A 144,179-nucleotide genomic window follows, 5' to 3' on the forward strand; every position below is an offset into this window, starting at 1 on the left:
GAGTCCAAAGAATAGTATCCAATACGGAGATTCGGAAGAAACGAATGGATGAAATGCGCGCCAAGTTTACTGAAATGGGCTATCCCTTAAATATATTAAATCCTCCAGATCCATCCTCTCCGCCAAAACCAAAATTTACAAACCGCATTCCTTTTGTCCACAATTACCACCCTTTGGCATACCGTATACACACAACGATACGCAGACACTGGCGTATCCTGAAAACAGCTCATCCTAATGTTGCTGAATTCCAAGAACCATTCCTCCCTTGTGTCAGGAGACCACGAAACATCAGGGACCTACTAGTCAGAGCAGATGTAGGTTCTTCCCATCCACCAAAACCACAACGCTTCCTCACAAATCGTAAATACGGGACTTTCCCCTGCGTACAATGCGTGCAATGTAATAATGTCCAGAAGGGTAGTTTTTTTTACCATCCCCACACAGGAAATAAGTATAGTATCAAGCAATATTATACATGCAATACATCCTTTGTCGTATATCTTATCAAATGTCCCTGTGGGCAGGCCCGGATTGGTAATCTGCCCAACCGGGCATTTTCTCGGTTGGCCCCTATTTATTAGCCCGTTGTGGGCCGCAGGCTAATGCGGCGGCCACCGGCCTCTTTTACCCGCCGCCGGCCCCTTAAATTTGCGGGCACAGCGGCGGTTTCAAAGGTGCGCGGCTCGCGCTGCAGATTTTGGGTTGGCACTGGCACCCTAGGGGTTAAGAACGCGCGGCGACGTGAAACTGCACGTCGCGGCGCTTTCTTTGAGGGCGGAGCCGGAGAGAGCGCGCTGTGCCGTCTATGGTTGCCTGCAGGGCAGGCAGCGCGTACTCACGTCTCACTGTGTCGCATCCTATCATCGGCGACGGCGTCCAGGGCGGCAGCAGGAATCCAGGAGCGGCTGCTGCTGCGAGTCTCCTACTCCCACAACTGGTTCAGGGCAGGCTTCAGGACAGGTCCAGACTCCAGTAAGTTGGCCGGGGCGGGGGTGAGTTTAGTTATAAAGAGGGCCTGGGGGTGGGGAGGTCGGGCGGCGGGCGCCATCTGCCTGAGGCCCTGAGGCTGAGCTGAGGCTGGCTGAGGGGGGGCGCAATCTGCCTGAGGCCCTGAGCTGAGGCTGGCTGGGGGGCCGCAATCTGCCTGAGGCCCTGAGCTGAGGCTGGCTGGGCGTCCGCAATCTGCCTGAGGCCCTGAGCTGAGGCTGGCTGGGGGGCCGCAATCTGCCTGAGGTCCTGAGCTGAGGCTGGCTGGGGGGCCGCAATCTGCCTGAGGCCCTGAGCTGAGGCTGGCTGGGGGGGCTGCAATCTGCCTGAGGCCCTGAGCTGAGGCTGGCTGGGGGGCCGCAATCTGCCTGAGGCCCTGAGCTGAGGCTGGCTGGGGGGCCGCAATGTGCCTGATATGTGTGGGGTCAGGAGGGGTTTACAGGATAGATGTAGTAGAGCTGTGTGTATGAGGAGTACGGAGCGGAGCCGCGTGTGTACGAGGTCTACAGAGCGGAGCCGCGTGTGTACGAGATGTACGGAGCGGAGCCGTGTGTGTATGAGGTGTACAGAATGGAGCCGCGTGTACGAGGTGTACGGAACGGAGCCGCGTGTACGAGGTGTATGGAGCGGAGCCGTGTGTGCACGAGGTGTACGGAGAGGAGCCGCGTGTGTACGGAGTGGAGCCATATGTGTACGGGATGTACGGAGCGGAGCCAAGTGTGTACGAAGCATACAAAGCGGGCTTTTCCCACGGACACAGGAGTACACGGCGGAGCCCCGAGGAGCATTTTAAAACTCACACATGACGTTCCACCGGAAGTGATATGCTGGAAGCTGACCGGAAATGAGATAATTTCATGAGGAGATTGTGACGGAACTAGGAATGCTTCAGTTCCATCACCATGTCCTCCTCCAACAGCGAAGACAGCAGGATCACCTTGGAATCGGGGATGCCGGCCATGTGAGCGGATCATGATATGTCCTGCAGCGGGAGGATCAGGTGGGCACTACAATGGGAGCCGGGCTGCTATAGTATCTTTATAGAATCTTTCTTTATTTCTTTCTCTCTTTTTCTTTCTCTGTTATTTCTTTCTCATTCTCTGTTCTGTCTTTCCCTCATTTTCTTGCTCTCTCTCTGTTCTTTCGCTCTCTCTCTAATCTTTCCTTTTTCTTTCTTTCTCTCGCTCTCTCTGTTCTTTCTTTCCCCTCTTTCTTTTTCTTTCCTCTCTTTCTTTCTCTCTGTTCTTTCTTTTCTTTCTTTACTTCTTTCTTTCTCTCTCTGTTCTTTCTCTGTTTTCTTTCTTTCCCCTCTTTCTTTCTCTCTCTGTTGTTTCTTTCTCTCTCGCTCTCCTTTCTTTCTCTCTGTTTTCTTTTTTCTCTCTCTCTCTCTGTTTTCTCTCTTCCTTAGTGCCAGTCAGTATGCCCATAATGCCAGCCACTGTGCCCTCAGTACCAGTCAGTGTGATCAGCAGTGCTAAATGGGTGCGGTTGGGTGCGGACATGGGTGTGACTAGTTGCGAAATGGGTGTGGCCGGGGCGTGGCCTAAAATTTGCAGCCTTTGTCCCGCTTTCCCTTCTTCAAAAGTTGGGAGGTATGATAGGGGCAGCTGTGACCAGGGGGTCTGATTGCCCAATGGATAGCAGTTCTGCCAGGAATTCTGTCACCGTGCGTACAAAAGGGGACAGAGCTTTGGGAGGAGTACAGTACCTAAAAGCTAAAAATAGGACTGAGCTGAAATACTGGGCACAGCTCTGACTACATGTTATATAGTCGTGTTAATCTCCTCTCACTTCTTGTAACCTACAAGTGTACAAAGATATTATATAGTCACCATGTGACTAGTGGGCCTGTGTAACTTCAAATGCCAGGGCTGAATTTTAGTCCCAGTCCGGCCCTGCCTGTGGGCTACTTTATGTGGGAGAAACTACATAACCCATACGTGGTCAGATTTCAAAACATAAATCTACTATTAGGTGCAAAAATCTTTTTCTTCCGATCCCTTCTCATTTCATCAATGCGGGACATACCATTGCCCAATTGAGGGTCCAAGTAATAGAACAGGTTCAGCTACCACGCAGGGGTGACAATCGTATCAACCTTCTCAAAAAGCGAGAGGCGTATTGGATACATGAATTGAATACTTTGGCACCTAAGGGGTTGAATAGGGAGTATGATGTTCAGTCAATCTTTATGTCCTAACCTGTATTTTGCTTCCCCAGGTTTATGACTATTTATCCTGCAATCGTGTTTCTTTAATATAAAGATACTAATTATATGCATTTCCATTACAGAATCATCAGAGTTGAACTCAGTGATCACTCCACCACCTGAGCACAAGATGTCACTACTTTAACACCGACTGACATCTCTATATATCTTTTAATGGAGCACCCGGGATCCAACAGATGGTATCCACTTCCCCTTAGTGACACGCGCCGTCAGACAGATAATATATGCACGCCCCTCCAGTGTCCTCTCACTGTAATGGCAAGCACAGGCCGCGCCTCCTCCCACAATTCCTCCGGCTGGTGGAACGCAAGATGGCGGCGTTGAAACGCACGCCGGGTATCTCCAGCTTCACACTTCCGCCTGTCCGCCATTATCTTCTAAGATAAATAGGCCGCCGGTCTCACGCAGCCCAGCACCAAGGGACTAGCGGCGGATGCCGTGTCATTGCTGGCACTCACCCTGCGCACATCATACCAGTAAGATTTTGGAGGCACACTTGCTATTCTTATCTTGACGGCTCTTATAAGCACTGGTTTACTGATTTGTGGTACTATTGCCTGTTTCAGATTAACGGCCATAATCAGCCTGCTCAGCTCTGTATGATATGTAAGCACCTTCCTCCATTACCACAGTGCGGTACACACTCTGTTATCATGCACAACTTATGACACCCATCTCCTTACCTCCTAGGCTTTTCTTGCCTATGTAGTGAAAGTTTACAATACATCATAGGGGTATGTGCCTCTCCATTCTCCTTGTTACCTGACCTTGTGTATTGTTGGTACTCCATGACATACATATTATGCCATTGAGCTATGATGCTTTAGATGTTTCCTTGCGTGTGTATTGTGAAAAAATGTAATTTATACCCAGCCATATATATTTGTGTACATATTTTGCATACGTTTTGTATATACTTTATTTATTCTTTTTGTAATATCTATTTTATTTCAGTACATTGATGAAGGTCATAAAGACCGAAACGTCACTGTATGTACTGTATCCTATTAAATCACTATCTTTGCATCAAAATTCACGTGTGTGCCAAGTTTCTATACACAAGTTCACGGATTGGGACCCTACTTGTACACCACTACTACCGAGTTGTGCCAACGGTTATATTTACGCAACCATTTTCGTGACAGGTGCATCAGGTCGTAATACTGGTACCGAGCCGGCTTGGAGGGGGTAAACTCCCACTGGTGTACCCGCTGGCCCCGAACTAACACATTTACCCCAAGACGTGCCAGTATCTCAACATTAGCGACCGTGTAGTCCACCCTTTGCTCCATGGGTGGGTCCTGATATGCTTTCAACGGTCCTGGGGCCAGAAACGGAGTGATAATTTCTGCCCACTGGTCATGGGGAAGTTTCTCCCTCTCAGCGACTCCTTCAAACATCTCCAGGTAGGTCTCAACATCATCAGACTTCTCTATTTTGGGAACCGCTGTACGAACCGCTTTCCGGACATCATGGATTCCCCGGTTAGTTCCTTTTGTCTGTGCTGTCGTGATATGCTGAATGTCACGTGGACCGGTCCTGTGTGACACGACCCGCAGGTCGGTAACTAAAACAACAAGACACGGCACGTGTAACTGTCCTGTGTGACACGACCCGCAGGCCGGTAACTAAAACAACAAGATACGGAGGAAGGGGAAACAGTTACAATGGTGGGCCCTGCGATAGGGAATGAGGACATGGAGACCTCCTGCACTCCCCTGAGTCAGTGTCACACTCCTAACGTTCCCTATTCAGGCTCCTCACCTGTTGCCAAGCCGGAGCCTGTCACCCTAGCACACCCTACACCTATCCCTTGCTAGGGAGCTGGGTGGTGCAGGCACTGGCCCAACCGCTGTACTAATACACACCAGGGAAAAATACAAACAGGGATAACGGCACTTAGCTCTGCTCTGTTGCTCTTGCTCCCAGCAACAGAGTCCACCACCACAATGCAGCTTTCCTCCTGAATAGCTGCTAAGTCACCATGCGTTGTCAGAGCTGCAAGGAACTCCTCACTGGGGGTCCTTCCACACCAGGACTCTGACTGTGCTGCAAGGAACTCTCTCTAGCTCCTTCCTCCACCAAGGATGGTTGAAATGACCAATATCACCAACAGTGATTGCAACCACCTGACACTCTTTTATAGGTAAGAGCCAGAGCAATCACACCTGCTTCATAATCACGTGCACTAAACTAAAGTAACCAGAGGGAAATGACCCTAATGGCCACCAGGGGCAAAATTAGAACTGAAACCACACAGTGCAATGACCCTAATGGCCACCGGGGGCAAAAACTAACTTTAAGCACACAGCTTAAGGAAAAAAAAGGTTACTAGTGCTTTTATCTGTCATGATCCAGCATGGATCATGACACTGAATCAACAGCTGATTGGTTTCCTGCTGCTGCTGCATAGCCTGCTGCTGCGTAGCCTGCTGTCGCATGGCCTCCTGCTGCATGGCCTCTATGAGCGTTTTTACCGTGGCCTCCATTTCTGGAAAGTTCTACACCTGGGTCTGCGGCACTCTTTTCACCCAGGACATCAGCTGGAGCACAGAGCAAAAAATGAGCAAAAAACAGCCCGGCCTCACTGCATATACCCGCATTCTCCACCAATTGTAGGGATTTGCTCTGGTAGGCAATGGCAGGGATGCAGTAATGAGGCAACACACAGGCTTATAGTCCAACTTCAGTGGTTTTAATGTCCCTTTAAACAGCAGGTTAACAGAAAGTCACAGAAAAACACAAATAGACTCCAGCTTGGAGAACCACTGATCCCAGACTCACCCTTGCAAGGGACGGGCTTAACTAAGCGGCTGCCAGGTCAGCAGCATCCGCCAGGTGCCATTCCCAGGGCTGCTTGGAGTCTTGCTGCTATAGCTCTGCAGCATGGGTAATCCTGCTAACAAATTCAGGCGAACTCCAGCCAAGTTCCTGTATCTTCCACACACACTCACCATGTGGCAAATACCAACCTCCATTACATAGCCCATAACCCCTCCCACAGGTGAGGTAAACATCACATGGGCCGATCACGTGACCCTGACATCATCGCAGGTCCTGTCATTAGGGAAAATCCCTGCCAAACTGTAACCTTTTAGGAGAAATGTATCTCCCATCCAACAAAACACCCTTTGCTGTACCACAGTGGAGAAATTTTTATTTTTTCTCATCAGACAAAAACGGATGGAACTTTGACCAAACTCTGACACTGATCAAAATCATTGATGAAACTTGTAGGTGAAAATTACTCACATGTGCATGAGCCCTATATGAGCTATTGAAAATCCTACTATCTTTTCCGGCTTTCACAATAGTATTGGCCCCCATCCATTTATTCACGCTGGATGTGTTGATCTTTATGCATGCTCACACAAGTTGTAGAGTTGAAGTACCATATAACACCAGCAACAGAAAAGTTTGATTTAAAGATTGTCAAACAAACATATTCCCTTTCCTAGCAACTCCATTTTTACAGTTCTGCTTGAAGTCAACGTGGCTTTAACTAGTCCATAAAAAATAGGTGGTAACATATTTACATGCCTAGTTTTGTCTGAATGCTGTGCATGGTAGCATTTGTTCTAAACCGTGTGCTTTACTGTATAGGCACTAAAAGGCCACGTTCGCACGTTCAGTATTTGGTCAGTATTTTACAACAGTATTTGTAAAACCAACAAGAAACAAAAGGAGCATAAACCCTGCTGTAACTAAATAAGTAAAAAGTAAAAGTGCATTTAAATAACATAGTGTTCTTAGTAACACTGTTTTTTTATCAAAAATGTCATAAAAGCCATCCCACCATTGGCAAGGTGACCCTATTCAGGATGGTCTTACACTTTCTAATATTAAAACCTTACCATATGTCAAAATTCATCTGTATGAATAAGGGCAGACAAAGGGCTGGGTCCCGAACTCTGGACACCTCAGCCTTGGGAAGCTTTTTGCAGTTTTGCTTTTTATTTATTTAGTTGCAGCACGGTTTATGCTCATTTTGTTTAGTTATTTTTAGGTTTTGTCTGTTTTATGGTCAATGTGAACATGCATGTCAAGACTCTGTTGTCGGGTGTCCCAGGACCAGGGGCTCCTTCCCTGTTCCTAGAGCTAGGGGTGCACTAGCTCACCCTGTTCCCCGGTTTACTTCTGATGTTTAAGATGCCGGGGACACGTACCTTGCCTTTAAGGTACTGTCACACTTAGCGATGCACCAGCGATCCCGACCAGCGATATGACGCGGTCAGGATCGCTGGTGCATCGCTAAGTGGTCGCTAGTGAGCTGCCACACAGGCAGATCTCACCAGCGACATCGCTGGGAACGGGGATCGCTACTTACCTGTCAGACGAGGCGATCCTGATGTCCTCCCGCCCGCATCCACGCGTCGCTCGTCGGCGCCACAGGAAGCCCAGCAGGAAGCTGACGGACGAGAAACGGTCCAGGACGTTCTCGCGCGATCAGCGATAATCAGCGGGGGAGCTGGTCGGAGGTATTACACATAGCGATATCGCTAGCAATATCGCTGCTACGTCACAAAAACCAGTAACGTTATAGCGATATTGCTAGCGATATCGCTTAGTGTGACAGGCCCTTTAGCTCCTAAATACGCTCTCAGCCTGTACCCTTCCCCCACCCAGGAAAGAGGATAGTAGTACTGTACCGTAATACACCAACCAGACTAACAAGGTAATACGAACAGGATTAAAGGAAAATATTCAAATATACACACATAAACAACAGATGTAAACATCGGGGAGTGGAGGATGGGGTTAAACCAAAGTAGGAGAAGAAGGGGATTATCACACACTCAAAACCTAGCAACAGTCACAGATCAATCCACGAAATGCCTTCTCCAATAACAACCACCACCAACCTCGAGCCATGCAAAAGCTACTCTGACAATGAGTGCTAGCCAGGACCCAGTTTATGTGGCAGATGGGAGTGGCTAACAGTGCACAGCTGAGAGCCTTAACACTGGAAAGTTTAACTCCTGCACTGGTAAAAGAAAGTTACGCTGGTTAATATGAAGGTGAAGTGCTTCTAATCAGTGTCCTCCCTCTATCTGAAACTGAACCTGTCAAAAACTGAACTCGTGTTTCCTCCCTCTACTGACCTACCTTTGCCCGACATTGCCATCTCCGTGTGTGGTTCCACCATTACTCTCCCCAGCAACATGCCTGTTGTCTTGGGGTCATATTTGATTCTGAGCTTTCATTCACCCCACACATCCGATCACTGGCTCGCTCGTTATCTGCACCTCAAAAACATTTCTAGAATTCGACCTTTTCTGGCTCACCAGGTCGTCCACATTTTGGGAGTCCCCCTGGGAATACCAGGTGCACCGTCCTGGGAAGGGCGTGGATAAATCTGACAATTACGACCCACACTACCATCTGGGCTGGGGTCAATTCTTTCTGCGGATCTTTCTGCGGATTAGAAACCACAGCAAATCCGCGTGGAAAAATCTGCACCGTCTGCACAGCGGTTTCCATTTCTCATAGGATATTATGGTACTGTACAACACAGCAGAAACTGCTGCGGATCCGCAGGGCCAAAACCACTGCGGATCCGCAGCAGAATCCGCAGCGTGTGCACACACCCTAAGACAGTAAGCATATTAGTGCACTATAATGCTGCTGTGTTCACATGCAATGACGGCGACAACCCTGGCACACCCTGCAAACACGTTTCCTGCAGCGGTGCTCCAGGTGCGCCGAACGTCTGTGGAGAAAATCCAATCTACCCGAAGATTTCATCCATTATAAGTTTATGCTTCGAGCATACAACACTGACCTTCACCTCTCAAAACAAACCTATTTCAACACCCTCATCACCTCACTGTCCAATAACCCTAAACATCTCTTTGACACTTTTCATTCTCTACTCAACCCAAGAGTACAGGCCCCAACCACGGAGCTTCGAGCTGACGATCTGGCCAATTACTTCAAAGAAAAAATTGACCAGATCCGACAGGAAATTATCTCCCAATCACCTCATACCATGCACTGTCCTCCCTCGCCCACTGCACCTAGCTCACTCTCTGATTTTGAACCAGTCACAGAAGAAGAAGTAAGCAGGCTCCTTGCATCTTCTCGCCCAACCACTTGCACCAGTGACCCATTTCCGTCATATCTACTCCAGCCCCTTTCCTCTGCTGTCACCCCTCACCTAACTAAAATATTTAACCTCGTATCTTTCCCTCCTCATTTAAGCATGCCGTCATACATCCACTACTTTAAAAACCATCCCTCGTCCAAAACTGTGCCAATAACTATAGACCTGTCTCTAATCTTCCCTTTATCTCTAAACTCCTGGAACGCCTGGTCCACTCCCATCTTATCCGCTATCTCTTTGATAACTCTTCTCGACCCTCTCCAATCCGTTTTCCGCTCTTTACTCTCTACTGAAACTACCCTCACTAAAATCTCTAATGATCTACTAACAGCTAAATCAAATGGTCATTACTCCATGCTAATTCTCTTGGATCTCTCTGCAGCATTCGACACTGTGGATCATCAGCTCCTCCTCACTATGCTCCGTTCCATTGGCCTCAAGGACACCTTTCTCTCCTGGTTCTCCTCCTATCTCTCTGACGGCTCCTTTACTGTATCTTTTGCTGGCTCCTCCTCCTCTCATCTTCCCCTTACTGTTGGGGTTCCTCAAGGATCAGTCCTAGGCCCCCTCCTCTTCTCTTTGTACACTGCCCCTATTGGTCAATCAGTAGATTTGGTTTCCAGTACCATCTCTATGCTGATGACACCCAGTTATATGCTTCTTCTCCTGACATCACGCTTGCCTTTCTAGAAAACACCAGCGATTGTCTAAACGCTGTGTCTAACATCATGTCCTCACTATATCTGAAATTGAACCTGTCAAAGACTGAACTCCTTGTGTTTCCTCCCTCTACTAATGTACCTATACCCGACATTGCCATTTCCGTGTGTGGTTCCACTATTACTCCCCAACACCATGCCCGCTGTCTTGGGGTTATACTTGACTCTGAGCTCTCTTTTGTCCCCCACATCTGATCACTGGCTCGCTCTTGTTATCTGCACCTCAAAAACATTTTTAGAATTCGACCTTTTCTTACTTTTGACTCCGCAAAAACTCTTACTGTTTCTCTTATTCATTCTCGTCTGGACTATTGTAACTCTCTTCTAATCGGTCTCCCTCTTACCAAACTCTCCCCCCTCCAATCTGTCTTGAATGCTGCTGCCAGGATCATATTCCTCGCCAATCGTTACACCGATGCCTCTACCTTGTGCCAGTCATTACACTGGCTATCCAGAATCCAGTACAAACTTATTACCCTCACCCACAAAGTTCTTTATGGCTCAGCACCACCCTACATCTCCTCCCTTGTTTCAGTATACCACCCTACCAGCGCCCTCCGTTCTGCTGATGACCTGAGGTTAGCATCCACAATAATCAGAACCTCCCACTCCCGACTCCAAGACTATACACGTGCTGCGCCAATTCTTTGGAATGCACTTCCCAGGTCAATACGATTAGGCCCCAATCCCCACAATTTTAAGTGTGCCCTGAAAACTCATTTATTCAGACCGGCCTGCCGCCTCAACGCATTAACCTAATCTATCCCTGTGTGGCACAGCCAAAAGTTTTACCATAACCAGGTTCCCCGCATCATGTTCCCACATGCTTTATGCATCCATTAGCCCTCTGTGTCTGTACTGATACACACTTAACATTATGGCTGGTCCATACAATCAGGGCAACTGTTACCACCCACCTTTCGTGTCTACCTCTTTCCTCATAGACTGTAAGCTTGCGAGCAGGGCCCTCATTCCTCTTGGTATTTGTTATAATCTACTGTATGTGATTATTGTTATGCTGTAATGTCTATTGTCTGTACAAATCCCCTCTGAAATGTAAAGTGCTGCGGAATATGTCGGCGCTATAGAAATAAAATGTATTATTATTATTATTAATGATAGGGCTGCCACTGAAAACCTTTTGACCTTCAAAACCGCACAGCTACCAAAAATGGCCCCACAGTTTTTCAGGTGAGGCAGTTGTGTCCTCTGACTTCTAAAGGTGCCACTGAGGCAACAATTGATATGAACCAAGTGAGAGGAAGCACCGTGCCCCTGTATCCAGGGCCGGTATATAATGATGGCCATTTGTGCACTGTTTGGCAGCATTCAAGTGACTAAGCCTTTTGTGAATGAATGTGTGGTGGTAACAGACATCATTGAGGGCCCTGTGATGGAACCTCCTGGTCTCTGAAATTGTTATCAATCTTACACTTTGGCCTTATTGCCCCCCTCCCCCACTAACAACTCCCCAGTGTTATTATGGATGACCTATTTGGGATATTATTCCCTTCATTAACAAGCTTTTCTTCATTTTCTCGCATATCACTGTTATCTGCGTTATTAATGAGGTATGTTTCATATACTGTATATACATGTCTGATAACCATGTAGTTTGTGCGATCCTTAGCGCTGGCTGTGTTTGGTATACACAGAGCCACATTTCTTCCCTTGGCAGTGCTTTTTACATTGGCAGCTGTGCCTTATTTCTCTAAGGCTATGTGCACACATAGTTTTTTGGGTGTGCGGATTTTGTAGAGAAAACCACAGGTAAATCCGCAGGACATATCTGCGGTTTTACCCCTGATGGATGAGGTGTAAAACTGCAACGTTTCTGCACCAAACAATTGACATGCTGCGGATTGTAAACCGCAGCAAAACCGTGCGGAAAAAAACGCAGCATGTGCACAGCGTTTTTTTATTTCCATAGGAAATAAAGGCACTGTACAACGCAGCAGAATCTGCTGCGGACCCGCAGGTGCAGAAACGCTGCGGAGCCGCAGCAGAATCCGCACCGTGTTCACATACCCTTAGGCCAGGTGCAGACGGAGATATTTTCGGTCCGAGCGCGATCTGGGAAAACATCGAATCGCACTCGGATCAATGTTAGTCTGTGGGGTCGCACACACGTCAGAATGATTCCTCAGACAGAGTCGACCTGAGGAAAATATCACAGCGTCTCCGAGCTTGATCAGATGTTCAGGTCAAACTCAGCCGTATAAGTCAATGAATCCATGGAAACCTTCAGTGTGCACTGGGATGACATCTGAGTGCAGCCCGATTTCCAAGGACTGACACAATGGAGAAGATGGAAAACTCACCAAACACAGGCTACGTAGGTTCCCACAATGAGTATTTGGTGACATTTTTACCTTTTATATAAATTGGGTTACGTGCGTCCTTTTCATTGTGGCTTTTTTTTACATGCATTTTTATTTTGTTTTTGAAGTTGCAGTTTTTGCCTCTTTTTGGTATTTTGCGTGTTTCCTCATGTGCATTTTTTAGCTGTGGATTTTTTTTAAGTCTATGGGATAAATCCGCAAAGAAAACTCAGCGTACCTGCAAGAAAAATTGACACGCCGCGGATCTGAAACACGTCAGTTTACGAGGCATAAAAAAAAAGCACAGAGGACAGGAGATTTCTAGAAATCCCATCCACTTTGCTGGACCAGTAAGACGCTGCGGTTTTTGCACAGCGAAAATACAAAAACTCACCAAAAACTCATTGTGGGAACTTAAGTGGACTAAAAGAAATATGTAAGAAATTGTTAACAAATTAAAAATAATAAAAATAAAAAATGTATCTAAAGATAATGAAATAAAAAGAAATATCAAAATTGGTTTATGTACTACAAAATGGTACCGATAGAAACTACAGATGAACACAGAAAAAACAAGCTCTAACTCAACTCCATCGACGGAAACATAAACCATAAAAAACAAACCCCAAAAAACAATGGTGGAATTAGTTTTTTTTGCTATTTTACCCCTCCATTTTGTTTTTTTTTTTTTTTATTTTAGTATTTTCCAGTACATAATATAATAAAATGAATGGGGACTAAAAAAAAAACCAAAAGCCCCTGTCTGTCCGCGTCGCCCGTTTATTGATCTTGGATGAAAAGGCGTTAAAAACCCCGAAAGCACTAAAATGAAAAAAAAAAAATAATAAAAATTGCCCAATCCTGAAGGGGTTAAGGGTCCATTTTAAGAGGGACTTATCTGTGGGAAATATTATGCACCAAATCATGAGGCTTTTTTTTTTTGCAAACTTTTTGCTTTATGGAGAAAAAAACAAAACTCATGAAAAATGGTGGGATCATAACAATGTACTATTCCTCCGTGTAGCCTGGTGACAATTTCTAGAAATATTAATGAATTTCCTCTCATAAACAAGAAATATCTCCCTGGGAAAATGATCTCGTAATTCGTAATAAATTATAAAATAACAAATAAAGTTTTGCTTTAAAAAAAAAAAAAAAGCGCTGCGAGTCAGCAGGTTTGAAGACACAGGGAGGGGGGCGTGTATAATAGGTTGAGGAGTAGTCCAATCAGAATCTGAAACGCAATTGATGGACAGCGGCGCCAGCCAATAAGATGACTGAGCGCCTCCGTAGCCTGAGCGCTTCCTTCCTTGCTGTGGGGGTGCCGGGCGGATGGGTGCGGGCAGCAGATAGCGGGCGCTGGGGAGAGGAGAGATGCTGCGGGTCAGCCTCTTGGTGCCCAGTCTGGGAGTAAAGTGAAGTGCTGCGCCCAGCTGTTTACGTGAAAGTGGACTGGGCCGGCTTCCTCTCTTTACGGCAAGTTGTGCTCTCTTCATTAGGCCGTGTGTATCCTGCGGTGCGGGGCTATCCATGCTGGACTGGTTGCTGAGCACCTTCCTCCCATCCTGAGGCTGTTCCATCCTGCAGCTGTTGCCATTTGCATGGGACTGCAGGTCACTGTGGCCACCGCTGGTGTGTAGCTGCTGCAGGAAATGAAAACTGCTGCCACGAAGTGCTGAATTGTAAGAAACTTCTGCCTGTATTGCAGCCCTGGTGGATTGTGGTTGGCAGCTGGTTGGCACCAGTAGTACATGTGCCAGGCTCGCCCACAGTCTATGACGTGCAGTGCATGGGCACCAGGCTCCCTACACCCGGCTTCACCTATGGATCGCTTCAATGGAGCCCCTCAGATCTCTGCTCTCCCTGCCTGGCACCAGTAAAGCCGCCTTCCCAGCGACCCGAGGACCCCCCAATGCATCAGTGTTACCAGCGCCATTGGTTACTGATGACGAAGAAGACCAGGATGACCGAGAGAGTACTCCCACTAGACAGGAGTTTCTGGAGGAGTACGATGGGGGTGGTGGTAGTGCCGGAGAGCAGCCGTCCAACCCCCTTTCTAACCCCTTGTTTTGGACTGCAGTGTTTGACTACGAGGCCTCCGCAGAGGATGAGTTGACCCTTCGTCTGGGGGACTTGGTCCAAGTGCTCTCCAAGGATTCGCGCGTCTCTGGTGATGAGGGGTGGTGGACCGGAAAGATCCAGGATCGGGTGGGCATCTTCCCTAGCAATTATGTGACCAGGACGCAGAGCTTCTCCAGTAAACTACAAGGCAAGCGAGTGGAGGAGCTGCCCTGCTGCCCGGCGTCTGCCCTACAGTGTAAGGATGTTGGGTTTTCTTGCCATGTCGAGTCCGATCTTTAGGAATGTCATCGTCGCTGATGTGATATATGTACCAGATATGATCATCTGAGCAGGGGCCAATTGGGTCATGAAGCGCAAAGAGTACGTGTCCCTTTTTTCTTTGTTGCGCACATGTCCATTTTGCGGTCTGCATGTGCCATTGGCATGCACCCAAGTATGAAGTGCTGTTCCCCTTCTTCTTGGCTTCCCATGATAAAGTGATGGCATATCAGTATGGTGTGCTCTCAGTTTATTTTTCTCGACGTCTGATGTTTGGTACCTCCGCTGATACCCCTACCCTCTCCCAAAAAAATGTATTGGAAGCTGTGTTGCTTACACTGTCTTACCTTGCACAGTGGTGCCTACCACCCACCACGCAAGGCACTGACTTGGAGACCCGCTGTGCAAGGTAACCATACTTAGGAATGTTAATTGCTGATTCACATATTAGTCACTCATGGTCAGTACTTGGACTGCAGTGTCTGGCTATGGGTCTCCTGACACAAAGTGACAGCCTCCTGCCTGTGGGACTGTTCCTTTGTGTCAGCAGCCCCATGGCCAAGGTCAGTTTTTGTGCACAGGGTACAGGACATGGAAAAACTGACAAAGTGCATTTAGTTACACGTTCGTGGGTCCCGCCGGGGCTTGCGTTTGAAGCTCCCCCCCCCCCCCCCCCAGCAAAATGGGATTTGGATGTATGAGGCCATAGACTATATAAGTGCTGGCAGAGTGAACGTGCGCTCTGCTATACATTGTTTTTGGGGCGTCTACTACGTCGGCTGGCACCATAACAGACAATATGGCCCCGTCGGCATATGCTTCTGAATCCTGTTTTACAAGGGTGGCTTGAATCAAGCCCCGACAGGGCTCACAAACGTGTAACTGAACACAATGTGAAAAGCACTATAAGGCTATTTTCACACGCAGCGGTTTTCCTTTTTTTGTTTTTCTGCAGCCAAAATCTGTCTTGGCAGTAAAAAAAAACCACAAAACTAAAATCTCCTTTGTGTTCAAAATGCCTGGTTTTCAGTGTTTATGCTGCAGTTTTTTTTTTTTTTTTCAGAATATTCAGATGTGGATTACATGTGTACTTTGACAGTACAGGTTTAATGTTAGTTTTATTCACCAAAAAAAGCATTGTACAGCTCTGGCAAAAATTATGACACCACAGCACAGTTTTATAAAAATCAGCTTTTCTACATGTCTGACAGCCATTCCATTCCAGTGTCAGCTGAATTCCAACCAGAGTGCACCTCATTCTACTTAATGTGCTTATGATTAGGTGATCAACTGAACCAAATCTTATTTAACGAAGGAAAGTATAAAAAACCCTGCTGTGGCGTTCACAATCCTTTTGCAATAGGACAAGCTGGATGGCAAAACAAGTGCTAGTAATATCCCAAAGTAATAGGAATGAAAAAAATAACACTTAACCGTGCCAAAGGAGTTGAAAAGAAAAGTCTTGAGTGAAGATAAGAAAGGTTCAATTCTGGCTTTACTAGCAGAGGGATACAGTGAGCGTCATGTTGTCTCCATCCTTTCTAAGGCTAGTTTCACACTAGCGTTTTTGAGCGCAGCGACGGCCTGCGCACGGCCGCCGCTAAGCCCTGCCGCGCCTCCGCCGGTAGCTCCGCCTACCGGCGCATGACGCTGCATGCGCCCCCTATCTTTATCACTGGGGGCGCAGGCCGTGCGCAGTATGCGTTTGGCGGCGCATGCGTCCTTTTGACGGTGCGCCAAACGTAACCTGCTGCAGTTTGGTTGCGCCGGCACACCGTCAAAAAGGCGCATGCGCCGCCAAAGGCATACTGCGCACGGCCTGCGCCCCCAGTGATAAAGAGGGGGCGCATGCAGCGTCATGCGCCGGTAGGCGGAGCTACCGGCGGAGGTGCGGCTAGCGGCGGCCGTGCGCAGGCCGTCGCTGCGCACAAAAACGCTAGTGTGAAACTAGCCTAAGACAGCAGTCCATTACAAGAAGGTCAAGCAGCAGACATTGGGGACAACAAAGATACAGACCGGCAGAGGGCAAAAACGACTACACTAACCGGGATGATTGTTATCTTATTCGAATGTCACTCAGCAACCGCAGGATGACATCAAGTGACCTACAAAAGGAATGGCAAATGGCAGCTTTGGTGAAGTGCACGGCAAGAACTGTTCATAACGCTCCTAGAGGCAGGGCTCAAGTCATCAATGAGAAGCAAAGGAGAGTCAGGCTGAAGTTTGCCAAAGACCATAAGGATTGGACTGAAGTAAGGTAATCTTCTCTGAGTGTATTTTTCAGCTTTGCCCAACACCTGGTCGTCTAATGGTTAGACAGATACCTGGAGAGGCGTACAAGCCACAGTGTCTTGCTCCCAGTGTAAAATTTGGTGGAGGATTGGTGATGATCTGGGGATGCTTCAACAAGGCTGGAATTGGGCAGGTTAATCTTTGCGAAGGACGTATACAGTTGTGGCCATAAGTATTGACACCCCTGCAATTCTGTCAGATAATACTCAGTTTCTTCCTGAAAATGATTGCAAACACAAATTCTTTGGTATTATCTTCATTTAATTTGTCTTAAATGGAAAAACACAAAGAATTGTCCTAAAGCCAAATTGGATATAATTCCACACCAAACATAAAGAGGGTGGACAAAAGTATTGGCACTGTTCGAAAAATCATGTGATGCTTCTCTAATTTGTGTAATTAACAGCACCTGTAACTTACCTGTGGCACCTGACAGGTGTTGGCAATAACTAAATCACACTTGCAGCCAGTTGACATGGATTAAAGTTGACTCAACCTGTGTCCTTGTGTGTACCACATTGAGCATGGAGAAAAGAAAGAAGACCAAAGAACTGTCTGAGGAATTGAGAAACCAAATTGTGAAGAAGCATGAGCAATCTCAAGGCTACAAGTCCATCTCCAAAGACCTGAATGTTCCTGTGTCTACCGTGCGCAGTGTCATCAAGAAGTTTAAAGCCCATGGCACTGTGGCTAACCTCCCTAGATGTGGACGGAAAAGAAAAATTGACAAGAGATTTCAACGCAAGATTGTGCGGATGTTGGATAAAGAACCTCGACTAACATCCAAACAAGTTCAAGCTGCCCTGAAGTCCGAGGGTACAACAGTGTCAATCCGTACTATCCGTCGGCGTCTGAATGAAAAGGGACTGTATGGTAGGAGACCCAGGAAGACCCCACTTACCCCGAGACGTAAAAAAGGCCAGGCTGGAGTTTGCCAAAAACTTACCTGAAAAAGCCTAAAACGTTTTGGAAGAATGTTCTCTGGTCAGATGAGACAAAAGTAGAGCTTTTTTGGCAAAGGCATCAACATAGAGTTTACAGGAGAAAAAAAGAGGCATTCAAAGAAAAGAATACGGTCCTTACAGTCAAACATGGCGGAGGTTCCCTGATGTTTTGGGGTTGCTTTGCTGCCTCTGGCACTGGACTGCTTGACCGTGTGCATGGCATTATGAAGTCTGAAAACTACCAACAAATTTTGCAGCATAATGTAGGGCCCAGTGTGAGAAAGCTGGGTCTCCCTCAGAGGTCATGGGTCTTCCAGCAGGACAATGACCCAAAACACACTTCAAAAAGCACTAGAAAATGGTTTGAGAGAAAGCACTGGAGACTTCTAAGGTGGCCAGCAATGAGTCCAGACCTGAATCCCATAGAACACCTGTGGAGAGATCTAAAAATGGCAGTTTGGAGAAGGCACCCTTCAAATATCAGGGACCTGGAGCAGTTTGGCAAAGAAGAATGGTCTAAAATTCCAGCAGAGCATTGTAAGAAACTCATTGATGGTTACCGGAAGCGGTTGGTCGCAGTTATTTTGGCTAAAGGTTGTGCAACCAAGAATTAGGCTGAGGGTGCCAATACTTTTGTCTGGCCCATTTTTGGAGTTTTGTGTGAAATGATCAATGTTTTGCTTTTTGCTTCATTCTCTTTTGCGTTTTTTCATTTAAGACAAATTAAATGAAGATAATACCAAAATTTGTGTTTGCAATCATTTTCAGGAAGAAACTGAGTATTATCTGACAGAATTGCAGGGGTGTCAATACTTTTGGCCACAACTGTAAATCAAGCCGCATACAAGGTTATCCTGGGAAAAGCAGTTGATTCCTTCTGCTCAGGCAATGTTCCCCAACTCTGAGGACTGGTTTTTCCAGGAGGACAATGTGCCGTGCCATGCCACACAGCTAGGTCCATCAATGTGGTGGTCCTTCATCCACACATCAAAGCCAGCCCAATCTCCAGACCTGAACCCCATTGAAAACCTCTGGAATGTAATCGAGAGTAAGATGGATAGTCACAAGCCATCAAACAGAGAACTACTGCTTACATTTTTGTACCAGGAGTGGCATAAGTTGACCCAAAAGCAGTGTGAAAGACTGGTGGAAAGCATGCCAAGACTCATGAAAGCTGTGACCGCAAATCATGGTTATTCTTTCTCGAGTTAAAACATTAGTATTGTCTCTAAATTATGAACTTGTTTTCTTATTATTTGAGGTCTGCAAGCTCTGCATTTTTTTTTTTTTTTTTTGAACATTACCCATTTTCTGAGAACAAATACAAAATGTATTTCTTGGAAATTCGAAGACATGTCAGTAGTATATAGAATAAAAGAGCAATTTACATTTTACTCACATATACCTATAAAGAGAGAAATCAGACAAAATGAAAATTTTGCAGTGATCTCTTACATTCTTAAATTTTGCTAGAGCTGTAAGGCTGGGTTCATACTGTTATAGCAGTCCTGTAATGCTGCCATTGCCCTCCATTGTCGGGCGCATCGCGATGCATGCCGTAAAGTGGCACGTGTTCGCGATGTGCCGTCATTCAGTGACGGAGCCTCGGATGCGGGCTGCAGCGTTTGAGGCTCTGTCACCGCTAGCACAGATGAATCATCAGTGCTAGCGGGTATAGCATAATGCGATCGTGTTATTCTATAACATTTAACCAGACTGTCAACGCTATGCGTTGGAACGCGCTGGTTAAACGCAATGTGAACCTGGCCTAATTCTGCAGCTTTTTTTTTTTTTTTTTTTTTTTTAATCCCCCCCCACACTCATTGGAGGGAAAAAGTGTAAAACACAGTTTTTAATTTGGTGTCATTCAGATGTTATGTTTCTTTTCACATGAGAAAAACAGACCGGCATTGTACTCAGTTTTTTTTTTTTTTGCTGAGAAGGAAGAAAAAGAAAATTTAGTCCACCTATTTGTCAGTGAGAATCAGACAGCACACGGATGGCATCTGAGTGCTGTTGATTTCTTTTTTTTTTCTTCCCCCCCCCCTTCATGGACCACCAAAAAATCACCGCCATGTCATAAGTGTGTGAAAAAACTGATCTCTAAATGCAGTAAGTCAGTGCTGCGTCCCTATAAGTTTTAGCATTTGGTGGTGGTCTGGACCCCCACAGGTCATAAAATGATGGCATATCATAGTGATAAGAAACTCCATCATGGCTAGTAGAGTTTGACTAAGGGCTAATTTATACAACTGTAATGTGGGAAGCATAGTAGTATCCGTATTTTGGCTCCAATTCCTGGTTCACCTTCGGTTGTAATGACCTGGTCTCGTAGCCTCATAGACCTATGTGATCCTGGAAGTTAAAGTTTAAGAAATCTTTGTTAGAGATGGGAATTGTTTCTGTAAAGCCCCCGTTACACACTGCGATATCGCTAGCAATATCGCTGTAAAGTCACCGATTTTGTGACGTTGCAGCGATATTACTAGCGATATCGCTGCATGTGATACTTACCTCCGACCGGCTCCCCCGCTGGTTATCGCTGATCGCGCGAGAAGCTCCCGGACCATTCCTCTTCGGCCACTTCCTGCTGGGCTTCCTGTGGAGAGACTAGCGTGGAGCCGGGCGGGAGGACGCAGGATCGCCACGTCTGACAGGTAAGTAGCGACCCCTGTCCCCAGCGATGTCGCTAGTGAGATCTGCCTGTGTGGCAGCTCACTAGCGACCACTTAGCGATGTACCAGCGATCCTGACCGCATCATATCGCTGGTCGGGATCGCTGGTGCATCGCTAGGTGTAACGGTACCCTAAGGGAAGAGTCAGACAAGAATCACAATGCGTGGACTGGCTGGCAGCTCTCCTGACCTGAGCGTGACAGCTTGTAATTATGCAGCCATCACGCCCGGGTCGGGAGAGCTGCCAGCCAGTCCACGCATTGCGTCGCTATCCTCGTCAGTTATACAGCTGTCTGACACTAACCTGATACGGCCACTAATATGGCTCCACATTTACTCAAATTAGATGTAAGGGCATGTTTACATGAGATGCTAGTAACTGCTCTGGTTATTGGCACCCACTTCATTACAGGTTTAAAATAAACGTTTGACTTGAAAAATAAAGCCAAAATAACCACGGCAACCAAATTACAATTTCTGTGAATCCGTACATATTTTTTTAAAATCTTTTTTTAATTTGCGTGTTGTGAACATGCAGTCATAATGTGAGGTCATCTGGAGGGAGAACCTGCGCTGTATTGCTGAGCAATGTTCTCTAAGGCCGGATTCACACATCCGACTGTCACATTCTTTGTTCAGACTGCGACATTCCAATCCTGACCCAGACTCTACTACCTTGTAGGCCGATGCTCAAATGTATTCTAGGGCCTTGTGCTGTCGCTTGCACAACAGACCTTACATGGACAGCCAAAAACAAACCACAGCATGCGCTAGTCTGGCCTGATGTACTGACCAGAGTAGTGGATGAGAATAGCAGCTTGCTCCTGTACTCGTCGGTAATGCAGATGGGCAAACACAGTTACGTCCGCAGTTTGGTCTTCTGAACTTTACCTTTAAAATGGTGGTTAGCTTTGAAATGTAATTCGTACCTCGTTGCATTTTCTTTGTTAAAAAAAAAAATATATTATATATATATATATATATATATATATATATATATAATAATCAAGTCATGTTATACTCTCCTTTCGCAGGTCCTCGGGTGATGCTTCTGGTATGTGGCTGGAGCAATGACGTCACATAGATAAAATGGCAGCCAATCTGTGAGCTCAGTGGCTCTGACCCGGGCCGATATGTCTACTCTGTAATAACTGCTCAGAGCCACTTAGCTCACCGGCTGTCAGCGCCACTGCCAATGTCACGTACTGGGAGCACCGGCTGACACTCGATAGTGGACACAGGGAAGGTGAATACAATGTGTGTTGTGTGTTTTTTCTGTTTCATAAGCAAAATGCAACACTATACAAACTATATTTGAATGGTAGAAACCAGGGCTGTAAAGTGGGTAAGCCTGACCTCTGACCCAGACTCCTCAATTTCCATGACACTGACTCCATCAAAATGGGCTCTGTCTCCACGGCTCCGACTCCACAGCCCTGGTAGAAACTAGAGAGCATGCTCGTGTGCTGCGTGTCTTCGGCGTGCTTGAAAAATATATGTTCGATTTCCCGTAGCTGCATGTCTCACGGGTGTTAAACAGCAACGCGTGCAGGGATAGCCTGTTGAGTTTTTTTTTTTTTTTTTTTTGTTCCACTTCTGATCATGACTTACAATTAATAATACAACTTGCTGTAAATTATTTAACTTTTTAGAAGAATATGACTTGAGTTTTAGAAGCTTTCACCACTTGAGTGAATGGTTGCCATAAAGCATTATGTATCGCCTGCAGGAAGTCGTTCCTACAGCTTTCTGTGCAATACAGCTGATCACTAGTTAAGAGAGAGCGTGCTCGCCACTTGAGTGAGCAATGGGGTGTGCATTGAGCGTCACTGGTGCTTGAGTCCGCCTGCTCCGCATATTTTGCAGCTTTTAGACACAGGGCTTTGGAGTCGATAACCAAACCTTCGACTCCTCAATTTCCCGAACTCCGACTCCACAGCACTGGTCACTACTGAGCATGTACATAAAGTGCAGCACAGATTAATCTCATCTACGACTCCACAGCACTGGTCACTACTGAGCATGTACATAAAGGGCAGCACAGATTCATCTAAGGCTACTTTCACACTAGCGTCGTGTGACGTACATCGCAATGCGCCGTTATGGAGAAAAAACGAATCCTGCAAAGTTGCCCGCAGGATGCGTTTTTCTCCATAGACTTGCATTATCGACGCATTGCGACGTATGGCCTCACGTCGCATCCATCGTGCGACGGATGCGTCATGTTTTGGCGGCCGCGACGCACCAAAAAAGTTACATGTGTCGTGTCCGCCATTTTCGACTGCGCATGCGCTGCCGAAACTCTGTCCCCTCCTCCCTGGACTTTACAATGGGGCAGCGGATGCGTTGAAAAACTGCATCCGCTGCCCCCGTTGTGCAAATCTTTCACAACGTGCGTCGGCCCAACGCATTGCGACGGGCCCGTACCGACGCTAGTGTGAAAGTAGCCTAATCTACAACTCCACAGCTCTGGTCACTACTGAGCATGTACATATAGTGCAGCACAGATTCATCTCATCTACGACTCCACAGCACTGGTCACTACAGAGCATGTACATATAGTGCAGCACAGATTCATCTCATCTACGACTCCACAGCACTGGTCACTACTGAGCATGTACATAAAGTGCAGCACAGAGTCATCTCATCTACAACCCCACAGCACTGGTCACTACTGAGCATGTACATAAAGTGCAGCACAGATTCATCTCATCTACAACCCCACAGCACTGGTCACTACTGAGCATGTACATAAAGTGCAGCACAGATTCATCTCATCTACGGCTCCACAGCACTGGTCACTACTGAGCATGTACATAAAGGGCAGCACAGATTCATCTCATCTACGACTCCACAGCACTGGTCACTACTGAGCATGTACATAAAGTGCAGCACAGCTTCATCTCATATAAAAGCCCAGATCCTTAGATCAGGTACAGAACAGACATAGGACCTTTCATAACTTTCCCAAATTACTATGAAAACATTTACAGCACATTCTACATTGTCTAAAGCCCCTTCACACACAGCGAGATCGCTGCTGAGTCACCAGTTTTGTGACGTAACAGCGATCTCCCCAGCGATCTCACTGTGTGACACCTATCAGCGACCGGCCCCCCCTGCCGGGTATTGCTGATCGTGCTCGAAAGCCCTGGACATTTTTTTGATCGCTGGTCTTCTGCTGGCCAGCACGCATCGCTGCGTGTGGCAGGCGGGAGACAAGCGAGCTGGAGCCTGGTAGCCAAGGTAAACCGCAAGTTACTAAGCGAGGGCGTCGCTGTGTACCTTAGATACCAGTGCGCTTGTTACCCGCGTCGTCGCTGGTCCTCATCGCTGGTGAGATCTGCCTGTTTGGCAGCTCACCAGCAATCATGTAGCGACACACCAGCGATCCTGACAAGGTCATATCGTCGGGATTGCTGGTGCGTCGCTATGTGTGACGCCTTACTGTACTTAATTTATTGTTTTTGGAGTTCGTTCATGTTATGCTGACTCGACCAAAATGGACACCAACTCCACAGCCCTGCTTATCCAAATAACATGCAGGGATTGTCTGCTATATACGGGCAATCCCCACCTATTTATTGTCTTAAGAGCTGCAAAACATGCGGGGTGGTACTCGTGCACCCAAGCACCCCAATGCTCACTCGAGTGGTGAGCGAGTGCTGATCACCTTGGTTTTAAAGAGTCTGTGTCCCGTCGTCCCCCCCCCCCAAAGCCTCTTTTACATGTATGTTGGTGACTTGGCCACTATACATATCATACCTGTAGCATAGGGATGGCGCTGAAGTCAGTCAGTGGCTCTGCACCTGCGCACAGACACTGCAACTGTGCTCACATAGAGGCTGGCTCCTGTCTGCAGTACAATACAGAGCTGCGGCTGTAGACAGGAGCTGGCAATGGTACACTGAGCGCTACCGTAGTTTCCTTCCACAGACGCAGAGCTCAGTGTACACATTCAGGTGATGAAAGGGTGCACTGAGCCCTTGGCCACACTATGGATGCACCAAAAACCCTCGTTCAGATGCTTTTTTTTTTTTTTTTTTATCCTGCCAACTAAATTACTAAAAGCTAGTGGCTTAGTTTGCGTTTTGGTTTGACACTACCTTTTAAGGAATTGGCACTAGAGTTGAGTGAAACGGGTCGAAAAAATTCAAAAGTCGCCGACTTTTGGCAAAGTCGGGTTTCATGAAACGAAACCCGACCCTAGGATGAGGTCGGCCACGAGGTCGGCGACTTACGCGCCAAAGTCGCGTTTCAAAAGTTTGTTTTGCGCTCTTTTTCAGCCAATCAGGATCCACGGACACTGTGGGCAACGTGATGACATAGGCACGGGTCACCACCATCTTTCAGAAGGGCATGCAAGTGATTGGCTTGCTTTGGTGGGCGTCACAGGGGGTATAAAAGGGCGTGCACGCCGACCGCCATGTTACTCATGCTGATCTCAGAATAGGGAGAGCTGCTGCTGCTGCTGATTTTGTAGGGAGAGCGTTAGGCAGGGAAGAAGACACCAAAAACTGCTTCTGCTGCTAGCGATTTTGCCTGTACAACACACCAGTCACTGTGCAGTGCAAGGGGAGGCTATATAGTGGTGTATCAGTGGTGTTGGTTGTTGGGCTGCCTTCTAAGGCTTCCTGACATTCCTGCATTGCTGTTTACCCACTGCTCCGCAAACTGCTTTTTTAAAAGCAATCACAATTTTTTTTTTTGTCCTGCTGAGAAGAAGAAAAAAAAACTGCTTCTGCTGCTAGAGATTTTGCCTGTACAACACACCAGTCACTGTGCAGTGCAAGGGGAGGCTATATAGTGGTGTATCAGTGGTGTTGGTTGTTGGGCTGCCTTCTAAGGCTTCCTGACATTCCTGCATTGCTGTTTACCCACTGCTCCGCAAACTGCTTTTTTAAAAGCAATCACAATTTTTTTTTGTCCTGCTGAGGTACTGAGCGTGCATTTTTTCACACCATACAGCGGTGTACGCTCCTCACACAGTACCGTGTAACGGCTGTTATCACAGCCACAGTGAAGCTATCAGTGAGTCACTCTGTGAGAATAAGTCGAGGACATGTTCCGTTCTTACAGACCTGCACTCTAGGGAGATTCCAATTCTGCCCAATTCTACATACACCTTGTAGTTTGTGATACACTAGCCAATTTCTTCCTGTGACATAGCGCTCAGATATTCAGTGGGCCTCACACAATCCATAAGTGTCCAGTGTCCACAAGTGTGTGCAGAAATTAAAAATCTCCCTTATCCTCTAGTCACTTTGGTCACAGCTCTGCCATCGAGCCTGTGACAGAGCGCTCAGATACTAGTCAGTGGGCCTCACACAATCCATAAGTGTCCAGTGTCCACAAGTGTGTGCAGAAATTAAAAATCTCCCTTATCCTCTAGTCACTTTGGTCACAGCTCTGCCATCGAGCCTGTGACAGAGCGCTCAGATACTCAGTGGGCCTCACACAATCCATAAGTGTCCAGTGTCCACAAGTGTGTGCAGAAATTCAAAATCTCCCTTATCCTCTAGTCACTTTGGTCACAGCTCTGCCATCGAGCCTGTGACAGAGCGCTCAGATACTAGTCAGTGGGCCTCACACAATCCATAAGTGTCCAGTGTCCACAAGTGTGTGCAGAAATTCAAAATCTCCCCTGTCCTATAGACACCTTGTACCTTGTTTTACATTACTATATAGTTTGTTGGATTTTGTCTACATTTCTACCAAAAATGAGGAAGGCTGGTGGAAGAGGCCGTGGAATTGGGCGGGGGTTGGCAGCTGGTAATGATGGTGTTGGTGGTGGATCTGATGGTAGTGGCAAGAGCAAAATAGGACCAAATGCAGGATGTGTTGAGCCTGCGTCATCGTCTGGCTACATAAGGCCTCGAACGCTTAGTTTTCTAGGAGTTGGCAAACCGCTTTTAAAGCCAGAGCATCAGGAAAAAGTTTTGTCTTACATTGCTGACTCAGCCTCCAGCTCTATCGCCTCCTCTTCTTCAGTTGTAAAAAGTAAAAGCACTGAGTCGTCATTGGAGGCTCATGTTCATGAACCACACCTTTCCTTGTGTCCTTCACCCCAACCAAGATTGAAGGATGACGCAGGCCATACTACTGATTACTCCATGGAGCTGTTTTCACATACCATGCCTGGATTATCAAGTGAAATGGTGAATTACCCAGGCCAAGATGAATCTGACATGGAGTGCACTGATGCACAGCCGCTGATGGATGATTCTGCTGGTACATTCACTCAGAGCACTACATTGTCCTCGCAGTGTACAGAGCCAGATTCTGACCCTGATGAGACTCAGGTGCCCCTTCCTGCACACTATACCACCATACATGGTGACACAGAGGAAGGTGCACATGACATAGAAGAGGAGGTGATGGATGACCCAGTTGTTGACCCAGATTGGCATCCATTGGGGGAAGAGGGTGCTGCTTCCAATAGCTCAGATGAGGAGCATCCACAGCAGACATCGACATCGCAACAGCTGTTATCTGGCAGGCCCGGAGCACTCCCAACACAGGTTCCAAACATCAAAAGAGTTGCTGGACAGCTTGTCCAGAGGGTCAAAAGATCACAGCGTGCTAGGCCGCAAAATGTCTGCCAAAGTAGGAAGAGTGCAGTGTGGCACTTTCTTGAACAAAATCCTCATGATCAGGCCAAGGTTATCTGTAAGAAGTGCGCAAAGACCTTTAGCCGAGGGAAAAATCTGAAAAATTTGAATACCAGTTGCATGCTTGGACATTTAACCAGCATGCACTTGCAAGCGTGGACACAACACCAAACCTCAAGTGCCACATGTGCAACTGATCACAACGAAGGTAGTCAGCAACGCTACATTGTTTCCCCCACTGTAAGCCCACCGGTTAGCACTGCAGCAAATGTTGAGGTGTCGGTGCAATGCCACAGCAGTCAGGGAATCCCACTGTTATATCAACGAAAGACTGATTCTAGGCCATCAGAAAGAACAACAACTCCATCACCATTATCAACCCTCTCTCAGTCCGCCCTGTCCACCGCTACTTCCACCATATGCAGCTCTCAAGTCCAGCTCACCCTTCCAGACACTATGAGTAGGTCAAGAAAGTACTCAGTCTCTCATCCGCGTACACTGGGTTTGAACGCCCACATTGCCAAACTAATCTCGTTTGAGATGATGCCCTTTCGGTTGGTGGAAAGCGCAGCTTTCCGCGAACTCATGGCCTATGCAGTACCACGCTATGACCTACCCAGTCGCCACTTCTCTCGCAAAGCCATCCCAGCCCTCCACCATCATGTGAAAGACCGCATTGTCCATGCACTCAAGCAGTCAGTGAGCGGAAAGTTGCACCTCACAACTGATGCATGGTCCAGTCGGCATGGCCAGGGCCGTTACGTGTCCATCACTGCGCACTGGGTTAATGTGGTGGATGCAGGGTCCACAGGGGACAGCGGTGGTGGGACAGTGCTGCCTAGCCCACGGTATAGGAAACAGTTGGCTGTAGGAGTTCGACCCTCCTCCTCCTCCTCCTCCTCCAGAAGCGAAAGCTCGTCCACAGAGCGCAGTCGTACGAGCACTCCATCTGCAGCTGCCACTGTTGCACACGATGTGTCCCCCTATCAAGCAGCTAGTGGAAAGCGTCAGCAGGCTGTGTTGCAGTGCTTCCTCAAAAATTATCCAGAGTTAACAGCCCTGCTCCAGAAGGTGCGAAGACATTGCGCGCACATCCGCCGGTCGCCTGTACACTCCGTTCGTATGCAGAAGCTGCAGCGATTGCTCCACCTTCCCAACCACCGCCTCATTATCGACATTGCAACAAGGTGGAACTCCACCCTGCACATGGTGGAGCGGCTGTGCGAGCAGAGGCAGGCCATAATGCATTTGTGGGAGGATACACGGCCAGGCACTTTGAGAGCAGACATGGAGTTGACAGGTGTGCAGTGGTCGAAGCTGAAAGACCTCTGTAAAGTCCTTCAGTGTTTTGAGGAATGCACACGGCTGGTAAGCGCAGACGACGCCATCCTAAGCATGAGCATCCCACTTATGCGTCTGCTCATGCAAACTTTGACGCACCTTAAGGAGCAGGCGTCTGCAGCCAATGTTGATGAGGAGGAGGGAATCCTTGATGACATTCAGCCATTGTCTGCTCAGGGACCTCTCCTGGACGAGGTGGAGGAAGAAGAGGAGGAGGATGATGATGGGGATGATTACTTAGGGGAGGAGGATGCATCTCGTGGGGCAAGTGAAAATGTTGGCGTGGCAAGGTCTGGTACAGGGTTTGTGCGTGACTGGAGGGATGTGGATTTGCCAGAAAGTGCTCCTCCAACCAGCACTCGCAGTGCATCATTGACACCGGGAACATTGGCCCACATGTCAGATTATGCCTTGCAGATCCTAAAAAGGGACCCCCCGCATTGCCAAAATGATGAACGATGACGACTACTGGTTGGCCAGCATCCTGGATCCACGCTATAAAGGCAAATTACAAAACATCATGCCACAGGAGAACCTTGACCTAATATTGGCTAATAAACAAGCAACTCTGGTAAATCGGTTGCTTGAGGCATTCCCAGCACACAGCAGTGGTGATGGTTCTCACACGAGCCGTACGGGCCGGGGGCAGCTTGGCAGAGGTGTTCGTGGTGCACACAGCAGAAATGGCGTTGGAGACAGGGGTTTCATGACAATGTTGTGGACTGATTTTTCAAATACCGCTCACACAACTGGTAATACTGCATCGATGGAAAGTGACAGGAGACAGCAGTTGTCAACTATGGTTACAAACTACTTTTCCTCCCATATCGATGTTCTCCCACACAGGTCTTTCCCCTCTGACTATTGGGCCGCTAAACTGGACACCTGGCCTGAATTGGCCCAATATGCCTTACAGGAGCTCTCTTGCCCAGCTGCAAGTGTGCTATCGGAAAGAGTCTTCAGTGCAGCTGGATCAATCCTGACAGAAAAAAGGACCCGTCTGTCAACCCAAAATGTGGATGATCTAACCTTCATTAAAATGAACCATGCATGGGTTTCCAAGGATTTTGTCCCACCTTCCCCTGATGACACATAGGGTGACAGAAAAATGGCTTGCTTTGGTCCACCTCTTCCTGGGACTTCACCTATTTCGCCTTTTGCATCAGCTGAATGTCCAACATCAACATATGCCACTTTCTAAAACTCCCTAACTGTGCTGCCTTCCCCCCCATGGCCGGGGTCACCACCTAGCGCACGACACCGTGCGAGTGCCGTTGCCCTGGACAGGTGGGTAGGCCGACTCTTGGGCGCGGGCACTGGCACAGGGTCCCTCATAGTGCAATCAAGTGTCTCTGACGGTGGTGGTGCACACCCGCTGTCAGACACACCGCTGTACTATGAGGGGCCCAGTGCCAGTACCGACGCCCACGAGTGGGCCCCCCTTGCTTGGGCAGGGCCCCAGCATTTGCAATCTTTACCTCTCCCTGCTCCTCCGCTGTGTAATCTGGGCCGTCAAATCCATACTGTGCCTGACACCGTCTGAGCCTGCCTCCTGATGTATAGACATATATTTTGAATGTGTACGCTATCCATACATGTTATCCGGGGATACGGTACCCTTTCTAACCTTTGTGCAATCACGTGCAATCCATACTGGGCCTAACACCGTCTGAGCCTGCCTCCTGATGTATAGACATATATTTTGAATGTGTACGCTATCCATACATGTTATCCGGGGATACGGTACCCTTTCTAACCTTTGTGCAATCACGTGCAATCCATACTGGGCCTAACACCGTCTGAGCCTGCCTCCTGATGTATAGACATATATTTTGAATGTGTACGCTATCCATACATGTTATCCGGGGATACGGTACCCTTTCTAACCTTTGTGCAATCACGTGCAATCCATACTGGGCCTAACACCGTCTGAGCCTGCCTCCTGATGTATAGACATATATTTTGATGTGATGTGGCAGCATCAATTTGGAAGTGGCTCCTATAGAAGTGGATGGAGAGAACCGCTTATGTGCGGCCACCTTTTCATTGATTCTCTGCCTGCTTGTGTTGACTTCTCACCATTCTGGTCAGGGGGGCCCTCCATTGTCCACATGGGTATGTCTCACAGGTGAGACCTGCAGTTATCAGACATATCTAGAGGATGCCACAATGTCTACATTGAGAATACCCTTTTATGATGCTTGTTGGGGGCCCTTCAAGACGGTCTAGTAACATACCAGGTCACTTAAAATCAGAAAACCCCCTATTTAAAAAAAAAAATTAGCATTTATAAAAGGCAACTGGAAAGTGCTTGCATTTTATGATAGTCCATCACAATTATTCTCCTTTGTGTGATGTATAATGTGACGTCTGTTGCCGAATATAGAATTAATCACGGATATTAAACTTTCAATGCTCAGAGAGTGAATAATATCTGATCTGTGCTGTCCTGCTCCATTCACTATTAGGCCGGGATCACACTTTTGCGAAACTCGGACGAGTCTCGCATCTTAATACTTGGCACTGCCGCCAGCACTCATGCAGCACAGCAATACATGCAGCCGCACGTCCCGCTCCCGAGTGCCGGCGGCAGTTGCCAGGAATTAAGATGTGAGACTCGTCCGAGTTTCTCGCATGTGTGATCCTGGCCTAACTGTTCAATACAATTCTCAACATTGCCCCTGCTAGCGATTAGCACTGTGCAAGCAGGGGACTGTGATGCACTGTCTTCCGTGCCGGGGAACCGCACGAACATTACTGCTGGTTCCCAGGTGTAGGTACAAGTGATATTGATGCTGCACACTGTTGCCACATGTATTAAACACACGGATATCTCTGGTACTGGTTTTTCCAGTACCAGAAATATCAGAATGTGTGAAGGAGCACTAAGCTTGTAAACAAGTGCTCATCGGTATCGCAAAGCCTTTTAAATCCATGATGAATATGCAACAAATCGACAACATGCTTTATAGTATTGATTGGGGAAAAAGGCTGCAATGTGTGAACTTGGTAAAATCTCATCTCTTTACCTGCATGTATTTCCTTTTTGCTAAAGTTTCTGTCCCATTCAGTCCACTAGGGTTTGCAGAAGTCCATGTGTGCATGATACAGATTGCCAAACCTGGACGTTTTATCTCCCCTGGTTTAGCACCTGCATGTTCCATAGCACTGTACAAAGATCAGTCCAATTTTATCAGCTAATAACATTGCAATATCCCCTGCTGTTTCCAGTTTTTATATTGCCTGAATCCAGTGAATATGGTTGCCTGCATAAGGGGTGTGCTGAAACCAACCCCCCACCCCCCCTCGATTTATTCTGCTGGTCCTACGTATTCCTATTGGCTCCAGCACTTCTGACACCATTAGGTTTAGCCATCCAAGTAAGAAGCGCAGCAAAATGATCCTTCCTGCATGTAGAGAACCCCATTTATAAGGCAAGAAATCCCACTTATTAAACCTGACAGGGCACACCTGTGAAGTGAAAACCATTTCCGGTGACTACATCTTGAAGCTCATCAAGAGAATGCCAAGAGTGTGCAAAGCAGTAATGAAGCAAAAGGTGGCTACTTTGAAGAACCTAGAATATAAGACATATTTTCAGTTGTTTCACACTTTTTTTGATAATTATATAATTCCACATGTGTTAATTCATAGTTTTGATGCCTTCAGAGTGAATCTACAATTTTCATAGCCATGAAAATAAAGAAAACTCTTTGAATGAGAAGGTGTGTGTGTGTATATATAATATACACACCCGGCAAAATTTGAGACTACTGCACAGTTATATAAAAATCAGCTTCCCTATATGTCTGACAGCCATTCCATTCCAGTGTCAGTTGAATTCCAACCAGAGTACACCTCATTCTACTTAATGTGCTTCTGATTAGGTGATCACCTGAACCAAATCTTATTTAACGAAGGAAAGTATAAAAAACCCTGCTGTGGTGTTCACAATCCTCTTGCAATAGGTCAAGCTGGATGGCAAAACAAGTGCTAGTAATATCCCAAAAGTAATAGGAATGACAAAATTACTTTAACCCATGCCAAAGGAGTTAAAAAGTCTTGAGTGAGGAAAAAGGGCTCAGTTCTGGCTTTACTACCAGAGGGATATAGTGAGTGTCATGTTGCCTCCATCCTTAAAATTTCTAAGACGGCAGTCCATTACAACAAGGTCAAGCAGCAGATAATGGGGACAAAAAAGCTACAGACCAGCAAAAACGACTCTCCACTGACCGGGATGACCGTTGTCTTATTCAAATGTTACTCAGCAACCGCAGGATGACATCAAGTGACCTACAAAAGGAATGGCAGCTGGGGTGAAGTGCATGGAAAGAACAGTTTGTAAGAGGCTCCTAGAGGCAGGGCTCAAGTCAGGTAAAGGTAGAAGAAAGCCTTTCATCAATGAGAAGCAAAGGAGAGTCAGGCTGATGTTTGCCAAAGACCATAAGGATTGGACCATAGAGCACTGGAGTAAGATAATCTTCTCTGATGAGTCTAATTTTCAGCTTTGCCCAACAACTGGTCGTCTAATGGTTAGATGGAGACCTGGAGAGGCGTGCAAGCCACAGTGTTTTGCACCCACTGTGAAATTTGGTGGAGGATCGGTGGTGGTCTGGGGATGCTTCAGCAAAGCTGGAATTGGGCAGGTTAATCTTTGCGAATGACGTATAAATCAAGCCGCATACAAGGTTATCCTGGAAAAACAGTTGATTCCTTCTGCTCAGACAGTGTTCCCCAACTCTGAGGACTGTGTTTTCCAGTAGAACAATGCGCCATGCCACACAGCTATGTCAATCAATGTGTGGATGAAGGAGCACCACATCAAATCCCTGTCATGGCCAACCCAATCTCCAAACCTGACCCCCATTGAGGAAGATGAATCTCAAGAGGAAGATGGACAGTCGCAAGCCATCTAACAAAGAAGAGCTGCTTAAATGTTTGTACCATCTGAGGCATAAGGTCACCCAAAAGCAGTGTGAAACACTGGTGGAAAGCATGCCAAGACGCATGAAAGCTGGTTTTAAAAATCATGGTTGTTCCACAAAGTATTGATTTCTGAACTCTTCCTGAGTTAAAACATTAGTATTGTTGTTTCTAAAAGATTATGAACTTGTTTTCTTAGCATTATTTGAGGTCTGCAAGCACTGCATTTTTTTGTTCTTTTGACCATTTCTCATTTTCTGAAAATAAATACAAAATTTAGTGCTTGGAAATTTGAAGACATGTCAGTAGTTTATAGAATAAAGGAGCAATTTTACATTTTACTCAAATATACCTATAAAGAGAAAAATCAGACAAACTGAAAATTTTGCAGTGATCTCTTAATCTATTTATAGATTTTTTTTCAGTGCACTGGATCCACTATTCCTCCAGATTTGGTTAGTTTTTGCCATCAGTATTATATCATTTATTTATTTTTTTTCGTATGATAAAATTTTTCTTTTACGTAAGTTCACATGACCATATTTTTGATCTAACTGCTGTCCATGAAAAAAAACGAACAGCAATGTTATTAAACGGAGCAGTGCAGGTCATTAAAAAAAAAAAAAAGAAAACATTAAAAAAAATAAATTAAGCCCACAGAAATGTGAATAGCCCCAGAAACTTGTATCTGTGAAAAATGCATGTATAACACATACTTAAAAAATGGATACTTGAATGAGCCCTAAACCTGAGTCGGTGCAGTGATTAGAGATGAAACTGGGAATGATACCAATGATTGGATGTAGATCATCGTGATCCAGTGTCCGACGAAGGGAGAAACTTTTCCTCCGATAATAAGGCAGAATTGGTTTTAGACTCGCAGCACAACCCCCCCCCCCCCCCCCCCGGTCTTCCTCTTGCACATGTGCATTTTTTTTTTTTTCCATTGGATGTGTCAATTCTGATAAAATACCGCCATATACGTTAGACATATCTATAGGATGCCATTGAATTGATTGTACGCATTATGGTTTTGAATGGAGGTGGCTGGTTTTGAAAAAATAAAATTTTTTATATTATATACTGAGATCAGGAAACACAACTGACTTTTTAATAGAAGTTTTAACATGGACCGCACGACAATCCCTATTGTAAGGTAGCGCTCACTGAGTGTATTGGGGGACACTCACTTGGCAGCAGATAAACCGGGTTCGGCACAGGCTTTTCCACAAAAACGTCCATACGGTTTATTATACATGGCATAAACCAATGTAGCATGAAGACACGATCACAGTCTTATAGCAGACCAAACGAATATTCACAATGGAGCTCCTCTCCCTTAGCCCTGTGTTCAACCAGGCAATCAGGCTGTACAGTCTCTCGGTCAATTCCCCTTGTCCGGGGTTACCTCTTAGTTGCTTCTCACTGCGGACATCCATTCCCTGCTGGGGACTGTCCGATACACACAGGCCATTAAACACCAGCCTCACCCGGTCAGCGGCCTCCGCATGTGCGCTTCAGGAAGGCAGCGCACCTTCTAGCACGTCGGCCTTCCGGGACCTTCCACACGGACCAATCAGATCTAGGCTCTCTCCATGTGACCTACCCTGGTCACCTTATATGGTCCATATCCACACCCACTGGATCACATGGCTATGACCTCATTGCAGGTCCTATCTCAGACACCCAGCCATACACACATATATACAAGCTCACTATGGGCGTTTAGACACACGCCCCTAGGTGGGTTTGTAGGTGACTGGTTCCACCCGTCTCACCAGCCACCTGGAAGCTCTCCCTGATAGGGCAGTTTCACACGTCAGTGTCTCCGGTACATGTAGTGACAGTTTTCTCACTTACCGTAGACACATTTGAATGAATGTGTCTATGCAGATGTCTGCGTGTTTTCACGGACCGTGCGTCCATGTGCAAAACACGCTGACATGTCCGTTTTTGTGCAACAGCACGGATCACACGGACCCATACAAGTCAATGGGTCCGTGTAAACACGTACCGCACATGGATGCTGTCCGTGTGCGATCCGTATGCGTTTTTAAAAGTCAAAGGGTTAACATTGAAAATTTTCAAAAACACGGACAGCATATGGACAGCACATGGATGGTACATACGGATGTCACACAGATGGCATATGCACACGGACACGGATAGCTCCGGTACTGGTTTTTCCGGTACCGGAAATATCTGGACTTGTGAAACTACCCATACAATGTAACAAAACCTCAGCTGTACCTCTGCTGATTAGCACATGTTCAAGCTTCCATCCCAGGGCCACCCACCCTGGGATACATAACGGTTCATTTACCATCCTGGCGGTCATCCTACCTCCATTACCACAATGGATATGCCTGTGTGCATGACCCATACAGCGCCCCCAACTGTCACAGCACCACACTATGTTAACTGGTAATGGTCTGGGCTCACAATTTTTGGATGGTTGCCTGTACGCATTTGAATATATATAATGTGTGTGTGTATATTATAATTTTTTATTTTTTTTTTCTTACGCAAATGTTTATTCTTGCGATAGAACATTTGCCCCTTCTGTTGCAACTGAGACTTCTATCATCAGCATGGCATTTAGGACCCTCCATGAGCCGGATATTCCGACCATGTTCATATAAAGTCCCACAACAGCCTTTAATAATAAATGCACAATAAGCCCCAGCAATGCTCTTTCGGTGGAATGTCTTTGTGTCAGGACCATGATTTCAGAGGTAATTAATTTCTGACCTGGCGAGACACAATGAACACACGCCCTGCCATCATTTTTTTTTTTTTTGTTTTGTACTTGATTTGGCCTATTGTAAATTGCTTCCACACCTTGTGGCTCGAACAGGAGGAAACCTTCTCCCTTTTCATGGTATGGGAACCTGGCTTTGTTCAACGTGTACATTGTTTCCTGTTCATACTGAGCCTGTGACCTTACTGAGCGCATAGATCGCAGAGGAATCCCTCATTACTGATCATGTTCACTATGTGGACAAATGTATAGTTCGCAGTGGAAGAACATGACTTGTGGCTGCACAGATCCCTGACTTCAGCCCCATCAAACAGCTTTGGGATGAACTAAAATGTATGTTTTCGAGCCAGGTCCTCTTGTCCAATGTTCAGTGCCTTTTGATAATTTTTACCTATTCATCCAGAAAGCAAGTCAGACACTTCCAAAATCTTGCAGAAAACCTTTCCAGAAGAGCAAAAGCTGTTATATCTGCAAAGAAGGGGGAGAGACGTACTGCGGGATGGGGCTCTGTATACAGAGGCTGAGATTAGTTGACCTATTTTTGTGCCATCTGCTGAGAGGCCGGTGATGTGAAACTGCAAATACTGCACTGTTGATTCATATGGCAGAAGATTATCTTTTTTTATATGCATCAATAGAACAGAGCATGCTGCTTAACACAACATCTGTCTGCAGCAGGTGAGAAACAATGCTCTACTCTGGCGTCCTGGAGGATTGCAAGACAGTAGAGCTCTGCTAGAGCTAGGTAAGGTAAAATCACATTGCAGCCATACTGATGTAGATGGCCGAAGATGAAATCGGCAAGCCTGGGTACTCTAAAGGAGTTGGCTCCTGACACTCCCAGAACAAGCTGCAGGAAACCACACCCTATTAGAAGGATGTCAGAGGGAATACAGGTGTTAACATCTTGAGATAAGCCTTGTATGTAGAACATAGCAGGGTGCTGGTGAGCGTTTTGTATAACCTGTTAAGTGATGCCTTATTCACAAGGGTGTGGACACTGCATGATATGTCCTATCATGTACAGCTGCGGAGGAGTCTTATCTGTGCCATCCATATTTTTACGTTTGTTAGTCATTCTGATAGAAAAATTATTTATGACCAAAATCTAGATTTTAATTTTTTTTTATTTTAATTTTTTTAGATTTTCATATAGCTATTGTTAGCGATAATCACTGAAAATCGCATAGTACTCCTGAGTGTCGGCGACATACCATTAAAATCTGCACCAATTTTCTGGACTGGAAAACTAAAAATGCGTTAAATGAATGTCAGCCAGTGAATATCATCAATCATCTACTCTGTCAAAATAAATACGGACAGTGCTGCGCCAGCACATTGCATTCACTACAGATGGGCAACAAAAGAGAAAGTGTGCCAGATGTTTTCATGCTGAAACGCGTTTTGCTTATGTGATCGTGTATTGCTTTCTTTAGTTTTACTATTTTGTAATCACAATTATTGCATCTTTTGTGGTGCTGTGTTCACCCAGGGGTTGCCGATTTCTAGTGATAAGGTGATATTCGACCATGCTCCTGTGCCAAGTGTCCTTTGGTTAGCTTGAAAAATATGTTTGAGTTCCTGCGGCTGTTCATCAGCTGCAACACGTGCAGGGATGTGTCGAACAGCCGCTTGACTTGCAGCCACAGGGGCTCAAACATATTATTGGAGCACGCTGGTCACTCTGTTGGCACCCGAGCATGCTTAGATATCACACTTATCCCAGCATGTTCGCTCATCACTAGTAGTCAAATAAATAGCCTGTTAAAACCAAGTGGCGCGACATTTTTCATGATCTCTTCAAGCCCTAGATACATGCATTTAAGTAAAAATAGAGCGTTGTCCCCTTTTTATACTTTCACCACCTGCATTGCATAAATGGTGATGCACTGTGACTGCATCTTCATCCCCCTCCCACAGCCATGTCTCCTTTTCCCTGATCTTCATTCACTTTTGGACAGATGAATGTTAGATACATATCTATGTAAAATAAGCTTTAAAAAAAAAGTTGTTTTTTTTTTCGATCTGATGTTTTTATTTTCTATTTTATACAGTACAAGAGATTGACTTTAATGAGCTGTTACTCGAAGAAATTATTGGGATTGGCGGCTTTGGGAAAGTTTACCGTGCCATCTGGGGAGAAGAGGAAGTGGCGGTTAAAGCTGCACGCCACGACCCTGATGAAGATATCAGCCAAACTATTGAGAATGTCCGGCAGGAAGCCAAACTGTTCGCGATGCTCGATCACCCAAACATCATTGCCTTGAGGGGTGTTTGCTTGAAGGAACCCAACCTGTGTTTGATCATGGAGTTTGCCCGAGGTGGATCCTTGAATAGGGTGCTTTCTGGGAAGAAGATTCCTCCAGATATACTTGTAAACTGGGCGGTGCAGATCGCCAGAGGGATGAACTACTTGCATGACGAAGCTATTGTCCCCGTAATCCATCGTGACCTGAAGTCCAGCAACGGTAAGTAGGATACAGGCTGCACGCACGGTCATTGGATGGATTGTTGCAGGGAACCTGCTAGGCCATTCATGCTGCTCAAATTGCAACCAGGTATACTAATTTCTGAAACGCGTCTGCGTCTCCGACAAGATAAATTTTGAGCAACCGGCTGGCAACTAAGGGCAAAGACTACACTAATCCAGCGCCGCTCCCATGCTCATGTGTATTAGGTTACATTGCTACAATGAACTTTTGGTGTTTAGTTGTGTATTTTTTGCTGCTACAAAAATGTAGCGTCTTGCAGTTCCAGCAAAGTTATTGGGATTTTTAGAAATCTCACATACCCTGTGCTTCTTTTTAAAGCGGCATAAACTGACCTTTCCTGATGTAAAACAAAAAAAACACACACTCTAAAACACACTGAAAAACTGCGAGTAATCTCATTTAAATAATGGGTGCAGAAATCCTGCAGCATCAGAAGCTTCTTGTGCGAGCATAACCTTAGGGCCCCATTACACGCAACGATATTGTGAACGATATCGTTGCAATGTAACCAGGTTGGTGACGTTGCAGCGATGTCGAAACGACATCGTTGCGTGTGACACATAGCAGCGATCAACGATCAGTTGGCTGATCGTTAATCGTTGCCTAATGGTCTGGGCCATAAATCTATCGTTGGTCTCCAGCTGGGCAGCACACATCGCTGCGTGTGACAGCGACAGACCAAAGATCAGCGAGCTCCTAGCGCCATACAGCAGACGCTGGGAGCTGGTATCCAGGGTAAACAGCAGGTGACTAAGCGCCGCGCGGCGCTTATTTACCCGCTGTTTACCCTGGATACCAGTGTGCTCGCTGGTCCTGATCGCTGGTGAGTCTGCCTAACTATGTCCCAGCGATCCCATCCACGTCGGATCGTTGGTGGGAATGCTGGGACGTTGAAGCGTGTAACTGGGCCTTTAGTGAGAGACCATTTGGTGCCTGAAGCAGCGTTTGGAAGAGCCGGCCTGGCACTATAGCTGAAGACTAGACTAGTCCGGTGCTGCCTCCGCCCTTGTGTGTTTTGGGAGACCTTTCAGTGCCTGCAGCAGTATTGGGAAGAGCGGATCTGGGGCTTTAGACAGACACTAGACTAGTCCAGCACCTCCCCTGCATCTTTAAAGGGGTTGACTACTACTAGGACAACCCCTTCTCACTATGAATATTTGCCCCCGTTAAAATAAACATGCCAATACTCTCCTCCCATCCCAGCGTTGCTGTCACTCGCGTTCCCAGGGCTCGTATGAGGTTATTTCACATGAGCCATGCACCCAATCAGAGCTGGCATCACTGTCCTCACCTTCGGACGTATAAGTAATCAGGGCAAACGTTCAGCTTAAGAGGGGGTTGTCCCAGTAGTGGACAACTTTTTAAAAAAAAAAAAAAAATAAAATAAAATAATTTTTCTCTGAAATGCAACCAGGCTTCAGTTTGTGGTGCACTTGGTCAGCTGACATGTACTCTTTTAATTTGTAAAAAATCTGTGTTGAAATACTGGTGAGTTTCAGATCCAAAATACGGGAGAAGAATGGTTTGCTGTCTTATGTATGATAGAAATCATGGTCGTCTGAATGCGGCCCAAATGGCTGCTTGGCTTTGCTGGTATTAGCTTGCATGCTGGTGCCGTTTTTATCCATGTTACGCACCATTTCCGTCCTGTGTCGCTGTACCTGTACACACAAATGAAAGGTGAAATCTGGTTGTTATGGGTAATAGTAATGTACGTGTGGGCTTGCATAAGGTGTTATCGGAGCACACTCGTATGCTAATGGTATGCAAGCACGCCAAAGATACTGTTTGAGTCCTTGAGGCTGCATGTCTCGTGGCTGTTTGACAGCTGCAACACATGCAGGGATAGCTTGTTTGTTAGGCAGTCCCTGCATGTGTTGCATTGGTCGAACAGCCACTAGACATGCAGCCGGGGGGACTCGGAATGTATTATCTGAGCATGCCAAAGACATTAGCTTAGCACCCAAGCATGCTCAGATAACTCATTATATGAGGACACGCGTTCATTGCTAGTAATTAATCATTTGAAATAGTTTTCCATTTCCACAGGTTTGATACATCTCCCTCTAAAAATATCTGAACTTGTGTATGTTTCATCTACCATCCAAGAAACTCAGATTTACAAAAGTCTATACAGCCGTAATGCAAATCAAAAATCACACATTCAGTGTTGCATGTATGGCTGCGTACTCAGTGCTGTTGGCTTGTACGCACGTGCACTAGTGGATCACGATTGGCTTTGAAGTTGCCGGAGATATCACTGAGAGTTGTACTTTACAAGAAGTGTTGGATGGTTGAGGTTAAGGCCAAATTCAGTCTTCATTGAAACACTGTCGGTGTATGTCCTGATCGATCGTGGATCTCCTGACCCAAACTAGACATTCTCATACATGCCAGTGACTGTGAATTTCGGGCTGGTCTGGACATCATAGGCTCTGTAGTTGGACAGTGTTTCCTGGACATCTGAATTCAGCCTAACTTGTGGAACACTTTAAAAGGAATCTGACAGCAGTTTTTTGCTATTTAATCTGAAAGTAGCATGATGTAAGGGCAGAGAACCTGATTCCAGGGTTGCATTGCTTATTAGGCATTGTTCTCTTGACTACAATCAATGTTTTATAAGCAGTAGAACTAGTTGGTGTGTGCAAGCTAGTCCAGGTAATCTCTATCCCTACCCCCACCAGTGATTGACAGCTTGCTGACAGTGTACACAGAAGTTGCAGATCAGTGGTGTGGGCTGGTTTATACAGAGCTCAGCATTCTGAGCACAACTAGATCTACAGCAGAGAAAACAGGGATTCTGTCACAACTGCACCAAGCAACCCAATAAGTGACACATAGCTGGAATCAGGCTCTCTGTCCCTATATTGTGCTGCTCTCAGATGACATAACTGGAATCGGGCTCTCTGCCCCTAAAATGCAAACTAAAACACTTAAACAGATATGGAAGGGACTTGCCCTTTCTAAACATCATATCTTTTAGTGGTTTAGCTGTCATAAAGTAAACTATTTTATTTTCAAAAATAAATGAAGGGTCTTCAGTGCACCTTTGGCGACGATAAGGGCTCAGTACACTGCTGTGCCCACTGGTTATACATACTGAGCACTGTCATGTCTCGTTTGACAGCTGCCTGAGCTCGATCAGCGGTTCTGTACGGGCACTACAGGCATGCTCACATGGTAACCTTTTCGGCTTTCAATGTTGGCTCCTGTCTGCAGTACAGTATCAAGCGGCGATTGCAGACAGGAACAGGCAATGATACTGAGCATATACAGAGAAGGTCAATCTGAACTAGAAAGATGAACAATTTCCTCCCCAACATTTTGTAAGGAAAATGATTCATGTTCCTCGGCCCTGGAAATCTTTCCCCACCATCATTCATATTCGTTCGATTTACAGTAACTGATTGTTTTTACTCTTTTTTTTTTTTTTTTTTTTATGCGAAATTAGATATAATTGAGCTTGTAGTAGACCAGTAAGGTGTACATATAGCATTATAAAAACACTACTGCTCTGCAGAAAACCATCTAAGAAATCTTCTCTGCACTTCTTTCTTTCATGTTGGAGGTTGTCCACTACTGTGAGTCAGTTACTAGTTTCACTATAAATGCTTAAAAGGAATCTAAGCAATTTGTTTGCTACCTCACCTGACTGCAGCATGATGTAGGAATAGAGACCCTGAATCCAAAGATGTCACTTAGTTTACTGGGTGTAGCAAGTTGTTGCAGAGTTCTTAGGTTTAGCATGAAGCAGAGCTGAGAAAGCTGCCCCTACCCACAACACAGCTCTCTATATACATAGTCTGCTGTGAGTGAGTTGTTTATCACAGGAGAGGGTGTAGTCGGACCAGCAAGTCACAGCAATGATAATGTAATTGTGCCAAAACCTTTGTTATAAGTAAACACACAGCTTGATAAGTGACACATCATTGAAATTTGTGTTTTTAACCCCTACTTCATGCTGTCCTCAGATTGCATAGCAAAAGCGAGAACACCGCTGGCACAGAAGGCGAGTATAGGTTTATTATGCAGGGCCAAACACTTCCAAGAAAAGGCTGGTAGTGGACAGCCCCTTTAATTCCGACTAGGGCTCCAACTCCTAAAATATACAGTAAATTGGGTACAGTAGTACAATGCAGGATGTTCTGTAAATAAGAATTTGGGCAAGTTATGAAATGTCCTAATGTCTGTACTGTTCCTGATCTAAGGATCTGGGCTTTTAGTTGAGATGAATCTGTGCTGCACTTTATGTACATGCTCAGTAGTGACCAGGGCTGTGGAGATGTAGATGAGATGAATCTGTGCTGCACTTTATGTACATGCTCAGTAGTGACCAGAGTTGTGTTGTGAGCTCATTTTCGGGTTTGCTTCTGGTGAGGTTTATGGAGCTGGCTGTGCTGACAGAGGAGTAGTGAGTTCTCTATCTGGACTCCCTCTGTTCGTGAAGGGAGGTAATGAAGCTGATATAAATGGCAGAGACTGGTCACCTGAGGAAGAGGACTGCGATTGGACATCAGGAGTTTCTGATTGGATTTAAGGCAGCCGACTCCCTAGTTTCTTGCTGGTGATTTTTCCTGACTGTGGCTCCTGGTTTCCAGTTTGGTTCCTGCCTTCCTAAAGCTAAGTTTTCTCTGCTATTGTTCATATGAGTTTTTTGTCTGGTTTACTTAGTTTTTGTGTTCAGCCAGCCCTGGCTGGGACTGGGCTGAATCCCCATTTTTGTCTCTGATCAGTTGATCTCTTTTGCTCTGTCTTCAGAATATACCTGAGTGCTGATATAGTGATTTGAAGTCTAGCGACTTGAGGGCCTTTTTCTATCAGACGTGTTGGACATTCTTTTTGGCAGGGTTTTTTGCGTGATTGCAGACAGCAGCTTTTCCTTCCTGTCCTTTCTAGTTAGCGAGGGCCGCATCGTTTGCTCAGCCTATCTTTCTGCCTGTGTCTGTGTTTTCATCTTGTTTCACCGACAATACATGTTGGGGGCTGTCTATTGCTTTGGGGTCTGCTCCGGGGCAGTTTAGATTTTCCCTTTCTTTCTTTAGGCTTATTTAGTTCTCTGGCCGTGACGAGGCGTCTAGGACCACCGTAGGCAAGCTCCACGGCTACTGCTAGTTGTTGTGGATAGGATCAGGGGTCTGCAATCCGCTAGTTACCAACCTCTCCGGTTTTCTGGGCTTAGCTTGCTTTTTGTTTTTGCCTCCTCGGTGACTCATTCATAACAGAATCACCAGCCATACCGCAGATTCTAGGGTACTCAAAAGCAGGAGAGAATTGTAAAAAAAAAAGTGTAAATTTTTTTTTTTTTAATATGTATATTTTCTCCAGTTTTTCTCTGGGGCCGTAGGAGGATTTTTTTTTTTTTCTTCTCCTTGATGGAGATTAAGCAATTGTCTGATCGTGTGGAGCAGCTCGCTGCTGAAGTGCGGGGAATTTCCGCCTATCTCACTCATTCACATGCTGTTGAACCAAGGATCCCTGCTCCTGATGTGTTTTCTGGGGATCGGTCTAAATTTTTGAGTTTTAAGAATAATTGTAAATTATTTCTTGCCTTGAAGCCTAACTCATCGGGGAGCTCTGCGCAGCAGGTTAAAATTGTCATCTCCTTGCTGCGCGGCGATCCCCAGGATTGGGCGCTTTCTTTGACACCTGAAGATCCTGTTTTGACTAATGTGGATGCATTTTTTCAAGCCTTGGGGTTGTTATATGATGAACCTAATGCTATTGATCAAGCTGAGAGAGCCCTATTGGCATTGAACCAGGGTCAGGATCCTGCAGAGTTATACTGTCAGAAATTCCGAAAGTAGGCGGTCCTTACTACATGGAATGATAGTGCATTGGCAGCTCTCTTTCGGAAGGGTTTGTGTTGTGAGTTCATTTTCCCCTTCACCATTGAGGTCTGATGAACTCCCTCTTCTGGTGAAGGAAGGTAGTGAGGCTGATTACCAAGCACCTGAGCAGGATGATGGTGACTGGAATTGCTGACTGGATATAAGGCAGCCGACGCCCTTCTGCCTTGCTGGTGATTTCTCAGAGGGATTCTAGGAGACCAGTCTGATTCCTGCTCCTCAAAAGCTAAGTTTTCTGCTCTGCTTTTTGCATTTGTGTTTTGGTTTTGTTTTGCCTTGTTTTTCTGGATTTCTGCCATCCCCTGCTGGGGTGAGCTGAATTCCTTTTTGCTCTGTCTTCAGAAAATACCTGAGTACTGATATAGTCTTTTTGAAGCCTAGCGTCTTCAGGGCTTTTTTCCCTGTCAGTCTGTTGGCTCTTGTTTTGATAGGGTTTTGGTGGATTGCAGACAGCAGCTTTTCTGTCCTGTCCTATTTAGTTAGCTTGGGCCCCATCATTTGCTCAGCCTATCTTTCTATCTGTGTGAGTGTTTTTTCATCTTGCTTCACCGTCATTATATGTTGGGGGCTGCCTATTGCTTTGGGGTCTGCTCTGGGGCAGTTTAGATTTCCCTTTCTGTCTTTAGGCTATTTAGTTCTCTGGCTGTGATCGAGGGGGTCTAGGGCACCGTAGGAACTCCCCACGGCTACTGCTAGTTGTTGTTGTTAGGTTCAGGGGTCTGCAATCCGAGAGCTGCCAACTTCTCTGGTTTTCTGGACTTAGCTAGTATTTCTGTTTTTGCCTCCTACGGTGACTCATTCATAACAGGTTTGTCTGAGACTTTAAAAGATACTATGGTGGGATTTCCTGTTCCCTGTGGTCTTGACGATTCTGTCATTAGCCATTCAAGTTGATTGGCGTTTATGTGAACGCAAGACTACACGAGAGGCGCTGCCACATTTTGAACAAATGTCTGAACCTATGCAATGTGATAGTTTTGTCTAGGGCGCAACGTCAGGAGTTTAGAAGGCGTAATAAGCTGTGTTTTTTCTGTGGAGATGCCTCTCATATTATTTCTGTTTGCCCTAAACGAGAGAAACGTTTTGCACACACATTTGCTGTAGGTGGTGTACAACTTAAGTTTCTTTTGGCAATTACTCTGATCTGCTCCTTATCCACATTTTCCGCGAAGGCTTTTGTGGATTCAGGAGCGGCCTTGAATCTAATGGACTTGGATTTTGCTAAACGTTGTGGTTTTCCTATGACACCTCTGCGGACGCCTATTCCTTTGAGGGGTATTGATGCTACTGCTTTGGCGAAGACTAAACCTCAGTTTTGGACCCATGTGATAATGCGGTTCGCCCTAGACCATCAAGAAAATTGCAGATTTTTGGTGTTGCATAATTTGCATGATACCATTGTTCTGGGTTTTCCCTGGTTGCAAATCCATAATCCGGTTTTGGATTGGAAATCTGTGTCTGTGGTGAGTTGGGGTTGTCGGTGTGCTCTTGGTGACACTCCTGTTTTCTCCATGTCTCCCCAGTCGCATGATGTTCCTGACTATTTGGCTGATTTTTCTGATGTATTTAGTGAGAGCAAGTCTGCGTCTTTGCCTCCTCATAGGAGTTATGACTGTGCAATTGAGTTGAGACCTGGGTGTAAATTTCCCAAGGGTCGACTTTTCAATTTATCTGTACCCGAACACGAGGCTATGCGATCTTATTTTAAGGAATCGTTGGAGAAGGGTCTTATTAGACCATCCTCTTCGCCCTTAGGTGCTGGGTTTTTTTTCGTGGCCAAGAAGGATAGTTCATTAAGGCCTTGTATTGACTATCGTTCCCTCAGCAAAATTACGGTTAAATTTCAGTATCCGTTATCCCTGATTTCTGATTTATTCTCCAGAGTTAAAGGTGCTTGCTGGTTTACTAAGCTTGACCTCAGGGGGGCGTATAATCTTATTCGCATCAAGCATGGGGATGAATGGAAGACAGCGTTTAATACTCCAGAGGGACATTTTGAGTACCTGGTGATGCCTTTTGGGCTCACTAATGCCCCTTCTGTCTTCCAATCCTTCATGAATGATATTTTCCGGGACTTTGTGGATAAGTTTTTGATCATCTATCTGGATGATATTTTGATCTTTTCCAGGGATTGGGATTCTCATGTGGAACATGTTCGGACTGTGTTCCGGATTTTGAGGGAGAATTCCTTGTATGTTAAGGGATCGAAGTGCCTTTTTGGTGTACAGAGGATTTCATTTTTGGGATTTATTTTGTCTCCGTCAACTATTGAAATGGACCCGGCCAAGGTACAGGCCATTTATGATTGGGTTCAACCCACTTGTTTGAAGGCTCTCCAGAAGTTTTTGGGTTTGCTAATTTTTATCGTAAATTTATAGCTAATTTTTCTGGTATTGCTAAACCACTGACTGATTTAACTAAGAAGGGTGCTGATGTGCTGAATTGGTCTTCAGAGGCTGTTTCGGCCTTTCAGTAGCTGAAGCGGAGGTTCACTTCTGCTCCGGTTTTGCGGCAATCTGATGTCTCACTTCCTTTTCAGGTGGAGATAGACGCTTCAGAGATTGGTGCAGGAGCTGTTATGTCCCAAAAGGATCCTGTGACTTCTAAAATGAATCCCTGTGCCTTCTTTTCCCTAAAGTTCTCCCCATCTGAGCGCAACTATGATGTGGGGAATCGGGAATTGTTAGCCATGAAATGGGCATTTGAGGAGTGGAGACATTGGTTGGAGGGAGCTAGACATCAAGTTGTGGTCCTCACTGACCACAAGAATTTGATTTACCTTGAGTCGGCCAAACGCTTGAATCCTAGACAGGCTAGGTGGGCCTTGTTTTTTACGCATTTTGATTTTGTGGTCTCCTTTCTTCCAGGCACTAAGAATGTTAAGGCAGACGCCCTTTCTAGGAGTTTCTTTGCTGATTCTCCTATTGTAACCAAGCCTACTACCATCCTAGGTGAGGGGGTAGCTCTTTCTGCCATCTCGCCCGATTTGAGACGTGCTCTGGAAGAATTCCAGGGGGACAAACCTGAGCGTTGTCCTATGGGAAAATTGTATGTTCCTGACCAGTGGAGGAAGAGAGTTATGTCTGAAGTTCATTGCTCCGCATTGGCTGGTCATCCAGGTATTTTTGGTACCAGAGATTTGGTGAGTCGGTCTTTTTGGTGGCCCGCCTTATCTCGAGATGTCAGGAATTTTGTGCAGTCCTCTGGGACTTGTTCCCGGTCTAAACCCTGTTCTCGCTCTAGTGGGTTGATGATGCCCTTGCCGGTGCCTAAGAGGCCATGGACCCATATTTCAATGGATTTTATTTCTGATCTTCCTGTCTCTCAGAGAATGACTGTTATCTGGGTGATTTGTGATAGATTTTCTAAGATGGTCCATCTTGTACAACTCCCAAAGTTGCCATCTTCCTCAGAGTTGGTACCCTTGTTTTTACAACAGTTGGTTCGGTTGCATGGGATTCCTGAGAACATTGTGTTGGACAGAGGAGTTCAGTTTGTTTCCAGATTCTGGAAAGCCTTTTGTTCCAAGCTGGGAATTCAGTTGTCCTTCTCCTCTGCGTTTCACCCTCAGACCAATGGGCAGACGGACAGAACAAACCAGACTTTGGAGTCCTATTTGAGATGTTTTATATCTGCTGATCAGGATGATTGGGTTTCATTTTTGCCCTTGGCCGAATTCGCTTTAAATAATAGAGCTAGTTCTGCCACCTTGATGTCGCCCTTTTTCTGTAACTTTGGGTTTCATCCTTGATTTTCTTCAGGGCAAGTGGAATCTTCAGCCTGCCCAGGTGTTGACACTGTGGTAGAGAGAATGCAGCAGATTTGGGACTAAGTAGTGGATAAGTTGTCTCTCTCCCAGGAAAAGGCCCAGCGGTTTTCTATCCGGCATAGGACCATTGGTCCCCGGTTCAAAGTGGGTGATATGGTTTGGTTGTCATCAAAGAATATCTCCTATGAAGGTGGCTTCTCCAAAGTTCAAGCCAAGATTTATTGGACCTTACAAGATTTTGGAGATTCTTAATCTGGTTTCTTTTCAATTGGCTCTTCCTCTTACGTTTAAGATCCATAACGTGTTTCATAAGTCGCTGTTGAAGAGATATGTTGAGCCAGTAGTTCCTATGGCTGCACCTCCTGACCCTGTATTGGTTGAAGGTAATGTGGAATATGAGGTAGAGAAAATACTGGATTCTCGTCTGGCTAGACGGAGACTCTAGTATTTGGTCAAGTGGAAGGGTTATGGCCAGGAGGACAATTCCTGCTGATATTCTTGCCGATAGATTGGTTCGTACTTTTCATCGGGCCCATCCTGATCTGCCCGGTGGCGTGGATGAGGGTTCGGTGACTCCTCCTCAAGGGGGGGGGATACTGTTGTGTCCTCATTTTCGGGTTTACCTCTGGCTTCTGGTGAGGGTTATGGAGCTGGCTGTGCTGACAGAGGAGTAGTGAGTTCTCTATCTGGACTCCCTCTGTTGGTGAAGGGAGGTAATGAAGCTGATCTAAATGGCAGAGTCCGGCCACCTGAGGAAGAGGACTGCAATTGGACATCATGAGTTTCTGATTGGATTTAAGGCAGCCGACTCCCTAGTTTCTTGCTGGTGATATTTCCTGACTGTGGCTCCTGGTTTCCAGTTTGGTTCCTGCCTTCCTAAAGCTAAGTTTTCTCTGCTAGTGTTCATATGAGCTTTTGTCTGGTTTATTTAGTTTTTGTGTTCAGCCAGCCCTGGCTGGGACTGGGCTGAATCCCCATTTTTGTCTCTGATCAGTTGATCTCTTTTGCTCTGTCTTCAGAATATACCTGAGTGCTGATATAGTGATTTGAAGTCTAGCGACTTCAGGGCCTTTTTCTATCAGATGTGTTGGACATTCTTTTTGGCAGGGTTTTTTGCGTGATTGCAGACAGCAGCTTTTCTTTCCTGTCCTTTCTAGTTAGCGAGGGCCCCATCTTTTGCTCAGCCTATCTTTCTGCCTGTTTCTGTGTTTTCATCTTGTTTCACCGACAATACATGTTGGGGGCTGTCTATTGCTTTGGGGTCTGCTCTGGGGCAGTTTAGATTTTCCCTTTCTTTCTTTAGGCTTATTTAGTTCTCCGGCCGTGACGAGGCATCTAGGACCACCTTAGGCACGCTCCACAGCTACTGCTAGTTGTTGTGGATAGGATCAGGGGTCTGCAATCCGCTAGTTACCAACCCCTGGTTTTCTGGGCTTAGCTTGCTTTTTGTTTTCTCCTCCTCGGTGACTCATTCATAACAGAGATGTAGATGAGATTAATCTGTGCTGCACTTTATGTACATGCTTAGTAGTGACCAGTGCTGTGGGGTCGTAGATAAGATGAATCTGTGCTGCACTTTATGTACATGTTCAGTAGTGGCCAGTGCTGTGGAGTTGTAGATGAGATGAATCTGTGCTGCCCTTTATGTACATGTTCAGTAGTGACCAGTGCTGTGGAGTTGTAGATGAGATGAATCTGTGCTGCACTTTATGTACATGCTCAGTAGTGACCAGTGCTGTGGAGACGTAGATGAGATGAATCTGTGCTGCACTTTATGTACATGTTCAGTAGTGACCAGTGCTGTTGGGTTGTAGATGAGATGAATCTGTGCTGCACTTTATGTACATGCTCATAGACACAGGAAAAAACAAAGGGGCGATCAAGAAAGTCCAGAAGACTAGATAAATTCAAAAGGTAAAAAATTGAATCTTTATTATAATACGACCAAGGTATATGGAAAAGGAAATCAAGTCAAACATGACCATGGTAGCACGATGGCGACCAAGTGGGGCATACACAGGGCTTATGGACAGTACAGGGGAAAACAGGTTGCTTATACATAATTATGCTGATAACATTGAAAATATAGCACCCATCCCCAGACCATACATGTTACATAAAGAACCCAACAGGATATACTGATATGAAGATAGCACTATACCATAATAACACATGAAAACATCTTTACCTGTTGGAATAAGTGGAGGTCCACCCAGGTATGACCCCCCCCCCAACGCACGTTTCGGCAAATGGCCTTTTTCAAGGGGTGATGGGAAGAAGGAAGTGAGGGATATTTAAGATAGAGTCCACCAATGAGATAGTGGATCACACACATGTGACAAGTCAAGCCAATCATACATATATCAAGGATCACTCCCAAATATGGCGCTTGTAACCATGGTTACAACACACAAACCAAGCAGCTCCACGTATCAACATCTCATATATCAGTACCCAGCAAGGAAAGACGGACAAGTACCACGTCCGAAATTTTATTATAGTAAAGGCGCCATCACTAACCTATGAAAAATACCGCAAGGAATATCTAATATTAGGGCATAAAGTGCTGCGCCTCGTCCTGCTTTGATGACATCTATTGGCGCGATAACATGAGCAAGAGTAACATCGGATCGACTCCTCCCCCTAGTGGGTCACAAACAACGGCGCTTCCAATCATAATGACGCGGTTACAGGAGCGAGATCCACGTCACAGACTCCTTCCCCTAGTGAATCATATGTGACAACGCGTCCAACCATGATGATGCGCTACGTCACCCTGGCAACCATAACGGCGGGCGGCGTCGGCATCGAACAGTCGTGACGCCACATCACGTGACTGATCACAGGACCCGATGCCAAGAGCCGATCGACGTGTGGGAGACAGCGGCGCGTGCGGAGGGAGCGTGTTGTGAGTTCATTTTCCCGTTCGTCACTGAGGTCTGGTGAACTCCCTATTCTGGTAAAGGAAGGTAATGAGCCTGATTATCAGGCACCTGATCCTGATGATGATGACTGGCTGAGTGGAGTCACGGACTGGATATAAGGCTGCCGACGCCCTTCTGCCCTGCGGGTGATTTCTCTGTGGACTTCTAGGATACCAGTCTGATTCCTGCTCCTCTAAAGCTAAGTTTTCTGCTTTGCCTGTTAGCATTTGTGTTTTGTTTTTGTTTGCCTTGCTTTTCTGGATTCTGCCATTCCCTGCTGGGGTGAGCTGAATCTCCTTTTGCCTGTTGCTCTGTCTTCAGAATATTCCTGAGTACTGACATAGCTTTTTGAAGCCTAGCGTCTCCAGGGCCTTTTTCACTGTCAGTTTGTTGGCTCTTATTTTCATAGGGATTTACACGGATTGCAGACAGCAGCCTTCCTGTCATTTCCTACCTAGTTAGCTTGGGCCCTGTCTTTGCTCAGTCTATCTTTCTGTCTGTGTTAGTGTCCTTTCTTCTTGCTTCACCGTCATTATATGTTGGGGGCTGCCTTTTGCTTTGGGGTCTGCTCTGGGGCAGTTTAGATTTCCCTTTCTGTCTTTAGGCTATATAGTTCTCCGGCTGTGATCGAGGGGTCTAGGGCATCGTAGGAACCCCCCACGGCTACTGCTAGTTGTGTTGATAGGTTCAGGGGTCTGCAATCCGATAGCTGCCAACTTCTCTGGTTTTCTGGACTTAGCTAGCATTTCTGTTTTTGCCTCCTACGGTGACTCATTCATAACAGGAGCGCCAGTAACATAAAGAGGGAATTAGACTCGTGCTGGTACAGAACCTATAAGGATATGAGTGCCGATATTGTAATCACAGAAAAAGAATCAGAAACAAATATGGCAATGAGAGCTGCATAGATATATATAAAATTAGTGTCTGATGCCTAAAGCATATATAGCTACTGGACCATATGTTCAACCATGTGAAATTATATATATATATATATATATATATATATAATATATATACTACGCCAACAAAATTTGCTAACAATATTAACTAGTACAATAGCCTAAGTGTATATATAGATAAAAGCCTTTATAACACTACATTAATACTGTGGCATACAATAGCAGAAGAGGAGAGACATTATATAGATATATCGTCAAAACATCAAATATAAGAAAACCACAAAATAGCATGGGCAAAACTATACAGTATATATAGCATTCAAAATATTGGACAACATCGCAGGTACACCCGAAACCACAAGTATGCGATGTAAATTGCCACGAAGATGCCCATAATGTTCCTCATCTTCAAGATATGATATACCAGGATGTATTCAAATAGGGGAGGACCAAGTAGATTTCCAAGAGGCGCAAGAGTCACTCCTCCTTGCTACAACTGAGTGTTAACACACTCCACCGTCTCGCCACCACCCCACATAGAGCGACCGCTCTGACCCTGGCTAACCTAAAGGCATAAGTGACCATTACCTAATTCAGGACAGCCCTTAGTTCAGAACTACTACAGGCATACTCGCTGTCCCTACTTTGATCATAAGGACCACATCCTTCATGAACCACTACATTGTTCAAGGCGACTTATGTGATCAAGGTCTTGAATGACCGAAACGTCATTCTGTCGCAATCACTATAAGAGCACTTGTTTTCAATAATTTTCACTAATAAGCAAATACTCCTTAAGTGTATGTGTGCAGTGATTCTAATAGACATATACAGTATATATAGCATTCAAAATATTGGACAACATCGCAGGTACACCCGAAACCACAAGTATGCGATGTAAATTGCCACGAAGATGCCCATAATGTTCCTCATCTTCAAGATATGATATACCAGGATGTATTCAAATAGGGGAGGACCAAGTAGATTTCCAAAAGGCGCGAGAATTGATACACAATTGTGTAATATTGGAGAACTCTAAAGATAAAAACACAAAATTACAAACTAAAGAAAAATAAAAGAAAAATAAAAACACAGGCCCAAGGCCACACTACGGCCACCTATAAAGATGGAAGCCGTTTAGAGGAATGTAGCAAAGCTGATGGCCTCGTTTAGTCCCTTCGGATGAACCGTGTCTAATAGCCAAATCCAGCGTGTCTCACATTGTAAGAGTCTCTGGGTTTGATTACCTCCACGAACCCCTGGGTTGATAGCATCAATGCCGCGAACGTGGAGCAACGATGCATCACAACCGTGTTTCAATTTGAAATGACGAGGTAACGTCCTAAGTGTGGCCGGATCATCATGGCCGCCTGTATCCCCAATACATGCTCACGGACACGTGTCTTCAATGGCCGGGTAGTCATGCCTATATATATCAGGTTACATGGACATAATGCAAAGTATATAACATAGCGGGTGGTACACACAATGCGATGCCGAATAGTAAATGTCCTATTCCCTGATGAATTGAAGAACGTGTCCGCTTGGTCAATATTGGGGCAGGCGACACAACGGCCACAGGGAGCACAGCCACACCTAGGACGACTCAAATTCAAAAAACTATATTTTGGTTCAGGCTGATAGTGACTATGAACCAAATAATCTTTGAGATTCATAGAGCGTCGTATGGTGACACTTGGTTTATGCGGAATTAGCTGGTTCAAGATGGGGTCCGTTTGAAGTATGGGCCAAGCCCTTTGTAGACAACTTTTCATTTTTGAGAATTGAGCGTGATAATTGGTAATAAATCTAATTTTATTACTAGATCTATTTTCTCTCTGCTTATACAATAGAGATTGGCATGTAGACCATCTAGCACGATTGTAGGCTCTCTTAATGGCTCACCTGCTGTATCCCCTCTCCAAGAACCTGTCAGAAAGATCTTGGGCTTGGAATACGAAATCTTGATCATTAGAACAGATCCTGCGTAGATGCAGGAACTGGCCTATTGGAATTGAATTTATCAGTGGTTTGGGATCAGCTGAGGAGGCATGGAGCAACATATTAGAGGTAGTTTCCTTCCTAAATATGCTAGTCTGAAGTGTGTTATCATTATCTCTCCACACATTGACATCTAGAAAGCTTACTTTGGTCATGTCATATAGTGATATGTTAGATGAATATTCCTGTCATTTGAGTTTATGCCCTCCATGAAATTAGATAGCTGTACCTAATTTCCCTGCCAGACCAGAAAAATATCGTCGATGTACCGCACCCAAAAGGGGATGCGGTCCATCGACTGATACCGGTCAGACAGGGGGAGGTCCCTCTCCCACAGCCCCAGGAAATGTTGGCGTAAGATGGTGCAAAGGATGCCCCCCATCGCTGTCCCCATGAAAGTAAAAAAAATTGTGTGTCAGGGAAAACTCAATTAGTTCAAGAACCAAAGAAACGATCTCAGGAGGCAAATTGGACATATTAAGAAAGTATCTTGTGGCTGATAGTCCATCATTATGCCGAATGCTGGTGTACAAGGATTCAACGTCACCTGTCACCAGCATAGTATCAGTGCCAATATGGAGCCCATCTATTCTCTTTAAGAATTCTCCCGTATCCAACAAAAAAGAGGGCAGGCTCTCCACTACAGGCTGCAATTTAGAGTCGATCCAACGATTTACTCTTTCTAGATATTTCTGGTTCTGGCAACTGATCGGGCGTCCTGGGGGGCCTCCAGACTGTTGTGTACCTTAGGCAACAGATAACATGTTGCAATGGTTGGTTCTTGTACCTGAAGAGCGCCAGCCAGTTCCTTAGTAATAACCCCATTAAAAACAGCAGAGTTAAGGATTTTGTTTAGTTGTGTTACAAATGACAAAAAGGGGGTTAAACATTAGGCGCTTATAGCAGATTTTATTATTCAGTTGTCGAAAAGCCTCCTTCTCATAGAGAGATTTGGGCCAAATAACCACGTTTCCCCCTTTGTCAGCTGGCTTTAACACAACATCTGGAAGCCCCCTCAGGACGTCCAACCTCCTACGTTAATCACAACTAAGATTGTCCCTGCCTACTTCTCTCGGAATATTCATAAATTCTCTAGTGACGACCTGAACGAAGAGATCAACGGCTGAACATGATGTGAGAGGAGGAAATTTTTTGGATTTAGTTTTAAGAGATTGAGGAATCTTACCTCCCTCGCCAGATTCATGCTCGGTGGAAAGATCCTCAAGGTCTTGCACGGTTAGTTGTTCCTTTTCTGTGGGAAAAAGATTTTGCAAATCAGGGTCAAAAAAATGTTTTTTAAATATCAGGGATCTAGCAAACAAATGTAGATCCTTTTATTGCCACAAAGGTGTTGAAATGAGACTTTGGGGAGAAAGTGAGTCCTCTACTCATTAGCGACAAGTCAGTCAGTCAAAATATGAGAACTGAGATTAATTACCTTATTGCTTTTCTTGCGTTCAGGAGACTTGAATTGCATCCGCTTGTAAGGATGGAAATTGACATCTCTCACTCTCTTTGGCCTAGGCCCAGACCGTGTTGTTATGGAAGATGTAGACCACTGAAGAGTCACTCATAGAAGATAGAGAACTCACTGAGGATACTCCATGTAAATTTGGAGCTTTAATGTTGGATTTCCTCCAATAGTAGACACTCTTATTTGCAAAATCTTTAGTATCACGTTGAAATTTAGAATCCTGAATTTCATTTATTTTTTTAACACATAAATCCAAATTCTTCTCATTTCTAGATTCAAAGTCAGCAATCTTATCAGATGGACATACTGCCTTGAAATTGCGTTCTGCATCATCTGTTGATTTATCAAGATCTATAATGATCTTGGAATTACGTTCAATTAACTTCAAAAAAATTGAGGAGCAGGCTCCACATGCTTCCTCCCAGCGTTTAATAAAATCATCATCCTCAATTGGAAAAGAGGGGGTGACCCTCAGTAGTGACCAGTGCTGTGGGGTTGTAGATGAGATGAATCTGTGCTGCCCTTTATGTACATGCTCAGTAGTGACCAGTGCTGTGGAGATGTAGATGAGATGAATCTGTGCTGCACTTTATGTACATGCTCAGTAGTGACCAGTGCTGTGGAGATGTAGATGAGATGAATCTGTGCTGCACTTTATGTACATGCTCAGTAGTGACCAGTGCTGTGGAGATGTAGATGAGATGAATCTGTGCTGCACTTTATGTACATGCTCAGTAGAGACCAGTGCTGTGGAGTCGTAGATGAGATGAATCTGTGCTGCACTTTATGTACATGCTCAGTAGTGACCTGTGCTGTGGAGATGTAGATGAGATGAATCTGTGCTGCACTTTATGTACATGCTCAGTAGTGACCAGTGCTGTGGAGATGTAGATGAGATGAATCTGTGCTGCACTTTATGTACATGCTCAGTAGTGACCAGTGCTGTGGAGATGTAGATGAGATGAATCTGTGCTGCACTTTATGTACATGCTCAGTAGTGACCAGTGCTGTGGAGTTGTAGATGAGATGAATCTGTGCTGCACTTTATGTACATGCTCAGTAGAGACCAGTGCTGTGGAGTCGTAGATGAGATGAATCTGTGCTGCACTTTATGTACATGCTCAGTAGTGACCTGTGCTGTGGAGATGTAGATGAGATGAATCTGTGCGGCACTTTATGTACATGCTCAGTAGTGACCAGTGCTGTGGAGTTGTAGATGAGATGAATCTGTGCTGAAGACTTGATAAATTCCACAGAAAAACTTTATTCACATATTTTCATAATAGAAACAAAGGGGAAGAAGACCCCCACGCCTCTGAAGAAGAACCTGTTGTGACGTTCGAAACGCTTAAGGCATGGGGGTCTTCTTCCCCTTTCTGTTTTTATTATGAAAATATGTGAATAAAGTTTTTCCGTGGATTTTATCAAGTCTTCAGTGCCGGATCTTCCTTCTCTTCTTATGTTTGCTACACATGGTGGTCAGCCATTTGATCCATAGGCACGACCGGCTTACAGGACTATTTTTGTTGAGCACAAATCCCTTTCCCTTTTCCTATTTTTCAACTTTATGTACATGCTCAGTAGTGACCAGGGCTGTGGAGTCATCGATGAGATGAATCTATGCTGCACTTTATGTACATGCTCAGTAGTGACCAGTGCTGTGGAGTTGTAGATGAGATGAATCTGTGCTGCACTTTATGTACATGCTCAGTAGTGACCAGGGCTGTGGAGTCATAGATGAGATGAATCTATGCTGCACTTTATGTACATGCTCAGTAGTGGCCAGTGCTGTGGAGTCGTAGATTAGATGAATCTGTGCTTCACTTTATGTACATGCTCAGTAGTGACCAGTGCTTTGGAGCCGTAGATGAGATAAATCTGTGCTGCACTTTATGTACATGCTCAGTGGTGACCAGTGCTATGGAGTCGTAGATGAGATGAATCTGTGGTGCACTTTATGTACATGCTCAGTAGTGACCAGTGCTGTTGAGTTGGGAGTTGAGGAGTTGGAGGTTTGACTTGCCGAATGCACAGCTCTGATTAAAATGTATGCTCAGTAGATTCCTGCGCTCTCCTGCCAGCTCTGATCAGAAGTAGTGAGCTGGCAACAGAGCGCAGTGCATGTTTTATGAAGATTACCCAGCGTCCAGGGAAAGCAGAGACATACCCGCAAGTGACCAGCAGATTTCAATTGGATTCAGGTTTGGGCCATTCCAAAACGTTTAATCTTCTTCTGACACAGACATACTTTGGTTGATTTGGAGGTGTTCTCAGTGTTGTTGTGTTGAATGGTAAATTCTTCTTTATCATTTTAGCAGAAGCGCAAAGGTTTTGTTGCAAAATAGACTGATGCTTGGAATTGTTCATAATTCTCTCCACCTTGACTAAACCTCAGTTCCAGCTGCTTCCACCATATTTCACAGTGGGCATGGTGCTCTTTTGGTGATGAGCAGTGTTACCTTTGTGCCAAACATACGTTTTTAGAATTATAACCAAAAATTTCAACCTTAGTCTCATCAGACCAGAACCTGTTTCCCACAAGCTTTTGGAAGACTCTATGTTGGTTTCGACAACACCTAGCCGGACTTGGATGTTTTTCTTTGTCCGTCTTACAACACTACACCACACCACAAGACGGACATAAGAAGAATAAAGGAAATTGTTTCCACATGCAGTACATAACCAGTTCCTTCTAGAAATTCCTGCAGCTCCTTTAATGTTGCTGTAAGTCTCTTGGCATTTTTTTTCTCATCTTTTAATCAATCTGGGGGATGCCCAGCTCTAGGTAATGTAACAGACATGTTAGATTGAAGCTACTTCTTGATGATGTCTTCATTGTACTCCATAGTATATCTATTGCCTTGGAAGAAATGTTGTACCCTTTTCCTAATTGAAAAGGAAATGAGATCGCTTTGCTGTGTTGTAAGCGGTTTACAGACCATGGCTTTTGCTGTAAAATGCAGGGTGTTCACACTTATGCAACCACATTTGTTTTGTTGCTTTTATTTTCCCCATGAAATGATGTAGAAAAAATTCTGAAAATAATCTTGATGTCGTTTTTTTTTTTCTGTCATTTTAACAGGCTTGTATTGACTACTTATATTCACTATTTAGGTATCTTTTTATACAAGGTTTAAACAGTTTGCTAGGTGGATCCTGGATTTTGTTGGTAATGTAGTTCGGTATCTTCTGGACAGACCAGTGTGATAGTCTGGCATCAAGGATTCTGCTTGCTCTTGTCTGGGTGTAGTTTGCTTTCCATAAAGCACAAGTGACAGCTTATTGATGGCTTAACACTAGGACTACTGGACTCGTGACCCCGCCTAGAACTACTGAAAGGAGTCATTTTGACTCCTTGCTTGTTTTCGTTTATTTTTAGAGTTTCATTTGTGGTTATTTATTAATAATTATATTTTTTGTAATGTATTATTATTGTTAGATCCAACAGTAATGCTTTTGATTGTTTTTTTTCTGCTTTTCTTATTTTTCTACAGAAAATAACAATTATAATAGACGTTTTTCAAACATTTTTTTTTATTCAAGTGCACACATATAAACAACAACTGAAGAACAAAAAGCAGAGAAAATGTAGGTGGAGGAGCATAAAAATGAAAATATGGCGCAGAATTCACCTTCTAAACATTTGGTGTTTCGCATTTTAGGCATTGCCTTTGATTTATGGCAGTACATTGCCCACACAAAGACTTACCACAAGTCTTACAATTGCCGACAGATCTATTTTTCTTGCACTTTTCTTTGATCTGGCAAAATTTTGTTTGAACCATCACTTCTGAGCATGTAGAAACTTGGGACGTGGAACCCTTTTCCCTATCTGTGACATAAGGACCACTCAACTCTCTCACAAGCGTTTGCAAAAATGCCTTGCGTGACATTTTTTGGTGGGTAATCTCCTTGAATATTATCCATGCATTTATACCCGCAAAGTCTAAGGCATTTTCAAATGCATGAACAGGCCATCTCCTTGTGCATGTTCGTGTGGTATATTTTCGTGCCATCTGATCCACTACATCTACTCCATATTTTGTTTCATTGTAAAACTTTACCGTTTCTGGAGTTTTTTTAGCGGAATCAGACGCAACAACAACATCTGGATGGACGGAACTCAAAATGACAACATTTTTGTTGGGCTTTCCTTGATATACTGTAAGTGTAAAATTGTCTTCATTTCTAAACACTTTAGTGTTGTACAATTCCTCTTTCATGGATTTTAGTTCTTTGGGCACTTCTCGCCTTATCTTGTTCAGTGTTCCCACGATGGTTGTTCCTTTGCTTTTTAGCTGTTTAGCTAATTTTACTGAAGTAAAATAATTATCGGTTGTAACATTGCGACCTTTTTTCAAAAACGGGTCCAATAACTTCATTACCACATGGTCAGCTAAACGGTCCTCAGCACGGCGTGTGTCATCTTTTGCCTAGATAAGGGAAGCCATTTGCCAGATATTTGCTCTCCTTATCAACAGCTAGCCAATATTTGTGGCCATATTTATCTGGTTTGGAAGGCATGTACTGCGTGAATGGACACCTAGTTTTGCTTGGGAAAAGTTGCTCATCCACCGTTATGTATGGGCCAGGTTTGTAACACGCAATACAATTTTCAATAAACCTGTCCCACACAGTAGAAAATAGAGCAAACTTGTCCGTTTGCAGTCTCTCCGATCGAGTAGATTTCTCATCAAATCTGATAAGATAAGAGCCTAGAGTAAACAAGCTATTTTGTTCAGTATTACACAGAAATACAAGCAGGTAAAACACAAGGAAAATGTGAAAAGTTGACATGTAAATTGAACTACATCTATATGAACATCAGGGTAAATAAGACAGAGTGAAAAAATTATGCACAAAACTTTATAGCAACATTTAGTGACAAAAGGACCTCAAAATATAGTAGGGAGTCAAAATGACTCCCTTCAGTAGTTCTTGGTAAATTTTGAAAAAAACGCGCAAATTTTTCACCAAAATTATTTATTCTCACAAAATCTTTTTTCACATCATATTTGAGGAAAAGTCACCGAGTTTCAAGCCGGAATTCTGAAAAATGTAGTCACAGAAGAGAAATAAAAAACGAAAGGAGTCAAAATGACTCCATCAGTAGTTCTAGTTAAGTTCAGTTTAACGTACACCAAAGTAGTAGTAGCCAGCAATTGCTCATTAAAGAAAGCCCTTCAAAAAATCTAAATCTTTTCGGTTTTGGACTGTCCACATTATTGCGGAAAGGTTAGGAGACCCAGGAGGAGAAAGCACTGATGCACCAAATGCTCCCACTAAATTGATGTCTGAATCTAGCAAAAACTGCAGAAACTAAAGCATTTTAATAGCTCCAAAAATGTATATATCAGCAATGAACTACTCTAATACATCAGAGAACATGGCAAAGTAAAATGGAAAACTAAAATATTTAAAAAGGGCTGAATTAGAACCTAGTTAGTCTAGTAGCCTAATTCATGGGTCATATGTGGATATGTGGGATCTGGTTGCAGACTGGTCAATGCTTTGTAAAAGGTGTTGGGGACCTGCTTGGGCTTCTCTGCAATCTTAGCATTTATATAGCCAGGCCCCTTTCTGAAATGAATTGATTTTCATGCTTTAGCACTGAAGGGAAAGTGAAAATGTGAATATTATCTGGCCTGGAAACTAAACACTATTTGTAAGTTGTGGGAATATAATTTTGTGCACTTATAATTTTTAATGTGTGATCATACCTCCTGCGCTGATCTCTCACTCTGAATTCACTGGTGAAGTCCTTCTTCAGTAAAGATATTGTATCTCACTGAGGGATTTGGTTACAGCTGCTGTCCAATGAAGTCTATTGAAAAGGGACAGTGTAGGAGGAGGATGGGACAGCTGCAGAGACACAGACAGACAATGCTGCAGCCTCTGTAACCTTTGAGTGCTACAATTCTCAATGTAATCTTCATGTGCACGGTCTAATGGGAGGCAACAAAGCAGCTAAAATTCTAAATGATCCATGTGGTAGGGCAGGGAGAGAAAGCGATTTATACTCACCGCAAATTTATTTTCTTCGCTTGTTCTATTGTCAGAAATCTGTCAGCGCGAAAAAAACAAATTACTTGCAGTCAGAGTGCTCATCTGCAGTTAAATACAGTTTTAAATATACAGTCAAGGTGCAGAGGGAACTATTATAGCGCACTGACTGTTAAAGCTCCAGTGTCGCCACAATGACTGGAAGCAAGCGGCTGCAGGGAAAATAGAACTTCATGTTTTCCCTGCTGCTGCACTTACACATTATACTGCCACAGATGTTTAAATGTAATTTACCACTATGGTTGTTGGTAAATATAGTTAATTTTTTTGGATGGGGGAGCAATAGAGATCCACATTAATAACTGTTAAATTTGTTTACTTTTTTTTTTCTCTCCCTCTTCTGACCAGATGAGTTAGACTGCCTAGTTGTCCACGCCGCAGCATTTACTTAGGCTATGTGCACGCGGTGCGGATTCTGCTGCGGATCCGAGGCGTTTCAGGCTCTGCGGGTCCGCAGCAGATGTAGCTGCGTTGTACAGTACCATTGTTTTCAGTGGTAAACTGAAAAACGCTGTGCACATGCTGTGGATTTTTCTGCGTGGATTTGCTGCGGGTTCAAATCCGCAGCATGTCAATTCTTTGTGCGGAATCCCCAGCGGTTTCACACCTTCTCCATTGTAGGAGGTGCTAAACCGCAGGCTAATCCGCAGGTAAACCGCAGGTCTTTTGACCGAAAATTTACCTGCGGATTTTTCCAAATCCGCGCGGAAAAATCCGCAGGACCGAAATCTACGTGTGAACATAGCCTCAATTATCTTCTTTATCCTGCAGTATTTGCTGTGCTGGTTGTAATGCAGGACAGATGTGCTTCATGTGTAATGGACGCTCGTGTTCTCCATGTAGGATCTGATGACTCCTGCACATTTAGCGGGGCTTGTTACAAATTGCAGCTGTGAATTATTTAATGCAGGGCTCAGCATCAGCCTATACCTTTCCAGCAGTCAGTACAGTGGGTCCAAATTAATGCTGCTCTTCGGGAAGATGAGCGGCCGCATTACGGCATAAACTGGAAGACAGAACTTTTGGGTGATTTTTGATGTGAGCATTTAATTAAGTTTTGAAATTAAACAAAAATAGCTTACTTGATGTGTTTTTTGTTTTTTTTTGTTTTTTTTTGAGGGGGGGGGGTTTCTGTTTGTTTAGAAAATTTAGTGGTGATATTACGTTGGGTTGACAGGCTTCCCTGAATATTTTTTTTTTTTTACCACTGGAGTGGTGCTTCAAAGCCAACGAAATAACCACTTAAAACCAAAGTTTTTGATTTTAAAACAAGGTAGCGGTTTTAGTTATCTGATTTGCAGATTTTTTTTTTTCTCCAATTGTAATTTCTAGAATATGTACATAAACTTAAGAGGAGGCTCTCTTAAACATCTGTTACTGCATTTATAGGTGACTACGTGGATGGTGATAGACTGGATCGGACTCATTCTCTGCTACATGAGTGTGTAAGCATGCTCTTGCCTTTCTAGAGGCAATTGTGTGAGGAGGGGTCGGAGGTGAGCTGTGCCATGACCTTTTAGGAATCTTGCCTGTGATAAGATGGCTTCTCAGAGCAGGAATCTAATCTTTGGCTGGGATCCCATTCATTACTTGTTTGGGCAGTTGCTTAATGCTTCAGCTGAACACACATGATGCCAGAGTCGCTCACCGGCATTCGTAGCCCGATCATAAGATTCTGCCTGCAGCGTTTCCTGATCGGTCTTTGGAATAAATCTGGTGCTACCAGTTTGCCAGATGTTCAGGAGAGATTCGTGGAAATTTCCGGGATCCGGTTCCATATACTTATGTCAATTTATGAACACTGCTGCGTAAATGAAACTGGGGGTTTTACCACTGGATGCCAGTAATTTTAGCATCAAGCCTTTCCGCAGGAAGCCAATTATCTGCATAGGGCAGGCATCCTGTGCCGGCCATGAAGCTGAAAGATCTGCTGTGTCAGCTATTAACCTCTTAATTTCCTACATATTTAAGGATTTCCTAACCTTAGTTTTTCATTTATTTATTTTTTTTGCTCAAGCCATTGTAATGGGAAGCTCAAGTGTTTGTGCGCACACCGTCTTTTTCATTCGGGTTTCAGAAGACATTCAAAAGATTGACCATATGCACAGCAAGTAGCTTTTACTTTAAAATGCCTATGTTCAGGGTAGTGAAGAGTCCAAAAGGTTAAAAAAAAAAAAAAAAAGTGACCTGACCATTTTCTGCCTCCCCCTTTCCCATTAAGAAGACTCTCTGTACCTGACAATAAAAGTGGAGGGAGGGAGGGAGGCCAAGAAACGCCAACAAATGACCCCCCCCCCCAAGGAAAAACCGCTGCCACTCGGGAAACTACCAAAAAACACGATTCAGTACAAAATGCAGTCCTGGAGCCTCTTCCTTTTGGGAAACTTGACAGGTTCGCTGATTTTCATAGACGTTATGTGCACGTACCCTAAGGGTTTGAGAAAATGTCTTGATACCACAGGATACATTGCAAGGTCAGAAATGCAGTTGTAAGATACTACACAAGTGCTATGAGCGGATCTTTTGCGGCTTGTCTGTATTACATCTTCTGTAAATTATCCTTTATCCCCCATTGTTGCCTTTGTGAAAGGAGCCATCCGAGTTCTTGCATATTGGCAATCTTTAGCCGCATGCAAACATTAAACGAACCTTCAGAAATTGTACAAAATACCTACGGTATATAATAATAATCTTTATGAAAAAAACAGAATTGGATGCCCAGGGACGTAATACCTAGAGAAATGGAGACTGCACTGCTGTGATTAGATCATGAAGGCTAGGTATGCATTGCATTTGTGCCAGTGTCAAGGGCGAATGCTCAGGGGGTATGTCCTGGATGGTGGGCACAGGATGAATGCTGAGGCACCCATCTACCATAGAGATCCACTGTGTTTTGCCAGAGATATCGATCTCCTGTTACTGCTTTGTGAGATTTAGCTAAGCTTGCATGCTTTGCATTGCACTCAGTCCTGGAACAAACTAGAGCACCCCCTCCTAGTCTCAAGGTTCAGATTTCACATGCTTCAGCACTAGTAGGGTAAGGCTCTGTTCACACATAGTCCGTTTAGAACAGACAACTGGAATTCACACCCTGTGCCCTCCTGTATCACACAGAATCATGGGGACTCCATTGATTTATATGGGTTCATTTGAACTCCATTTGGTGCGGTTTTTTTTTGTTTAATAACTGCAGGACTTTCTTACATTCTAAAAAACAAAAAAACAAAAACAAACCTGAGAATAAATAAAGGCGCTGTCAGTGAGCTCCAGTGAGAGCTAAGTAACTCCCATCTATCAGTTTTTGAGCTCCTCTCAGCTGATTTATGACCACGGTCCACATCAAAGTTGAATCTGCAGGTACACAAAATAAATTTTGCAAAGCCCTTTTAAGACTATAAATGCATTAATTTAAAGGTTAAAGAAATAAAAATGGACAAACCCTTTTAAAACTAAATGAATGCATCTTGGCACCCATATGGATCACTTGTGTGTGAAACCTTTTCAGGAAAAGTTGTCAGATGTATAAATTGGGGGTAACGCTATTCCCGGTCATTATCCGACATATATGGTATTCTACATCAGTTGTCCCTTCTGACTGCCCTATCTCTAATTTGCAGTAAACTCTGAGCTGGTGGGTGCAGACTGACTTCAATGATGTCCTGCTTACACCAAACTCAGAGGTGTTTGAATGTAGAAATGCAGAGGATAAACAGCAGAGGCATAGAGGAGATTGCACATCAGTCCTGAGCTGTGTAGATGTGAGTACAGCTCTGGCATAATATACTTGTTAGAAAGTTGTAGCAAATTATTTTCACATGGTTGTATCTGGCACAGCTTCTCTCTCGCCACTCCTTTCTACACAGCAAATTTGTCCTTCACCCTAGCTCCCTAGAACCACCGCCATGTCATTATTAAACCTCCTATTTACTTTCTAGTGGCATGTGCACATGTTAAGTATTTGGTGCAGGCATTTCTGCACCATTTCTGCATCTCTTGGCTGGAAAAACACAGTGTAAAATAGGCAGATTTTAAGTGCAGATTTTTCCCCACTCATTATTATGGGTGAAATCTGCAGCAACACTGAAAAAACTGACGTGGCAGATATAAATCTTCAAGGAAAAAACAAGGAACATGTGCACATCCTCTTTATAGGTCTCACTGACTGATGAATCGTCACCAGCCACGGAAATCTTACAATCCCCATATACCACCAGTGAGTTGTGTATTTTGTTGTTTTACGGAAACTATGCGGTGCTCCTCCATATCTGGCTGAATCACTGCTACCTCCGTGCGCTACCAGGGAGGAAGAATATCACACACGGCCACAAAAAGTGGCTTGTAAGGGTATGTGCAGATGATCCGGAAGTGCAGAGCATGTTCGCTACATCCAAAGCGCTGCAGTCTATTGAACGCAGGTGAATTCTCACGTGATCACTGAACATTTGATTCACCGCGTCCAATACATTATATGGATGAAATTTCTCTTGCGGAGACTCATTTCTCCGCAAGAGAAGTTGACATTCTGCGGTCTCGAGAGAGACGCCACATATCCATTTCCGCGGGTGAGCCGTGGGTGTCTGTGGAGGCACAGTGGGCATGGGGTTTATCTGGTGATTTAGATATTACATAGTTCCTTATATTCCTTATAGTTTTATGCAGTTTTTGAAAATGAGAATAAGGATGATCTCTCTACACTGTGACAGCCCTTCATATATTTGTAGACAGCCTCTTAGCCTTCTTTTTTGCAAGCCGATCTGGCATGAGAAAACAATCATGGCATGCTGCGTATGGCTGTGAAACTGACTGCAAGCACCCATACAAGTCTATGGGTGCAAGTGAAACTTCGCACTGCACTCAGGTGATTATCGGGTGATATGTGGACACCGACAATGGAGGATCTGGAGAAATGACTTGGTCCGTCTCCTCCACACCTGTGCTGTGATTCCCTGACGGGAGCGCAGAGCACTGACACTCGGCTCGCACTCGCAGCAGAGCTGGAGCCGAGGGTCATTGGCATATAATAATAATATAATATATTTTATTTTTATAGCGCCGACATATTCCGCAGCACTTTACATTTCAGAGGGGATTTGTACAGACAATAGACATTACAGCATAACAATAATCACATACAGTAGATTATAACAAATACCAAGAGGAAAGAGGGCCCTGCTCGCAAGCTTACAGTCTATGAGGAAAGAGGTAGACACGAAAGGTGGGTGGTAACAGTTGCCCTGATTGTATGGACCAGCCATAATGTTAGGTGTGTGACAGTACGGACACAGAGGGCTAATGGATGCATAAAGCATGTGGGAGAATGATGCGGGGAACCTGGTTATGGTAAAACTTTTGGCTCTGCCACACAGGGATAGATTAGGTTAATGTGTTGGGGTGGTAGGCCAGTCTGAATAAATGCGTTTTCAGGACACGCTTAAAATTGTGGGGATTGGGGACTAATCGTATTGACCTGGGAAGTGCATTCCAAAGAATTGGCGCGGCACGTGTAAAGTCTTGGAGACGAGAGTGGGAGGTTCTGACTATTGAGGATGCTAACCTCAGGTCATCAGCAGAACGGAGGGCGCGGGTAGGGTGGTATACTGAAACAAGGGAGGAGATGTAGGGTGGTGCTGAGCCATGGAGGGCTTTGTGAGTGAGGGTAATAAGTTTATACTGAATTCTGGAGTGGATGGGTAGCCAGTGTAATGACTGGCACAAGGTAGAGGCATCGGTGTAACGATTGGTGAGGAATATGATCCTGGCTGCAGCATTCAAGACAGATTGGAGAGGGGAGAGTTTGGTAAGAGGGAGACCGATTAGAAGAGAGTTACAATAGTCGAGACGAGAATGAATAAGAGAAACAGTAAGAGTTTTTGCAGAGTCAAAGGTAAGAAAAGGTCGAATTCTAGAAATGTTTTTGAGGTGCAGATGACAAGAGCGAGCCAGTGATCGAATGTGGGGGGCAAAGGAAAGCTCGGAATCAAGTATGACCCCAAGACAGCGGGCCTGTTGCTGGGGAGTAATAGTGGAACCACACACAGAAATGGCAATGTCGGGTATAGGTACATTAGTAGAGGGAGGAAACACCAGGAGTTCAGTCTTTGACAGGTTCAGTTTCAGATATAGTGAGGACATGATATTAGACACAGCGTTTAGACAATCGCCGGTGTTTTCTAGAAAGGCTGGCGTGATGTCAGGAGAAGCGTATAATTGGGTGTCATCAGCATAGAGATGGTACTGGAAATCAAATCTACTGATTGTTTGACCAATAGGGGCAGTGTACAAGGAGAAGAGGAGGGGGCCTAGAACCGATCCTTGGGGGACCCCAACAGTAAGGGGAAGATGAGAGGAGGAGGAACTGGCAAAAGATACAGTAAAGGAGCGGTCGGAGAGATAGGAGGAGAACCAGGAGAGAACGGTATCCTTGAGGCCAATGGAACGGAGCATAGTGAGGAGGAGCTGATGATCCACAGTGTCGAATGCTGCAGAGAGATCCAAGAGAGTTAGCATGGAGTAGTGACCATTTGATTTAGCTGTTAGCAGATCATTAGAGACTTTAGTGAGGGCAGTTTCAGTGGAGTGTAAAGAGCGGAAACCGGATTGGAGAGGGTCGAGAAGAGAGTTTTCTGAGAGATAGTGGATAAGACGGGAGTGGACCAGGCGTTCCAGGAGTTTAGAGATGAAGGGAAGATTAGAGACAGGTCTATAGTTAGCGGCACAGTTTTGGTCGAGGGATGGTTTTTTAAGTAGTGGATGTATGATGGCATGCTTAAATGAGGAGGGAAAAATACCAGAAGAGAGAGAGAGGTTAAATATTTTAGTTAGGTGAGGGGTGACAGCAGGGGAAAGGGACTGGAGGAGCTGTGACGGAAATGGGTCACTGGTGCAAGTAGTTGGGCGAGAAGATGCAAGGAGCCTGCTTACTTCTTCTTCTGTGACTGGTTCAAAATCAGAGAGTGAGCTAGATGCAGTGGGGGAGGGAGGACAGTGCATGGTATGAGGTGATTGGGAGATAATTTCCTGTCGGATCTGGTCAATTTTTTCTTTGAAGTAATTGGCCAGATCGTCAGCTCGGAGCTCCGTGGTTGGGGCCTGTACTCTTGGATTGAGTAGAGAATGAAAAGTGTCAAAGAGACGTTTCGGGTTATTGGACAGTGAGGTGATGAGGGTGTTGAAATAGGTTTGTTTGGAGAGGTGAAGGGCAGTGTTGTATGTTCTAAGCATAAACTTAAAATGGATGAAATCTTCGGGTAGATTGGATTTTCTCCACAGACGTTCGGCGCACCTGGAGCACCGCTGCAGGAAACGTGTTTGCACCGTGTGCCAGGGTTGTCGCCGTCTGCGTTGTGGTGTTCTATTTATAGGGGGTGCAAATTCATCCAGGGCAGTTTGAAGTGTTTCATTGTAATGCTTCAATGCAGAATCAGGACATGAGAGGGAGGATAGGGGCCAATGAAGACTGCAAGTTCTTCATAAGTTTCTGGGTGTTAATGGCCTGTATGTTTCTATAAGTCTGGACAGTGGGGGTGACCTGAGCAGCCTGGCAGTTCTTGATAGAGAATGAAAGAAGATTGTGGTCAGAGAGCGGGAAAGGGGAGTTTGCAAAATCATCCACTGCACAAAGCCGAGAGAAGACCAAGTCAAGGGAGTTTCCGTCTTCATGCGTTGAAGAATTAGTAAGCTGCGAAAGGCCAAATGAGGAGGTTAGAGATAAAAGGTGAGTAGCAGATGGTGAGAGGGGAAGAGCAATGGGGATGTTGAAATCACCCATGATGAGGGTGGGGATGTCACAGGAGAGAAAATGTGGAAGCCAAGTGGCAAAATGATCCAGTAACTGATGGGAGGGGCCGGGAGGACGATACACCACCGCCACTCGCATGGAGAAGGGGGTGTAGAGTCTGACGGCATGGACCTCAAAAGAAGGGAAGACAAGTGAGGGTACTTGAGGGATAACCTGAAAGGTACATTTTGGTGATAGAAGCAGACCAACGCCTCCACCAGCTCTATTGTCTGATCTTGGGGTATGAGAGAAGTGAAGCCCCCCGTATGAAAGAGCAGCAGCAGCGGTAGTGTCTGACTGCTGGATCCAGGTTTCAGTAAGAGCTAGGAGGTTAAGAGAATTAGAAAGGAAAAAGTCATGAATGAAGGAGAGTTTGTTACACACTGAGCGAGAATTCCAAAGTGCACAATTAAGAGAGACAGATGGCATGCAGGGAATATTAATAAGATTAGAGGGGTTTCTGAGTGTAGCAGTTGGGAGGTTTGACTTTCTATAACATGGGGGACCAGGGTTGGGAGCAATGTCTCCTGCGACTAGGAGAAGGAGGATAGAAAGAGTGAGCAGATGGTTAAGTGATTTGTGAGAGCGTCTCTGATGTTGAATGGTGGGACTGACTGGATCTGTGCAGTTTAACAACGTGAAAAGAGCATGAGTGCTATACATAGGAGAGGAAAGAAGCGAGGGGCCAATGTGGATGGAGTGTAGAGAGTTAATGCCAGGGCGGTGGATGTGTGTGAATGCAGCGGCCAGGATTAAAATTACACAAATGCATATGGTATATATGGCATATCACATTCAATGCTCTTGAATCGGATGCTATACACCACTGTGACTCCGACCTCATTGTCTACCTTTTTGGTGCCCATATGTAGCTTTTTCAATTGGTTCCTCTTCATGAGCATTCAGTCAGCATTATAGGTTCTGGTACTTCCTTTCCAGACATGCATTGCTCCTACTTTTGTCAAAGGGTATGTTTCCACGGTCAGTAAATGCTGCGGTTTGGACGCTGCGTACAGCCGCAGGGTCCATTCTGCAGCGGCCAGATGTTACAGCATAGTGGAGGGGATTTTATGGCGTGTCTTTATAGACCACAGCATGTCTATTTATCTTGCAGAGAAGCTCAGTCTCTGCAAGATAAGTATCGTCGTCGAATGTATAGGATGCGGTGATTCCGCACGGTTCAATGAACACCTGTGGAATCGCCGCGCGTACAAAGCCAGCAGCGCTTTTGACGTATCGGGCATGTGTTGCGTCCAAAGCACTGCCGGTTTGTGCCTGTGGAAACATACCCTAACAGATTGCCAGACCTGGAACTTAAAACTGAACCCACTACAGAGAAGGTTAAGGATATTTTCACATGCGGCAGATTTCAAAAAGTGACACTTTGTTCTGGGCGTTGGGGCCCAAATTGACATTGATCTTGAAAAGCTTAATGCGTGGCTCTTGGTGTTTCTGCACTTGGAGGTTGTGCTGGTCTTGAAGTCTGTCTTGTGCTGCTTGTTTCTGGCTGCTCCTCTGTCTAAAGCATGGCTAGAGGAATATACAGTCATCTGCTCCAGGACCTCACACCATTCCTGGGAGTAATCTCATCCCTTGTCTTCTGTAATGCAGCAGCAGAACAAAACCCCAGATCACATGTCCTCCTGGCCTGCTGGGCTCCTGGGAAAGATAAGACCAGAACAACACTGAGCTTTTGTCTTCCTGAGCCTAATGCTCTCCAGCCATCAGAAATCCTGGTACACATGGAGGCAGAACCAGCAATGCTTTATATAGGAACGACTGTATTCTCTGGGGTTCGAAAAGTATTTCCACCCAAAACATATACGGTATCAATAAATGCTCTTATGCAGCAACAATTTGATAAATGCAATCAGCATGTAAAAGGGACTGTGACGTTTTGAAGGGTGGGGGACACTTTAAAAAGTGGGAAAATAACCCAGAAAATTGGGCAGTCGATGGCTATTATTGCTAAGGTGAGTACAGTCTTATTGTTAGAACATTTGCTATATATATAATATTAAAGTAAGTCTCCACAATCAGTGATGGTTTGGGGAACCATGTCATCTGCTGGTGTAGGTCCACTGTGTTTTACCAAGACCAAAGTCAGCAAAGCTGTCTACCAGGAAATTTTAGAGCCCTTCATGCTTCCCTCTGCCGATAAGCTTTTTGGAGATGGGAATTTCATTCTCCAGCAGGACTTTGCATCTGTCCACACTGCCAAAAGTATCAATACCTGGTTTACAAACAACAGTATCACTGTGCTTGATTAGCAGCAAACTCACCTGACCATAACCCCATAGAGAATCTGTGGGGTATTGTCAAGAGGAAGATGAGAGACACCAGACCCAACAATGCAGAGGAGCTGAAGGCTGCTATCAAAGTAAGGCTATGTGCACACGTGTGGGATTCCCGCGGGAAATATGCGAAAAAAAACGCATTTTAAATTACCGACTATTTCCTGTGGAAAAACTAGCGATTTGCAAGCGTAATTAGCTTGCAGAATGCTAGCGTTTTCCAAGCGATCTGTAGCATCGCTTGGAAAGTGATTGACAGGTTGGTCACACTTGTCAAACAGTGTTTGACGAGTGTGACCAACTTTTTACTATTGAGGCTGCCTATGCGATTCCGCACAAAGAATGAACATGCTGCGTATTTTTCCGCAATGCAATTCCGCCACGGATAAATCCACAGCATTAGCTCAGCATGTGCGGAATGCCATAGGATTGCATGGGATGCTTTCTTTTTTTTTCGTTTTTTGCGGCAAAGTCGCGTGTTTAAAATCGCCGTGAAAACGCAATAAAAAACGCTACATGTGAACACAGCCTAAACTGGGCTTCCATAACACCTCAGCAGTGCCACAGGCTGATCGCCTCCATGCCACGCCATATTGATGCAGTAATTGATGCAAAAGGAGCCCCGACCAAGTATTGAGTGCATTTACTGAACATACATTTCAGTAGGCCAACATTTCAGATTTTAAAATCATTTTTCAAGCTGGTGTTATAAAGTATTCTAATTTATTAAGATAATGACTTTTGGGTTTTCATTGGCTGTAAGCCACAATCATTAACATTAACAGAAATAAACTCTTGAAATGGATCACTCTTTAATGACTATGAAGAAGAGTTTCACTTTTTGTATTGAAGAACTGAAATTAAATTAACTTTTTGATATGTTAATTTTGTGAGATGCACGTGTGTGTGTGTGTGTATGTATATAATATACAGCTATGGCAAAAATTAAGAGACCACTGCACAGTTTTATAAAAATCAGCTTCTATACATGTCTGACACCATTCCATTCCAGTGTCAGTTGAATTCCAACCAGAGTACACCTCATTCTACTTAATGTGCTTCTGATTAGGTGATCACCTGAACCAAATCTTATTTAACGACGGAAAGTATAAAAAACCCCTGCTGTGGCGTTCACAATCCTCTTGCAATAGGACAAGCTGGATGGCAAAACAAGTGCTAGTAATATCCCAAAAGTAATAGGAATGAAAAAATAACTTTTAACCACGCCAAAGGAGTTGAAAAGTCATGAGTGAGGAAAGAAGGGCTCAATTCTGGCTTTACTAGTAGACGGATACAGTGAGTGTCATGTTGCCTCCATCCTTAAAATTTCTAAGACGGCAGTCCATTACAACAAGGTCAAGCAGCAGATTTTGAGGACAACAAAGGTACAGACCGGCAGAGGGCGAAAACGACTCTCCACTGACCGGGATTACCGTCATCTTATTTGAATGTCACTCAGCAACCGCAGGATGACATCAAGTGACCTACAAAAGCCGCTTAGCAGCTAAGCAGGTTTTGCTTAGTTTTGTAGTTTTGGTTCCTTTTTTTGTTTAGGTTTTGGTGCATTTTTATTAGGGTACATTGGTCTGTGCATGCTGAAAGTTTAGTGCTTTTTTAATAAAAATAAAAAACTCATTCAACTTGGTAAGGTTTTGGCAGCAAAAACACAGCAAAGCCTGATACCTGTGTTTTTTCCAGCATTTTTTGCACTGTGTATTGCTTTCAAAGGGTGAAAAACGCTGAATGAAGGGACATGCTGCATTTTGCAAAAACAAAGCTCTTTGACAAGTCAGGGGAAAATAAGGTTTGTGCATGAGATTTCTGAAATCTCAGACTTTTCAGGTTCTGTGAAGCGCATTTGAACATTTTGCAAATAAAAAAACGCAGCAAAAACGCAACGTCTGAACCTTGCCTAACACTGTCTATCGCAAATTTGCGAAAACGTAACTTGAATGAAAAAAATGCAGTGACTGGTCGGGTAATTACGGTATATGTGAGATCTATATTCGTTTAAAAGTTTTTCATTTGCCAAATGTATGTCTATGCTACAGTAACAATTGTTTTGTTTTTTTTCCAAGTTTTAATTCTGGAAATAGTAGAGAATGCTGACCTCAGCAACAAGATCCTAAAGATTACAGACTTTGGCCTTGCAAGAGAATGGCATCGGACCACCAAGATGAGTGCGGCAGGGACATATGCCTGGATGGCTCCAGAAGTTATTCGCTCCTCTATGTTCTCAAAGGGTAGCGATGTATGGAGGTATGGGGTCTCTGAAAGATGTGCCGGAAATCTGTATAATCACAATAAATGGAAGCAACGGAGATGTTGAAGTCCAAAGCGTATACTTTAATAAGAGTAGTTTGTTTTGTTTGTTTTAAAGATTTTTTTTCTTGACTTAGTTTCTAGGCCCTTTTGTTAAAAAAAAAAAAAAAAGTCCTGTATAAACCCTTAAACCCTCTAATCTGACTGCAGGGAATAGAGGAGCGCTGTCCTTCCTATCTCCAGCAGCCCCATCAAATGAGTGCAGCGCAGCCCGAGCGTGCACATCTCCTCTTAGATCACTATTCCATATCCTATAGGTCGATTTTTGGAAAACCTCTTAAAGTTTGATCTAAACCAAATCCTAATAACCACAACCCTATAGGAAACTATGGTGGTTTAATGGGTTGTTTCAAGCTTTTCCCAGTAAGGATTTGTTCACATGCAGCATGTTTGTTGCAGAAATGTTTGCAACAGTGCCTCATTGTGTATCTGGGAATTGTTATAACCTGTGCGTCCTGCAGAAATATCCTAATTCTGGTGAAAGAAACAAATTTCGATGCAGAAAATTCTGCATCAGATCCGCTTGGTGTGAGCAAACCCAATTTGTGTGTGTGTGTGTGTGTGTGTGTACGTATATACAGTACAGACCAAAAGTTTGGACACACCTCATTCAAAGAGTTTTTTTCTTTTTTTTCATGACTATGAAAATTGCAGATTCACTCTGAAGGCATCAAAACTATGAATTAACACATGTGGAATTATATAATTAACAAAAAAGTGTGAAACAACTGAAAATATGTCTTATATTCTAGGTTCTTCAAAGTAGCCACCTTTTGCTTTGATTACTGCTTTGCACACTCTTGGCATTCTCTTGATGAGCTTCAAGAGGTAGTTACCAGAAATGGTCTTCCAACAGTCTTGAAGGAGTTCCCAGAGATGCTTAGCACTTGTTGGCCCTTTTGCCTTCACTCTGCGGTCCAGCTCACCCCAAACCATCTCGATTGGGTTCATGTCTGGTGACTGTGGAGGCCAGGTCTTCTGGCGTAGCACCCCATCACTCTCCTTCTTGGTCCAATAGCCCTTACACAGCCTGGAGGTGTGTTTGGGGTCATTGTCCTGTTGAAAAATAAATGATGGTCCAACTAAACACAAACCGGATGGAATAGCATGCCGCTGCAAGATGCTGTGGTAGCCTTGCTGGTTCAGTATGCCTTCAATTTCGAATAAATCCCCAACAGTGTCACCAGCAAAGCACCCCCACACCATCACACCTCCTCCTCCATGCTTCACAGTGGGAACCAGGCATGTAGAGTCCATCCGTTCACCTTTTCTGCGTCGCACAAAGACACGATGGTTGGAACCAAAGATCTCAAATTTGGACTCATCAGACTATCAAAGCACAGATTTCCACTGGTCTAATGTCGATTCCTTGTGTTCTTTAGCCCAAACAAGTCTCTTCTGCTTGTTGCCTGTCCTTAGCAGTGGTTTCCTAGCAGCTATTTTACCATTAAGGCCTGCTGCACAAAGGCTCCTCTTAACAGCTGTTGTAGAGATGTGTCTGCTGCTAGAACTCTGTGTGGCATTGACCTGGTCTCTAATCTGAGCTGCTGTTAACCTGCGATTTCTGAGGCTGGTGACTCGGATGAACTTATCCTCCGCAGCAGAGGTGACTCTTGGTCTTCCTTTCCTGGGGCGGTTCTCATGTGAGCCAGTTTCTTTGTAGCGTTTGATGGTTTTTGCCACTGCACTTGGGGACACTTTCAAAGTTTTCCCAATTTTTTTTGACTGACTGACCTTCATTTCTTAAAGTAATGATGGCCACTCGTTTTTCTTTACTCAGCTGCTTTTTTCTTGCCATAATACAAATTCTAACAGTCTATTTTCAGTAGGACTATCAGCTGTGTATCCATCAGACTTCTGCACAACACAACTGATGGTCCCAACCCCATTTATAAGGCAAGAAATCCCACTTATTAAACCTGACAGGGCACACATGTGAAGTGAAAACCATTTTCGGTGACTACCTCTTGAAGCTCATCAAGAGAATGCCAAGAGCGTGCAAAGCAGTAATCAAAGCAAAAGGTGGCTACTTTGAAGAACCTAGAATATAAGACATATTTTCAGTTTCACACTTTTTTGTTAATTATATAATTCCACATGTGTTAATTCATAGTTTTGATGCCTTCAGAGTGAATCTACAATTTTCATAGTCATGAAAATAAAGAAAACTCTTTGAATGAGAAGGTGTGTCCAAACTTTTGGTCTGTACTGTATATATATCTTATTAATATTTTTGGGTTGGAACCAATGTTAAAATTTAATGGATGATGACCTTGTTTCTTATAGAACCCAAATTGGCATGATGGAAATAAAAAAACCGCATTCATGAAGACTGATGCACTAAAATTAAATCATTATTTTTATTCAAATTTTGGTTAACAAAAGACATCGCAAACTAGCAAACGCGCGTATATTGTTGTTGTCCTGGTCCGTTTTGCTATGATAAGCAATGTATTAGCTGTATACACAATAGATTCTCAAACCCTCGCATGATAGATGCCACAATGGTGATAAGTGGAGCCAACAGCTGACATGGAGTGACTTTCTTTTCTTTCCTACAGCTACGGAGTCCTGCTGTGGGAGTTGTTGACTGGAGAAGTGCCGTTTCGGGGGATTGATGGATTAGCTGTTGCTTATGGAGTTGCCATGAATAAACTGTCGCTTCCGATTCCCTCCACCTGCCCAGAACCCTTTGCCAGACTTATGGAAGGTGAGGTACCATGGTCACTGTTGGTCACATGCAAGACAAATGCCATATACCATTTTGCATGCAATGTTGCACCAATACTTGTGTAAATTCAAGAGCTGAAATTAAAAACTCTCATATTCCAGTACCATCTATATGCTGATGACACTAAGATCTATCTCTCTGGCCCAGATGTCACCTCTATGCTCTCCAGAATCCCAGAGTGTCTATCATCCATATCCTCCTTCTTCTCCTCTCGCTTCCTCAAACTCAATGTGGACAAATCTGAACTCATCATCTTTCCTCCATCTCGCATACCTTCCCTACCTGATCTATCTATCTATCACAATAAATGAGCCCACACTTTCCACTGCCTCGGAGTAACCCTTGACTCTGAAATTACACCAAATATATATATACACTGGTGCCCCTACCCTAAATAATAGTAATGGGTAGCTGCAGGTGATAAAAGTCCTGTGCCAATTCTACTATAAAAACTAACAAAAGGAGAATAACATTATCACTGCGTTTACCTTTGAAAAGCAGTAAATGGTGAGCAATACAATGTTTTTACCATTCCTAGGGAGGACCGTAAGTGAGCAAACTCGCATTGGCAGTCAACACACTGATAAATATCTAGAATAAATCTATAAGCATTATACCAACAAAACAATAATAACAATCAAGTGAAAAAATAGTGAATAAGTTATGAGCAGCGCGGTAATTATATATAATTGATCATGATCCAATAATAAAATCATAAATTCTTAATATGAAAAACTCAAAATTTTATATATATATATATATATATATATATAATATACACACACAGTTGTGGCCAAATGTATTGACACCCCTGCAATTCTGTCAGATAGTACTCAGTTTCTTCCTGAAAATGATTGCAAACACAAATTCTTTGGTATTATAATCTTCATTTAATGTGTCTTAAATGAAAAAACACAAAAGAGAATGAAGCAAAAAGCAAAACATTGATCATTTCACACAAAACTCCAAAAATGGGCCAGACAAAAGTATTGGCACCCTCAGCCTAATGGTTGCACAACCTTTAGCCAAAATAACTGCGACCAACCGCTTCCGGTAACCATCAATGAGTTTCTTACAATGCTCTGCTGGAATTTTAGACCATTCTTCTTTGGCAAACTCCTCTAGGTCCCTGATATTTGAAGGGTGCCTTCTCCAAACTGCCATTTTTAGATCTCTCCACAGGTGTTCTATGGGATTCAGGTCTGGACTCATTGCTGGCCACCTTAGAAGTCTCCAGTGCTTTCTCTCAAACCATTTTCTAGTGCTTTTTGAAGTGTGTTTTGGGTCATTGTCCTGCTGGAAGACCCATGACCTTTGAGGGAGACCCAGCTTTCTCACACTGGGCCCTACATTATGCTGCAAAATTTGTTGGTAGTCTTCAGACTTCATAATGCCATGCACACGGTCAAGCAGTCCAGTGCCAGAGGCAGCAAAGCAACCCCAAAACATCAGGGAACCTCCGCCATGTTTGACTGTAGGGACCGTGTTCTTTTCTTTGAATGCCTTTTTTTTTTTTTTTTTTTTTTTTCTCCTGTAAACTCTATGTTGATGCCTTTGCCCAAAAAGCTCTACTTTTGTCTCATCTGACCAGAGAACATTCTTCCAAAATGTTTTGGGCTTTTTCTTGTAAGTTTTGGCAAACTCCAGCCTGGCTTTTTTATGTCTCGGGGTAAGAAGTGGGGTCTTCTACCACACAGTCCCTTTTCATTCAGACGCCGACGGATAGTACGGGTTGACACTGTTGCACCCTCGGACTGCAGGGCAGCTTGAACTTGTTTGGATGTTAGTCGAGGTTCTTTATCCAACATCCGCCCAATCTTGCGTTGAAATCTCTTGTCAATTTTTCTTTTCCGTCCACATCTAGGGAGGTTAGCCACAGTGCCATGGGCTTTAAACTTCTTGATGACACTGCGCACGGTAGACACAGGAACATTCAGGTCTTTGGACATGGACTTGTAGCCTTGAGATTGCTCATGCTTCCTCACAATTTGGTTTCTCAAGTCCTCAGACAGTTCTTTGGTCTTCTTTCTTTTTTCCATGCTCAATGTGGTACACACAAGGACACAGGACAGAGGTTGAGTCAACTTTAATCCATGTCAACTGGCTGCAAGTGTGATTTAGTTATTGCCAACACCTGTTAGGTGCCACAGGTAAGTTACAGGTGCTGTTAATTACACAAATTAGAGAAGCATCACATGATTTTTCAAACAGTGCCAATACTTTTGTCCACCCTCTTCTTATGTTTGGTGTGGAATTATATCCAATTTGGCTTTAGGACAATTCTTTTTGTGTTTTTTCATTTAAGGCAAATTAAATGAAGATAATAATACCAAAGAATTTTTGTTTGCAATCGTTTTCAGGAAGAAACTGAGTATTATCTGACAGAATTGCAGGGGTGTCAATACTTTTGGCCACAACTGTGTGTGTGTGTGTGTGTGTGTGTGTGTATATATATATATATATATACACACACACATACACACACGCGTCCATGTATATTTAGACAGACAACATTTTTCTAATTTTGGTTCTAGACATTAGCACAGTGGATTTTAAACAAAACAATTTAGATGCAGTTGAAGTTCAGACTTTCAGCTTTCATTTGAGGGTTTTTTAGCAAAGTCCAGTCTAGCCTTTTGATTCTTGATGCTTATGAGTGGCTTGCACCATGCAGTGAACCCTCTGTGTATTTATTTTCATGCAGTCTTCTCTTTATGGTAGATTTGGATATTGATACGCCTACCTCCTGGAGAGTGTTGTTCACTTGGTTGGCTGTTGTGAATGGGTTGCTCTTCACCATGGAGATTATTCTGCGATCATCCACCACTGTTGTCTTCGGTGGGCGCCCAGGTCTTTTTGCATTGATGAGTTCACCAGTGCTTTCTTTCTTTGTCAGGATGTACCAAACTGTAGATTTTGCCACTCCTAATGTTGTAGCAATTTCTCGGATGGGTTTTTTCTGTTTTTGCAGCTTAAGGATGGCTTGTTTCACCTGCATGGAGAGCTCCTTTGACCGCATGTTTCCTTCACAGCAAAAACTTCCAAATGCAAGCAGCACACCTCAGATCAACTCCAGGCCTTTTATCTGCTTAATTGAGAATGACACACCTGTCCATGAAATAGCCTTGGAGTCAATTGTACAATTACTTTTGGTCCCTTTAAAAACAGGGTGGCACATGTTAAGGAGCTGAAACTTTTAAATCCTTCATCCAATTTTAATGTTGATACCCTCAAATGAAAGCTGAAAGTCTGAACTTCAACTGCATCTGAATTGTTTTGTTTAAAATTCAGTGTGGTAATGTCTAGATCCAAAATTAGAAAAATGTTGTCACTGTCCAAATATATATGGACCTAAATATATATATATATATAAAGCTCAATGTGTGTGTGTGTCTATGTATGTGTGTATGTCCAGGATTGGCATCTGCACCATCGCAGCGGCAGCCGTCACACGTCTGGACCCCGAGAGCGTCATAGGCTATGTTGTGAGGCGAAATTTTAACCCCGCGCGTTCCAATTCACCAAACAATTTTGCCTATTATTCTTCTCATTTCTATGGTGTTATCGTCCTTCTGTAAAGCTGGAAATAGCACAATTTATTACCTTGCCAACACAGACCACTCTCTGACACAGACTGCAGGGGGAGCCCAGTATCACACAGGAAAGGATTAGATACACGGCTCAGCAGTCAGTATCACACTGGATAGGAATAGATACACAGCTCAGCAGACAGTATCACACAGGATAGGATTAGATACACAGCTCAGCACACAGTATCACACAGAATAGTATTAGATAGATGGCTCAGCAGACAGTATCACACAGGATAGGATTAGATACACGGCTCAGCAGTCAGTATCACACAGGGTAGGATTAGATACATAGCTGAGCAGTCAGTAACATTATAGGATTAGATACACAGCTCAGCAGAAAATATCACACAGGAGAGGATTAGGTACACAGCTCAGCAAACATTATCACACAGGATAGGGTTAGATACACAGCTCAGAAACAGGATGTGCCAAAGGAGAGGACATTTTCATTCCAAGAATTCCACTCATTCCTTCTGATTTGTTTTTTGATTTTAAATGCCTCCAGTTTCCAGTTCAACTGCTATTTGCAATGTCCATTAACAATGCTCAGGGACAGTTCTTGAAAGCAGTAGGGATCGATTTGCAATCTCCATGCTTTTCTCATGGTCAACTTTACGTGGTCTGGTCAAGAGTTGGAACTGCCAAAAATCTGTTCATCTTTGCACCGAAAGGAAAAACAAAAAATGTTTATCAAAAGCCTCTTGAATGAGTTGAAAATAAAATACTATCAGTACTTGGGTAATCGTTTAGTTAATTTGTGTTGCAAATCTGTAGTGTTGATCATATGATGTGAAATGTTTTTATGTGCAATATAATCATTATAATTTGTTAGAACTAGCCACAGTTGGTTACTATGCCCAGGCAACGCCGGGCTCTTCAGCTAGTTAATATTATAAAGGTGAAAAATATAAGTGTGCCAAAAACATGTGTGTGTGTGTATATATATCTGTCTGTCATTGCTAGTTTTATTTACTGTAAGTGATATTTTGATGTAACCCCGGCTAATGTACAGCACCATGGAATTAACGGTGCTATATAAATAAAAAAATAATGATGATAATATTCCTTGGTTAAAGGGTTATTTTCATAAGATGGGGGAATAACGCTTAATCTATGCTCCACTCATAGTCTATGGGACTGCTGAAAACAGCACAGAGCTGCGTTTGGCTTTTTATGGCAGGTTCCTGGACAATGAATGGACTGGCATTCGCCCTTGTACACTTCTGCTCTATTCAATCAGATCTACCTCTCTAGCCCAGCTGTCACCTCTGATGTCCAGAATCCAAGGGTGTCTATCAGCCATTACCTCCTCCTTCTTCTCTCGCTTCCTAAAGCTCAATGTGGACCAAACCAATTTCATCACCTTTACTCAATCTCACCTAAGGCGTCTTTCACACTTCAGTTTTTTAGCATCAGTTCAAATCCGCCAAAAAGTCAGAGAAGCGGATCCGTTGTGAAGTTATGCGAACGGATGGCACAGGATCCGTTTACAGACGGATCTTGAAAATGAGGAAATATAAAGGAACTGCTGGGAGAGAGAGAGAGATAGATAGAGATCTTTGAGGATGGTGACGGACAGCAACTTTTGGCGGATCCTCACAAAAAACGGATGCAACGGACAGCAATCCGTCACAATCCGCCATTAATGCAAGTCAATGGGGAAAAAAACGGATCCTCAAAACAAAATTGAGGATCCGTTTTTTTCAAAACCTGGCGGATTGTGACTGATTGTAAAAAACGGAAGTGTGAAAGAGGCCTAACCGAACCTGATCTGTCACAATATGATTTCACGCTGTCCCCTTTCTGAGTAACCCTCAACTCTGCCCTCTCCTTCATCCAAGTTCTTGCCACCTCCAATTTAAAATTTTTTTCCAGAATCCATCTTTTCCTCAACTCTGAATATACAGTACTAAAATGTTCATTTCCTCGAATACTGCAATATCCTCCCCTGTGGCCTCCCTGCTAGCTTTCGCACCTCTCTAGTCCATCCTTATCTGTGCTGCCTGACTAATCTACTTTCTTCTCCCTTCTGCCAGTCCCTTCAATGGCTCCCAATTCCCCAATGTTTCCATTTCAGTCTAGTAACATTGACCTTCAAAGCCATCCATAATCTTTCTCATCCTTACTCCGAACTAATCTAACGATATCTTCCCATACGTAATCTCCGGTCCTCCCAAGACCTCCCTTTTTCTCCTCCACACTTTGTACGTTCCTCATCTAATCACCTCCTGGAGTTCACCCAAATATCCCCCATCCTCTAAAATTCTGTGCCCAAACAAATCCAATTATCCACCCTACTAGGAACTTTCAATCTGAACTTGAAAACTCCTCCCTTCATGATCCCGCTGCCAGCTCACTACCAGTGGAGCTGCCGCAACCTCCCCAATCTGCTGTCTTTCCACGCTTTCCTGTAGACTGTAAGCCCCTGTAAGAACTTCTCAAACTTGTGCAAGAGAGTTCAGGAGAAGGGAAGCAGAGACTACCACACCTATCCGCTGCACACATAACTGTGAAAGGTCCCCTCACCTTCACTATATGCAGTACTCAGATGGGGTAGTCCTATATGCTCCACACTCTGCCCTTATAGTGCTCCATCATGAACTCTGCTGCCTCTTCTCTTGTGTGAGGATTAACCCTGACCTTCCCTTATGCACGGAGTTTGTGTCCTGTACAGGAGAGGTAAGGGATGAGCACCCCACAGTGCTTTCTGCTATGATCTGTGGCTCATCACATCCTCTCCATAGGTTGCAATAGGTATTTCTCCCACCTTCCCTGCCGTTCATCTCTTGCCCCAAATGTGACACACCTGTGGTGTCAATATGATCACTGAACACTGGATGAATTCATTGAGATATAGTTTGTAAAATGGGGTCTCTTATTTGATGCTGTTGTCACCTTATGGGCCTCTGCCAATTTGACATGGCATTCTCAAACCAGTCCCACAAAATCTGAACTCCAGTATATATTTTCTGAGCTTTGCTCTGTTTTCAGGTCAGTCTCCTGTCACCCTCGTGAAAGTAAAAAAAAAAAAATGGTGCTCAGTTAACATTTTTTCTCCTTTGCCTCATTGGGGGATACAGGACCGTGGGTGTATGCCGCTAGCACTAGGAGGCTGACACTAAGTGAACAGAAAAAAGTTAGCTCCTCCTCCGCAGTATACACCCTCACGCTGGCCCTAAGTGAACCAGTTCATGCTTAATATCCGTAGGAGACACACGGGTATGGTTTTTCTCTTTTCCCTCTTTTACCATGAAGACCAGATAGGGGAGACGGACCCTATTGAAAGGGTCCAATCTCCCCAAACCAACAGGCGAGCACGTGGAGTGTTGCCTCCACGTATCCTCTCCTGCGACATGGGACACTATGCCGGACACAGCCCTGACCACCCTAAGGTAGAGAAACCCTAGGCTGTACAGAGGCCTAAATTCGAGTCCATGCGGTCCCCACTGCATCACCAATGCTAAGACTGCGATGATGGAAGGAGGCGGACGGTCCCTCTCCTCATTCCCCATAAGGGAAGAAGGATTAAGGGTGCCTGCACCGTCCTTTATGCAGCCCCCTCCCCTCTAACCTTGCATTTCTCAGGGTCTTAGCAGGGAGCATGGAAAGAAAAGCGGGCTGAGAGGGCTCCTGTGGCACAGCGTTCCATCCTTGGCAGCAGTATCCTCCGTCCAGCGCAAGGGCCTGGCACGCCCGGCGTCTTCCCCAGCTGCGAATGCAGCTTCCAGCCACAAGCGGTTAGTGCCACTTCTGGTGCGCCCCCCCCATATGTCCTCTGGTCGGCGCCAGAACTTTAGGCCCCGTCTTCGGCCTGCACTGGGCCACGGCCGGATGTCCCACCCCAGGGCGCGTCTATTTCCGGCGGGCCCGCCCACGCGCCGACGCTTCATACAGAGGCGCCGTTTACGAATCCAGGAACAAGCTGCAGGACTTTCAGCAGCCCTCCACGAAGCCCAGGGGCTCGGGACCGGGGTAAGTGCTGCGCCCATTTTTTTGCAGAGGCTACGCTAATCCCTTTAAAGCTAAAACTCTGCTTTTACACCGCCCCGGCAGCTGCAGGCCATAGCAGCTAAGAGGTACAGCATGTCCAGAAGTGCCAAGACTCATACGGTGTTATTCACCTAATGTACCTCCTGTCGGTCCGCTTCTCTGCAGGCATAGAGCAAGCAATTATGCGAAGCCTGCAATTCCGAACGACCCCAGGAGCCCTCTACTGCGACCGAGCCCAGTGTACCCAGTTCCCTGACTGGGTTTCTTCTCTGTCGCAGTCAATGGCATCTCTAATGAGAGCAATCGAGTCCCTTCAGACCCCTAATAGGGGTAGGGGCCGCTGTCACTTGAAACAGACGAGGGGAAAACTAACCTATTCGGTGTCTCCCGGCCCGTCCGGTGCCTCGGCATCCGCAAGCCCCGTCTCTCGCTCACCCTCACCAGTGTACGGTAGCGAGCAGAATTTGGATTATGATTTAGAGGAGCCCCTCAATTTGGATGCACATGGTTACCAAGAGACAGTTGTCAGCCTCATTGAGGCCGTCGATTAAACCCTGGAAATTGTTGATGAATCTACCTTGACCACAGGCCACAAGGTGTCATTTAAACGGGCAAGTGGCCTCAGAGTGTTTAGCACTCACCCAGAGTTTGAGGACATAGTGCAGCGGCACAGGGAACGGCCAGACAAGCGTTTCTCAGGGCAGAAGGCGCTGGAAGCAAGAAACCTTTTTGCTTCTAATCTCTGCAAAAAATGGGCAGAATCACTTTCAGTAGACCCACCCTTGTTGCACTTGGCTTCTAAAACTCTGCTATGTTTACCTAATGGGTCCTCTATCAAAGATCCCACGGACCGTCTCATAGAGGGCCTTGCTCGTTTAGTTTTTGAAGCTTTGGGGTCAGCTCTTTTCCCCTTCCATTGTGTCAACATGGGTGGCTAAGGCCATGGTGTCCTGGTCAGAGGCTTTAAATAAAGCCCGGCAGGGTACTGACCTGCCATCAGAACTAATTGATCTTACGAGTCAGTTCGCTTTGGCCAGAGATTACTTGGTTAATGAGTCCCTGGACGCAGCTAACTGCGCTGCTCTTGCAGTCTCGAATTCTATTTCCATTAGAAGAGCTCTGTGGTTAAGGCGATGGCGAGCAGACTCAACATCCAAAGAAATCCCTAACTTCTCTGCCTTACCAGAGCGGCCGATTTATTCGGTGAGAGGCTAGATCAACTCATCTCAGACACCACAGGGAAGAAAAGCAACTTTCTTCCCCGGCAAAGGGTTAAGCGACAGTTTCGTCACTAGCTGCAGGCACGTTTTCGGTCCTTTCGCAACCCCAGGTGGGCCGCATCGTCCAACCCTGCCGGTTCGGGTCGCTCCATCCAGGACAGAGATCATCAAATTTCATACACATCCAGTCCATTGGGGGAAAAAACATTCCCACCAGGCCAAATCTAAGGGATCTAGGGCCCACATATTTTCAACCAATTGAATCGAGGCATTTTCCGGTCGACACCAACAGAGTAGGCCGTCGCCTCCTCTGGTTTCGCCAAGTCTGGCTCACTTTAGTGCACAACGCTTGGGTCAACGCTTGGGTCAGCGAACTGGTGTCCTCTGGGTACAAAATTTAATTTGTCAACCACCCTCCGAAACGTTTTTTTCTTTCCCATCCTCCCAAAGCGGAAGCGCGCTCGGGCCTTCTTCAAAGCCATCGAGTCACTCCGTCACGACGGAGTGATCGTTCCCGTACCGAAAAACGAAAAGTTCCAGGGGATCTATTCGTGGTCCTGAAGAAGGACAGAACTGCAAGGCCTATTCTGGACCTAAAGCTCCTAAACAGATATGTCAGAATCAGGCATTTCCGGATGACGTCCCTTCACTCCGTTATTTCATCAGTGGAAAAGGGTTAGTTTTTAGCCTCGATCAACATCCAAGATGCCTACCTTCACATCCCCATTTTTCCCTCGTATTAAAGGTTCCTACGCTTCGCTGTCCCAAGGGCCTACATTACCAGTTCACAGCCCTACCTTTCGGGCTAGCCACCGCCCCCAGGGTGTTCACAAAGGCCAAGACAGCCATCATGTCCATCCTGCATTCTCGGGGCATAGTCGTCTTGCCATATTTGGATGACCTCCTGGTCAAAGAACCGTCTTTTCGAGCTTGCAAGGAATGCGTCGATATCACGTTGGATACACTTTCCTGCCTAGGGTGGTTAGTAAACTTGAAAAAGTCTTCCTCTGTTCCAGCTCAGAAGATTTCCTTCTTGGGAATGATCTTCGACACCTCCCGAGGGTTGGTAATTCTCCCTCGAGACAAGGCCCTAGCCCTCCGTCAGGGAGTCCAGACACTCCGCCTGCCAGTTCCTCATACAGTCCGTTTCGGAATGTGAGTCCTGGGGAAAATGGTGGCAGCGATGGAAGCAATTCCGTTTGCCCATCTTCATCTTCGTCCCCTGCAGCATGCCCTCTTGGCATCTTGGGACAAGAGCCATTTTTCTCTTGATCGCCCATGCCGACTGTCCGCCCAGGTCAGTCAGGCTCTCAGGTGGTGGATGCGGAGTTCTTCCCTTCTTCAGGGAAAATCCTTCACCCCCCCCCCCCAGTCCATTGGCTGGTGGTTACTACCGACGCCAGTCTCCTCGGCTGGGGAGCTGTTTTTCATCACCACACGGCCTAAGGATGTTGGTCGCCTCGGGAAACATACCTCTTGATCAATCTCCTGGAAATCCGGGCGATCCGACTGGCTTTGCGGCATTTTCATCATTTCCTGGCGGGTCACCCTGTGTGGATTCAGCTGGAAAATGCCACGGCCGTGGCTTGCATCATTCACCAGGGGGGCACCCGCAGCAGGGCGGCCATGCACGAAGTGAAACACATTCTCCTCTGGGCCAAGAAGAATCACTCTGTGATCTCGGCAGTCCACATTCCGGGCGTAAAGAACTGGGCGGCAAACTTTCTCAGCCGACAGGGTCTTGCTTCCGGGGAGTGGTCTCTCCATCCCGAGGTTTTCCAACAAATTTGTCAACATTGGGGAACCCCGGATGTGGATCTGATGGCCTCCAGGTTAAACGCCAAGGTGCCCAAATTTGTCGCTCGGTCCTGGGATCCACAGGCCGTCTCTGTGGACGCCTTGGTTCTGCCGTGGAACCAATTTCGCCTCCCTTACGTGTTTCCTCAGTTACCACTGCTTCCAAAGGTCATCAGGAAGGGCAAGTCAGTAATCCTGGTCGCCCCAGATTGGCCTCTTTGGGCGTGGTATGCAAAGCTAGTGCAACTACTTGCCGAGGCCCCCTTGCGGTTACCAGATCGTCCGGACCTGCTTTCCCAAGGTCCGATCTCCCACCAGAAATCAGGGGCCCTGTGTGTAACGGCCTGGCCATTGAGTACTGGATCCTGACCCAAGCCGGGTTCTCCCAGGATGTAGTCACTACAATGATTAGAGCCCAGAAGCCTGCCTCAGCATGTATCTATCACCACACCTGGAAAGTCTTTTTGCATGGTGCAGAGTCCATGATCGTCCTCCGCTCACATTCCCAATATTTTAGAGTTTCTCCAAACCGGCCTGGACTCGGGTCTAGCACCAAGCTCCCTCAAGGGACAGATTTCTGCCTTATCCGTCCTATTTCAGCCCAGGATTGCTTCCAAACTGCAGGTAAAAACTTTCTTTCAGGGGTCTCACTCGTGGTACCCCCCTATAGAGCCCCCCTGGATGCCTGGGACCTTAACCTGGTCCTCTGCAGGAAGCTCTGTTTGAACACTGCAGGATGTCTCATTAATATACCTCTCATGGAAGGTATTTATTCTCATTGCCATAACGTCAATCAGGCGGGTTTTGGAGTTGGCTGCTCTATCCTGTCGAGCCCCGTTTCTGACCTTCCACTGGGACAAGGTGGTTCTCATGCCGGCCCCTCCTTTTCTGCCAAAGGTCGTTTCCTTTTTTCACATTAACGAGGACATTGTCTTACCCTCATTTTGCCCAGCACCAGTACAGTTCTGGAAAAGGGCCCATCATACATTGGATCTATTGAGAGCACTTTGGAGGTATGTGTCATGGACTGCATCCTTACGTCAGACAGACACGTTGTTCGTGCTTCCTGAGGGTCATAGGAAGGGACTTGCTGCTTCAAAGTCGACTATAGCCAGGTGGATTCTTTTGGCTATTCAGGAATCCTACCACGTCAGGGGTGCACCCTTTCCAGCAGGGATCAGGGCACACTCAACATGGGTGGTGGGCGCTTCGTGGGCCCTTCGGCGCCAGGCATCAGCAGAACAGTTTTGCAAGGCTGCAACCTGGTCTAATCTACATACATTTTCAAAGCACTACAATATCCACATTCAGGCTTCAGCAGACGAAAGTCTGGACAGAAGGATTCTCCAGGCAGCGGTAGTGCACCTATAGACAGTTGGTACTTATGGCTTAAACCGTTTGGGTCAGTTTCCCACCCAGGGACTGCTTTAGGACGTCCCACGATCCTGTGTCCCCCATTGAGGGGAAGGAGAAATAGGGATTTTTGTGGTACTCACCGTAAAATCCTTTTCTCAGAGACGCTCATTGGGGGACCCAGCACCCACCTTGTTGTCCTGGTGGCTCTTTTTTTGTTTTACTTTTGATAGGTGGGTTTCTTGACATGTTGTACCTGTTTAAGTTGATCCTTTTTTGTTCTCCTGCTTTTGCACTGAACTGGTTTGCTTAGAGCCAGCGTGAGGGTGTATACTGCAGAGGAGGAGCTAAATTTTTTTCTGTTCACTTAGTGTCAGCCTCCTAGTGGCTGTAGCATACACCCACAGTCCTGTGTCCCCCAATGAGCATCTCGGAGAAAAGGGTTTTACGGTGAGTACCATAAAAATACCTGTTTTTGTTCTTTAAAATGTGTTTTTTTTTGTTTTGTTTTTTTTGTTTTGTTTTTTTTTTTTAAATTTTCACGGCTCTACGTTAAAAACTTATGTGACGCACCTGGGGGTTTAAAGTGCTCACAACATATCTAGATACATTCCTTGAGGGGTCTAGTTTCCAAAATGCGGTCACTTGTTTGGGGTCTTCACTGTTTAGGCATATCAGGGGTTATCTATGCGCAATTTGATACCTGGAGACCATTCCATTAAAATCTGTGTTCCAAAACGTCACTCCTTCCTTTCTGACCCCTGCTGTGCACCCAAACAGTAGTTTTTCACCGCATATTAGGTATCCGCTTGAGAAATTTCACAACAAATTTTGTGGTACATTTTCCTCCTATTACCTTATGAAAATAAAAAATTTTGGTCTAATCGAATTTTTGTGGGAAAAAATATGAGCAGTTCCATGAGGGGTCTAGTTTCCAAAATAGTGTCATTTTGGGGGATTTCCACTGTTTAGGCACATCAGGGGCTCTCCAAACGCGACTTGGCGACCTCTAATTATTCCAGCAAGTTTTGCATTTAAAAAGTCAAATGGCGCTCCTTCCCTTCCAAGCCCTGCTGTGCACCCAAACAGTAGTTTTCGCCCACATAAGGGTTATCAACGTACTCAGGAGAAATTGCACAACAAATTGTATGGTGCAATTTCTCCCAATTTCTCCTGTTACCCTTATGAAAATGCAAAAGTTGGGGCTAAATAAAAAACGTTTTTGTGGGAAAAATGTGTTTGCTTTTTTTTTTTTCTTCCCTTCTCCTTTGTTTTCACAGCTCAATGCTATAAAGTTCTGTGAAGCATCTGAGTGTTCAAGGTGCTCACAACACATCTAGATAAGTTCCCAAAGGGGTCTAATCTTGACAATGGTCACTTGTGGAAGGTTTTCACTGTTTAGCCGCATCTCCAGTGCAAATGCGACATCGCGTCCGCTAATTATTCAAGCCAATTTTACATTCAAAAAGTCAAATGGCGCTCCTTCCCTTTCAAGCACTGTTGTGCACCCAAAAAGTAGTTTTTTCCCCACATATGGGGTATCGGCATGCTCTGGAGAAATTCGACAAAAAATTTGCTGTCTGCTTTTTTCCTGTTACCATTGTGGAAATAAAAAAAAAATTGGGGTCTAAAGTAAAATTTTTGTGAAAAAAAAGTTAATGTTAATTTTTTCCTTCCACATCTCAAAGATTCCTGTGAATCACCTGAAGAGTTAATAGCTAATAATTTCTTGAACGTGGTTTTGAGCACCGTGAGTGGTGCAGTTTTTTGTAAATTTTGTTGGAAAAATGAGAAATTGCTGGTCAACTTAAAACCCTTCTAATTTCCTAACAAAAAAAATGTAAAAAATTGTGCTGATGTGCAGTAGGCATGTGGGAAATGTTTAACTATTTTGTGTGACCTATGTCTCTCTGATTTAAGGGCATAAAAATTAAATTTGAGAATTTCAACATTTTCGCCAAATTTTTCCATTTTGTTTTGGGGTTTTTTCACAACAAATAAATGCAAATCATATCGAAGAAATATTACCAATATTGTTAAGTACAATATGTCATGAAACAGTCTCCGAATCAGTGGGATCCATTGAAGTGTTCCAGAGCTATTACCACATAAATTGACACTGATCAGGATTGTAAAATTTAGCGTAGTCGTGAAGGTGAAAACAGACTCTGAAGGGAATAAAAGCCAACAGTGGAGCACGCTGCCACTGTGCATTGAAAGGAACACCGCACAGGGAGCTCATCCTGAGCATGGTCAGGATTTACAACCAACCCATTATCAGTAGAGACGGGACTAGCCCAGCACCTGAAACTGACATCACTGACGCTTCTTTTCAGGGAGCAAACATGAGCACTGACCGCAGCCTCAATTTTTTGCAAATTCATGTAATTTACATAGGTGTGGCGCTCTTTTTGAAGGAAGCTGCAGTGTCAAAGGGAATAACTTCATGCTGATTCCTTAATTTAATTTAATCACCATTAATTTGTATTTCCTTCTTTTTTTTTTTTTTCTCCAGATTGTTGGAACCCAGATCCCCATTGTCGCCCTTCATTTACCAACATCCTGTTCCAGCTGACCACCATAGAGGAATCTGGTTTTTTTGAGATGCCCAAAGATTCTTTCCATTCATTGCAAGAAGATTGGAAGCAGGAGATCCAGGAGATGTTTGACCAGCTCAGGGCCAAGGAGAAGGTATAGTCGTCATGTGCTTTTCTTTGTTCACTGTGGTTATATTCCAGAGGAAAGAAGATGTCAGAAGCAATGTTTTTATTCCCTTAGGAGCTAAGGAGCTGGGAGGAGGAGCTGTCCCGGGCAGCCCTGGAGCAAAAGAATCATGAGGAACTTCTCCGAAGAAGGGAGCAAGAGTTGGCCGAGAGGGAAATAGACATCTTGGAACGAGAACTAAACATTATCATCCACCAGCTCTGTCAAGAGAAGCCTAAGGTGAAGAAGCGTAAAGGCAAGTTCAAGAAGAGCCGCCTTAAGTTGAAAGACGGAAACATCATCAGTCTTCCTTCAGGTGCGTGTTTTTTAAGGGTTATTCCCATCTTCACAGATGGATATTGTCGGATAGTGCCCTATGTCTTTCGAATTTGGCTCACACATCGGCTTTTAAGAACGCTAAGGGTTCTTAATAGTGATGACTGAATGTGCTTGGATATTGTGCTTTCTGAGCTTGCTTGTGTGTTAATCAACTGTCTTCGTCATGCTCAAAAACTACATTCGAGTCCTTGTGGCTTCACGTCTTGGGCTGCTAGACAGCCACAACACATGTGGGGATTACCTCCTTGTTAGGCAATCCCTGCATGTGTTGCGGCTGTCGAACAGCCGCTCTGTTAAGCCGCGGAAACTCAACCATAGTTTTCGAGCACGTCGAAGACACTTTGGTAGCACCTGAGCATGGTCAGGTAACTCCTTTTCTAGCAAACTTGCTCATCACTAGTTATTATAAACTGCAGCTGGTGTCCCAGGGTGGCTGATAAAGCCTCAGTTCAGACATTCACTGTAGGGCCCCTGATTTCTGACTTCTAGACATACTTGTATAGGATACGACCTTTGCTTATTGTGTCCAGAAGACCAGAAAATGCATAATCCAACTTTGTGTTATCCCCCATCTTATAAATTGATGGCATACTGCTAGGATATGCCATTATGCATTTTCTAACCAGTGACTGAGAGCACTGCATGCAGTATGCCGTTATTTTCTAATATGGGAATAAAAAAACCTCAGAAAAAATTCACAAGGGGACCAAAAAAAATTCAACTGAAAACCGAGCACACAATTGGTGAACCCTAAAATATAACCTTTAATTCAATATTTTTAAAAAATATGTTCTCCAAAAGACTGGGTGATACCGGGTTTACAACAGTGCTAAAAAATTGACACACGAGAAAAATTAGTATCAAAGGAAGGGGGGAACCTCACCCTAATAGACCCTAATATGTCCCTTCCTGGCCGCGGAGGTTGGCACCCTAATTGTTGAGGATGTGGCGCCCCCGCTCAACATCGGTAGCCCTAGATACCCTTAATCACCCTAACAAAACAAAAAAAGGGATACACAGAAAAACCACACACATACAAATACACCCGACAAAAAAACCCCTAATGGGTAGACATAAATATGTCTTCATAGGAGAAAAAGTGCTGGAGTGCTGTAAACTTATCTCGTAGTAAAAAAGACTCAAAAATGAACAAAATGCAGCTCAAATCATTTATCTTGTAGTTAACAATGCATATGCTGCAAAAAAATAAATATAGTCCGTGCAGCTCATCAATCTTATCTCGTAATAAAAAATACGTGCTGCAAAAGGACAGACCATATAACAATAGCAGTACCTAAAAAAAACGTCTACAATGTAACGCAAACCAGCCTAAACAGGCTGAATAAACCCCAGCATTAACAGCAACATTTCCTCCAAGTAATTGCAAAAACTTGGAGCTGCACGGACTATATTTATTTTTTTGCCGCATATGTCTACCCATTAGGGTTTTTTTTGTCAGGTGTATTTGTGTGTGTGTGTGGTTTTTCTGTGTATCCCTTTTTTTGTTTTGTTAGGGTGATTAAGGGTATCTAGGGCTACCGACGTTGAGCGGGGGCGCCACATCCTCAACAATTAGGGTGCCAACCTCCGCGGCCAGGAAGGGACATATTAGGGTATATTAGGGTGAGGTTCCCCCCTTCCTTTGATACTAATTTTTCTCTTGTGTGTCAATTTTTTGGCACTGTTGTAAACCCGGTATCACCCAGTCTTTTTGAGAACATATTTTTAAAAAATATTGAATTAAAGGTTATATTTTAGGGGTTCACCAATTGTGTGCTCTCTTAATATAACCATGTGCATTCAGGAAACTGAAAAAAGCAATCACTGGTGTTAAAGAAATTGGGATTGCTCTCCTAGAAAACATCCAACACCACATTAATATTACAAACCAAGAAGGAAAGTCATGGAGTTCTGGAAATCCCAGGATGGATAGACAGGGTAATGACTTGCAAATGATGGGAAAAATGGAAACATTTACATAAAATCTCTATTTATTCAGTATGTGTAATGTGCAGAAATCCCTGCACGGTCACCCCTTGTCAGCTAGAATGGTCGTTTGAGGCATGTGCTACTGCACTTTCGCACGGAAAATCCCTAGACGCTGCCGGTTATGGTAGGACGCTGTTGACCGTAGGACATGGCGCTGTGTATTAAAATGGATCCCTGGACACTTTGCCGTGTAAGTGTGGGGATTTCTGCATAATTGATACTGAATAAATTGACAGGTTCCAAAAATGTTTTTTTTTTCCTCATTTGCACATCGGTAACTTGTCTATCCATCCTTGGATTTCCAGAACTCAATGACTTTTCCTTCTTGGAGTTGCGATTTCAATGTTGAGGAGTGTATCTTACTTGACAGTATTGCAGTTCTTTCCTTGTCATAAAGTCGCTGTACTTTCATTTTCCATTTATTCTCCTGAACACAAATGGCCATTGACATCTAGTTTTGCTGATCTGCGCTCCTCTGCTTTTATGATTCGCTTTACAGATTTCCAACACAAGTTCACTGTCCAGGCTTCTCCTACCATGGACAAAAGGAAGAGTTTAATTAGCACCAAGTTCAGCCCTCCTGCTAGTCCCACCATTATCCCGCGCCTCCGAGCCATTCAGTGTAAGTAGCCATGGTTGTCACAGCTCTTAATTCTGGCTTTGCGCATCACATGCTTCTTGCTCATCGGGTGTTAGCCGCACATCTTATTATTTAGCCGCTTCGGAGCGTCAGTTGGTGCAGGTATGTATTTTGGAGAGGTGTTCGTTCCTCCATTATTAACACTGCAAATAAGGTGATAAAACATGCGCTGCTGATTCGTACCAGACGCCGAGTAGGCATTTTGGAGCATTCATTTGTGTCATTTCAGTCATTTTTCCTCCATTTCTTCTGTTTCTTTCTCCTGAATGAACCTCAGTGCAGTTTGTAGCCTTTTCCCAAAATAAATAATGCCCTGAAAAAGTGTCATTAAAGAGCATTTCTTCCTAGCAAACCGTCCTTGTGGGCAAATCCGCACAGTTTGGCATCTGGAGAAAACTGAGGACATTTGGTCTTGTCACAGCGGTTTTTTGTTTTTTTTTCTTGTAATGCTCTTCACACCTCGCTTACTCTGGATTGCATGAGTCTGCAGAAAATGCACAGCACAATCTGCATGCTTCTCTCTTGTTATCCCCCGGTTTGACTGTAAGGCTGTGTTCACAATGGGCATTAAAAAAAATGCAGTAAAAATGCAAAGTTTTGGTGCGTTTTTGTCTGGGTACATGTCTCTTGTGCATTAAAAAACAAATCTCAAACTTAATTAGGTTTTGGTACGATACCTGCGTTATTGCAGCGTTTTTTCAGCATTTTTGCAGTGTCTTTGCATTACCCATTGCTTTCAATGGGTGAAAACCGCTGCAAAAATGCTGAAAGACATGACATGCTGCATTTTGCAAAAACCAAGCTCTTTGACAAAACAGTCAAGGGAAAAAAAAAACCAATGTGTGCATGAGATTTCTGAAATCTCAAACTTTGCTGATACTGTGAAACACAGCTGAAGATTTGTATAAAAAAAAAAAAAAAGCTGCAAAATGCAACATGTGAACATAGACCTAAGGCCATTGCAGTGGACGTTACTGCTAGTTGCCTGTACAGGATTCTCAATAGCCAGATTGGAAAGTAGCTGCGATGAAGGAATGGATGTCTCTTGTATTAATTTTATTGTGTAATGTTTAATTGACCTACAGATTGCAGCTAATTTTTGAATTTTTGAGGATCCCTGCAGCAGGACCCCCTCCAATCGGTCAATTGACTGGTACGCCTTCTAATAAAAGAGCTTGATAAATTATAAGTAACTACGTACTGTTCTTTGATACAGTCTCTCTTGTATTCTCATCTTATACACTCCATGCCATAGCCACAGAATGTGCGCTAAATGTTTTATAGATGAAGGTCTGAGTCTGCATCTATATTGAGTAGTGGTCTGCCGAGAATGGAGATGTGGCTTGTGCAGCGCTCTCCGTTCGTTAAGTGCTGCAAAAATGCTTGTTCCACAGTTCTCAGTACTACTATAGAAGTCATCTGGAGCGAGCTGTGCCTCCTTCCATCTCCATTCCGGTCCTCTCACTGAAATATTGACATCTTTTTTTTTTTTTTTTTTCTTTTTTAAAATTTTATAATTTTGCGAAATGTGCAAATTTTTGTACTAATAAGTTACAAAAAGGGGTAAGGCTAGGTTCACATTAGCGTTTGAGTCTGCAGTCTATCATCCGCATGCGCAAACTTTAATTGGAGATGTTGCATAGTTCTTCTGATTCTCTTTCACTTACCCCACGTGCAGGGCATTGCAGTAACTTGCATATCCATGATTACAACCACTTATATTGACAGTTCGTTGCTAGTGGTCGTAACCATGGATACCTAAGCTCCTGCAATGCCCTGCACATAGGGTAAGCAGCATATCGAATCAGAAGAAGTATACTACATTTCTAATTGGAGGTATTTGGCAATATTATTACTACACCTACTACATATTGGGATAGGATCTTGGAGATGGGAATATCCCTTTTAAGTTTAAAGTAACCTATCCGTTGAAATCTGTTGCATTTCCACGTGTTTGGTGTGGTTATTCTGACTGTTATTCATCTCATAAAGTGACACCAGGAGACTCCAATAAAGCAAGAAATCGGAGCGCTGGTGGCCAGAAGGATGAAAGCGAAGATGACGAGAAGAAGGAGACTAAGAAAAAATCTCGTCCTTGGGCTCCAGTCGCTTTGGCTAGTAAAGACTCCATCTCTGGCGAGGACAGGTGAGTGCTGGGCTAATGCTCATATGCCTTAGCTAGTCACTAGGTTTTTCCAATTGTCTCTTACACAAGAAGCCAGTACATGAAAAAAATAGGTTTTATATTCTAGCTTCCCATCAGTTTGTCAGACACATAGCTGCCAGGTTAGCGGCACTTTGGGGGGTTGTCTGATGACCAACATTTATCATGTAGTCACAGTATGGGTGATTAATGTAGGATCGCCGGGGACTGCCACTGATCATGAGATAATAGGTTTCATGTCTGCCATGTTCACTATCGGTCTGGAGGAGGTGGCCAAGTACAGCGCTTGTTTATCTCCTTCTTGAATGATGCCGTGTTCACACTACTCCATAAACCTATGCCATGGAAATAATGTCTTTTCTCCAAACTGCAGGGTATCTCTAGAAAGCTCAAAGTCTTGTTCTTCGAGTTCATCCAACCATGGGAAGCCGATGAAAACTTCTGCTGCTCCTGGGTTCACCACTGTGACTGAGACAGGTATGCAAAATGTGACGTCAGTGGCACAAAACAAGTTGCATAAAAAAAAAAATAAAACTACACTCATCTGCCTTACTAATAATTTAGGGCATCCATGATGGGCTTTTCACTGGGTTATCCTGCTTTTTGGTCCATGTGTTGTTTTTTTCGGTTCTGCTAAGGTGCTGATTACACTGTGAGGTCACCAGGATTTCCCATGATCAGTCAGGCATCTCCACCATACTGAAAAATACTTGTGTGGTTTTGATTAATATCTAGCACTTCCAGGAAGAATCTGTCTCATATTCATCATGATTAGTGATGAGCGGACGTTCTCAGATAAGGTGCTATCCGAGCATGCTCGTGTGTGAACTGTGTGACCTCGGCGTGCTAGAAAAATATGCTCAAGTCTCGCAGCTGATCGACAGTCAGAAAACATGCAGGGATTGCCTAACAAACAGAGAATACCTGCATGTGATGTGGCCGAGAGACATGCAGCCGCAGGGACTCAAACATATTTTTTGAGCATGCTCAGATAATGCCTTATTTGAGAATGTTCACTCGTCACTAATTCTGATAAGCATTCACGGTTACGTCACACTGAAACGGCATGCAATGTGTCCTACCTAAAGGCCCCGTTACACATAACGATGTCCCAGCGATCCCACCAACGATCCGATATGGATGGGATCGCTGGGACATCGTTAGGCTGATCGCTGGTGAGCTGTCACATAGATTAGGCGATCAAGCTGTGTACACCGGATTCCAAGGTAAACAGCAGGTATCCAAGAGACGCAGCTCCTGGATACCCGATGTTTACATTAGAAACCAGTGTCGCTGATCGCTGGTCTCTCGCTGCCACACGCAGCGATGCGTGCTGGGCAGAGGGAGACCAGCGATCAAAAAATGGCCCGGGACTGATCCAGCACGATCAGCGATACCCGGCAGGGGGGCCGGTCGCTGATCCCCGTCACACACAGCGATCTCGCTGTGGCGTCACAAAATCAGCGATCTCGCTAGCGAAATCGCTGTGTGTGACGGGGCCTTTAGTGTTCGGTAGACGATTGATGACTTTGTCTGCATGGGCAGTCCGACAGTAAGAAACCTGACACCATCAAAGGCAAACTGCCACAGACCCCGATGTAGGCACGCTTCTTTCTCAGTATAGCAACCCCTGATTTGAAACACATGTCGCCATATTACAGCACATAGACACTAAATACTATTTAAAAAGAAAAAGTATATTAAGCTCAGTTTTGTCTTTTTTACTGTCAGGTTTGATTAGGATAAGGAAGCAAAAAAGCCATGGAGGATTAAAACTCCCCTCATCTGCACCGCCTGTAAAATAGACGTTTTCATGGCTCAAACATTTTTCTCGAGTGCATTATGAAAATGTATTACAGTTCTGTACTGTAAATATTATGGTTGCTAGTTACTTTTTTCTTGTTATTTGCTTTATACAGAAGCTGAAAATGCCACTGAGCCATTTGTGAATCAGGTGGATGTCAAAGATTCCCAAACACCCACTCCGAACAAATCCTACCTCTGCATACCATTCCACAAAGGCGAAGATGTGGAGGGACCGTTCAGCGATACCAGTGAGAATCCCACCCCAGTGAACTCTGCCACGAGCACTCCACAGCTTACTCCCACCAATAGCCTCAAGCGTGGCTCTCAGCACAAGAGATGCTCAATGGTTCTCTTAGGCTGTGGAGCCCTTCTTGCCACTGTGGGGCTGGGCTTCGACCTGTTAGAAGCTGGTAAATGTAACCTAGGTCAAGATGAGCCTGAACCAAAAGAAGAGAAGAAGAAAAAGGAGAGCCTATTCCAGCGGGCTGCCCGTCCCCGGAGAAGCACCAGCCCACCCTCTAGAAAACTTTTTCGGAAAGAAGATTCTCCGTCTCATCCGGCAGAGCCAACAACGTCTATCACGATGCAGTCCCTGTCTTCCATTTCTGAATGTAATTCAACTCGCTCTCTGCTGCACTCAGACAGTGATGAAATAGTAGTTTACGAGATGCCCAGCAGTCCTGTGGAAGAACCAGCAGCGGTTGTCTGTAATCCACTGGTGAACATTCACATTGAAACTTTTAAACGGGACCCCAACCAGTCCTTGACTCCTACCCATGTGACTGTAAATCCCCGAGCTCACCATGAACACAGAAGAACCCCTTCAGATGGTGCCATAAAAGCTTTCCCAGTCATTAGTAATGGGAATTCACCTAATAATTGCTTGGCAAGCTGTACGGCATCAAGTAAGTTATCGTTTACTGGTTCTAGGCTGTACACACACGGGGACATACCCATCACATACCCATCATGTCTGTCTAGCTGAGAGGGAGGTGGGAAGATGGCCGGGGATATACCTTCATCACTAGTCACCTCTTCCCTGGCCCCAACACTGCAGCACTGGAACGTAAAACTTGCTTGTAATGAAGGGCCTGCTCTTTCATTTATGCATCCTGTGGGTCAGTCACTTTGAAAATGGGTGACTTCTAGATTTGGGTATTTAAAATTGATAGATGTGAACAGAGGCTCATCTCAACATCTTATCCACAAGAAAAAATGTGTTTCTTTTTATTTAGATATTGTGTCCCCGAACCGAGATCCACAAGAAGTTCCCCGTCTTCCTGACCCCAATTTGGTGTTCCCGCCAACTCCTCGGCGTTGGAATGTTCAGCAAGATTCTGCACTGGAAAGACCCAAAACTTTAGAGTTTGTTCCAAGACCTCGACCTTCCTCCAACAGACAGAGACTGGACTCCTGGTGGTTTGTATCCCCTAGTAGAAATCGGGGTGAATCCCCCGCTAATAGTTCATGCACTGAAACCCCAAGCAACATGGACTCCTGCTTTGCCAGCAGCAGTGGGAGCACAGTGGAGGAGAGGCCGGGATTCTCTGGTTTCATTCCTGTTCATGTGGCGCACCCTATGGGGGAACGAACACTACTGGATGTGGACGTGGAAGGCCAGAGTCAGGATAGCACTGTTCCGCTGTGCAGAACCAAACTTAAAACCTACAAAACGACAACCTGTGAACAAAAACAAGAGTTCTGGTCTTAAAGCGTCATGTCTACCTGCAACCAGCAGACGTGCGACTTGACCGCGTATCTTGCACTGAATGCACTTTGAGGATTCATTAGATCACTGGAAGGCAATATAAAATGTAGTCATTATGCTGCTCGCCCTGATTATCCTTAAATATGCCTTTTCAGCTTGAAGACTTTTGCAATACTCTAAAATTCAGAATCTTCAACAACTCAGCAAGAGCTCCTTTCATGGATGCCATTACATTTTTTTTAGATTTTTTATGTTTATTTTCCTGACACGATAAAAAAAATTATAACCGGATCTAAAGCAGGTATCCAAAATTTATATATTATTTTTTTTACTTTGTCCTGCTTCCATAACTTTTTTTTTTTTCTAGTCAACACTGTACAATTTATTTCCATTTCTGTGGTTTTATGTCACACAATGATATATGCAAACGTGTCCTTTTATGTATTTATTGTGGCTGACTTCTGAATAAGTGCCCTCTGGCAGTGACACCAATGGTGTAGATCGGTATGTACATTGCCGTCCCTTCACTACTATTGGCGGCACTAATGCCGTATATTAGACTGAAACCTACGCTGGAACTAAAGGAAACAGGAGAAAAAATTGTTTTTTTTTCTGTAGTCCTACAGAATTGCTTGTCTTTGGCAGACATAATGCAACGCTGCTTTTATGATCTCCCATACCTGCATGGGTAGCCTACTAAATGTCAGACTACCCCTATTAGTTCTTTGGGTGGGTGGGGGAACCTTGATAAGCTATGAACTGCAGTATATGGGTATTTCTAAAATCCGGATAGAAATGGTCCCTTAGTCTTGCCAACGAAGATCTTTGTAGCCTAGATATTGATGTTATCCTGCCCGCATCTGACTTTCTAATGTAGTGAGTAGTGTAGTGACAGCATGCTGCGTGGAGCTGAATGATGGGGTTGGGATTGCTGTAGCGCTGGGCCGACTTGCGAACATAGTTTTACAGGAGTCTGTGAATTGTAGTGCATACATGTGACCGAGTTGACATAGGGCTTTAGAAATATTTGTCATAGTCGCCCCACTCTGACCCCATTTGATATTTTCCTTGGAAAACATTTCTCAAATTATTTTCTCATTGCACAGATTTTTATTCTGATTTCTTCTTTTTATATCTTTTTTTTTTTTTTTTTTCTCATCCCTATTGGATCCAGAATCCGTCAGTATTAAGCAAAAGTCTATTTCTCTCTGACATTTTTACTCATATCAGGTACCTGATTAAGCTGTACCCCTGAATTTTGTGCAGGCCATTGTAAAATGCCACCGTAATACAATGTTTCTTTTTTTTTAGTTGGGATGTGTATAACCTCTATGAAAGGAGGAGAGTGGGTATCCTGAAAGTTGTTTGATAATGATGATCATGATGATGCTGTCTATGTAGTTTTGTTGAAATAGATTCTGTATAAATTTCAAACTTGGTGATGGAAATTCCTGCTGGTTTTTGTGTTAAGGAGTCCAGTAGGTGGAGTCGGTCACGGAGTAGGACCACCCACTGGACTGCACACACAGAACAAGGATTACCATCTTACCAGAACATCTTTTCCCTCTAACTGTAGAATAATTTGCTCATCTCTTCATTCTCTATAACCAAATTGGACGGCATGTTCAAGGGTTCCCTTTTAAACCTTTGTGTCCTTTTTTTATTTTAGTTTGGACTATGCTAGAGGAAAGATGTTGCTTTTGTCTTGGCCTCACTTTGGGGCTGAGCTTTTGATATGGCCTATAGCAGCTGCATTCACAAATCTGCTAGTTAATTATTGGAAGCTATCGACAATTGTTAATAGGTGCGCTCCCTAAGGCTATGTGCACACGCTGCATATTTGCCTCTGCGGATCCGCAGCAGTTCCGCAGTGTACAGTATGTTATCCTATGGGTTTTCAAATCCTCAGTGCACATGCTGCAGTTTTTTCCGTGCGGAAAAGCAGCGGTTTGAAATCCGCAGCATAACAAAAATTATAAGTTAAACCAGAGTCCTACAGGACACTAAGTAAGACGCACGTCACGTCCAGGGAGTTCATCACGGAAAAAAATGCAAACCAAATGGTAGAAAAGACAGCGCCTCAAACGTTGGTGAAAAAGAATTCACATTTTATTCTGCCTCCTGTGGAAACGTTGCCACAGGAGGCAGAATAAAATGTGAATTCTTTTTCACCAACGTTTGAGGCGCTGTCTTTTCTGCTATTTGGTATGAAATCCGCAGCATGTCAATTCTTTCTGCAGATTCCGCTGCGGTTTGTCACCTATTCCATTGTCCAGGTGTCAAACCGCAGGGGAAAACCGCTGGCAAATCCACAGGTAAAACCGCAGGTCACTTTACCTGTGGATCCGCACGGAACAATCCGCAGCGTGTGCACGCAGCCTAATAGTGGTCATCCATCAGCTATCTCTGCCCGCGAACTATTGCCAGAGTCTTTTGGCTCCCGCACCAATAACCTGGTCTTGTTGAAATTTGTGGGTTCGGCCAACTTTACCCTTGTGTATGGGTCCTCAACTCGTTTTTCCCCACTCGATCAGGCTACCTTACATTGTAAGGTTCAGAAAGGAAATCTCTAGATCCATCTCTGTACAGGCACTGAATAAGCTGGGAGCGCTGAATTGTTTAAGCTCAAAATCTCACTGAACTTGCCGATGTCTCAGGAATAAAGCAGGCTAAACCCATAATGTGACTTTGGATCTGTACAAGATGAAGTCACATTAGGTGGATGATGCTGCATGTGAAGTATGACCTATTTTTAAGGGACGAGTCCAGACTAAAGTGATGAATAATACCGATCAGGTCTGTGCGCCTTCAGAATTTTGATCGGATTCTTCAGTTATCATATTAACTTCTACTTAGTGAGACACTAGAATCCTATTTTTCTTTTTGACTGCGGAACTAGCATTTACAGATCAATAATCCATTTACAACAGTTTAATTGTCTTGTATCTTCCAGCAAGGCGTTGAAAAGCAGCGTTCTGACTTTAAAAAGCAATAAATACATTTATAAGCTTGATGATAAAATGCAGCATCCGTTCTTCAGCTCTTCCAGAATTGTATGTTTCCGTCCACAAGGGGCCACTTCTTCCCAGTTTGCATGTGTTGTGGCTGTCTAACAGCAGTGAAACATGCAGCCGTGGGGGCTCGAACATATCACTGAAGACACTCTGAGAAAACCCAAGCCTGCTCGAATAACACGATATCCGAGCACGCCCGCTCATCACTAATCACTACCTAAACCCACACGCCATATCAGGGTGCTCTCTGATTTCTGGCCCCTGACATATTGTGGCTGCCATTCTCTACACTTTGGCATTCGAACAGCTTCACAGAGAACCCACCCACCTGTGCTGACGTGTAACATGCAAACCCATGCGCTCCTTTGCCCCTTTAGACCACACATGGGATCCTGTCCTTTAAGTGTCTATATATCTCAGAAAAATGTCTCTTACTTATTCATCTTATCAACTCCCCTGCATGTGTATGACAAGACACCCCATCCCCAGACGCCTCTGGCAGTGCCTTTGCAGTTAAAGTAGAGGATTGGGCATGTTGATATCTGACATGCCTGACCCTTTTTTGGCCCTTGCCAACATTTAAAGGGTTGTCTTGTTTCATGTTTTACTAGTTCATAGTCTCGCAAACAAGTTTTTACCCACCTCTTTTGGATCCATTGATACTCTCCTCCGCTGCGTCAGTCTTTGATGACTAACTGCGGTGGTGACGTCACGTTTACAGCACTCGTAACTGCTGCAGCCAGATCACTGGGCTCAGCAACTGACCTGATGAAGACCACAAAAGCCGCTGAACTCAGTAATGGTCTGCAGCGGTTACAAGTGTTGGAAATGTGACTTCACTGCTACAGGCAATCATCAAAGCCCAGAGTGACGCTGGAGAGGAAGCGCTGGACCTGGGGAGAGGTAAGTGAAAGCTCAGTTTACTTTATTAGTCTGCCACCCTATGGACTACAAACACATGAAACCAGACCGTCCCTGTAAAGCTTAATCAATTCAAGACTCCAGCTAAATTTTTAGATATTTTCTTTTTTTATTCAGTCATTGTTGGCGGGGTTTAAGGTTTTTGGCTGATTTTATATCAATTGCGACTTTTTGAAAAATCTCAAACTTTTGTGCAAATATGCTCCAGTCCCCACCACTACCCGGAGTTTCTTTTTTTTTTTTTTTTTTTATGTACATGAGAAATGTTTGTGACTTTTTAGCAGGACCTGTGACTTTTGCTCTATAAAGTTACAAAAAAGGCTGAAGACAAAACTAAAGAGAATTTTCTTTTTTTATTTTGGGTAAAATTCATGAACCACTTGCACCATTTGAAGCAAAGTACTACAAGAAGGAGAAAAGAGGCAAATGAGTCTGGCTTATATTTTAGAAGTTTTATATGACCACAAGAATCGGAGGTTCGATGCTTATTCGAGAGGCTGCAATTTTCAGAGAGGTTTTACCCAAGCAAAGCTATTACTAAAATGAGTCATTGCAAACCTTCCAGACTTTCACTTTTACTGCATCTTGAACAGGACTTTTAATTTTGTTGTTTTCAGTTGTATCACTCCTTTTTTTTTTTTTTTTTCTATTTTTGTTTTTGCTACTCAATCAATTATCCATTAGCTGACGCCAACGTTAACGTGTCTGTCATAATACCCTGGAATTTTGGATTACATTCACATCAACCCTTTAGTTGCTAGAATATTTCAGATATTTATATACATTTTTATTTTTTTTCTATACACCCCTTTTTCTTTTCTAAAAGCCAACAAATTTTTATATTTTGTTTTTTAATTTTCATGAAGCAAATTATGAATTGTTCTGCTTCCTTGCTCTGTATAGATGATCCAGGTGAACGCCATGTAAATGAGTAACACTGAATTTTGCCCGTTTTGTACATCATTTTGGGTGGTGCTGCCTACGGGAGATAACGCCACTCCGCATTGGAGTTTTTAAAATTTGACTAATATGTGGAACATGTTTCCTGCTTTAGATTTGTGTGCACTATATTTGCAGATGTCGAACATTTTGCATCAGGCCCTGGAATATCTCAAAAAGTTGTATCACTTGCCCTTTTATTGTGTTAGAAAGTGCAGATGAAAAATCTGCAAGCCAATCTGTTTCTTTAATTACTCGCTTTGGGTTTCCGCTTTTTTCCAAGCAGATGCATTTTTAATATCATTTGAATGTGTTCTTGAATTGTACTATTTTTGTGTGGTGGTTTTGTTAGCATTTTATTAGATTAGATTAGATTAGATTAGATAAACTTTATTGATCCCGGAGGAAATTACAGTATTATGGCAGTATTACTTTCATGAGATGGCAAACAGTCATATCGAAACTTGTAAGAAAGTGAAATGTACCTTGTGTAATGTTCCTACACATGGTATTTTGTATGCTGTAGATCATTGGTGCTCTCGATTTTCCTAAGCCAAAAACGTATTCCGAAACTACTGAAAAAGATTAAATTTAATCTTTGGTTTTGACACTTGACTTTTTGAATATTTGGCGACATCCTAAGTTGATAGTTTAATTCTCTACCCCATCATAGTCTTGTAGAGGCTGTCAACTCTTAGAATTCTCTCCCTTCAGCTTTAAGACTCAAAAAGATGTATTCTTTACTACTTTTATTACCACTTTGAGACTTTTCCAAAGTCTGACAAGTGTCACCATTGGCTGCAAACCTCACAGTAGTAAGATGTCAACGGTCTGTACCATGGTGCTACGATCCCAGTATGTGAGTGATATTGACGTATGCATCGCAAAAATTAAGTAGTATTGATAGACCAAACTCATCCCGGACCTTCAAGGAAAAAGCTATTCTTTCAAATATAACACTGGATGTTTTGATGGATAATGTCCGAGTCATTCCTTCTCAAGGTAAAATGTATTCTCTATGCTTGAGATTTGTTTTGTAGGCATTACTGACCCAAATGTTCTCTTTGTTTGTTTGTGAATGTCCATGTTTTTTTTTTCTCCCATTGGTTGTGACCGATAAAGCGGTGTCATGTTGATGAATTTCTGTATACATTTGTCTTGTAGTATTTTAAGCTGCCTCTTCTGTCTTCCCATCACAAGTTGGTATTTTCCTGCCTACCAATATCAAGGATGGGTTCAGACTGTTCAATATTTGGCACTTCCTCTGGTTTTTCCCAGCTATGGCTAACTGTACCCATCAGGTTGGGTTATGATGACATGAGTTCTGTAAAAGCTGCCAAGTCGGTGGCAAGGGCATAGGGTTTTTTAGGTTCAGTTTTTGATGTCAAATCTGGAATAAGAAAAAATATGTATTACTAATCATTCAGCTCATGGTGGTGTCTCTTGAATTTACCCCCATGCATGTGCTTCCTCAGTTTGGCTGAGCATTAGTGATGAGCAAACGTGCTGGGATAATGTTAGTCCCCACGGCTGCATGTCTCGACCATCCCCAACACATGTAGGGATTGTCTGTTTGTTAGGCAGTCCCTGCATGTGTTCCGGCTATCTAACAGCCAGCACACAAGCATGTGCGGATAACACTTCATCAGAGTACATTCGTTCATCATTACTGAGCATCATGTGTTCGGAATATTTTTGATCAGTATTTTTATGCCAAAATCAAGTGTCTCCAAAAGTCAGAACAGGTGTCAATTTTTCAATTATCGCTTTTCTCTGCTACTCCTAGTTTTGGCTTACGAACACTGATGTAAAATACTGATGTGTGAATGAGGCCTAAGAGTCCTTGTTACATCACTCATCAAGTAGATGAAGCCTATCTCTAAGGGCGCAGTCAGACAGCCATATATATGGGAGCGAGATCGGAATGCAGTGCATGGACTGGTCGGCGGCTCTCCGAACCCGATCATGACAGCTGCATAGAAATACACAGTCGTCACCAGCCAGTCCCTTTTTTTTTTTTTGTTTTTTTTTTTGTTTTCAAATCAAGATCATACAATGCATCTTCTCTATATGTCATCTATAGAGCAAGTCAATGACTAATCCAATGTTGAAGCCAAATGTGTCTTCTCTCAGGGCTCGGTTTCCATCTGTGATTATCCTATAGAGTTGCCTGCAGTGGATCACATACAGTTGTGGCCAAAAGTATTGACACTCCTGCAATTTTGTCAGATAATACTCAGTTTCTTCCTGAAAATAATTGCAAACACAAATTCTTTGGTATTATTATCTTCATTTAATTTGTCTTAAATGAAAAACACAAAAAGAATTGTCCTAAAGCCAAATTGGATATAATTCCACACCAAACATAAAAAAGAGGGTGGACAAAAGTATTGGCACTGTTCAAAAAATCATGTGATGCTTCTCTAATTTGTGTAATTAACAGCACCTGTAACTTACCTGTGGCACCTAACAGGTGTTGGCAATAACTAAATCACACTTGCAGCCAGTTGACATGGATTAAAGATGACTCAACCTGTGTCCTTGTGTGTACCACATTGAGCATGGAAAAAAGAAAGAAGACCAAAGAACTGTCTGAGGACTTGAGAAACCAAATTGTGAGGAAGCATGAGCAATCTCAAGGCTACAAGTCCATCTCCAAAGACCTGAATGTTCCTGTGTCTACCGTGCGCAGTGTCATCAAGAAGTTTAAAGCCCATGGCACTGTGGCTAACCTCCCTAGATGTGGACGGAAAAGAAAAATTGACAAGAGATTTCAACGCAAGATTGTGCGGATGTTGGAAAACGAACCTCGACTAACATCCAAACAAGTTCAAGCTGCCCTGCAGTCCGAGGGTACAACTGTGTCAACCTGTACTATCCGTCGGCGTCTGAATGAAAAGGGACTGTATGGTAGGAGACCCAGGAAGACCCCCCTTCTCACCCCGAGACATAAAAAAGCCAGGCTGGAGTTTGCCAAAACTTACCTGAAAAATCCTAAAACGTTTTGTAAGAATGTTCTCTTGTCAGATGAGACAAAAGTAGAGCTTTTTGGGCAAAGGCATCAACATAGAGTTTACAGGAGAAAAAAAGAGGCATTCAAAGAAAAAAACACGGTCCCTATAATCAAACATGGCGGAGGTTCCCTGATGTGAGAAAGCTGGGTCTCCCTCAGAGGTCATGGGTCTTCCAGCAGGACAATGACCCAAAACACACTTCAAAAAGCACTAGAAAATGGTTTGAAAGAAAGCACCGGAGACTTCTAAGGTGGCCAGCAATGAGTCCAGACCTGAATCCCATAGAATACCTGTGGAGAGATCTAAAAATGGCAGTTTGGAGAAGGCACCCTTCAAATATCAGGGCCCTGGAGCAGTTTGCCAAAGAAGAATGGTCTAAAATTCCAGCAGAGCATTGTAAGAAACTCATTGATGGTTACCGGAAGCGGTTGGTCGCAGTTATTTTGGCTAAAGGTTGTGCAACCAAGTATTAGGCTGAGGGTGCCAATACTTTTGTCTGGCCCATTTTTGGAGTTTTGTGTGAAACGATCAATGTTTTGCTTTTTGCTTCATTTTCTTTTGTGTTTTTTCATTTAAGACAAATTAAATGAAGATAATACCAAAGAATTTGTGTTTGCAATCATTTTTCGGGAAGAAACTGAGTATTATCTGACAAAATTGCAGGGGTGTCAATACTTTTGGCCACAACTGTACCTACTGTAGAAATGATATCCTTGTGGGGGCTGATCCTTGAAAAAATGTCACCTTATAAAAAGGCAATGAAAGGAGCTCTGAGATCTGGGTCTCCAGCTGGAAGCCCTGCTTTATCAGATGCCTTCACAACAATTTTATATGCAGAATTTATAGCTTTGACCAAACATATCCTAGATTTAGTTGGGTGTGGAGTAGGGCAGTATGCACTGTATTATTATTATTATTTTTTTTTTTTTTACTTCTCCAGAATGTATAATGTATATGTGTTTAATCATTTGCACGCTTGCTAGCTGTGAAGTGTCACTAATTGTTGTAACGCTATTTTAAAATGACAAAAAAAAGTTATAAGGTTGACCGTCTGCTTTTATAATACAATGTGACTGTGTAGCTTGGGCCTTTCTTATATATTGGCCATTTTGACAATATATAACGTTCCTACCCATACAGACTGAATGCACCTGAATCCACTTCAGCAGGGAAGGGGTTAAGCTTGTGCAAATCTGCAAATCCTACATTTTTTGTTTTTTTTTAACTTTGTTTTTTTTTACTTGAGTATTTCCAATTTACTGTGAGTGTTATCTATCTGTTGTTTGGATTTTTTTTTCTATTTTTTTCTTAAATTATTGTACGTCAAAGTATTTAAATTGGAGCCAGAAGTTAATGGGATTCATTTTTATTTTGGTTTGTTTGTTAATATTAAAATGAAGATTACCAAGCCGGCTTGGTGCAACTGGAAATGTTCTTATATGTGATGAGCTGCCCTAGGCCTGGTCTGAATATTAGAACGCACACAGACCATAAATAAAATGGTTAAACACTCCCTTGTGTGTCTTGTTTTTATCAAAATGTTTTTTTTTGTGTGTTTATTATATACAGTGAGGGAAAGAAGTCTGTGAACTTTTATAAAGGTGACTATGTAAGACCGCTCTCTTTAATGCCAGTAACGAGTTGATTAGGAGCATCTAACTGGTCTGTAGGAGTCAGAACTCTTAATGGTTGGTAAGGGATCAAATACTTATTTCCCACTGCAAAATGCAAATAAATTTATATAATTTATACAATGTGATTTTCTGGATTTTATTTTTGATATTCTATCTCTCAATGTTAAAATTAACATACCCTTAACCCCTTCATGACCCAGCCTATTTTGACCTTAATGACCTGGCCATTTTTTGCAATTCTGACCAATGTCACTTTATGAGGTAATAACTCAGGAACGCTTCAACGCATCCTAGCGATTCCGAGATTGTTTTTTCGTGACATATTGGGCTTCATGATAGTGGTAAATTTTGGTCGATAATTTTTGCGTTTATTTGTGAAAAAAATGGAAATTTGGCGAAAATTTTGCAATTTTCAAGTTTTGAATTTTTATTCTGTTAAACCAGAGAGTTATGTGACACAAAATAGTTAATAAATAACATTTCCCACATGTCTACTTTACATCAGCACAATTTTGGAAACAACGTTTTTTTTCGTTAGGAAGTTATAAGGGTTAAAAGTTGACCAGCAATTTCTCATTTTTACAACAAAATTTACAAAACCATTTTTTTTAGGGACCACCTCACATTTGAAGTCACTTTGAGGGGTCTATATGGCAGAAAATACCCAAAAGTGTCACCATTCTAAAAACTGCACCCCTCAAGCTACTCAAAACTACATTCAAGAAGATTATTAACCCTTCAGGTGCTTCACAGGAACTAAAGCAACATGGAATGAAAAAATGGACATTTTAATTTTTCCAACCAAAATTTTCTTTTAGCATCAGTTTTTTTCATTTTCACATGGGTAACAGGATAAAATGTATCCTAAAATTTGTTGGGCAATTTCTCCTGAGTACACCGATACCTCATATGTGGTCATAAACCACTGTTTGGGCGCACGGCAGGGCTCAGAAGGCAAGGAACGCCATTTTACTTTTTGAATGTAAAACATGCTGGAATATTTAGCGGTTGCCATGTCGCGTTTGGAGAGTCGCTGTGTGCCTAAACATTGGAGCTCCCCCTCAAGTGACCCCATTTTGGAAACTAGACCCTCCAAGGAACTTATCTAGATGCATAATATGCACTTTGAACCCCCAGGTGCTTCACAAATTGATCTGTAAAAAAAAAAAAGTACTTTTTTTTTCACACAAATTTTATTTAGCCTCAGTTTTTTCATTTTCACATGGGCAACAGGATGAAGTGGATCCTCAAATTTGTTGGGCAATTTCTCCTGAGTACACAGATACCTCATATGTGGTCATAAACCACTGTTTGGGCACACGACAGGGTCCGTAAGTGAAGGAGCGCTATTTGACTTTTTGAATGGAAAATTAGCTCCAATCGTTATCGGACACCATGTCGCGTTTGGAGAGACCCTGTGTGCCTAAACATTGGAGCTCCCCTACAAGTGACCCCATTTTGGAAACTATACCCCCGAAGGAACATATCTAGATGTGTGGTGAGCACTTTGAACCCCCAAGTGCTTCACAGAAGTTTATAACGCAGAGCAGTGAAAATAAAAAATAATTTTTTTTTGCTCAAAAATGATTTTTTAGCCTGCTATTTTTTATTTTCACAAGGCTAACAGGAGAAATTGAACCACAAAAGTTGTTGTGCAATTTGTCCTGAGTACACTGATACCCCATATGTGGGGGGGAACCACTGTTTGGGAGCACAGGAGAGCTCAGAAGGCAAGGAGCGCCATTTTGGAATGCAGACTTTGATGGAATGTTCTGCGGGCGTCATGTTGCGTTTGCAGAGCCCCTGTGTGTCTAAACAGTAGAAACCCCCAGAAGTGACCCCATTTTGGAAACTAGAACCCCCAAGGAGCTTATCTAGATGTGTAGTGAGCACTCTGAATCCCCAAGTGCTTCACAGAAGTTTATAAATGCAGAGCCATGAAAATAAAAAAATATTTTTTTTTCCTCAAAAATGATTTTTTAGCCCGCTATTTTTTATTTTCCCAAGGGTACAGGATAAATTGGACACCAAAAGTTGTTGTCCAGTTTGTCCTGAGTACACTGGTACCCCATATGTGGGGGGAAACCACTGTCTGAGCGCATGGCATGGCTCAGAAGGGAAGGAGCGTCATTTGACTTTTTGAATGGAAAATTAGCTCCAATTGTTAGCGGACACCATGTCGTGTTTGCAGAGCCCCTGTGTGCGTAAACTTTGGAGCTCCCCCACAAATTACCCCATTTTGGAAACTAGACCCCCTAAGGAACTTATCTAGATGCATAGTGAGCACTTTGAACCCCCAGGTGCTACACAGAAGTTTATAACGCAGAGCCGTTAAAATAAAAATATTTTTTTTCCCTCAAAAAATAAATTTTTAGCCTGCTATTTTTTATTTTCACAAAGGTAACAGTATAAATTGGACCCCAAAAGTTGTTGTCCAGCTTGTCCTGAGGACGCTGGTACCACATATGTGGGGGGGACCACTGTTTGGGCACACGTTGGGGCTCAGAAGGGAAGTAGTGACGTTTTGAAATGCCGACTTGATGGAATGGTCTGTGGGCGTCATGTTACGTTTGCAGAGCCCCTGATGTACCTAAACAGTGCAAACCCCCCACAAATGACCCCATTTTGGAAACTAGATCACCCAAGGAACTAATATAGATGTGTGGTGAGCACTTTGAACCCCCAAGTGCTTCACAGAAGTTTATAACGCAGAGCCGTGAAAATAAAAAAAATATTTTTTTTTCCTCATAAAATGATTTTTAGTCCACTATTTTTTATTTTCACAAGGGTAACAGGATAAATTGAACCCCAAAAGTTGTTGTCCAGTATCCTGAGTACGCTGGTACCCCATAAGTGGGGGGGACCACTGTTTGGGCACACGTTGGGGCTCGGAAGGGAAGTAGTGACGCTTTGAAATGAAGACTTGATGGAATGGTCTGTGGGCGTCATGTTACATTTGCAGAGCCCCTGATGTACCTAAACAGTGGAAACCCCCCCACAAGTGACCCCATTTTGGAAACTAGACCTCCCAAGGAACTTATCTAGATGTGTGGTGAGCACGTTGAACCCCCAAGTGCTTCACAGAAGTTTATAACGCAGAACCGTGAAAATAAAAAATCTTTTTTTTCCACAAAAATAATTATTTTAGCCCCCATTTTTTTATTTTCCCAAGGGTAACAGGAGAAATTAGACCCCCAAAGTTGTTGTGCAATTTTTCCTGAGTACGCGGATACCCCATAAGTGGGGGTACACCACTGTTTGGGCACACGTCGGGGCTCGAAATGGAGGGAGCACCGTTTGACTTTTTGAACGCAAAATTGGCTGGAATAAATGGTGGCTCCATGTCGCGTTTGGAGACCCCCTGACATGCCTAAACAGTGGAAACCCCTCAATTCTATCTCCAACCCTAATCCCAGCACACCCCTAACGAAATCCCAACTCTAACCCTAACCACAAGCCTAACCGTAATCCCAACTCTAACCCTAACCACAAGCCTAACCCTAAGTCCAACCCTAACCCTAAGTCCAACCCTAACCCTAAGTCCAACCCTAACCCTAATGGGAAAAAAAAAAAATTATTTTATTTGTCCCTACCTTTGGGGGTGATAAGGGGGGCAGTGATTTACTTTTTTTTTATTTTGATCACTATGAAAGTTTATCATAGTGATCAAAATAAATGAATGAATCTGCAGCGTTGCAGATTCGATTCGGCGCACTGCGCATGCGCCCGCCATCTTGCAAGATGGCGGCGCCCATGACGCTGGACGGCTGGACACCGGGACGGATAGCGGGAGGTTGGAGGCACAAAGGAGGGTGAGAGTGGGTGATCGGAGGGGTGATCTGAGGGCTGGGGGGGCGGGGGGCAGATTATGACGGCGGCTGCCGATCGGTGCCGTCAGACGGTGGCGGCAGCCGATCGGTGCCGTCAGTCGGTGTGGGGGGCAGTCGGGTCTCGGTGTCCAGCCATGTCCGATGCTATTTCAGCATCGGCCATGGCTGGATTGTAATATTTCACCATTTTTCATTGGTGAAATATTACAATCGCTCTGATTGGCAGTTTCACTTTTAACAGCCAATCAGAGCGATCGTAGGCACGTGGGGGCTAAGCCAAACCCCCAGGTGTTAACTCTGAAGGGTCCTTTGTGTGCGGGTCGGGTGACCTTTCAGTGACCCCGGTCACCCGACCCGCAGGGGGGCTATTTATAGCATGACGCCTGCGTAGGCGTCATAGGTCGTTTGGGCACTGCTTTTCATGACGCCTACGTAGGCGTCATAGGTCGTGAAGGGGTTAAAAGTATAGCCTGTTAATGTCTTTGTCAGTGGGCAAACTTACAAAATCAGCAAGGGATCAAATACTTATTTCCCCCACTGTATTATATATAATTTATTTTTTTTTTTAAAGTTACTCCAGATCTACAGCTATGAGTATGATATAAGATACTGCAATCAACATGTAGGTAAGTGAATACTATATAGCAGGAAATTACGTAACAGAAATTGACCTTTTAAGTAGTTGTACACTACTGAATAATCCCTTTTAACTACTAAAGTGCCCTAGATTACAAAAATCAGGAATTAATCCTACCGATAATTGTTTCCAGGAGTCCATCCTGAGAGCACCATGTTGATTGTACTTATCCTTATAGGGACAGGAAACACAAAAAGTTAAAAGGCCCCTCCCACCCTCAAAACTTAGTGTCTTTTCCAAGTTCCACACCAGTATGGATGCAACAATACATTAATGAACCTTCCCGTACAAACCTTAAATCACATGAGTATTTGAAAATTCTTAAGGGATGGTAACTAACCGTGTGGTTTGAATGGACTCCAGGAAATATAATTACTGGTAGGACTAATCCTTGTTTTACAGGCCGTCACTCCTGACAGCACAATGAAGAATACCAGAGTACAATATTAGGATGGGACAACTGCCTGGAGAACCTTCTTACCAATAGCTGTCTCCTGCCCTGACAACACGTCCAATTTATAGTGTCTGCAGAAAGGGCTCAGGCTGGACCCTACAAATCTGACCTACCGAAGCCCTACTCTTAATGCCCAGGAAGTGGAGACTGCTCAAGTTGAATGAGCTTTTAAGACCTCAGGAGGAGGTTTCTCTTCTGATGAATAAGCCAGGCATATTCTGGATTTGATCCATCTTGCTATGGTAGGTTTAGACACTTCTTCCTGTTTCTACCTCCATACTGAATAAACATTGTCATCCTGTCGCCAATCCCGGATAGCCTCTAGGTAGAGCAAGACTGCCTGCTTGATATCTAAATAATAGACTGCTTCTTCTGATTTTTGGGATGTTGACAAAATGAGGACAGAATAATCGCCTGATTAATATTTGAAGAAGATACCAGTTTAGGAAGGCATGTCGGATCAAGTCTGATAACTTCAGATTTCTAAGACCTGAAGGTATGAATCACTGATACAAGCCCTTTTGTATCTCCCCAATTCTCTTACCAGAGGTAATGGCCACTAAGAATGCCGTCAAGTCTGTTAATGCTTATATCGCCTATAGGCTCATATGGATGTTTAAGGCATTAAGTACTCCACTTAAATCCTGTGGACGCACCGACTTTCTCACCAAGGGTCTCATTCTCTGTCCTGCTCTGGAGAATCTGGCCATACAAGAGTGAGAGGGTAAGGGAAAGTTAAAGACACGCAAGGCTGATTCCTGAACTATCAGCGTATTTGGCCTTAGGCCCTTTTTAAACCCTGCCTGTAAAAAATCTAAAATACTGGAGATATCTGGATGACAAGAATTCAGAAGAGCTGCCACATTCTGAACAGAATTTTTTCCAGATTTTGTATATAGCTGAGGTGCCTGGCTTACTGCTTGCCTGAATAGTAGCTATCGCCTGGTCAGAAAGATTCGGGATCTTAAGATCTGCCTCTCAGTATCCCTGCTGAAAGGTGAAGCCTTTCTAAGTCATGATGAAGCAGGATATACTCCTCTAGGGCTATCTTGTTCAACAGAGGACACCAGCTCCTCTTCAGCCAGAAGGTGACTGCCAAAATTACTTTCACCTGGTCCTCCTGAAGTTTTCTCAGAACCCTTGAAATCTAGGACAGTGGAGGGAAAGTGCAAGAGCTTTGCCCCAATTCTGAGTTAGAGTATTGACCCCCTTCCAGACTGTCTAGAGCATTTAAACAGTAGAACTTCCTTATCCTCGTATTTTTCTTGGTCGCGAAGAGATCGATTTGAGGAAGCCCCCAACACTGGTACAGCAGTCGAAATACTTCCACATTTAATTACCACTCCATAGGTCAATTGCCTGCTAATGTAATCTGCTAACTGGTTCTGAGACCCTGCTAGATGGGCTGCTGAAACTGACAGAACCGTCCTTTCTCTCTCACCCATGACAGTACCACGGAGAGAGGGGATCCGCCCTTCAGGGACAGGAACCTGCAGATAAAAGGGCGGTACCTCTCCTCCGCCTTCAGTTGGGTTCCTGTCCCTGACTGGAGACCCACAGTATGGTACCTTGCGTGTGTCCAGGATCCGGGGCCTGCCTGAACGGTGATGGCAGCGGGGAGGCCCCTGTCTCGGGAAGGTGCGGTGCCCAAAGCCGCCACTGCTGGGACCGATGCGGGCTGCCGGGGGAGGGAGAGACGCCGAAGCCGCCGCTCCGGAGAGGAAGTCGGGGCTCGCGGGGACCCGGCAAACATACGGGCGGCGCCGGGGTACAGAGGTGTACCAAGATGGCGGCCGCCCCGGAAGTAGAAGCCGGCTTCCGGGTCCCGAGAACCGGCGCATGTGCAGGAGCGCTCTCCCGGGGACCGCGGTGCAGGATGGGAGCATGTTGTGATTTAATTTTCCCATTCGTCACTGAGGTCTGGTGAACTCCCTATTCTGGTAAAGGAAGGTAATGAGCCTGATTATCAGGCACCTGAGCCTAATGAGGATGACTGGCTGAGTGGAGTTACGGACTGGATATAAGGCTGCCTATGCCCTTCTGCCCTGCGGGTGATTTCTCTGTGGACTTCTAGGACACCAGTCTGATTCCTGCTCCTCTAAAGCTAAGTTTTCTGCTTTGCCTGTTAGCATTTGTGTTTTGTTTTCCTTGCTTTTCGGGATTCTGCCATTCCCTGCTGGGGTGAGCTGAATCTCATTTTGCCTGTTGCTCTGTCGTCAGAATATTCCTGAGTACTGACATAGCTTTTTTGAAGCCTAGCGTCTTCAGGGCCTTTTTCACTGTCAGTCTGTTGGCTCTTATTTTCATAGGGTTTTTCACGGTTTGCAGACAGCAGCCTTCCTGTCCTTTCCTATCTAGTTAGCTTGGGCCCCGTCTTTGCTCAGTCTATCTTTTTGTCTGTGTTAGTGTTTTCATCTTGCTTCACCGTCATTATATGTTGGGGGCTGCCTATTGCTTTGGGGTCTGCTCTGGGGCAGTTTAGATTTCCCCTTTCTTTCTTTAGGCCTATTTAATTTTCCGGCTGTGATCGAGGGGTCTAGGGCATCGTAGGAACCCCCCACGGCTACTGTTAGTTGTTGTGGATAGGATCAGGGGTCTGCAATCCGATAGCTGCCAACCTCTCTGGTTTTCTGGACTTAGCTAGCATTTCTGTTTTTGCCTCCTACGGTGACTCAATCATAACAGGAGCAGTGGCGTCACAAGGGGCTGCAAAATTTAAAATAGTGGTTTCACAACTGGCTGGAAGCGATCCTGATAATGGAGGATAGCGACCAGCAACAGGAGCAGCATGCCAGGCTGCAGAAGCAGCAGCAGCACCACCAACACCACCACCGGCAAAAGGAATGAGACTGAGATGGCCGTTCCAGCAGTCACTCCACGCGGCGCAGTACGTCAGTGGCAAGGAGCAAATCGCCACCAGGAGATCAGCCTATACAGGACCTGACTCCATCTCCCGAACCGGTACCTGCAGCCGCGCACCTTTGGGAGTAAGTGATCTTCGTGAATGTTCACCCTTGTAATACATTCCTCTCCCTTATTAGGGAAAGAAGAAGGGAAAAAAGAACAGGGAATGCCCCACTTGCACTAGAGCCCTACCTGCATCATGGGAGAAAAAACTATGTGAGTTTTGCACGAAGGAAGTTCTTTGTCAGGAGACTCCGGATTTCGCATCTGACCTAAGGGCTGCAAATAAATCAGAGGTTCAGAGTGCCCTCGTATCCCTTAAGCATAGGGATAAAACGAGGAAGAAAGACACGATAGAAACCTCCCAGTCAGACTCTTCCACGTCGGGAGAAATCACGTCTAAAACCTCAGAATCCGGCTCCTCAGACGAGGAAACACGAGGGCGTCACTGTTTTCCCCTAGAAGAGGTAGACAGACTAGTAAAAGCTGTAAGATCTACCATGGGGGTATTGGACCCTAGGCCGGATAAAACAGTCCAGGACATAATGTTCGGGGGACTAGGCCAGAAAAAAACGGAGAGTATTTCCGCTTAATGAAATTGTCAAGGGCCTAATCAAAAAAGAATGGGACAACCCAGACAGGACAAAATACTACAGTCCCTTCCCTTAAAAGAAAATATCCCTTTGAGGAGGAGGCATCTACGTCTAGGGATAAAGCCCCGAAACTCGATGTAGCAGTTGCTAAGGCCTCAAAGAAATTCGCCCTTCCTTTTGATGACATGGGCACCCTCAGGGACCCCCTAGATAAAAAGGCGGATACCTTTCTAAAGGGGGCATGGGAGTCGGCAGGCGGTAACCTCAGGCCAGCAATAGCGGCGACATGTACCTCAAGAGCCCTAATGGTATGGGTGGACAAACTTGATAAACAGCTGAGGGAAGGGACACCATGAAATAAGTTCTTAGATTCTATCCCAGTAATAAGGGGAGCGGCTGCCTTCCTAGCGGACTCATCGGCCGATTCAGTCAGGCTATCGTCCAAAACAGCAGCACTTTCAAACGCAGCCCGAAGGACACTATGGCTTAAAAGTTGGCCAGGGGACCTACAGACCAAAATGAAATTATGTTCAATCCCCTGTGAAGGGAAATTCCTTTTTGGGGAGTCGTTAGATGACATCCTCCAGAAAGCAGGGGTCAAGAAGAAAGGATTCCCAAATTTGGGGCCAGCAGCATTTAAGAGGCCCTTTCGAAATAGGTTTTTTCAGGGGAGACCACCGAAGGAACAAAAGTGGGATGACAAAAGAGAGAGAGGGTTCTTCTTTAATAACTCTCCCCGAGACTAAAAGCCCTCCAAGTGACAGTACACCCAGGGTGGGGGGAAGGTTATCCCTTTTCCTGCCAACCTGGAAGAGAATTTCAAACAACCCATGGATAGTAAACCTAATCCAGGAGGGCCTAAGAATAGACTTTCTCTCTCTTCCACCTCAAAAGTATGTAACAACGCCGCTGAGATCCAGTACGCGAGAACAGGAAGCGCTAGAAAGCGAGGTCCTAGGCCTAGTAAAAAAAGGAGTCCTCCAGGAGGTTCCCCTGCAGGATATGGGCAGAGGGTTCTACTCCCCTCTTTTTCTAGTAACCAGACCGGACGGCACCTTTCGAACTATTATAAATCTGAAAAAGCTAAACGAATACGTCAGGAATCAGAGCTTCAAAATGGAGTCGATCAGGTCCACCACCAAAGTCCTGTTCCCAAACTGCTACATGACGGTGTTAGATCTCAGCGACGCCTATTATCACGTCCCTATCCGCAAAGACTCCAGAAAATATCTCAGGTTAGCCGTCTCAATAAAGGGCAAGGTGAAAGAATTCCAGTACAGAACCCTGCCGTTCGGAATATTGATAGCCCCATGGGTATTCACCAAAATAATAGCAGAAATGATGGCTCACATAAGGGAACAAGACATAATAATAATCCCATATCTAGACGATATCCTAATAGCAGGCAGCTCGGCTCAAAAATGCAGAGAACAGAGGGACAGGGTGATGGACACTCTACAAGGCCTAGGCTGGCTTCTAAATCTAAAAAAATCAAGATTGGAGCCCAGCAGGGTACAAGAATTCTTGGACCTAACACTAGACTCAAACATTCAGGAGTGTCGCCTCCCAGACCACAAAAAGGAGAAAATCGCTCAAATTACAGCGAGAGCAATCCAAAATCCCTCTATGACACTAAGGAAGGCTATGTCACTGCTGGGTTCCCTATCCGCTTGCCTGCCAGCAGTTCAATGGGCTCAGTTACACACGAGAGATCTCCAGTGGGACGTATTAGCCAACCAGGCAGCAATAGGGGGACACCTAGAGGGTCGTATTACCCTAAATTCAAGAACTATTCATTCCCTAGCTTGGTGGGGAAACCAGGAAAATCTGTCCAAAGGGATCCCCTGGGTAACAAAGATAACACACATAGTGACAACGGATGCCAGTCCCACGGGATGGGGAACACACGAACAACGAGGTGACTCAGGACGTATGGGGAGATCAAGAACTAAAAGCCTCCTCAAATCAAAAAGAGCTTCTAGCAGTAGGCTATGCACTAACACACTTCCTACCCCTGCTCTAGGATCACCATGTCCGCATTCTTTCGGACAATGGAGTCACAGTGGCCAATTTAAATCATCAGGGGGGAACCAGGTCCCAAGCCCTAATGGACACATCCGCCAAAATCCTCAAACTGGCAGAGGCAAACCTGCTATCTCTGGCAGCCCTACAAATCCGGGGTACAGAGAATCAAAGGGCAGACTTTCTGAGCCGCACCCAATTACGACAAGGGGAATGGGTACTAAAGTGGTCCATTTTTCGGCAGATTGTAAAAATGTGGGGGACCCCAGACATAGATCTGTTTGCCGATTTCTAAAACAAAAAAAGTAGACACCTTCTGCTCCCTAGATCCCAGGGGGAATCCTCTAACTCTGGACGCTTTTATGCTCCCATGGACAGAGTCTAACATATGCCTTTCCCCCAATCATGCTCATTCCAACGGTCCTAAGGAAAGTCAGGGAGGACGGGACAAGAATGATACTGATAGCCCCTTTCTGGCCCCAAAGAACCTGGTTTTCCTGGCTAAGAATGCTCTCAGTAACCGAAACATGGATCCTACCGGATCTCCCGGACCTGCTATCGCAGGGCCCAGTGTTACATCCTCAGGCACCGAACCTCCATTTAACAGCATGGAATTTGAGAGGGCACTGATGAGGGACGGGATTTTCAGAGAACCTGATAACTACACTACAAAAAAGTAGGAAACCGGTTACGATGAGAGCTTACGGCAAAACATGGAAAAAATTCCTATCCACTTCTAGGGCAAAGGTTCAGGATGGGGTTCAGATTGATAAGATCCTAGAATTTCTACAGAAGGGCTTAGAACAGGCGGTCAACACATTAAAAGTACAAATAGCGGCGTTAGGCGCCCTCTATAACCATGATGTGGCAGGTGACCCCTGGGTAGCATGGTTTATTAAGGCCACAACCAGATCTAGGCCAATAGCTAGTCAAAGGTTACCGTCATGGGACCTGAATCTTGTACTTTCAATACTGACAGGCCCTCCGTTCGAACCAATTTACTCGGCACCCCTAAAAATCCTATCACTTAAAACGGTGCTTCTGGTGGCACTAACATCAGCTCGAAGAGTGAGCGATATCCAAGCCTTATCAGCAGGGCCACCTTTTACAAAATTTCTAGAGGATAGTCATCCTAAAACCTGACCCAGCCTATCTACCTAAAGTATCATCACATTTCCACAGGTCCCAAGAGGTAGTCCTTCCTTCCTTCTGCCCAAATCCAAAGAATAGGGGGGGGAAGAAAAATTCCACACTTTAGATGTTAAAAGGTGCCTAGTACAGTACTTAGAGGCCACCAAAAAATGTAGGAAGGAAGGCTCTCTCTTTGTATGTTTCCAGGGTCCTTGGAAGGGGCTCAAGGCATCCAAGAGTACCCTGGCAAGGTGGATAAGGGATGCGATTGCCCTGGCATACTCATCCAGTGGAAATACCATCCCGAAGGGGCTGAGAGCTCATTCCACAAGGGCAATGGCGACCTCATGAGCTGAAAGATCTGAGGTATCAATAGAACAAATCTGTAAGGCGGCCACCTGGTCATCACCTTCGACCTTTTTCAGGCACTATAGATTAGATCTAGCCTCTACGTCTGACCTGACCTTCGGGAGAAGGGTCCTTCAGGCGGTGGTCCCTCCCTAAGCTACCAATCTCTAATTCTCTCCGTGGTGCTGTCATGGGTGAGAGAGAATAGCTTAGTTACTCACCGATAATGGTGTTTCTCGGAACCCATGACGGCACCTGCTTATTCCCCTCCCCTTCACGAGTGTGGTGAGCACGTGTTACTGTTAGTAGAGTGTTTCCATGTAGGCACGGTGCTTTTGATAAATAAGCAGTATTATAATATTGTGTATGTATTTCTGTTGTCTAACTAACCTGGAGACCCTCTGATGCTCTGTAACCAACTGAAGGCGGAGGAAGGGTACCGCCCTTTTATCTCTAGGTTTCTGTCCCTGAAGGGCGGATCCCCTCTCTCCGTGGTGCTGTCATGGGTTCCGAGCAACACCGTTATCGGTGAGTAACTAAGCTATTCTGCCCAAAGAAACATCTTTGTGGCTAGACTAGGAAATGTCTTGGCCCACCTTGGTGATGTAGAAAGGATACCATTGTCACATTGACAATTTTTACATGCCGGTCTTTGAATAGCAACCATCTGTTGCAGAACTTCCCTAACAGCGCAAAACTCCCTGTAACTTGACGTTCTGGATTGAATTTCTGGTTGCTAGACTCCTTGTAGAAACTTTCTTCCCAGATGGGCCCTCCATCCCGACTGGCTTGCATTGGTGGAAATTGTTACACAAGAAGAGGAAATCCATGGGATACTTACTTGAAGGTTTTTGTGGATGGTCCACCATACTAGAGATCTCGTTACTGCTAGTGCCATGTAGATTTGTTTGTCTAGGGTTACCCGCCTTTTACTCCATGTGGCTAGAATGGCCTTTTGAAGGTCCCTCAAGTGGAACGGATTCCATCGAACACAGGGAATATAAGCTGTCAATATATCCCAAATTCTCATCGCCAACCTGATCGAACAACAATTTTTTAATCTTACTGACTTCTGTTTTTCCTCCGGTAAGAATGAAACCCTTAGGAGTGCACGAAAACCCCAAGGAATATTTTCTTGATCCCTGGCACGAGGTCTGATTTCTTCTAATTAATGATTCAGCCCAGCTTCAGTAACGTTGATATCGATACTTCCAGATGGTTTAGAAGCTTCCCTCTTGAGCTGGCTATGATAAAGTAGGCTAAGTAGGGGACTATATGGTAATTATACCTATCTTCCTTAGGAAAGCTACAATCAACTTTGTGAATATCCGAAGAACTGAGGTTAGGCCCAAAGGAAGACACTGAAACTGGAAGTGGAGGATCCACACTCAGTGTGTAGTGCCAGAAAGGATTGACAAATTTAGGGCAAAATGAAACCATGCCGCCCATTTCAACAACGGTGTTTGGTTAAAAAAAAAAGCCTACGCAATAAACATTACCTGGATAGTGTTTATGCAATGTGATTCTTTATGGCAAAAACTTTTCTATATGTGACCTATGGTGAATATCTGCAGGCATGTCCTTCGTAGGACACCTGTAGCGAGTTAACCATGAATCATTTTGGCTGTTTGGTACAAATGATGCACCTGACCGGCAGGAAATATGAGCTGGAGGAGACTTGGTGACTAAAGATTTGCCAAGTACAAGAACACATATTCTGTATCTGTACAGCTTCTTCTGGAAATGTTTTGAGCTTCTGTTATTAATAACAATTTTTAAGATCTCACTGTGTGTGAATATGGCATGTACTGGAAGTCACCACGAGGTGGCGATGGATGGATACTGCAGTACCGAGTCTGGCTGCAAGGTTCATATAAAGTTTAGTGGAACGACTGAATGATGCCGCACGTATGCTTCTGGCTTCTAGATGCAGCTTTCATCGATTCCTTTTAAAACCTCCTTATTTTCTTGAAGTGTTAAAACATATTTCCAGAACGCGATAATTGTAAACTGTGTAAAAATGTAAAATAAATTCATCAGTTCAATACTTGTTCAGTATTTGATCCGACATCCAAATAATCAAACATTCTGAGTTAATTAATAAATGCAGTAGGGAATATGTGTTTAAAGGGGTTTGTTGACCTCATCAGTGGCGTCAACACATCACGGCTACTGCCATTGATTGGCTGCAGTGGTCTCGCATGTGCCATTTCTGGAACTGGGTGAACACAAACCAGGGGGCAGGGTACATCAGCACAGGAGCCACACTGAGTATTACATTTTTTGTTATTTTATGTTTTCGATTTTTTTACTGGAAACTGATTTATTGGAAGATTGGATTCAACCAAACATTAATCCAAAGTTAGGGTTGGGTAAAAGAACTGTACCCAAACTTGAACCAGACCCACACCCCATAGAAATCAATAGGAACACAAATGTTGAAGCTGAAAAATCTCTCCCTCTCCCTACAGGGATATGGATGTGTGTTGTGGTGATCCATCTAGTGCAGTGTTTCACAAATTCCATCCTCTGCCCCCAGTACATCATGTTTTCCATATTTCATTAGTATTGCACAGGTAAGAGAGCCTGTGGCAGATTCTGATACCTTGATCGTAATTCCATCACCTGTGCAATATTATGTAAATCCCGAAAATCTGATGTTTTGGGGGCCGTGAGGACTGGAGTTTGTGAAACGCTGCTCAAGAAGATTCAACACAACCAAGAATTAAGAGTGGAGTGGACAACAGTTTTACCAAGTGATGCTCCTGATGGTTTGGAGTGCGGGACTCAGCTAAAAGTAATTGTGAAAGGGGGGGGCGTGGCCTAGCGCGGATGTGAGTGGACGCTAGGTAGAAGAGCTCCGCCGTCAGATCTATGAATTATCCTTAAACAGGCCGTTTTAGCACTGACCTGGACATATCTATTGGCACAGTGAGTGCCCAAGAGTCGGGAGGAGACGCCGTGAGTGCAGAGGAGCGCCGAGATGGGGAGGACGGCAGCGTGACTGCACAAGATGGCGCCGGGAAAGTGGAGGAGGCGCGGAGACAGTCTGATAGCTTTGATAAACGGTCACGGATCCTCCAGAAGTTGCAGCGCTTTGCAAGAGAGGAGGAGGGGGACACTGATGAAGGTAAAGTGCTGGAAGGAGAGGGGGTGAGCGGTGAAACCACGGGAGAGGCCGATAGCAGGAGAAGAAAGGGAGGGGAAATCGCTGGCCCTGAGTGTGTGTCTGAGGAGGAAGACAGTGGAGCTGATGATGAGACTCCTGAGAGAGAGCCAACCTTGAAAGATGTCTTCATGGTGGTGTCGTTCTGCAAGAGGACACTGACTAAGTTGAATAGCCGGGTTGATAAGATTAAAGAAGAAATCACTGGCATTAAAGAGGCACTGAACAATGCAGATACCAGGATGGGTGCTGTGGAAGAGAGAGTGAGCAGCACTGAGGACTCTGTAAATAAAATGCAGAGGACTCAATCCCAGCATGCTCAAAAGATATCAGCAGTGCATTTGAAGCAGGATGATTTGGAAAATAGCTCAAGGAGGAACAATCTCAGATTTGTGGGTTTTCCGGAAAAGGTAGAGGGCAGCGACCCCACCGACTTTATTGAGCAATGGATCTTATCCAAAATCGGCAGAGATACGCTTTCCAGAGTTTTTGCGGTGGAGAGAGCACACCGTGTCCCCCTACGGCCCCTCCCACCGGGTAGCGCTCCTCGTACTATGCTGGCCAGGATACTGAATTGTAGAGACAGAGAGACTATCCTCCGGGAAGCCAGGAAGTTGCAGGATCTTATGTTTAATGGAAGTCGTGTTGAAATATATCCGGACTATTCAGCAGAGGTCCAGAAAATGCGGATGAAATTCGGCGAGGTCAAGAGAGAAATGAGAGCGCTGGGAGTGAAATACTCTATGATGTATCCTGCTAAACTAAGAGTAGCAGCGTTGGGGTCTGTCCAGTTTTTTCCGTCCCCAGAAGAAGCAGTCAAATGGATGGAGAACAATCGTTCTAAGTTGGGAGTAGTGAGAGACGGTGAAGGATGAAGTAGAGACTCTCGGATATATTTCCTTTCCTTTCTTTTTTTTGGATGTTGTGCTCCGAGGCACCTGGTTTTTCAAAAACCTTTTTGGGGGCGCTGATCCCCGGGTGGTTTTTTGATGACTATTGCAATATCCTTGTTAGAAAATGTTATGTGGCCTGATTGGTAATGATAATTGTTTTTGTTTTCTGATGGTGGGAGTGTAGGACGCCAAACAAGGGAGACTCAGTGGCTTTATATGGGTGTGAAGCAATTGGGTGCTGGCTGTATTCTCTCTCGTTGAAAGGAGAGAATCAGCTAGATTGGGTTGGAGGGGAGGGGGGGAGGGGAGGGGGACAGGGGTGGGTTGGTTACGGGGGAGTTCGCATACTGCAATATAATATAGTGACCACAGAAGTCCGGTTATCTTTTAATTTTTTAGGACATAATGAGTGGTGATGTTAAAATTCTAAGTTGGAACGTACGGGGAATGTCAGATCCAAATAAAAGAGCGGCAGTTATGGCAGAAATTAGAAAGCATAACCCAGATATCGCATGTATATTAGAAACTCATTTGATTAAAGGGAAGGAAAATTGGTTAGAGAAAAAGTGGGTCACTCGGGCCTATCACTCTATGTATTCGGCTTACGCAAGGGGCGTATCTGTACTAATACACTCTCACACTCATTATGAAGAAATTGACTCTTATATAGATAAGGACGGTCAGTTTGTTTCTCTGCATTGTCGAATTTCTGGAATATGCATAATTGTGGTGGCCCTCTATATTCCACCCCCATATTCGAAAAAGAAACTACAGGAGATTTTTGAGTGGATTGGGGGGAGAGGGGATTGCCCAGTGCTAATATTAGGGGACGTCAATAATGTTATGAATGAGTATTGGGACCGGGCGGGCAGTGAGGGAAATTGCCCTAGGAAAGATAGGATGACCCCATTTGGGACATATGTTAGTGAAATGGATATGATAGACCTATGGAGAGTACGCAATGAGGGGAAGAAATGCTTTTCGTGTTATTCGACTTCGTATCATACTCTATCACGCATAGATTTGGCACTGGGTAATAGGGGCATGGACAGATTGGTTGGAACAGTGGAATACTTACAGAGACTTATCTCCGATCACAGGGCAGTTGAGGTTAGTCTGAGATTGGGAGTGGGGACAAAGAGGAGAGTAGGAGGGACGATTCATCCGGAATGGCTCAAATGCTTAAACATGGGAACTATTAGGAATGATATTGCTGAGTTCTTTCAGTTAAACGAAGGCACTGCAGATCCACTCATAGTATGGGATGCTATGAAAGCTTATCTGCGGGGTTTATTCATACGAGATATCTGAGGCAGAAGACACGAACGAGGCAGGTAAACCAAGAGGCTGCTGAGAGACTCAGCAGGGCAGAGGGAGAGATGATAGCTAGTCCCAATGCCGACACCCAGAAAGCATTAAAAGAAGCACAAGAAGAAGTAAATAAGTTATATTTACAAGGGATAGATAAGAAAAGGGCATTCCAAAAGGCACCGTTCTATGAAGAGGGGGAAAAGGTGGGACACTTATTATCAGTGATTACTGCTGTGCAGAAAAAACCATCACAAATATACAAAATTGTCACTAAAGATGGGGCAGTTCATAGGGATACCATCGGGATATTGGATTGTTTTAAGGAATATTATGTAGAATTGTATACCTCGGAATTGAGGGCCTCGGACTTGGAGTTGGATAAATACGTACAAGGGATAGAGTTACCTAGGTTAGATGATTCTGATAAACAAAATTTGGAAGCATTATTCACTGTAGAAGAGGTAGAGAAGGCTATCCTATCATTATCAAATGACAGGTCACCTGGATCTGACGGGATACCGGGAGAAGTGTATAAAGATTTAATAGAAATTGTAGCGCCTAAGTTTAAGCATGTACTTGAGGTGGCAGCGGAGAAGGGGGTATTGCCAAGCTCTATGAGGGAGGCTGTAATCGTGGTGATTCCTAAAGAAGGGAAAGATGCCTCATCCGTAGAATCCTATAGACCAATCTCGTTATTGACATCAGATGTTAAAATACTAGCCAAAATGTTGGCGATAAGAATGTCTAGAGTTGTCCCAAAATTAATACATCCAGACCAATCAGGGTTCCTGCAAAACAGATCTACCGCTATTAACCTGCGAAGACTGTTTTTAAATATTCAACTCCCAGCAGATAATAGGGGGGAAAGGGTCGTGGCCTCACTGGACGCACGGAAAGCCTTTGACAGGGTAGAGTGGAAGTATTTATGGGCAGTATTGAATTGTATGGGATTTGGGCACAGATTTATTTCTTGGGTTAAGTTATTGTATGTGGACCCGAAAGGATATATTAGGATTAATGGGGAGACTTCGGGGGCATTTGGGTTGTTCAGAGGAACTCGTCAGGGTTGTCCATTGTCACCGTTATTGTTTGCTGTGGCGATGGAACCGTTAGCGATTAAAATTCGCAATTCCAAAGAAATACAAGGCTTTAGATATGGGGAGCTGGAGGAAAAGATCGCCCTTTACGCGGACGATATACTCCTGTTTTTAAAAGACGGTGGAGAGACACTGACTGCGGTCATGGACCTTATAGGGGAATTTGGGTTTTTTTCCGGATTGAGAATTAATTGGGACAAGTCATGTATCATGGGGATTGATGGAGAGTTGGGATGTCGAGCTGTAGGGGAGGCGGTTGGTCATTTGAAAGTAGTTAAGGAGTTTAAATACCTCGGAATATGGGTATCTATGCCTGTATCCAGATATCTCGAACTAATCTTCGACCCATTACTAGTTACATTCAAAGATAAAATGACAGCATGGTGTAAGTTAGTACTATCAATAGTGGGGAGGACGAATCTAATTAAAATGATAATGATGCCTCAGTTGATGTATGTCCTCCATAATGCCCCGGTTTGGATTCCAAAGAAAAAATTTTATAAAGTTAATACCATTTTTAGAGAACTGATCTGGGGGAAAAAACAAGCAAAAATTAAATTGGAAATACTGCAAAGGGGGAAGGATGAGGGAGGGTTGGCGGCGCCAAATCCATGGATATACTTTGTAGCAACGCAGGGGCAGCACTTTAGGGGCTGGCGAGAGGAGGGGAACTTGAGCGTTATGGGGGAAATTTTGGTCCAACTGACCAACAAGAGAACATTGGTACAAAGTTTGGAAGCAGGAAGTTTTGGGAGACTTGGGAAGGACGTGCCCACATTCGGACTTATGCATAAGATATGGCAGCATATCAAACTTCTTAGACGAGTTGAGGAACTGACGATATACACACCTATTTGGGATAATGTGAATCTATCGGAACTATATAAACTGAAGGACTTTATCGATTGGGAGAGGAGAGGTTTGCAATATGTGTGGCAATTATTGGAGGGGTCTGAGATCAAGCCTTTCTCTGTTCTTAAAGAAGAGTTTGGACTCTCATGTAGTGGGGAATTTCGATATTATGGTCTTAGGCCTCTTTCACACATCAGGTTTTCGCCGACAGGCGCGATCCGGCGCTTTTGACAGAAACCGGATCCGGCGAAATGCAATGCCGGATCCGTTTTCCCCCCCATTGACTTGCATTTGCGCCGGATCGCGCCGGATGGCCATGCGTTTCATCCGGTTTTCGCCGGATCCGGCAATGTGTCGCGATCCGGCGTCTGGAAAAAACGGTGACTGTAGCGTTTTTTGTCTCCGTCGAAAAAGCCGGACACGCCGGATCCGGCGCGTCCGGCTTTTTCACACAATGAAAGCCTATGAGCGCCGCAATGCGCCAGATCCGGCGAAAGCCGGATCCGTCGGCCGGATCCGGATTTTTGGTCTGAGCATGCTCAGTAGCTCTGCCCACAAGACATATATAAAAGCAAGACAGTGGGACCCACAGCCACACCCAACATGCCACCCAAGACAGCAACCAGGCGCAGGAGAAGGCAGGAGACCACTGCAGCACCATCCGCACCACCACCACCCCAAATGGAGCAGCAAATAGAACATGCTGAGGAGGGGAGGCCAGCAGCAGATGAGAGACGGTAATTATCAAATCCCCCATTCCTCCAAACTAGGGCTATTGAATATCAAGATATTCATTGGCCCTTTGTTTCTCTTTATTCAACAGCCGCCCAAGAGATGCAGCAGCAGCAGCAGCAGCACTGGCTTCACTGGCAGCAGCTGTAACACCACCCACAGCCATGGAGTCTGGCCAGCAAGAGGACAGCACATTTTCTGGGAGCCCTCCCTCGCATCGTCAGCGTTTGACGGTAAGTTTTTATTTCCAAAATCCATCTTCTCTGTAATATATGTCTATTCATTGCCTTTTATTTCAAAACAGGAATCACAAGATGAAGAGGAGCTCCCAGAAGAAGAAGGAAGGGGTGGACAGACACTTGGAGTGGGCTCACAATTCGTAAGTTTTTTGCATCAAACGCAGAAACACAACATCACACTACACACAACACATAGAAAACAATGTTCTGCAGACCACACACAGCAAACAAATGCCTACATCCAAAGACATAACTTTTTTTGTTTTCTTCTCTAGTCTTCCCAATCTGGTGCTTGGCCAAGAGGTCCTCGCAGTGCCTCCCAGGGTCGTCGGCGACAGCAACGCGGCGGTCACCAGCGTGTAAGTATAAATATTTTTGCTTTGTTTTTTTGCACTTTTTATTTCATTTCTTTTGTGGAGGCTAATTATGTTATTTTTGTCTTTTTCTTTAACAGCCTTCACAGCGTGCTCCCGACTCTGACGGTGAGGATGGAGGGATTGATGTGGACCGCCTCATCGATCTCGTCAGAGAAAGGGAGCCGCTCTGGAATATGGCTGACCGCCGCCACGCTGACCTGATTGTTACCCGACGACTCTGGGAGGAAATCTGTTCTCTCCTTGTGGGCCGCTGGGAGGACCTCGAAGCTCGGGCCCAGATTAAAGAGCGTAAGTATATACAGTACCGGTTGCTTGATGTAAACCAGTGTTTCCCGAACTCCAGTCCTCGTGGTCCCCACGGATCATGTGTTCAGGATTTCTATTTACTATAGAAATCATGAAAACATGACCCCTGGGGACCATGAGGACTGGAGTTTGGGAAACACTGATGTTGTATACTAACCACTCCTTTCTTGTTTCAGGGAACAGAATTGTGAATCGGTGGCGGTCTGTGAGGGATCGTTTCAAGAAGGAGTTCAATAAAGAGATGCGGGCCCCGAGTGGATCTGGAGGACGCAGGAGCAAGTACAAGTACGCAGAAGCCCTGTCGTTCCTCCGGGAAACAATGTTCACCAGAAGGTAAATATTACACACCACATGTGAAAAAAAATGTTATATGTAAAAAAAATTTTCAGCCAGGGCCATACCATGTCAGTATTGTAATTGTTTTTTTTTCTCTTTATTCCACAGCACGGTGAGCAGCACTCGGGAGCCGGCACGATTGGACCCTTCTGAGGCGATCCCTGAGGAGACCGGCACCGAGGGACACTTCGACCGCCCCGGTACATCTGCACCTTCCCAGCCTTCCCACACATTCGACCCATCTGTCCCATCCACCAGCACAGGAGCATCGTGGCCGCCTACATTACATGAAGCTGCTGGTGAGGAGATCGCTTTCCCTTTACCCCACCCTTCTGCCCCTGCCACCTCTAGTACACCTGCGGGTACTGGGCGGCAGCGGCAGAGGGGTCAGGAAAAGACTTATGCGCCAGAGTTCTTGCATCTGAATGCATCTTTCCAGAACTGTCTCAAAGTCTTGTCAGAGCAAATATCCGCAGGCTATCAGCAGATCAACTCCAGCATTCTGGAGGTGAAGACACTTCTGCAAACCATGCATTCAGAAGCAAGATCTTCGCCAAACCACACCTTTTTCAGGTCTGTTGTGGAGCGCATGGAAACGCTCTCTCCTGCCCAGCAGATGCATGTAATGCATTCATGCCACGCTGCTCTCCAGCAAGTTACCTCCCAACCTCCTCCTCCTCCCACCACAGTAGTTCCTCCACCTGCACCCCCTCCAGCCACTTTCCATCCTCCCCCTCCTATTACATCTACACCCCCTCCAGCCACTTTCCATCCTCCCCCTCCTATTACATCTACACCCCCTCCAGCCACTTTCCATCCTCCCCCTCCTATTACATCTACACCCCCTCCAGCCACTTTCCATCCTCCCCCTCCTATTACATACCATCCACCTCCAGCCACTTTCCATCCTCCCCCTCCTATTACATACCATCCACCTCCCCAGCACCATCCACCTCCCCAGCACCATCCACCTCCCCAGCACCATCCACCTCCCCAGCACCAGCAACCTCCCCAGCACCAGCAACCTCCCCAGCACCAGCAACCTCACCAGTACCAGCAACCTCCACAGTACCTGCAAACTCCCCAGTACCAGCAACCTCCCCAGTACCAGACATCTCCCCACTTCCAGCAACCTGCCCCGTACCAGACATCTCCCCACTTCCAGCAACCTGCCCCGTACCAGACATCTCCCCACTTCCAGCAACCTGCCCCGTACCAGACATCTCCCCACTTCCAGCAACCTGCCCCGTACCAAACTCCTTCCCCATACAACTTGCCATCAACATCATCTGCTCCTACAGTCCCTGCCCAACCCTCCACTCCACCACCCACCACCTCTTCTGCTTCCCACATGTCCACCCATTCTGTAGTTTTTTCCACACCTTCACCTCTAACTGTTCCTTCCCCACCACGATCCCAGTCCTCTCTCCACACTCCCAGTGTCGAAGTGTCCCGCAGCCCCTACAGCAGTATTTCCACCAGACACTACACAGAATTATAATGTGTGTATTTAAATAAAAATGACCAGTTTTATGGTTTCAGTTTTATAGTTTCAAAGTTTTATTAAACAAGTTTATTAAAATTTTAAAAAAGTTTACTAAAAAAAACATTTTTCAATAAAAGTTAAATTATTTTACACTGGTTGTCTGTCATTTCTTTCTGCGGCGAAAAAGGTTAAATACAGGGTATTTAAAAGGTGAAATGGTATTCAAAACTAGGTATATAACTGTGGGTAAATTTTAGCTTTTTGCCACAGTTGTGTTCCTGGTTGTGTTTGAAGCAAAGTATTTCACCTAAAAAGTTGTGTTTATTGTTGGTGATTTCCTAACAATGTACACAACTTTTGTTAAAAGGTGAAATACTTTGCATAAAACACAACCAGGTACACACCTGTGGCCTAAAGCTAAAAATAGAGACCATGACAAGATAGCCAACTTTGGTTGGCAAAGGTATATACTGTTGGTCCAGAAGGTACACAAGTTTGGTTAGGGCACAAATCTTTCACACTCTGTCATCCTGCCAGTGTACTCTGCCTTGAGGTGACATAAAGTATAGTGCAAAATTGTCCCTCATTACTGAAACTGTCACAGAACTTCTAGTGGTAATGTTATGGTAATCTTGCAAGGTGGTTTCTTCAGAGGTGTCCTCAATGGAAATGGGTTCCTTGCAGATAACAAAATTGTGGAGTACCACGCACGCTTTGATCACAGTTTCTGTCTTGAGGTTGATCGCAGTCAATAGGACCCGCCATTTGGCTGTCAGAATACCAAAGGTACATTCAACCATTCTTCTTGCTCTTGTGAGGCGGTAATTAAAAATGCGTTTTGGTCTTGTCAATCCTCTGCTAGAGTACGGTTTCAAAAGGTGTTCTGACAGCTGGAAGGCTTCATCCCCTACACAGACAAATGGCATAGGTGGACCAGATGTTTGCGGCAGCAGTCTAGGTGGTGGGAACTGGAAGGTGTTTCCATACAGTTTACGCCCCATGGCAGACAGTTTGAAAACTTGAGAGTCATTGGAGCGGCCATAGGCCCCAATATCAACCGCAATAAATTTGTATTCCGCGTCAGCGATGGCCATGAGGACAATTGAAAAATATTTCTTGTAATTGAAATATTCCGATCCCGATCCAGCTGGCTTTACAATGCGGATATGTTTCCCGTCCACAGCGCCCAAGCAGTTTGGAAACTGACATATCTGTTGAAACTTGTCAGCAATTTCAATCCACCTCTCTGTTGTGGGCTCTGGTAAAAACTCTTCAGCTAAGGAGTCCCACAGTGCACGGCATGTGTACTTCACAATTCCAGATATGGTGGAAATCCCGAGTCTGTACTGGAAATGCAGTGACGAAAGGGATTCTCCAGTTGCAAGAAATCTGTGGGGAATTAAAAAACAATAAATTAGTTTTAAATCACAGCATTACATACCAAAACTGACCTATAACACTTGGAGATACAAATTACCACCAACAAGATTGCAGTGAAAGTGTGCTCTGATGCGATCACATCCAATAAATGTGGCTTACCTTAAAGTCACCATCAGACGCTCTGCGGGTGAAACAGAGAAGCGGCAATAGGTGTCCGCTTTTCTTATGAGGTGTGCAATGCGCTCCACCAAGTAATCAAAATTCTCCATTTTCATCCTAACATATCCAAAAAATTTATCCGGGTTTCGTCGAAGGTCCATGCATAGTGTAGAATAGACCCCACGCGTCATTCTCTTGGCTGTGATGGGGTGGATCCACAAACGTCGTCTACGATGCCTGATGCGCTGCTGTCTCGCTCTCTCCTTCTCCAGAACAATCACCCTCAAACGATTCGCCTCCGCTGTAAAATCCGCCAAATTCTTCAAAATATTTCCAATCACAACATCCATCTTCGCCAGTAACTTGCTCTTCTCTCCAACCTGCACTTTCTCCTCTACAACCTGTCAAAGAAGGGCTGTAGGAACACGCTATATATAGTTTTCCAGTAGCCAATCCCGTTCGGAAGGCCACAAGGGTCAATTTTAAAAACCGGATCCGGCGTAATCCGTCGAAAAAACGGATAGAAAAACGGATGAACCGGATGAGACGGATCCGGTTTTGTCTGTCCAGAAAAAGACGGATCCGGCAGAAAACCGGATCCGTCACATCCGGTTTTCAGAAACATTTGCCGGATCCGGCGTTCCGGCACGACGCCGGATCGCGCCTGACGCCGAAAACCTGAAGTGTGAAAGTAGCCTTAGGCATGCATTTCAAGCACAGAAACAGACAATGAATATGACGGTACAGAGGGATGTGGTGCTGGATTATGTGTGTGCACCCGGGGGTACTAGAGGTGCTATCTCTACCATTTATAAAGATCTATTATACTCTTACTTGGCTGGGTTTCCTCTAATAGTAAAATCTAAATGGGAGAGAGAAGTGGGGGACATGGTAGATGAGACATGGGAGACCATCTTAGAGTATATACCTAAACTTTCTTTGAGTGAGCCGGGTAGGATATCTCAACTATATATCATTCATAGAACTTATAAGACCCCAGAACTTATGAGGAAAATGGGCTTGAGGGACAACGCGGAGTGTCCAAGATGCGGGTACGAACCTGCGGGCCTGCTTCATATGCTCTGGTCTTGTCCAGGACTTTTGTCATACTGGGAAGAGGTTATAGGGCTTGTTGAGAAGATATACCGATGTGATATAGGAAGAGATCCAATTATGTGTGTGTTGGGATATGTGGAGGAGGTGTCGGTGGGAAATGCCTATAAGTCCATCATAGCAAAACTTTTATATACTGCCCGCAAGCTGATCGCACAAAAATGGATTGATGTTGTACCCCCAACGATTGGGGAGTTTGTCACTCGTGTGAATAATGTAATCCGATTGGAAGAGAGAATTTATAGAAAACGACATAAAGAGGCACAATTTGAAAAACTCTGGGCCATGTGGTTACAGGCGAGACAATCACATTGAGAAAGTCTGTATTGCAGTAGGGAAGGGGGGGGAGGGAGGAGGGAGGAGGTTGGTTCTGTTTTTTATTTTCTTCTTTTTGACGGGGAAGAAATTGAATGTCGTGTTCCTTTTTTTTTCTCTGTATGCAATGGAGATGATTTGAAAGTTTTGCTTAAATGTAATTATAACGACATTTGAATATAATAAAAAATCTTTGGTTTAAAAAAAAAAGTAATTGTGAAAGCTTGTCCAAAAGCCTTAGAAGATCTGTAATCCAGCTTTCTAAATGAAACGGCAACATACTTAAACAATAAGACAGAAGAACAAAGCTGAAAAGGTATATATTCACTACATTTTCTAGGAACATAATTGATTATTATATCAGAATTGGAAACGTAAGCTCAAAAATTCAATTTGGAGTATGAGGGGAGCATTACTAATAAGTAAAATTCAACCTTTATTGAATCAAAAAACAAACACACAAATCCACAAACAACCGTGTCACCTATATAGGCCCTAAATCGGGGCCCTGATAACAGCTACCTACCAGCAGAGGTTGGCACCCTAAACACAATCGAGATTGGCGCCCCCGCTCCACGATGGCTGACCCTGTTGCTCCTAGATAACCCTGGACTGGTGCAACACACAATCACCATTTAACCAGGAAAGGAGTGTAAAGGTGTCGCCGGTAAGGGTAGGTTTAGGCAACAATAGAAAAGGTGCAAAAAAAGTGCTGTAAACACGAGACAAAGTGACAAGTGCAAACAAATGAGTACCTGACTATATTGTTCCCTGTGACTGAACGCCTTCCTGTCAGCAGAGGTTGGCACCCTACTTGTCAGCGGAATGGCGCCCCCACTCCACGGCGGCTATCCCTGAAGTCCCTGATATAACTGATAAATAAAACAAGGATAGCAAAAGCTAGATAGCCAGAAGGTGCATTTAACCCTTAAGGCCAATATTGGCCCACGAGAGAGAAAGATACTAATGATAAATAATTAAGTCATGTTGATAACAATAAAAGGGTACTCAAAGTTGGTGGTTGATGGAGTGAAACCTCAACGCGTTTCTCCTTTTAGGATCATCAGGAGGCAGATAATCAGATGCTGTGTGCAGACCGACCAGACTCCCCATATATATAACATAACAGTCAATAGATGCCAATCAATCCTCCATGTTGAAGAGGTCCAATCAATAAGATACAGCAAATGGGGCTAGTCGCAGACAAACACATACACATAGCCATGCCCCTATCCTCTCTAAACCGGAAATGGGCTTTGTGTCATAGGTGGACCAGTCCACCATAGGAAAACATAGCTGTCAATCACAAATGCAACCAGTGGTTTCTTGAGATTCATCGATGAATTAAATGACAATACAATTGGTATGAAATTCACCTATGAATTAGGTAAGACAACCTTGCCATTTCTTGATGTTCTGATTGAGAAAGGGGAGGACGGTTTTTTGAGATCTCAAATATACCGTAAGCCAACCAGCACAAATAGTTTATTATGTTGGGATAGCCATCACCCAGAGGCACTTAAGTGTGGCATCCCAAAAGGTCAATTTTTAAGATTAAGAATAAATTGCTCATACATGGAGATTTTTAAACGTCAGTCAGTAGATATGAAGAGGAGATTTTTGGAGAAGGGTTACCCTAGGCCTATTATTGAAAAATCATATAACTTTGCCTCGACTCAAGATAGGAACTCCCTGCTACAAACTAAATCTAAGAATTCTGAGAAAACATTGGATGTGACCAGGATTATTGGCACCTTTGACTGCCAGAATAAAAGAGCTAGGGGGATTTTAAATAAACATTGGGCTATCCTAACATCAGATCCCGACCTGAGTGGGATTGTGGGACCGCGCCCCACGATAACATTCAGGAAGGGGCGCTCCATTAAGGACAGTTTAGTGCATAGCTTCTTTAGAAGAACTAATCCAGCGGGCACCTGGCTGGACCGCAAAGTTTGCGGTTTCTTTAAATGTGGCAACTGTGTGAACTGTAAATATATGAAGCAATGTAAATCAATCAATAGTTCCTCAAATGGTAGAGTATTCCATCAGAGAGATTTCTCTAACTGTAAGACTTCGGGTCTGATATATGTGGCAACATGTAGCTGCCCAAAGGATTATGTGGGCAAAACCCTAAGGGAATTTCGGCATAGAGTAGGGGAGCACATTGGTGATGTGAGGCATGACCGTGATACCCCTCTGGCAAAACATTTAAACGAGTCACATAAGGGTAACCTGGAAGAGATTCATTTCTCTGTCATTGAGGTAGTCAAGAGGAACCCCAGAGGTGGCAATTTTGACAGGTTATTGTTACAAAGAGAATGTAGATGGATCCACAGGTTGGACTCCATGGGGCCAAGTGGCCTAAATGAAAATCTGTCCTATGCGTGTTTCTTATGAGGTTTCGGTTGTTGCTGGGGCCTTTCTTGCCATGCGGTACATTTTTTCCCCTTCTTTTGGGGATTCACAAATTATTGTGATTTATTTAAAATTAGGTATCAATTTTTTGTATATATTTTTGGTGATTTATTGTATCCCTTTATTGTGAATATAATTTTTGACCTCTCCTCTTCCCCAAATTTCCTCCAATATGCATCTCCTATTGACAGTATGTGATATTATGTTGGGTCTATATTATGGGAAATGTTAATTTTTACTCTCATAATATTGTCCTCCCCTCTTTTATTGTTAGACCCCAACACCTGCAACAATATATGTATTCATGTCTTATGCGGATATAGTAAGCTCTGTATTTCTTTTATCTGTAAATGATGCGTCCTGTTCCCCTGGAGACACCTATGGGGGTGGATACTAATGTTTCTTGAAAACAATCAGGGCGGCTCTAATATACAAGGGGCGTGTGGTATACGTGTCTTCTGGTTGCCCGGGAGACGCCCCAGGCATGCGCAGTAACAGTACCCACGATCATCAGCGGTGGGCTGAATAATTATTGGTGCACTCCCCGGGAGGCGCCGTGGGCATGCGCGGTAGCAGCGACCACGATTATCAGCGGTGGGCTGAGCAGGCACTGATGCACTTCCCGGGGGCTGCTCCGGGCATGCGTGTCTCTGGCGTCCACAGTGATTAGAGGGGGGTGAAGCTTGTTGCCCGGGAGACACCCGGGACTCGCGTGGCTACAATGCCAGCGTCTATTATGGCGGACATGCGCAGTAGATCATTCATCTGCGCTCCCTCATATGGAACAGGAAGCGCACTTAGTGTGACTACTTCCTGGCTGTATGTGTCATCAGCTGTGGACATAATTGCGCTCCATGTGGAACGCACGCCAAGCATTACCGCCCAGTAGCTTATTAACCCATTGGTTGCATTTGTGATTGACAGCTAGGTTTTCCTATGGTGGACTGGTCCACCTATGACACAAAGCCCATTTCCGGTTTAGAGAGGATAGAGGCATGGCTATGTGTATGTGTCTGTGACTAGCCCCATTTGCTGTATCTTATTGATTGGACCTGTCCAACATGGAGGATTGATTGGCATCTATTGACTGTTATGTTATATATATGGGGAGTCTGGTCGGTCTGCACACAGCATCTGATTATCTGCCTCCTGATGATCCTAAAAGGAGAAACGCGTTGAGGTTTCACTCCATCAACCACTTTGAGTACCCTTTTATTGTTATCAACATGACTTAATTATTTATCATTAGTATCTTTCTCTCTTGTGGGCCAATATTGGCCTTATGGGTTAAATGCACCTTCTGGCTATCTAGCTTTTGCTATCCTTGTTTAATTTATCAGTTATAACAGGGACTTCAGGGATAGCCGCCGTGGAGTGGGGGCGCCATTCCGCTGACAAGTAGGGTGCCAACCTCTGCTGACAGGAAGGCGTTCAGTCACAGGGAACAATATAGTCAGGTACTCATTTGTTTGCACTTGTCACTTTGTCTCGTGTTTACAGCACTTTTTTTGCACCTTTTCTATTGTTGCCTAAACCTACCCTTACCGGCGACACCTTTACACTCCTTTCCTGGTTAAATGGTGATTGTGTGTTGCACCAGTCCAGGGTTATCTAGGAGCAACAGGGTCAGCCATCGTGGAGCGGGGGCGCCAATCTCGATTGTGTTTAGGGTGCCAACCTCCGCTGGTAGGTAGCTGTTATCAGGGCCCCGATTTAGGGCCTATATAGGTGACACGGTTGTTTGTGGATTTCTGTGTGTTTGCTTTGTTTTTTGATTCTATAAAGGTTGAATTTTACTTATAAATAATTAGGAACCTAATTGATCATTAAGCCCCCCAAACCACATATATGTGCATGCAGATCTATAGAATGTAAATCCATCCACATTGTTATATCTTCTATCTGTTGCTGCATTCCTGAGTGAATTAGCATTTTCATTCATATGGATCCACTAAGCAAAAAAATGGATCCGCTACAAACGATTGAAAAACTGGCTGATTAAGGAATCCGTTTTCCATGGACTTCCGTGTTGAAAAAAATGGATCCAGCAAAGAGAAATTATTTAAAAACAAACTAAAATGTTGTCTGTGCAACTTTTTTTTGCCAATGTATCGCTGCTAGATCTGTTCTAACGGGTCACTCCTGGACATGTGAACATAGCGAAGTCATTGGCTCAGGAAGTGCCTCATCATACCCAGAGTCTCATTTGTATATGAATAAAAGCAAATTACTCAGGAATGCAGCAACAGATAGAAGATATATAAAGGTGTCAATGGATTTACATTTCATGACCTGCATGCTTTGTGTGCTGTTGTGATGGCAAGGTGTTCAACTTACTGACAGATTCCCTTAATTTAATAAAACTGTTAAATATTCTATATTAAGGACTGATGCACACCACTAGCCAAATGTTTAAATCTTCAATGACTAAGGTATTTGTCTTAATATATTGATTTTTTTTTTTTTTTAATCCATAAAATATGGAACCAGACCCTAGTTTATTCCCCAAAGTAGATAAAATGAACTATTTTTTTCTTGACATTTTCCATTAGCCTTTAACAAAATGATGCTGAGTATGACTTGAAAAAGAAGAAAAATGTGACACGTCGGACAAAAAAAAAAAGAAATCCTGTGTTACACAGAAGAATAGAAGACTCACGCTGAGGTATTTTGGGGACTATTTTTAATTAATTGGCCGGTTTGGTAGATGCAGACATCAGAGAGATCTTGCTGGCCGGTTCCTTATCATGCCTCCGGCAGCTGTGCCTCTCCTGACATTATCTCTACGGAGGTGGTGCACCAGAAAATAAGCACAAAGAATGACCCTGATTTTGTGAGGACGCAGCGGGGTGCTGCTGGCTAAGTCCGTGTTCCTAAATTTATCTACAGAAAAAGAACCGTTATCTGCTGGAAGAATGGGAGCATGTAATAAGCCAAAACTAGTGGAACCCGCAGCACCTTGTATAATGGCATTTTTTTCCACCTGCATCAATACATGTGAGCATGGGATAAGGGGAAACAAGTGCCCCTGCTGATGGAGTGAAAATAGAATTTGCCATGCCACAGAGAAATACCAAAAGACGCAGTGATTTGGGTGCCATAATAGCTGTTGTACGTCCTTGAAGTCTGCAGTTACTCTGTTACTGCACACTTGTGAATCCTCACAGCGTACACAGTGCATGCTGTCGGGATTCTCCAATGCCGGAAGCAGGCACGTGCATAATCGCAAGTATGTAATTTACATACATGATGTCACATGCTGACTTGGGTGCGCGGCCATGTGCGATACAAGTGAATTGAGCAAGGCTGGGCACATCTAGTCGGAATGTGGCCAGAAGTACACTTGTGGTCACATGATTGCTGACACCGGAGAACCTGGACCGCATAGTGACGAGTGAATGAGGTCAGGTAATGTCTTATCCAAGCTTGCTCGGGTGTTATCAGAGTATCTGGGAATGCTCGTATATTATGTTCAAGGCCCTGCGGTTGAATGATTTGCCGCTGTTAGACGGCCTCAATGCATGCGGGAATTGCCTAACAGCTGCAGAAACTTGGAACATAATATACGAGCACGCCCAGAAGCTCGGGTAACACCCAAACAGGCGTGGATAATACATTCACTCATCACTCTACTGGGCACGTCTAGTCTGAATGTGGCGAAGTATACACTTTGCACACTTGTGGTCACATGACCGCTGACACCTGAAAATCTGGACAGTGCGCATTGTGCACGATGTGAGGATTCACAAGTCTGCAGTCACAGAGTGCGACACTTGAGCCCTAAGCCTAGACAACTCCTTTAATGAAACCCAGATCTCCAAAATAGTTTTAGCACCAAATACATGCATTTCAGGAAAAAAGTGCTTAAAACTATAGGCATGTGGATCAGGGCTTGGCAGGTTATGTTGTCCAAAGAAAAATTAAATAAATGCATATTTATGTCTTTAGTAACCTTGAGAATATTTTATTCAGGGAATTAAAAAAAAAATGCAACTACCAAGCTTTTCAGAAAGTATTGCTGAAAGGGATGGATGGTTTGGCCTAAAAATCGAGAGGTTAAGTAAATAAAATATTAACCCAATGAGTGGAGGAAAATGGGGGGGAAAAAGTATTTTATATTCTGAGATTCTGGGGTTTTATGCTGCCACCTGAAATATCAATCCGGATGACTGCAACTTACCAGCTATGTGGGTAAAATATGGCCTAGCGGTCCGGCTAATATATCTAAATATGTCTAAAATATTACTTGAAATGTTCCCCGGCCCCCCACAGCCGCAGTATGAAGTAATTTGGTTTAATGTTCTTCCTCAATTGTTCTTGCTGTAATACAGTAATGACTTCTTACAGATAGAAGGCAGAGTACGCATGGAATAAAACATGGCCAGCTCCATTCTCTGCTTTATTACATAAAATTTGAAGCCGATATTCCAGAAATATTAGCTCGTCTCAGAAACCTATAAAGATGGAGAAGAGGAATTACTGGTGGATACTTTGGTCTAGTTTATTATGCCGCTATATCTCAAGGGCATGAAAATACCATCTCCTCCAACCACAGGCTGGCCGGTGAGTGTCTTCGGCCGGAAAGCTGGGACTACCGTACCACAAGGCTCCTAAGGGCAATAGTAGTGTAACATTATGCTCTACCAAGTACTTTGTCCCCGACTATGAATGCGACTTGCTCTCACCATAGGATCCCATTGTAAAAAAAAAAAAAAAAAAAAAAAAATTTTTTGGCTGGATATTATTGTTAGGAAATGTGCAATCTAATATGTCCATCCCTGCAACAGTATACAGAAAAGTCTGTTATATGCACAGTGGAAACCAGAAGTTGACATACACTATATAAAAAGACACATGCATGGTCTTCTCAATATCTGACATGAAATCAGAAACGAATTGCAGGTGATATGCTGTGTAATAGAAAAGGTGACCTTACCTAACAATAGAAATACACTTGAAAAATTAGATGCAGATATAGACTCCACGCACCAGAAACTTTTGGAAAATGTATCCTCTTCTGAAGTGGAAGCCCTTAATAAGGACTTAGACAATCAATTTCTAACTTGGGAAAAGGAGGTAAAAGAGGTGAAGACCAGGAAATTTCATAGAGATTTGAAGGATTTTATTAATGGCACCATTTATAAGCGGCCTTCCAATGGAACACAAGAACGATCATCATCTCGCTAATCCTCCATTTCTTCAATATCTTCAAGGGACAGCAGTGGAACACAACGGCGTACCTATATTCTATGGAGCAGCATATGGGGGCATAGTCTATGGAGCAGCATTTGGGGCATAGTCTATGGGGCAGCATATGGGGGGCATAAACTATGGAGATACATATGGGGGCATAATCTATGGAGCAGCATATGGGGGCATAAACTATGGAGAAGCATATGGGGGCATAATCTATGGAGCAGCATATGGGGGCATAGTCTATGGAGCAGCATATGGGGCATAGTCTATCTATGGAGCAGCATATGGGGGCATAGTCTATCTATGGAGCAGCATATGGGGGCATAGTCTATGGAGCAGCATATGGGGCATAGTCTATGGAGCAGCATATGGGGACATATTCCATGGAGCAGCATATGGGGGCATAGTCCATGGAGCTGCATATGGGGGCATAGTCTATGGGGCATCATATGGGGGCATAGTCTATGGAGCGGCATATGGGGGCATAATCTATGGAGCAGCATATGGGGGGCATAATTCTATGGAGCAGCAAATGGGGGCATAAACTATGGAGAAGCATATGGGGGCATAGTCTATGGAGCAGCATATGGGGGCATAGTCTATGGAGCAGCATATGGGGCATAGTCCATGGAGCAGCATATGGGGACATATTCCATGGAGCAGCATATGGGGACATAGTCCATGGAGCTGCATATGGGGACATAGTCCATGGAGCTGCATATGGGGGCATAGTCTATGGGGCAGCATATGGGGGCATAGTCTATGGGGCAGCATATGGGGGCATAGTCTATAGAGCGGCATATGGGGGCATATTCTATGGGGTGGCATATGGGGGCATAATCTATGGAGCAGCATATGGGGGGCATAATTCTATGGAGCAGCAAATGGGGCATAAACTATGCCCCCATATGCTGCTCCATAGACTATGCCCCCATATGCTTCTCCATAGTCTATGGAGCAGCATATGGGGCATAGTCTATGGAGCAGCATATGGGGACATATTCCATGGAGCAGCATATGGGGGCATAGTCCATGGAGCTGCATATGGGGGCATAGTCTATGGGACTGCATATGGGGGCATAGTCTATGGGGCAGCATATGGGGGCATAGTCTATGGAGCGGCATATGGGGGCATATTCTATGGGGCGGCATATGGGGGCATATTCTATGGGGCGGCATATGGGGGCATAATCTATGGAGCGGCATATGGGGGCATAT

General features: G+C 44.5%; 1 protein-coding gene across 1 annotated transcript; it reads left to right on the forward strand.

Moving 5' to 3' along the window:
* Nucleotides 1-13,654: 13,654 nt before the first annotated feature.
* MAP3K9 (mitogen-activated protein kinase kinase kinase 9) lies at nucleotides 13,655-102,223 on the forward strand. The gene is made up of 11 exons (XM_073554141.1): nucleotides 13,655-14,680; nucleotides 38,305-38,718; nucleotides 73,871-74,051; nucleotides 76,676-76,824; nucleotides 91,314-91,489; nucleotides 91,577-91,817; nucleotides 94,329-94,451; nucleotides 96,462-96,615; nucleotides 97,007-97,110; nucleotides 98,553-99,344; nucleotides 99,675-102,223. The coding sequence occupies exons 1-11, from the start codon at nucleotides 14,200-14,202 to the stop codon at nucleotides 100,148-100,150; spliced, it is 3,291 nt and encodes a 1,096-aa protein (XP_073410242.1). The 5' UTR covers nucleotides 13,655-14,199; the 3' UTR covers nucleotides 100,151-102,223.
* The last annotated feature ends 41,956 nt before the right edge of the window (nucleotides 102,224-144,179 follow it).

This window comes from Dendrobates tinctorius, unplaced genomic scaffold (assembly GCF_039654945.1).
Source record: "Dendrobates tinctorius isolate UK_male_01 unplaced genomic scaffold, ASM3965494v1 ptg000208l, whole genome shotgun sequence".
Lineage (NCBI taxonomy): Eukaryota > Metazoa > Chordata > Amphibia > Anura > Dendrobatidae > Dendrobates > Dendrobates tinctorius.

Bases quoted from the DNA above. Each gene is read 5' to 3' on its own strand.
- MAP3K9 (XM_073554141.1), top strand. From the start codon at position 14,200: ATGGAGCCCCTCAGATCTCTGCTCTCCCTGCCTGGCACCAGTAAAGCC. The intron at 76,825-91,313 runs GTGAGGTACCAT...TTTTTTCTCCAG, and splicing joins CTTTGCCAGACTTATGGAAG to ATTGTTGGAACCCAGATCCC. The intron at 91,818-94,328 runs GTGCGTGTTTTT...TTCGCTTTACAG, and splicing joins CATCATCAGTCTTCCTTCAG to ATTTCCAACACAAGTTCACT.